General features: G+C 39.4%; 2 protein-coding genes, 1 long non-coding RNA gene and 1 other non-coding gene across 19 annotated transcripts; 2 read left to right on the top strand and 2 right to left on the bottom strand.

Moving 5' to 3' along the window:
* Nucleotides 1-5,585: 5,585 nt before the first annotated feature.
* On the bottom strand, nucleotides 5,586-26,425 carry THAP9 (THAP domain containing 9). Its single transcript, XM_068974978.1, has 5 exons — nucleotides 26,299-26,425; nucleotides 16,797-16,992; nucleotides 13,809-14,112; nucleotides 12,435-12,585; nucleotides 5,586-7,566 (listed from the first exon to the last, which is right to left on the bottom strand). The coding sequence occupies exons 1-5, from the start codon at nucleotides 26,376-26,378 to the stop codon at nucleotides 5,586-5,588; spliced, it is 2,712 nt and encodes a 903-aa protein (XP_068831079.1). The 5' UTR covers nucleotides 26,379-26,425.
* A 262-nt stretch (nucleotides 26,426-26,687) lies between these two features.
* LOC138082079 (uncharacterized) lies at nucleotides 26,688-34,972 on the top strand. The gene is made up of 6 exons (XR_011145081.1): nucleotides 26,688-26,805; nucleotides 26,939-27,091; nucleotides 27,445-27,534; nucleotides 29,031-29,102; nucleotides 32,730-32,804; nucleotides 33,816-34,972. It is a non-coding gene; the product is annotated as an uncharacterized lncRNA (long non-coding RNA).
* Nucleotides 34,973-37,283: 2,311 nt separating this feature from the next.
* SEC31A (SEC31 homolog A, COPII coat complex component) lies at nucleotides 37,284-96,929 on the top strand. 16 transcript variants are annotated; one of them, XM_068975036.1, is made up of 28 exons: nucleotides 37,284-37,384; nucleotides 46,300-46,379; nucleotides 47,047-47,170; nucleotides 48,460-48,658; nucleotides 51,106-51,201; nucleotides 52,046-52,186; nucleotides 53,479-53,621; nucleotides 56,715-56,814; nucleotides 58,335-58,496; nucleotides 58,693-58,845; nucleotides 62,927-63,163; nucleotides 64,077-64,151; nucleotides 65,583-65,621; nucleotides 65,980-66,057; nucleotides 68,928-69,003; nucleotides 69,439-69,617; nucleotides 70,713-70,839; nucleotides 71,739-71,884; nucleotides 73,099-73,272; nucleotides 75,186-75,362; nucleotides 77,662-77,754; nucleotides 78,418-78,544; nucleotides 80,195-80,536; nucleotides 87,761-87,819; nucleotides 89,285-89,548; nucleotides 91,901-92,020; nucleotides 94,616-94,687; nucleotides 96,112-96,929. In XM_068975036.1, the coding sequence occupies exons 2-28, from the start codon at nucleotides 46,301-46,303 to the stop codon at nucleotides 96,289-96,291; spliced, it is 3,762 nt and encodes a 1,253-aa protein (XP_068831137.1). In that variant the 5' UTR covers nucleotides 37,284-37,384; nucleotide 46,300; the 3' UTR covers nucleotides 96,292-96,929. The 16 variants fall into 16 exon arrangements, with proteins under 16 accessions (XP_068831137.1, XP_068831140.1, XP_068831138.1 ...); XM_068975039.1 differs by lacking the exon at nucleotides 77,662-77,754 and adding an exon at nucleotides 86,185-86,223 and having other exon boundaries at nucleotides 37,306-37,384; nucleotides 46,297-46,379; nucleotides 80,195-80,491; nucleotides 96,112-96,928; XM_068975037.1 differs by lacking the exon at nucleotides 77,662-77,754 and adding an exon at nucleotides 86,185-86,223 and having other exon boundaries at nucleotides 37,306-37,384; nucleotides 46,297-46,379; nucleotides 96,112-96,928.
* A 9,928-nt stretch (nucleotides 96,930-106,857) lies between these two features.
* On the bottom strand, nucleotides 106,858-106,960 carry LOC138082516 (U6 spliceosomal RNA). Its single transcript, XR_011145141.1, has one exon. It is a non-coding gene; the product is annotated as a U6 spliceosomal RNA (small nuclear RNA).
* Between the last annotated feature and the right edge of the window lie 1,487 nt (nucleotides 106,961-108,447).

Here is a 108,447-nt window from a genome sequence, read left to right as displayed (position 1 = left end):
TAGCCTCCCCATTTTCTGATATGGACAACTGACATTTTCTCAGTCTTATGTAAATAAAAATACCTTTAGAAAAGTTTTCTATTTTTATTGTTTTATAACACAAATAACTAAGATGATGAATACTTGTTATGTAAATGCAGCTTCAAACCAGGACCTCCTGCCCTGTGACCATACTGCATCCTTAAGTATTAATATTTTAAATAGGGATTCTGGAGCAGCAGCTCAAAGCAGAGGGAAGCCAATCAGCTAAGAAGCCTTTATCACTGTAGTTACTTTTCATTATGTTAATACTTAGGATGTGTTTTTTTTCTTGTTAGGGCTTCTTTAATGCACATTTTTTCCCTTATCTATAGACCAAATGTGAACTTTTTTAATCCAAATAATTTTTATAAAATACTAAGTTTTAAAGGCTTTAATTAAAACTTTATTTTGCATTTAAGGCATTTTTAGTTTATTCAAAAACAAAAAGTATATTCAGGGTAATGTTTATTATAAGGCCACAAACTTTAATGTAACTGTAATTTAGTCAAACAGTGACAGATTTTATTTTCTTGGGCTTCAAAATCATTGCGGACAGTGACTGCAGCCATGAATTTATAAGATGCTTGCTCCTCGGAAGAAAAGCTATGACAAACCTAGATAGCGCATTCGAAAGCAGAGACATCACTTTGCCGACAAAGGTCTGTATAGTCAAAGCTATGGCTTTTCCAGTAGTCATGTACAGATGTGAGTTGGACCATAAAGAAGGCTGAGCGCTGAAAAATTGATACTTTCGAACTGTGGTGCTGGAGAAAACTCTTGAGAGTCCTTTGGACAGCAAGGAGATCAAACCAGTCAATCCCAAAGGAAATCAACCCTGAATACTCATTGGAAGGACTGAAGTAGAAGCTCCAGTACTTTGGCCCCCTGGTGCAAAGAGTCGACTCATTAGAAAAGACCTTGTTGCTGGGAAAGATAAAAGGCAGGAGAGGGGCTGACAGAGGACAAGATGGTTGGATGGCACCACCGACTCAATGGACATGAGTTTGAACAAGCTCCAGGAGATGGTGAAGGACAGGGAAACCTGGCGTGCTGCAGTCCATGGGTTGGACACGACTTAGCGACTGAACAACAACAAAAAAACCTGACAGTAAATAAAAAGAATACATCATGAACAGGTTGGGTTTACCCCAGAAATAAAAGGTTGACCCAACATTCAAAGAAATCAATGTAGTTCAGTGTGTCAGCATAGAAAAGAAAAACAATCATCTCAAAAACTGCAGAAAACCACCTTTTGACTATACCAACTACTACTAGATGACATGCTTTAAAAGGGTGAATACTATGGTATGTAAATTAGATCTCAAAAATTTTCCACCAGAAATGTGCAGAAAAATCATCTGAGAAAGTTCCAATACCCAGTTATGGTTTAAAAAAAAACTTATGCAATTTAGGAATAGAAAGGATCCTCAACCAAAAAGCCTGCAACTAACATCACATGAATGGTGAAGACTGTTTCCCCCTAAGATTGGGAACAAAACACTCCTGTCCAGTGTTGTGTTTGAGGCCACTGTACAATAAGATTTTCTTTTTTTTTTTATAAAATGGCCTTAGATTGGGAATGAATAAATAGGACAGTGTCTATTTGTGGATGGTGTGATGTGATTGCCTATATAAGAAAAGTCAAAGGATCTTAATAAAAAGGTACTAGGATTAACAAGTGCATTTAGTAATATTAGTATGCAAAAGTATATTTCTACATAGCAATGAACATTTAGAAACTGAAATTCTAAAATTACCATTTATAGCAGCACAACAAAACATGAAACATAACAAAAACATGTACAAGATCTGTATGTGAAACAAAAACATTGATTTAAAAAAATGAAGATCTTCTATATAAATATATAATTTTCATGGTTTGGAAGTCAATATTACGATATCATTTCTCCTTACCCTATAGATTCAACATAACTCCAGTCAGAATCCCATAAGGAATTTTTGTAAAAACAAGCTGATTATAAAATTTACATGGAAAGGTACAACTAGAATAGCCAAACATTTTTTATAAAAGAACAAAGTTGGAAGACTCCTGCCTGACTTCAAGAATTATATAAGGCTAATCAAGGTAATGTGGTATTGATGAAAGACCCATGGATCAAGGCAACAGAATACAGAGGCCAGAAATAGATACATATTTATGTGGTCAATTTTTGACAAGGGATCAAAGGTAATTTACTGGAAAAAGAACAGTCCTTTTAACAAATGGTGCTGGGATACCATCAGTATGTAAAAATATGAAGTACCACACATGAAAGTCAACTGAAAATGGATCATAACCTAAATGCAAAACCTAAAACTGGAAAATATCTACAAGAAAACAGGAAGAAAAATCTGTGACTGGTTTAGACAAAGATTTCTTAGATAAGAAACTAAGAAGTATGATCCCTAGAAAAATCAATAAATTAGACTTACTAAAATTAATGTCTGTTCTTCAAAACATACTAAAAAAGTAAAAGCCACATCCTAACCTTAAAAAATTGTGAACCACTCACTATGTTGTACACTTGCAACTTCAACTATACATCAACTTTACCTCAATCAAATTTTAAAAGCCATGGACTGGGAGAAGATATTTGCAAGATACATCTAATAATGTACTTTTATCCAGAATATTTAACTAACTTACTGTTAGTTTTTATTTCTTAACTGTTTTCAATAAGAAAACAATCAACCTTCCTTAAAATAGAGGCAAAAGACTTGAACAGACATTTCACCGAAGATGACAGTGAATGGCAGATAAGCCTATGCAAAGATGTTCAGCATCATTAGAAAGATGTTCAGTCATTAGAAAAAGAAATGAAAGCCACAATGAAATACCATGGCACACCCATTAGAACGGCTGATTCAAAACAGAACCCTGACAATAGCAAGTGTTGGGGAGGAACTAGAGAACTAGAACTTTTCATGTATTTCTGGTTAATGTACTGCATGGTACATCACAGCAAAAGATAGTTTGTTACAATGTAAAACATATACGATGTGACCCACTGTACGAATACAACACATTTTTTATATATCCACTCATGAGTTGGACATTTGGACTTTTTCACTTTTTAGCTATTTTAATGCTGCTGTGAAATTTGTACATTTCTCTTGGGTATATGCCCATTGGTAGAATTGCTGGGTCATCTGGCAATTCTACGTTTAACCTTCTGAAGAACTGCTAGGCTGTTTTCCAAAGTATGTGCATTCCTACCAACAATGTATGAGGGTTCCGGTTTCTCCACATTCTTGCCAATGTCTGTTATCTTTTTTATTACAGCCATCCTAGTGGGTGTGAAGTGGTATCTCATTGTGGTTTTGATTTGCATTTCCCAAAAGGCTAATGATGTTGAGCACATATTCACGTATATCTCCTTTGAAGAATAACTTCGTATTCTTTACCCATTTAGAAAATTGGGTTGTTTTATCCTTTATTATTGAGTTATTTGTATACTCAGATACAAGTCCTTTACCAGACACATGATTTGGAAAATGTTTCTATAGCTTGTCTTTTACGTTCTTGATGGGTGTCCTTTAAAGCACAAAGTTTTCCATTTTGATGAAGTTTTTGCTTGTACTTTTGGTGTCCTAAGAAGCTATTGCCGAATCCAAGTCTCCACTATTTTAATCTAAGAGTTGTTTTACCTCTTACATTTGTGTCTTTGCTCCATTTAGAGTTAACATTTTGCACGTGTATATCCAGTTATTCCAGCACTATTTGTTGGATACATTTCTGAATATTTGTTTTTTCTGAAGAAGGGAAAGAACAAGGGTGCTGAGTAGAAACTGTAAATTGTTAATTAACCTAATCAAGTATGAACAGAAAGTTCACTGTGAAGTATATCATATCAAGTAAATCTGACATCAGACTTGGAACGCCGCACTAAGGCAAGAAGAATTAACTGTGCTAGTGGCAGTGATGGAAAAATTCTTGTCTTCAGGGTTTGTCCAGTTTATACCCAGCACTTAAATAAATGCAAAACACTATTTTAATAAATTACACAAGACATGGGGTCAGATGTGACAGCGAGAACATAAGACACTACAGATATGAACCTAGTTTTAAGCAAAAATAAGTACAAAACTTGACTTTATATAAGCAATAAGTTAAAGGTGGTGACATAAACAGGCTTCCTTTAAATAAGATTTATCCTGGTGCATCTAAACTCATTCTACTGCAAACAAAACCAAACCCACAGTATTCAGACTTCTTAGAAATATCTCCTTATAAAATGCAATACAGGACAATTCTGGTTACAGTTCAAAACTGAAGCCTTTGTTTGAGGTAGACCCAGCAGAAATATATCAAAATATACTATTTATGGGGAATTTCAATTAATAAAACTGAAGTTTTACCTGTCCTTAATCTTTTATAACTTTGTCTTCATATTAACTGTAGTCTATGAACATTAATGACAATAAGAGATATTTTACATACACAGGTGAATAGTGTGTCTTCATTTTTTTTTCTATTTAAATACCATTTCTGAAAGTACATATAACTATATGTTATCGTATTTTATCTTTTCAGATCTGGATATGAGAGAACAGAGAAAATTGTTCTTAGTATGTTTTCATCTTCAGATTATTTAAGCTTCTACCAAATTTCTGAAAAATCTCATTATATGATTAAGACAAACTTTTTCATACTCTCCCAACTGACTGTTTTTTCCCCAACTGATTTATCACATATGAAACAACATTATTCCAAACTGAAAATGTTTCATTATTATCCTCTTCAGAAGAAGTTAAACAAAGGCTTCTTTTCATTCTCTGATGAGCACTATGCTCCTCCAATAGGAGTCAAGTACCCACTTTATTCAAAGTAGTAGTATGAAGTCCAGACAAATGGGTTGTGAAAATTACATCACCTGCATACTCCCCAGACAACATTTCCAAGCTTGGTTGTAGCACAAGGAATCGTCCATTTCATGGCTCATGTGTTTGTTTACCTTCTGCCTAATAGAGTTTAATTATTTCTATTTAAAGGTACCCCAGCAAAAGGATTTTTGTAGTGTTTGATATTTAACTTGGCTTAATTTTCATGTGTAAGTAAACTATATTCACAGTTTGATAGGTATTCTGATTAACAGTCGTCTTTTTTTTTCAGATGTTATTCTTAAGAGTTGTAGACCAAATCTCTTTCTGGGAATGTAGTCTTTATAAAAGGAGTCAATGTTTTAATAACTCCTTTGTCATTATTCTCACTTTTTAAAACTTTTATTGGAGGATAACTGTTTCACAATATTGTGCTCGTTTCTGCCATTCTCACTTGTTTTTAAAATATGTCCAGTTGAATTACTCAGTTGGATAGTGGTAAATTCAAACACAGCACCTCTTGGCTAGTCTGTTCTGACTTCTCGCTTTTTACTTTTTAGGTAACTCTGAAATGCAGGCTCTACCAAATTCCATGCAGATTTGATAACGTGCATAATAGAAATTCCTAAGACATAAACACAAACTTGTCCACTGTGCAGAATTTGTAAAATATTGTCAGTTGAATTTTAAAATAAATGTTGGCCAATTATTTTTAATAAAAATGTTAATATATTTTAGGTCCTTCATTTGAATGGGTATCTGTTGTTCCTTAGCAAATGTCTGAATTTATTGGTATTGGCAAAACTTGAACATCTGTAATTCTGTGAAGATGACCAGTATTTCCTTGACAAAGTTTTCAATTCAATTCTTTCTGAGTGGTGTTTTAAGGAGTACTCAGTTATATCTTTAGCTCTGATCTTTAAGAAACAGATTATGATATTCTTTAGTAACTTTACAAAGTGATTGATGGCATATACTTCTCCATCAAAGAGATGCTCATCTAACTCTACAAAAAGATAGATGTGCCCAGAAAGCTCATATAATATTTTCTGTTGAAGGTAGCATTCCCTCTGTTGGGGAAGCAGTGGCTCATGAACTGTCGGTTTTGAATGGGTTCTCACAACTCGCTCACAAGTATTTATGACTCGGCACAAACTTTCAGAAGGGAAATGCACACCATTCTCCTTTTTAACACATAACAGGGATCCAATCTTAGAGGCTTTGAGATCCGATGCGTACAGCGCACTGAGGCAGTCCTCGCATGTTAAAAGAGCTGATAACTTATTGGCAATATAACCAGCGCAAGAGGTGAGATTTCGCCTACGAACTGACAGGTCTAGTAATGCCTCACTTAGCAAACAGTCAGACCAGTCTGGGCAAATATCCTCTTTGTGAAAAAGACTCTCTATAACGCTGACACCATACTCACGCTGAACTGTCCCGAGGGCCAGGTCTGTCCTTCGAGCAATTGAAATGTCAAGGCTGCTTACTTCACTTAGAAAGACCTCATCTTGTAATCTGTGTCTCGTCTCCAAATTATGGTAAGCTTTCTGGAATGCCATGCAGGTAGGGTTAGAAGTGGTTACTGATACCTGTCTGAGCATCTTTAGAAATAATTCCAGATGATCCTGACTGAATTTGTACATCAGGAGATAGGGGAAAGGCATGACTTTAGGGAAAACATAATTTTGGTAGAGCCATTTTAAGCTCTCGGCATTAAGCAAAAATCCCAGGAATCCCAGTTTTCGCTTACCTTTAAGGATTTGATTATTGCTAGTGTCAGATAATGTAACAAAAATAGTCTTGGCTTCAGTTAACACATGGTTGATTTTATTAAAAGTTTCAGGCAATAGAGGTCCTTTAAATCCCTTTCCATAAAAGTTCCTACTATTAAAAATGTCAAACAGATTGTTAATTAAGCGTAAGAAGTGGATGGTACCAACACAGTTCTGAAAAGAAGGCAGGCCTAATGATAGCAAACACTCTAATGCCCTGACCACGCTCTCACTGAAGACTTGGGCGGCACAATTCGTTTTTAGTATGTGGTTCTTCAGATTTGCAAGTTTTCTTGGGATTCTCTCCATATGTGATAATTCCTGTTCCTCTAGCGCTGCTAACTCCACAAGGTGCTGCCAATGTGCTGTGCCATTGATAAACTGAATGCTTTGGAAATTCTGAAATGCATTTCTTATTAATTTAAGCAAGTGGCAAGAATCAAAGAAGTAGGCAATCTGTTGGCTGGAAGATGAAGGATGTTGAAATGTACACTTCGTGTTGTCTCCGTCAAGATGTATCCCCAGTGCCTTTGCCATCTGAACGCTGTGAGCTGAGGCATCTGACGTGACAGCCAGCACTGTGATCCCTATGTCACTTAGTTTGCCAATCGTCAGACGAAGAAGCTGAGCTTGCAAATATCCAGAGGCCCTGTTTACAAAAAAATAACCAAGAGGTGTACTCCAGTGACCAGAAATACCCACTGCCGTGAGCAAAATAGTTTCTGAGGCGAGTGGCATTTCATCAGCATCAAGTGTGCCAAGACCGAAGTCCATAAACCCTTGCAGATGGTGACTGCTGGGGTCCCACTGAAGCTGCTGCGTGAGAGACAGTCCTTTAATCATCAGTGAACAAGACTGATATCGCTGGTCTCCATTCTCTACTTTTTGCTGAAGAAAAGAAAAAATGTTGCTGTTGAAACCTGGACCAGGTTTGCATTTGGACAGCCATCTAGAAAATGTAAAAGATGAAAAATAATAAGACACAGAAGAAGAGGGACTTTCCTGGTGGTCTAGTGGCTAAGACTCCCCGCTCCAAGTGTAGGGGGCCTGGGTTTGATCCCTGGTCAGGGAACTGATACCACGTGCTACAGCTAAGACATGGTGCAGCCAAATAAACATTTTTTTTAAAAACCACTAATGAAGACATTAAAAAAGGGGAAATGCCTTAAATGGTTCTAAAGTAGCCTCAACTCCCTGTTGAAATAAAGGCAAGTAGCCAAATTGTACTGACACTTTTCCTATTGTGACCATAAAACAGTAAGATAATGGAGAAACTAGAGTGTGTGCACTCAGTTGCTCAGTCGTGTCCAGCTCTGCAACCCAATGGACAGGCACCTCTGTCTACGAAATTTTCCAGGCAAGAATAATGGAGTGGGTTGCTGTTTCCTCCTCCAGGGGATTTTCCCGACCAGGGATCAAACCAGCATCTGTTGTATCTCCTGCATTGGGCAGGTGGATTCTTTACCACTGTGCCACCTGGGGAGCCCCAGTAGAGAAACTTAAAAAAAAAAAAAAAACAGAACAGCATTTTTAAGGCGCAAACATACCACAAAATAATTTTAAACTTCTTATTCACTTAAAAGAAGTGTACAAATCAATTACCTACTTTGTTCTAATTCATGTGTTTATAATTTAGATGATAAACCAGCCTTCCCTGTATATTCACTGAAATGAGAAAACTGTAGAGGGAGAAGAAAACTTTGAGAAACCTAGTACATCTACCCCATTTTATAGATGAGATGGTGAGGCAGCTGCTGTGCTGTGCTGAGTTGCTCAGCCGTGTCCGACTCTTTGCAACCCCCATGAACTGTGGCCCGCCAGGCATCTCTGTCCATGGGGATTCTCCAGGCAAGAATACTGGAATGAGTTGCCATGCCCTCCTCCAGGGGATCTACCCAACCCAGGGATTGAACTCAGAAGGATAGGGTAAGATGCCTGGCCCATGCTGTGCTGCTGGTCATGCACAAACAGGAAACAGCTTTCCTGAGACCCTTGTTCAGTGCCTTCTTGACTGTCTACAGTCAAAGAATTATGCCCTTTGGGACAATTAAGTGTCTGCTCGCTCCCAACAAAAGCACCTATACTATGACATTTATCTTGGGAGTTTGGTTTGTTTTTCATCTTGGCTGCACCGGGTCTTCGTAGCTGCCCGAGGGCTTCCTCTAGTTGCAGAGTGGGGGCTGCTCCTTGTTGCACGGCACGGGCTTCTCACGGTGGTGGCTCCGACGCTGCAGAGCACCAGCTCTAGGTGCGCGTGTTCAGTGCTCGTGGGCCGCAGGCTTCATCACCCTGCAGCACGTGGGATCCTGGACCAGGGACTGGATCCACGTCCCCTGCACTGGCAGGCAGATTCTTAACCACTGGACCACCAGGGAAGTCTTTTACAGTTTCCTTGACCTTTCCAGGCTGCTGCTAATTGTCTCCTATTACTGTTGGTGATTGTCACTAACTGACAGAATTCTTCTCATCAGTTCTAATTTACCCTACCTTGCTACAGATCAGGAGAGGAAGTAGTCAAGTTTCATAACTGTCTAAAATAAGACTAAATGGATTCTGAGGTAGACTGAAGTGTCTGTCTTTGCTGAAGTTTACTTTTATAACTCTCAAAGGACTTTTTTTAGGTTGAATTTCTGATTTGGGGGCTATATTCTAGGCTGCCAAGATTACTTCCTAGACTAGCTGATCTCTATTTAATTGAAATTTTAAAGTATGTTTCCATAAGTATTTCAGGACAGGGCTTTCCAAATTTTTGCTGCAATCTGAAAGTGTTAGTTGCTCAGTCGTGTGTGACTCTTTGTGACCCCGTGGACTGTAGTCCGCCAGACTCCTCTGTCCACGGACTTCTCCAGGCAAGAATACTGGAGTGGGTAGCCATTCCCTTCTCCAGGGGATCTTCCAGACCCAGGGATCAAACCCAGGTCCCCTACATTGCAGGTAGATTGCTGCAACCCAGAATTTTCATAAACAGAATTTACCCTTATTATATGCTATATCCTTACTATATGTATGTGTGCATATAAATGCATATATAAAATTTAATGTGAATTATGACTCACTAAATTGATTTCAAGATGCATTTGAAAGATTTGAAAAACAATTATAGGATGCAAAAGACATACTGTAACTATTTAGAAGGCAAAAAGTATTAATCAGTTGTTTATATTTTAAAATAGGGCAAAATAAGACAATAAGAAAACATATAGTGGCTCTCAACCAGGGTGCTACAATTCACTGGTATGGTGAAAAACCCTTTTCAAGTGTGTCACCAAATTTTAATCAATTGTTTAAAATTTATTCTTTTGCATTAGGATTCTTAAACTCTAAAGATACTGTGTTACACATACAGTAAGTATATAATGAAACTCTTTAATGCTTCTAAGTAAGAGTTCTAGCTTAAACAGGTTAAAAAAGCTTATGTTCTGGTGAGCTTGCCTTTTAAATGGAAATCTGAATGATACCTTAATGTCCACAGCTACTAGACTAAAGCTTATCAGGCAGAAAGACAAGTGAACTTCTTCATTTTCTTTAAGTTTTTATAACTTAGAGTAGAAATACCCAAACCAGGTTTTCAGAGTTGTAGGGAAGCAACTGATTTCTCTCTCACACCAACTTTTCCCCTGACTCAAAAGTGAAAAAAAAATTTTTTTCTGATGATACTTTCATTTTTTTTAAAAAAAAATGAAATACAAAAAAGTACAAAATGGAAAGTAAAAAAAAAAAAAAATCACTGTTAATAGGTGAACTTTATAAAACTAACAGACTCATAGACATAGAAGACAAAAGTATGGATCCCAAAGGCAAAAAGGCAGAAGGGATAAATTAGGAATCTGGAATTAACATATACACACCACTCTATATAAAGCAGATACAAAACAAGAGCCTACTGTATAGCACAGGGAACTACCTCCAAAGCCTTGCAATAACTGGTAATGGAAGAGACTCTGAAAAAGAATGTATATACACATATACCTGAAGCACTTTGCTCTACACCGGAAACAAAGCCCTGTTCACTGTAAATCAACTGTGTGTGCTAAGTTGCTTCAGTTGTGTCCGACTCTGTGCGACCCTAGGGACTGCAGCCCACCAGGCTTCTCTGTCCATTGGCTTCTCCAGGCAAGAATACTGGAGTGGGTTGCCATGCCCTCCTCCAAGGGATCTTCCCAAATCAACTATACTTAAATATAAATACATAATTTTTTTAAAAATCACTTAATATTTTAAAGACATTCTTCCAGATCTTTTCCTTACATCTGTTCACAATCTTAAATGCCCATCCAGGCATTCTTCCATTCCATAAATATTTATCAAGAGACCACTGTGTTCCAGGCATCCTGCCAGGGCAGGAGGTGTAACAGAGAACCAGACGCAGACCTCGTACTTGAGCAGCTCACAGTCTCACAAGGTAGACAGTGTTTTCAGTACTAAGTACTAAGATTTTAAATACTAAGATTCAGTTCCACGTTGTGTGTGCAAGAGGGTACCTCGGCCAGAATTGGAGGGACAGCAGGCTGGGCTTCCGAAAGGATGCGACATCTGATCTGAGTCTGAAGGGTGAGGGCTAACCTCCAGGACTAACAGGGAGAATGGGCATATCAGGCAGATGGAGGAGAAAGTCTCCAAGGCCAGAATCGGCAAGAAATGCCTTATGGAAGGAACATGGACTCTTAAGAGGGCAGGGAGGGAGGCAGGAGATGAGTTGCAGAGCCCAGCAGGAGCCGCATTTCGTCACAGAGGCTCCGGGAGCCACAGGAAGGAGTTAGCCTACAGTTTCCAGGTAATGGGAGGCCCAGGCAGCAGGAATGTGACTGGTGTAAATTGAACTGCATCTCTCGAAAAAGAGGTATTGTCATGCTGATCCCCAGTTCCTCAGAGTGTGCTCTTACTTGGAGATGGGAATCTTTACTCATCAAGTTAAAATGAGGTCATTAAGGCACACCCGAATTCAGCATGACCACATCCTCATAAGAGGAGGGAATGTGGACACAGAAACACACGCGGATAATGGAAGACGACGTGGAGAAACAGGGAGAAGACCACCATCTATCAGCCAAGGAAAGAGGCCTGGAACAGACCCTCACCTCACAACCGAAGGAACTAACCCTGTCAGCACCTTGATTTTGGACCTCTAGCTTCCAGAAGTGTGAGGCAATGCACTGTTGCCATTTGAACCAAATAAAAATAAAGGGATCTGTAAAACCAGTATTTTGAATAACAGTGAATAGTGAGTATTAAATTTATAAGGCATCACAGTCACTGTGTGTTTTTGCTTCCCACTAAGAGAAAATAATAGGGAATAATAGGGAAGCCTGGTGTGCTGCAGTCCATGGGGTGGCAAAGAGTCAGACATGATTTAGTGACTGAACAACAAGAAGAGAAAATAAATATATCTATGTATTTTGACCACAGATATTTTTCATAAATCTGTTCTCTGGATAACTGCACTGGCACCAGTGATCTTTGCCTCAAACCAATGGTACCAGTCTAGAACGCTTCTAGATTTTCTAGATTAGTCACATATTAAAACTACTGAAGTATATGAAGTATACAAAACTACTGAAGTATATTCCACTATTTCAAGATTCAGTTTTTACCACCCAGAGGGTCTCTACCATCTGAAAAATGCAAAAAAATATTGTCAGCCTACGTGCCCTCACTCTGCTGATCAAATATCGAGACTGTGATACTATGCAAATACCACCTAGACGTTTTTAAAAAGAGAAAGACGAAACGAAGGGTATGAATACACACAGTGTTAGTGTATAAGCTGCAAGAAAGAACACTATGTTTTATTTTACATCGAAAAGGTCATTCACTTACGTTCTGAGGATGGAAGAATGAGGCAGCTTAAGAATCTTTCTTACATAATCGTAGACTTTGCTACTGCACAAGTAGAGTGTACATGCAAACTGCTTCATTTCTGCGGAGTACTCAGCTGTTTCTCTCCAGTTATACAACTCCCACTTAAAATCTGTTAAGAGCAAATTTATTCTTCGTGATGAAAAACGTGTACAGTAACATTTTCAGACATAGATCATAGTATTTGGATATAAGAATGTGCTAGGCACCAAAATTCAAATATAATCACATTTTAACTGAGTTGGTTCAGAGGTTACTATCCAGTCTTAGAGACTATCAATTTATCTTGTTCACTGTGGACCATTTCACTAAAAAGAGGGACGAAAAGTGTTTCAACTTGAGTTATTATGTTTTACTATTCATTAGCAGCTTATGTGGATATTTTTGGAGGAATAGGAAAGAAAATGAAATAAATGAGTAAAATTAAGTCTCTGGATTGTGAGGACATTCATTTGTTTTAGTTTGTTCTAATTTTAGAGTAAAAATTAGACACAAGAAACATTTTGAGGGATATGATATATGGCATTAATCAGAATAAACAGACAAATCTTTCCTACCATTGAGAAAACAAAATTCTTTGTTCCTGGTGAGGACCCCTATTTATAACCTATATTCCCCTCCTGGAAAAACACAAAATATGCTCCTCCACTGGAGGTATCTACTCCTTTTGACATGCTTCTTTCTTTCTTTTTCTTTTTTTTACCAGAATACAAGTCCAAAAATCCCTACTCCTTTCATCAAAGAATATGTTGGCAATTCTTATGTGGCTGCTGCTACTGCTGCTGCTAAGTCGCTTCAGTCGTGTTACCCCTCTTCAAATATCCTGGTTCACGAAGAAGACTAGACAGTCTTTCAATGGACATATATATACTCTATAGAGTGTTTTAGAAAAAAACTTCGGAGACTTACACAATTTTGAGACTCAGAGATTTTGCAAATTATCTAGTTCAACTCATTGCAAAAAAGGCTTTAGTGATAAATTATGCAGCAGTTGAAACTGCTTACGAAGAATTTGCAGTGACAAGAGTGTGACTATAAAAAGTGAAAAGGACAATATATGGTATAAACTATATGATCTCATTTCTGGGTTGTAGGATTATGTGTTATTTTTATCATTTATACATTTCTTGGCTTCTCCTACAATAAACATAGAATTTTAAAAAATGGACAACTGTAACCAGATTTTGGTGATTATTTTTCATTTTTCTTCTTTATGCTAGAGACTCTTTGGCTAAAGGCATATTTTCATAGGCAATACAAAATAAAAATGTAATGATATTTCATAAAAATTAGGAGCTGCGCAGTAAGTGTTGCACAGGTCGTTGGGGAACATACCAGAAAATTGTGCTCGAAGCAGACATTCTGTTTCCTCTGTAAGCAGCTTCTCTTCTATAAGCGCGTCAATTAGTTGTAAGCCCTTTCTCTTCTTGATCATCCTGTAGTTTTTTGCAGAAGCAAGTCTTTTTTTGGACACTTGTAGCATCTGCTGCACCTCAGCTAGTTTCTCTGCTCCTACTGGCAGAGGTCTCTTTAAACTGTAGTTATGGTCTTCAGTAGCAACCTCTTGAGAATTATCAGGAAGTGGCTGTTTGAGGATTTTCTGTCTTGCTTTACCTTTAAGGTGTACACCTTGGAGAACCTAGGACACAAATGGAAAATGAGGTTTATTTTAGAAATTATCACACAATGATTACCTATGAAAATATCACTGAATACAAAGCACTCACCTGGTCGCTGTGGAGAATTAGGTATGAAAGAAAAGGTAATAATCTCTGATTTTTAAAAATGTATAGTCTCCAGGACAATGTACACAAGTTTTTTGGTGGTGGGATCCATACAGAAATAGTAGCATAATGCTGAGTTTCTGAAATGATTCAAGTAACTAGTGAAAGATGTTGATAATTTGGGAAGGTCTTGAGTTGTTCTTTGAAAGGGTAACAACATGGTTAATGAAGGGGACCGGGAAGTTACTTGTGCAGAAGGGAAGGCATAGGACAGAGCATGGGCCCTGGGATTAAGACTCCTGGCTCCCTCACTTAAAGCTGTAATGTAACCTCTATAATCCCTTACCTTTTCATGTATAAGATGTGGATAACAATACAGAGTTGACTTGAGGATACAATAAGCTAATTTACATAAACTGCCTAGTGCACTGCCTGGACCACTGTGAGTCTCAATAAACTGTAACTATTACTGATTGTAAACAAAATCATAAAAGCAAGGCAATTTATCATATATGCAGTGGGTAAGTATTTGTGGTTCCAAAAGAGAATTCAGAGCAGTTAGAGATGCATAAGTCAATTAGTAAAAAGTTCTTGGAACTTATAAGTTTGGATGTGACACCAAGTATATTCTTCTGAAAGAGGGAATGAGATAAAACAACAACAACAAGAGATTCCAATGAATAAGAAGATAGGGCAGTGCCAGGATAGAGTAGCTGGGTGACTATATGAAGACTGCAGACAGTGACTGAGTAATATTATGAGTGAGTGCGTGACTAAGGGGTAAAAGGATAACATAAAAACAATCAAAAGAAACATAAAAATATAACACCAATACTGGTGATTGACTCATAGAAAATCTTCTATTTCCTGTATACTTCCTTCCATATCAATGCTAATGATTAGGTACATTTCTGGTCAAAATCAATAACATTTTGGGGGAGAGCCAAAATAAAGGGTAGATAATTTCAAAGTATTGGGTTGGCCAAAGAGTTCATTCTTTTTTGTAAGATGGCTCTAACAAAAAAGAGCCATCTTACAAAAAGTTGTCTTTAACCTCATTTGAAACAATTTTGTTAGACTGTTTTGAGACAGCTGTCATATCAGTATGCATTAAAAAAAACAAACCTATCAAAACTGGTGAATTTTTGTGTAGCCATTTTAATATTGAAGGTGGGGCAAAAGCAACAGTTTCAGCATATTATACTTAATTACTGATATTTCAAGAAAGGCAAAAATGCAACTGAAATGCAAAAAAAGATTTGTGCAGTGAATGGAGAAGGTGCTGTGACTGACTGAATGAATCAAAAGTGGTTTGCAAAGTTTTATGCTGCAGGTTTCACTGAATGATGCTCCACGGTCAGGTAGACCAGTTGAAGTTGATAGCAATCAAATCGAGGCATTGAAAACGATCAACATTACACCATATGGGAGATAGCAAACTTACTCAAAACATCCAAATCAAGCACTGGAAATCATTTGCACCAGCCTGGTAATGTTCACCACTTTGATATATGGGTTCTACATAAGTTAAGTGAAAAAAAACCTTGACCATATTTCCACATGTGACAATTCTCTACTGAAATGTAACAAAAACATTCCATTTTAAAAACAAATTGGGATGGGCAATGAAAAGTGGATATTAGACAATAATGCGGAATGGAAGAGACTGTGAGGCAAATGAAATGAACCACCACCAACCACAAAGGCCAGACTTCATCCAAAGAAGGTGATATTGTATGTATGGTGGGTTTGGAAAGGGGTCCTCTATTATGAGCTCCTTCTGGAAAACCAAGTGATTAACCCCAATGAGACCAACTGAAAGCATCTCTCAATGAAAAGCATCCAGAATTACTCAATAGAAAACACACAATCTTCCACCAGGCTAACGGAAGACTGTGTGTTTCTTTAATGACCAGGCAGTCTGTTACGGCTTTGTTGGGAAGTTTTGATTCACCTGCTGTATTCACCAGACACTGCACCTTTGGATTTCCAATTATTTCAGTTTTTACAAAGTTACCTTAACAGAAAAAAATTTAATTCCCTGGAATATTGTGAAAGACACTTGCAACAGTTCTTTGCTCAAAAACACAGAAAGTTTTGGGAAGACAGAATTATGAAATTGCCTGGAAAATAGCAGACGATAATGGAACAAAACAGTAAATATGTTACTCAGAGAAGTTCTTGGTGAAATGAAAAATGTGTCTTTTATTTTCACTTAAAAACTAAAGGAACTTTTTGGCCAGCTCAGTATTATGAAAACTGTCTCATATTTAAACAAAACCCTGAATTCTAAGGCTATTTACATTCACTAGTTGATTTTTACGATCATGTCAGTAACCTTTACATATTTCTAGGCATGATTTGCATATATACACCTTCCAAAGCATAATTATTAATATTAATACTTATGTATTTTAAAAATATTACATAATATTACATATATAGTAAAAAAAAACAAAAGTATTGTATTATTGGATTACTTTTTAAGGCCTAGGTTTTTGGTTTTGCTTTTATCTCTGTAAATCCTGACTATAATGTGAGCAGTCTAGACTTTCAGTTTCTATAAAATTGAATTTTGTTTACACCTAGATTTAAGTACCTTGTATAGAGAAACGGAAGGCACAGCTCCTTTTTTCAGCTTTCTTCTTATGCCATATGACTCAAAGTCACTTTCTTGAAAATGTTTGGAACATAGCATAGCACCTGGTCCTGGGATCCAAATCTTTTTGCTTCTGGGGTCCATACGATTCACAGCCCTGATCCATTTTGAGCGCTGAATAGTATCAGTTGGAAATCTACAGCAATCATATTAAAGTTCCGTTAACATGAAAACATCAGAGTAATACTACAGCATTATTTATTATACAAACCCATTTATTATTTAATGGCTTCACATAAACACTAAGTCCAGCTAAAAGTTTAACTCACTTGATCTGATTTCATTTTTCAAAGTTCTTTGACTTTTTAAATCCAAAAGCTCAGTATCAAAGTGATCTCATCTGTTACAACTTGTATGTGGACAATTCTCACATTTAATATCCTGCACATTCTATCTGCACAGCCTACACTTAACAGAATCTGCTCAAATTTAACATGTGTGTCTTTCCTTTACTGTGGCAATTTTAAACTATATCCACAGAGTCTTTGGTATGCTCCCTTTCAAGGGGTGGAGCCTATTTCCCTCCCCTTGAGTATGAGCTGGAGTTTGTGATTTGCTTCTAAAGAATATTTAAAAAGCAGAGGTGATAATGGGCTATAAGAGTAGCTCAGGAAAAAATACTGAAGATTTGTCTTCCTTGCTCTATTGAATGGTTTTTCTTTGGGGGAAGTTACCTGCCATATCATAAGCAGCCCTGTGGAGAGTCCACTTGGCTAGAAACTTGAATTCTCCAGTCAAAGACCACATGAGAGAGCCTTTTTGAAAGGATAATCCTTCGGCCTCAATCAAGGCTTCAAGTGACTGCAGTCTTGGCTAACATTTTGACTGCAATCTTATGAAACTCCCAGTCATACCCAGTTAATCTACTCCACAATTCCTGACCCTCAGAAATTTTGTGAGAAAACAGATGCTTCTGATGAATTTTGAGGAAATTCATTACTAAACAGTAGAAAACAAGTAGAAAAATCCGCTGGATCACAGAAAAAGCAAGCAAATACCAGAAAAACTTCTGCTTCTGCTTCACTGACTATGTTAAAGCCTTTGACTGTGTGGATCACAACAAACTGGAAAATTCTTAAGAGATGGGACTATCAGACCACCTGACCTGCCTCAAGAGAAACCTGTATGCAGGTCAAAAAGCAATAATTAGAATCGGACAAGAAACAACAGACTGGTTCCAAACTGGGAAAGGATCACATCAAGGCTCTATATTGTCACTCTGCTTATTTAACTTAATATGCAGAATACATCATCCGAAATGGCAGACTGGATGAACCACAAGCTGGAATCAAGACTGCCAGGAGAAATATCAACTGCCTTAGAAATGCAGGTGATACCACCCTAATGGGAGAAAGTGAAGAGGACCTAAAGAGCCTCTTGATGAGGGTGAAAGGAGAGTGAAAAAGCTGGCTTAAAACTTAACATTCAAAAACCAAAGATGATGACATCCAGTCTTATCACAACAAGGGAAACAGACTGGAGAAAAAATGGAAACAGCAACAGACTTTATTTTCTTGGGCTCCAAAATCACTGCAGATGGTGACAGCCATGAAATTAAAAGACGCTTGCTTCTTCGAAGAAAAGCTACAACAAACCTAGGCAGCGTATTAAAAAGACATCACTTTGCTGACAGAGGTCCATGTACTCACAGCTATGGTTTTTCCAGTAGTCATGTATGGATGTGAGAATTGGACCATAAAGAACTGGTGCTTTTGAATTGTGGTGCTGGAGAAGACTCTTGAGAGTCCCTTGGACTGCAAGGAGATCCAACCAGTCAATTGTAAAGGAAATCAATCCTGAATATTCATCAGAAGGACTGATGGGGAAGCTCCAATACTTTGGCCACCTGATGCGATGAGCTGACTCACTGGAAAAGACCCGGATGCTGGGAAAGACTGAAGGCAAGTGGAAAAGGGGATGACAGAGGATGAGATGGGTGGACAGTATCGTCGACTCTACTGACATGAGTTTGAAGAAACTCCAGGAGATGGTGAAGGATAGGGAATCCTGGCGTGCTGCAGTCTATGGGGTTGCAAAGAGTTGGACACGACTTAGCAACTAAACAACAAAAGAAAACAAGTACATTTCCTACACTCAGTTTTTCTATTTTATTTTGAAAGGACAACTTTTTCCTACCCTTGAACATAAAAACTGCCTTGCATTTTTCTACTTGTCAATCCCAGCCAAATTATTATATTCAGAAATGAGTGAGGGAAAAAACTCATGAGATTAATGTAATGAAAATCACAGAACTGCTCTTTCTGCACCTTCTTCTTTATCTTGGAGACAGATCGACAGGTATCACTCTTACACATTTTAACTCATGCTTTAAAGTACACAGTTGTAAAGAACTGAAACTGGTAAAAAAAAAGTTTCATTTCCTCAGCTAATTTTGTTAGGGAAATGATATGTCAAAATGGCAAAACATAATTCTGAGATACTCTCAATCACTTTCAGAAACAACACTGAGTTGGAAAACCTGCATTTAAGCCTCAATTCCCTTTTATCAGCCATGTGGTATTAGATACATCTCTCAATCTATCAGCTTCCTCCAGGGCGGCAGTAAGAGTATATGACACAGATGTGTTCAGAAGCACTCTGTAAATGGAAAGGTACCATCTAAAGTTTGTTCTTTGTTAGGAACAACTAATTCCACTTTGGGGATTTTTTATCTTATTGTTCCAGGAAAATGATGCTACACAATTACGAGAGAATGTACAGGGAATTATTTTCCAATAAAGAAAGGCACATCTCTTTTCACTGGGATTTCTTAATGATGGTACATGTTTGTGAGGCAACATTTCCAGATTGACTGTAGTCTCTCAACAAGTCAGGGACTATCAAAAGTTGGCTGCTCTACCAAGTTACATTACTAGCCTGATTTTCTGATGGAAAGCTTCCCAACTGGCACACTGGGAGAGCACAGCTATCAACCCCCTTAGCCCATGGGTAGGGCCTGGGCCCTGGAGCTCTTGAAGTAGTTACATTAAGCCAGTCCCAAACAGCTTTCTAGGTTTGTAGGTTTCTGATGTGTAAAATGACATGGAAAAGGCTGGTAAATACTGTAGTCTAACCAGCATGTTCTTGATGAAAGTGAAAGAGAGGAGAGTGAAAAAGTTGGCTTAAAGGTCAACATTCAGAAAACGAAGACCATGGCATCCGGTCCCATCACTTCATGGGAAATTGATGGGGAAACAGTGGAAACAGTGTCAGACTTTATTTTCTTGGGCTCCAAAATCACTGCAGATGGTGACTGCAGCCATGAAATTAAAAGACGCTTACTCCTTGGAAGAAAAGTTATGACCAACCTAGATAGTATATTCAAAAGCAGAGACATTACTTTGCCGACTAAGGTCCGTCTAGTCAAGGCTATGGTTTTTCCAGTGGTCATGTATGGATGTGAGAGTTGGACTGTAAAGGCTGAGCGCCGAAGAATTGATGCTTTTGAACTGTGGTGTTGGAGAAGACTCTTGAGAGTCCCTTGGATTGCAAGGAGATCCAACCAGTCCATTCTGAAGGAGATCAACCCTGGGATTTCTTTGGAAGGAATGATGCTAAAGCTGAAGCTCCAGTACTTTGGCCACCTCATGTGAAGAGTTGACTCATTGGAAAAGACTCTGATGCTGGGAGGGATTGGGGGCAGGAGGAGAAGTGGATGACCCAGGATGAGATGGCTGGATGGCATCACGGACTCGATGGACGTGAGACTGAGTGAACTCCGGGAGATGGTGATGGGCAGGGAGGCCTGGCGTTCTGTGATTCATGGGGTCACAAAGAGTCGGACACGACTGAGCGACTGAACTGAACTGAACTGAACTGAACCAGCATGATTGAGTTCTGAACAAAAATAAATTGGTATTAACAACTGATAATACTTTTAAAGCATTTACCTTGTGTTTTGTATGTTTTAAAGACACTTTTAGTCTCAAAAAAAAAAAAAAAAGGGCTCGGTAAGACAGGTTTTTATCCTTTTACAGAAGATGAAACCAAGACTGGAGCAGCCAAATTTAGCCATCAGTAAATAGTCAGTTAAAATTGGAATGCAGGAACTTCCCTGGTGGTCCAGTAGCTAAGACTCTCTGCTCCCAAAGTAGGGGGCCTCGATTCCATCCCTGGCCAGGGAACTATATCCCACATGCCGCAACTAGGATTTGCAAAGACACAACAATCCCACATGCTGCAACTAAGACCAGGAGCTCCTGTGTCACAGCTATGACCCAGAGCAGCCAAATAAATAACATTTACAAGCAAACAGATTAACTACTCAACTAAAACTGCAATCCAGAGGTCCCTAGTCTAAAGCCACCTCTCAAAGTGAAGGTCACTTATTCCTGTCCGACTGTTTGCAACCCCATGGAATTCTCCAGGCCAGAATACTGGAGTGGGTAGCCTTTCCCTTCTCCAGGGGATCTTCCCAACCCAGGGACGGAACCCATGTCTCCCGCATTGCAGGCGGGTTCTTTACCAGAAAAATTCTAAACCAATCACTATCTCATATACACAATAATGAATTGGCTTACACTGTAACACAGAATCCATTTTCTTCCTCCTGTTGACAATGCCTGTTTTATACTGTTAGTGAGGATTTACCTCTGGCTCCCTCCGCATCAAATATTTTCCAGAAAAGTGGCTAACAAAAACAACTCTTCTACAGGGGTTACATCCGGGGAGAGAGAGAGAAAGGACTGAGGGGAGGGCTTTAACTACACCTATAGCTTAAGCCTCTTCCAAAAAAGAGAAAAAAGCAAACATCTTACCATCTGCTTATTCTTGGTGATGGGAAACAGATGTTTGTTACATATAAATAAAAGTTTAAAATAGAATTCATTACAATAGTTCAGGCAAAGCTGTTTCAAATTACCAATACATATATTTCCTTGGATATGAAATAAATTTCTTAATCTCTTTATACCTACAGAAAGAGAATATATCAAAGGATCATTTCAAATTTTAACCACTTTCCATTTAAGTCATTCAAATGTTTGACAGAGCACCAATATTCTCATAATAATATCAGAGGCATGTATTCAAAATTTTTGTTATTGAAAGAGTGCCATGATCAAATAGTTTGAAGATAGCAGCTTTAGGCAATAGCAAGTTGATTAACTCTCTCCTTCCCATACTACCTTTTTGCTGAGCCCTTACTGCAGACCAAAGCCTTGGACTGTGTGGATCACAATAAACTGTGGAAAATTCTGAAAGAGATGGGAATTCCAGACCACCTGACCTGCTCTTGAGAAACCTGTATGCAGGTCAGGAAGCAACAGTTAGAACTGGACATGGAACAACAGACTGGTTCCAAATAGGAAAAGGAGTACATCAAGGCTGTATATTGTCACCCTGCTTATTTAACTTACATATGCAGAGTACATCATGAGAAACGCTGGGCTGGAAGAAGCACAAGCTGGAATCAAGACTGCCAGGAAAATATCAATAACCTCAGATATGCAGATGACACCATGCTTATGGCAGAAAGTGAAGAGGAACTAAAAAGCCTCTTGATTAAAGTGAAAGAGGAGAGAGAAAAAGTTGGCTTAAAGCTCAACATTCAGAAAACAGATCATGGCAACCGGTCCCATCACTTCATGGGAAATAGATGGGGAAACAGTGCAAACAGTGTCAGACTTTATTTTTCTGTGCTCCAAAATCACCGCAGATGGTGATTGCAGCCATGAAATTAAAAGACGCTTACTCCTTGGAAGGACAGTTATGACCAACCTAGGTAGCATATTCAAAAGCAGAGACATTACTTTGCCAACAAAGGTCCGTCCAGTCAAGGCTACGGTTTTTCCAGTGGTCATGTATAGATGTGAGAGTTGGACTGTGAAGAAAGCTGAGCGCCAAAGAATTGATGCTTTTGAACTGTGGTGTTGGAGAAGACTCTTGAGAGTTCCTTGGACTGCAGGGAGATCCAACTAGTCCATTCTAAAGGAGATCAGTCTTGGGTGTTCATTGGAAGGAATGATGCTAAAGCTGAAACTCCAATACTTTGGCCACCTCATGCGAAGTGTTGACTCATTGGAAAAGACTCTGATGCTGGGAAGGATTGTGGGTAGGAGGAGAAGGGGATGACAGATGATGAGATGGCTGGATGGCATCACCGACTCGATGGACATGAGTTTTACTGAGGGAGTTGGTGATGGACAGGGAGGCCTGGCATGCTGTGATTCATGGGGTCGCAAAGAGTTGGACACAACTGAGCGACTGAACTGAACTACTGTAGACTAGTGTTACCTTGTCACTAGGACTTACACCACAGTATCCTAACTCCTTCTCCCCTGTCTATTCTTTCCTGTCTTCCTTACAACTTTCTAGCTGTCAGGAAGGCCGACAACTCCTCATTCATACATAGACTGTGTTTAATTCTGCTCACATGTACCATTAACAGAAGTACAGATGGAATGTATTTAGGTTGGAACAGAGGTACAGAGGAAAGGCTACACAGAGGAGCTTAGACTCTTCTTTTTTAGGCACTAAAGAGCCCGAGGGATTAAAACACTTCCCTAAGGGAGCGAGCATGATAAAATCTGCATTTTTAGAAACATAATTTTCAGGAATCTAGAAAATGAGGGCTTTCCTGATACCTCACTTGGTAAAGAATCTGCCTGCAATGCAGGAGACCCCAGTTTGATTCCTGGGTCAGGAAGATCCCCTGGAAAAGGGAAAGGCTACCCACTCCAGTATTCTGGCACGGGTTGCAAAGAGTCGGACACGACTGAGTGACTTTCACTTCACTAATCTAGAAAATGAAATGAATGGAGAAGAAATCAGGCTGGAAGAGTCACAGCACACTGGTGTAACAATTGCATTATAAAAAAAAAAATTTTTTTTTAAATTAAGCAGTCTTGCTTTGGTCCTCAACATATGAAACAAATAAAGCAATACGTGAGTTCTTCCTTATTTAAAGAAACTAGGGAAAAGGTACAGGAAAAACACGGCAGCAAACGTTGAGAAAGAAATCAAAGAAAAGGGAGAGAACTAGGGAGGGATGTCAGGAACAGCCAAAGGAGGTGTGGGTTCCAAGTAGTGACCAGTATGATTAAAGTTAAACAGGGCAAGAGAAAGACTTATTAACAGAATTGCTCATTTAGGTTTGGCAAGATTACCAATAACCCTCAGTCAGTGGGTGTGGACAGATATCTGGCTGCGGTAGGTTGATAAGTCAGCAGGAGTTAGGGAAGTAGGTGCAGGCTTCTGTTTTGAGGAACTTGGTTGTGAATGGAAGGAGAGTGGTAGGGTAGTGCAGAGGTGCACAAAGGTTCAAGAGTTTGTGTATATTTAAAAGTGGAGGTAATTCAAGCATGCTCAGTGTTTTTAGGCAAGTAGCCAGCAGAGAGAGCAATTTAAAATGAAACTAGAACAAGAACTAAGTGATGGAAACAAATATCAGAGAAGAAAGGATACAATTATAGCAGCTTAGGTGCAGGAAGTGGCCTTCCTTAAAAATAAGCAACACTACAAAAGGCCTACCATACATAGTCGAAACTCCTTAACTTGACACGTTTGTAGATAATTTGTTTCCAAACTACTTTGCCCAGCTTCTACATCTTCAGTTTCCATTCTTTATTTTCCCATGCTGTTTTCTGTGCTGTGCTTCTTTGCTCAGTCCTGTCCAACTGTTTGCGACCCCATGGACTGTAGCCTGCCAGGCTCCTCTGTCCATGGGGATTCTCCAGGCAAGAATACTGGAGTGGTTCGCCATTTCTTCCTCCAGGGGATCCTCCCAACTGAGGGATCAAACCCAGGTCTTGACAATTGCAGGCAGATTCTTTACCATCAGAGCCACCAGGGAAACCCTTTTCCATGCTGCTACTGCTAGGTCGCTTCAGTCGTGTTCGACTCTGCAACCCCATAGACAGCAGCCTACCAAGCTCCTCTGTCCATGGGATTTTCCAGGCAAGAGTACTGGAGTGGGGTGCCATTTCCTTCTCCATGCTATTTCTATTTAAATGCTATCTTCTATCCACCCCACCCTCCATTCTAGATAGGGCTCAAGGTCCAATTCAAATACCACTTGTCCCATACAGTTCTTTTTGATCTTTTCATAAAAGTCCTTTGTTTATTTTTGTCTAACTCTCTACTTCATCATATTGCCTTATTAGGCTACCACTTTTAAAAATACCGTACATTTCTTTCCCTCTGAGAGGATCTGTTCTACCCACGTTTCTACCTCGCATTAATTTCAGTGACCTTTACTAGACTGTCCCACAGATGTGGGTTCAAATTTGATCAGTCTGAAAATACATCCCACTCTTGTGCCAAATGAAACTTCCTTTCCATGACCAAATACAGCCGGAATTGGACCTGGATTGTAGAGCTGGGCTAATGATAGTGAGCAACTGGTAATGACACACAGTACTAGTTAAAATCTGAAAACAAGGGCCTTCAGAACCCTCCCGGGTACAAAAGCCATGTGTCTCCTGTTTCTTATTTTTAAAAGTGGGGTGTTGTGTGCGTGTGTGTGTTGGGGGGAGGGTAGTGGAATTCAGTCTCCCAGGCCTTCTCTGAGTTCCAAAGAGTAGATCAAAGCAATGACTAATTAGGGAAGTCAGGGAAAGCAGAAAAGTAGCACTTAAACCGGAAAGCCTGAACAATAAATAGTTCAGTGACAACACAACAGTCCCAATTCCTTCTCAAGTGATACACATAACAACGTTTTCGCTATCTTTAGGTAGTTCTGTAAAAACTAAACCCCACCCAGGTGGAGAATGGTGACTACCTGCGGATCACAAGCCCTTAGACCTCAGGTTTGGAACCAGAGGTCTAACCACAACCAGAAAACTGATGATTCAGCTTCTCCAAACACCAACCTGTTATCCCCACTCAATCAGAATAACGTCACGCACCCTGCAGCCCTCATCCCAAATGCCGCTTTGAAATAACCTAAAAGCCATCAGGGAGTTCAAAACTTTTCAACACCATCTATCCATTCCCCTCGCTTGGCACCCTGCAATTAACGCTGGACTTTCCTTCACCACAACCCGCCATCAGTAAATTGGATTTGCTAACCGGAGGGAGAAGGGAGGCGAACTCTATTCCGTAACAAACGCATCTGTACTCATGCTCCCAAGCAAGACACACACTAAAGAAAGCGCACGCCTTCAACAGTTCTTCTAAACTGCCTTCCTTTCTCCTCTCTTCAATAAGACGACGGAAAGGCAGCAAGACTCCTTTAGAGTAACTCCTGCTAAAAGCTACTGGGGTCCGGTAGGCAAGCTAAAGGGCACCGGTAGGCAAGGAGAAAACAAGCACTCCGCAGACAAACATTGAGCAGAATGACAAAACTGAGCGTTACCCTCCAAGTTGCCCAATTCCCTCCCCCGCCCCACGCTACGCACGACACGTCGACGGCGTGACGCACCACACGGCCCCGCCCCTACCCCCGTGGCCTGCAGCCCTCCAGGCCCTGCTGGGAGTTAGCGCGGAGGCTGTTCTCACGCACTGGTGGAAAGAGAGGCCGCGCTCCCGGCTCAGCACGGTGTCTCGGGTGCTGCAGCCCACTGCCGAGCAACTTCGAGTCATCTTCTCGCTACGTGAGGCTCCACCTCCGGTGTTCCCGCGACAGCATGAGTCGCGGTCAAGTTGGCTCCGCCCGCTGACTCCGCAGCTACCACCTTTATTTGTTTGAGAAAGGCGGGCTCTTAAGGCTCCTTGGCTCCCGCCCTGCCTCTCCGCCGGCGCTGCGCTCGCCGCCGTGGCCAATCACAGAGCACGTCACGTCGCAGCAGCCAATCGGAAAGGCCGGGGGGGTATTAAGTCAACCACTGGGCCTCCCCTCGCTCCTCGTTGGAGGGTGATAAGTGTATTTCGCTGCAATGGTCTGTTTTTCGTCCGGCCTGGTGAAATCTAGCGCCATCGCGCTTATTCCGAGGCTCGGCCAGAGAATGCCAAGGGGGAGAGGCAGGACAAAAGTTGAGGCGAATCCAGAGGCATGCCGATGGGTCTCAAGGTGCGAGCTCTGAAAGTGACGGGAGGGCTAGGAAAGGATGAACGTGGCGCCCTAGAAATATTGAAGGCAAAATTAGAACCCAAATAAATTCTTTAATGGGAGGCATGTCATTTTCTTGCATTTTATTTTGCAGTTATCTGATGCGGAGATAATGTCGGAGCTATTGGTAGAGTAGGTATGTGGCCTCAGGATTTAATGAGAATTTAATACCAAGATAAGTCGGTTTTTAATTCAACGAGCTCGTTCCTGCAAGATCCTTTGCCGCAACGGAAATTACGGAGATAAGGTAAAAAGGTTCTGGAGGTTTGGGGGGAAGCGCACGGTCTAGTAGGGACTCGTCAATAGAAGTACTAGGAGGGGCAGGAGAGAGGGCAGTGAAATGGTTTTGCTTGGGATGTGGGGCATCGTGGATAGTTTTCAGGAGTGAGAAGATCTTAGAACGATGTCTTTTTTAAAGCTCTTTATGTTTACGGTATGAGACTTTTTTACAGAAGAAACAAAATGGAGCCAAGGTGAGGCGTACTTTCTATTTTGTATGTTTGAAGAGGTCCTTAGTATATTATGTAGCATCTTTCCTGCTTCAACTTTGGAGGCTCATTAAAGAAAACAGATGTTCCTAACTTTTATTTCTGTCTCTAGCTGCAAGAATGAGTCCAACACTTCCAGGCAAGGTTGTTCTTTCTCCCTTGTTACTTAATCCAGACTTGGGCTGAAAAGATTCATCTCAAGGTATTGTTCACAGTTGCTTTCCATTATAATATGCTTATGTAGTATTCAGTTTAGTCCTTGGAAGGAAAGTTATGACCAACCTAGATAGCATATTAAAAAGCAGAGACATTACTTTGCCAACAAAGATCCGTCTAGTCAAGGCTATGGTTTTTCCAGTGGTCATGTATGGATGTGAGAGTTGGACTATAAAGAAATCAGAGCGCTGAAGAATTGATGCTTTTGAACTGTGGTGTTGGAGAAGACTCGAGAGTCCCTTGAACTGCAAGGAGGTCCAACCAGTCCATCCTAAAGGAGATCAGTCCTGGGTGTTCATTGGAACGACTGGTGCTAAAGCTGAAACTCCAATATTTTGGCCACCTCATGTGAAGAGTTGACTCATTGGAAAAGACTCTGATGCTGGGAGGGATTGGGAGCAGGAGGAGAAGGGGAAGACAGAGGATGAGATGGCTGCATGGCATCACTGACTTGATGGACATGAGTTTGAGTAGACTCCGGGAGGCCTGGCAGTGCTGCGATTCATGGGGTCGCAAAGAGTCGGACACGACTGAGTGACTGAACTGAACTGAAAAAGTGTTGGTACCAGTGAAGCACGCTTATGCTCTTTCAACCCATTAAAGGTAACATTAAATGGAGACTTAAAGTTACCATTATGGAGTATTAAAAGAGCAATGCTTGCGGGTGTTGGGCATTTCTGATGGAAGTAGAGCCCTGGGCGAAACGGCTGCTGTTAAAATGGGCTCAGGGATAATCTAACCTGCTGAGAGCTGGCCACGGAGGTGGGTGCTACTCCTAAGTGAGTCCAGGTGCAGGCACTCATTTTTCATTTTCTTAAGCTAGAGCTGCCAGTTCAGCATCAGAGTACAAAGAAGGGATTTTTTTCTTTCCTGCTGAATTAGTTCATGAGAATGTGGCTCTCAAAGTCTTGACAATATCCATCTAATTATTTATTACAGATGGGTTTCAGAAAACTGCAATGTTGGGTAACAATTGACTTAAATGCACACCTGCTCGATGAAAGTAACCAAGTTACTTTACAGCTACCAGGGGTCGCTGCTGTGGGTATACTTAGTGTGCTTCTGGATAGGGAAGCATGCAATCCTTTATAAATGGATTCATTGATGTTGAGTTGTATTTATGTATTTTTAAATTTGCTAATAAGCTTTACATTTTGTTGCTATTTTTCATTTTTTTTCCTGGTCACATTGAAGTTCTCAATTTAATCATTTGATTATATCTTTGCTTCCTTCGGAGCCTGGTGGGCTGCCATCTGTGGGGTCGCACAGAGTCAGACACGAGTGAAGCGACTTAGCATTTAGCAGTTGCTTCCTTCGATAGCTTCATATCCAATGATTAAACATTTTCACTGCTGTTCACATAATGAACTTATGTGATTACTGAATACATGAATGAGGATATGTAAGCTGTATTAAAGATATTATTTGTAGAAAGCATTGACCAGTGCAAAAAATAATTTGAAATAAAATATCTCTTTTCAGGAATTGTATTCTTGAAGATGTCGGAAAAAGATTCCTGGGTCTTGGAAGAGAATTACTAAAACTGCAGGGGAGGTAATCTAATGTCTTTCTTTTTTTAGCATATTAAGTATTCCTGGTACAAAAGCAGTGAGTGGAAGGGGAGGATTGTCCAAGTAGAACATATATTTCTAAAGGGTTGAGTGAAATCTAACTTTCTGTTTTAAAAAAACAGAAAATCTCATTGTTATAAAATCTCATTAATTGCTTACTTGGGGGAAAATTAGTAACAGCTAATGCTTATTGAGTTGTACTAAATATTTTGTATGTGCACGATTTTTTGTTTTTAACACATTCTTCTCAACTATGAAAGCAAAAGTAGAGGCTTTGCCTTCTAGGACTGGTATCTTCCTTATTGAATACCTATCTTTTTGTCAGATTTTTAGCTAGTTTTACATTTATTTGTCATCCTGCTATAATAAAATGTAGTAACTGACATTCTCGCAGAATTTTTCATCCTGTTGGTTCTCTGGGGATTTTTATTCTTCAGAACGCCTTGGGGTTTTGAAATTATTAGTGACTGAGTATAAAGTCAGTTCTGAATCCGATCCTTGCCCATGAATTTCAGACCTTTTCCTCTAATTCATAAGTTGTACATTTTACTTTTTTGGATATGGATTATGACCTTCTGGGACTTCCCTTGTGGCTTGGTTGGTTAAGAATCCGCCTGCAGTGCAGGAGACCTGGGTTCGATTCCTGGGTTGGGACGATCCCCTGGGGAAGGGAAAGGCTACCCACTCCAGTGTTCTGCCCTAGAGAATTCCAAGGACTGTATAGTCCATGGGGTTGCAAAGAGTCGGACATGACTGAGCGACTTTCACTTCACTTCAGTTCTGACTTTCTGTGTTAGTGTTTATTGCTGTGTAACAGATTGCTCAATATTTAGCAATTTAAAACAAACACTGATCAAACAGTAAGGAAAGGAGGTAGAAGACAGACATCAGCTTCCAAACTGTCTTCAGTTTGCAAGCCTCCATTCCCTGATGGCTGTTGGCTGAAGGTTTCAGTTCTTCTTCACCATGTGAGCCTCTCCATGGGCTGCCTGAGTGTTCTTACCACGTGATAGCTGGCTTTCCCCAGAGGGACTGGTCTAAGAGAAAGGCCAAGATGGAAGCTTGTCTTTTAATACTTTTTTTTTTTAAATTCACTTGAAAGTGACAGCCATCACTTCTGCCCTGTTCTGTTGGCCTTAGTGTGGTGTAGGGGGGCACTATACAAAGGTGTGACTACCAAGAGGGGAGGGGTCATCAGAGACCACCTTGGAGCCTGACTGCTGCTGCTGCTGCTAAGTCACTCCAGTCGTGTCCGACTCTGTGAAACCCCATGGACAGGAGCCCACGTAATTAAATACTTTAAGTATTATTGTTGTTGGACCCATTTCCTCTCTCCTGATTCCTCCTAGGTGGAAGTGGTTAGAGAAGCTCAGTGACACTAAACTGTAGATAGAAATTGTGTATCCTTTGCCTTATTTTCCTTGGGGTGCAGAATGACTTGGAAAATTTGAAATTTCTATTTAGAGTATTTCAAGGAATATAGTCTGATTGCTTGTAGGCAGTTACACAAATATTTGAGATAGGATGGATTAAAAATACAAATACGCAGCAGCAGAATTAGAGCAGTTTGCCCTTTTTCCCCAAAGGGTGAGTATATGTCCTTTTCTTTCTGCTGCTCACCGCTGCCCTGGGCTCTGTCCCTCTTAATGAGTAAAACAGATGTTGTCAAGCAGTCATAATGTTCTGCTGCTAAGTCACTTCAGTCCTGTCCAACTCTGCAACTCCATAGACGGCATTCCATCGGGCTCCACCGTCCCTGGGATTCTCCAGGCAAGAACACTGGAGTGGGTTGCCATTTCCTTCCTCAGTGCATGAAAGTGAAAAGTGAAAATGAAGTCGCTCAGTTGTGTCTAACTCTTGGGAACCCCATGGACTAGGAGCCTACCAGGCTCCTCTGTCCATGGGATTTTCCAGGCAAGAGTACTGGAGTGGGGTGCCATTGCCTTCTCCACATAATGTTCTAAATAGGCAAAATTCTAATTAGTTCTGGAGTCTTCTAATCTTTTGAGTCTTTTCCCATCATCACTGCTTGAAAGTTCTTTGTTAGCAGAGACGACTCTCCCACTTTTCCTCTTTTAGTGTTTTTGATCATTGGAAACCTTGTCTGATAACAAAGACATTACACACAGAGCAAGGCATAACCAGTTTGGGGATGTGTTAAGGTATGGGTTCAGTTCAGTCACTCAGTCGTGTCCGACTCTTAGTGACCCCATGAATCACAGCACGCCAGGCCTCCCTGTCCATCACTAACTCCAAGAGTTCACCCAAACCCATGTGCATCGAGTTGGTGATGCCATCCAGCCATCTCATCCCCTGTCGTCCCGTTCTCCTCCTGCCCTCAATCTTTCCCAGCGTCAGTCTTTTTCCATTGAGGCAACCCTTCACATGAGGTGGCCAAAGTATTGGAGTTTCAGCCTCAGCATCAGTCCTTCCAATGAGCACCCAGGACTGGTCTCCTTTAGGATAGACTGGTTGGATCTCCTTGCAGATCATCGAAAAAGCAAGAGAGTTCCAGAAAAGCATCTATTCCTGCTTTGTTAACATGCCAAAGCTTTTGATTATGTGGATCACAATAAACTGTGGAAAATTCTGAAAGAGATGGGAATACCAGACCACCTGATCTGCCTCTTGAGAAACCTATATGCAGGTCAGGAAGGTATGGGTACTCTTCCAATACCAGGGTTAATGTTGAGAAGACACCTCCAAGTTAGCATAAGCTAACCTGTACACTAGGACCACAGCCTTGTCTAACTTAGTGAAACTAAGCCATGCCCACAGGGCAACCCAAGACAGGCGGGGTTGGAGAGATTTGACAGAATGTCGTCCACTGGAGAAGGGAATGGCAAACCACTTCATTATTCTTGCCTTGAAAAGGCAAAATGATAGGATACTGAAAGAGGAACTCCCCAGATCAGTAGGTGCCCAATATGTTACTGGAGATCAGTGGAGAAATAATTCCAGAAAGAATGAAGGGATGGAGCCAAAGCAAAAACAATACCCAGCTGTGGATGTGACTGGTGATAGAAGCAAGGTCCGATGCTGTAAAGAACAACATTGCATAGGAACCTGGAATGTCAGGGATTGGGGGCAGGAGGAGAAGGGGACGACAGAGGATGAGATGGCTGGGTGGCATCACTGACTCGATGGACGTGAGTCTGAGTGAACTCCGGGAGTTGGTGATGGACAGGGAGGCCTGGCGTGCTGCGATTTATGGGGTTGCAAAGAGTCGGACACGACTGAGCGACTGAACTGAACTGACCCTGTATAAAGTAGTAAGTGACATGCTTGAAATTATCCTTGTTATGAGTTTTTTCCAGTCATAGTAAAATTGGAAGTCTAATCTGTTCTACGTGTGAAAACGGAAAACTATAGAAATGTGCCTATATGTATTTTTAAAAGGGAGCTAAGCAATAAAAACTTAAAACTAGAGCTCAAGTTGAAAATAAGTACAAATGTCCAATGATTAAACTTTCCCACTGCTGTTCACATCATGATTTGTTGTGATTAATGTATGTGAATGAGGACATAATGAAGAAAAGAAAGTCATGATGCATATAGTTAAGATGTGGTTTTTGTACATTGACTTGCCTGTAAATATTTTTCGTTTTAGGAATAAAATTGAAGGGTGTTTTTCTTAGAGAACACCATGTGTGAGATTTATCAAGAATTTGAAGATTTATGTAAGGTAAGAAGTTTATAAACTTATTTTTTTAAGATAGTAATTTTAGAAAAACATTGGATTTTGTATTTGTTACGTATTGAGCATAATGTGGATATTTAATTAAAATTTTTCCTCATTCAGCTTTGAAAGATAAAAAATATTTCAAAGATAGTATAATTTTCATTTGATTCAGGAGAGGCTGTTGGGTGGGTGGGGGGGGGGTGGCAGGACTTTTAACCTTGATAGTCATCTTTTAAAAAAAATAATGATAATTCTTTCAGGCCCTGAAATTCTTAGAGGTCATATATTCTTCGGTTTAAATTGGTTGAACTATTGGATCTTCTATAAATCTTTGGTATGCTGGTGGATGCCCATCCTTTTACTTGCGCTTTATTCAAGAACAGTAGATAGGCAGGTAGTCAGAGCTGAGAATCTCAAACCTAATACCAGATTAACCTGCTGTGAATTAGGCATGGTATCTTGGGGTGTTTCTCAAATTTAACTAAGTTATTTTCTATTTCTTAAAGTTTGATGTAAACTTTATGGCCCTTAGTGATAAGATATATGAAATCAACGGATTCAAAAACAGAATTTAAACATTGATGGGCTGGATGCTACTGTTTTCCGGAAGTAAACACGGTACTGGCTGCTGTTCAGTGAATTTTATACATATATGGTCTTGCGCCTTGTGATTGTGAAGTTTTACAATCTTTGACAACAGTGCAGTTATCCAGAACTTTAATCTTTTGCAGTCCTTAAGACTATTGAAAGGAGGGGAGGGGCTGTAAATTCTCAATAAATTTAAACACTCTAAAGGGTGTGTTTGGACTGTCTGCAAATCCTTATTTGAAGAATTCTATATAACATTATCTCCAAACATTCTTTCAGTGAGTATTTCAGAGTCTTAGAATTACCATTCATTTCAGAAAAACTTCAGTTTTATTTGATCTAGAACTTGGCTTGGCTAGTAGTTAACTAAATTGGGTTAAAAGTTGACTATTTTGTGAATTACCAACACAAGTTTTTCTTTTTTAGATACAGGTCCTTTGCACCATTTCAACATGTGTGAATCTTTTCACACAGTAGTTAAACAGCACCTGACCCACAACAACACAGCTGAAGTTTTAGTTGTCACAATATTAACTGTGTATTATCGCATAAACTTGGCTATGGCTCTTTATTCCAGAATCATTATGCAAAGAAAAGGTGTGCATCAAGAATGGATTCAGTTACATCACTTCTTTCAAAGTCTTGGTCATTGAACATCTATTAGTTACACAGATAGCAAAGCATGTAACTGTGTTGCCTCCTTGTCTCCCAGTGATAAGCCCATGGAACATTTTACAAAAATGGATAATCAGAAGAGGGAATTGGTCAATAAATATGACTGAACTACAAAGAACTGAAAAATGATTAACACTGCAGGTAAAATTAGTGTTAGAAGCTTTGAAAATGGCCACTGCAAAGCAAGTATAGGATGATACCACGACCTACATGGAGCTACAGTACAAGCCACATTTTAAGAGCAAGGTAAAGCTGGTTCAACATCTTTCAGTGTAAAGTTTCACCAAGAACAGAAAGCCACTTATGGTTGAAGTGAAGCATTTACTTCTCCTTTGTAGTGTAGTCAAGAACAAAAACCAATCAGTTTGGCATTGAAGTTAGTTGCTACATTGAAGGAAATGGTAATTACAAGGACATCTGTTTACTGCCAGTAAAGGCTGGTTTCATCGCAAAGTCAACACTAATGTTAAACTACCTAGTGAAACTACAAACTCAGATAAGGATGTTACTGTGGAATGTGCACTCAGATTCCAAGAATTAGAGGCAGTCCTTGCAGTAGTGAGAGGCTGTACTGTGGAAAAACTGCAGGATTTGGATGGGATGTAAATGGAGTTAGAAGATAGAGATGACTGTGAGAGTGTTGACACTGCTGCCGTTCAAGAAACAGTTCTAGGTGTGTAGGAGGCAGAACTTAGTGAAGTTTTACATAGGAAAGCAGTTGTAAACAATGAATGCGTCTCAAAAGAAGTGATGTTGAACAACTTCACATTGAAGGAACTTGCAGAACTGTATCATGACATTGACTGTTAAAAGATAAAATTTTGGAAGCTGATTCAAACTTGGAAATGAGAATGACAGTTTACCAAGGCACAGATAAGATGCCTTGGCATCTCACTCCATATTGTAAGTTTTATCATGAGAAAGCAAGCACATTTCAAAACTACTTGATACATTTTTTTAAAATAAATAAAACATAACTTTCAGTGTCTCTAGTGGTTTGTTTTGGGGTTTTTTGTTTAGGGGGGGAGATTATTGTTGGGTTGGTTTTTTTTTTTTATTTTGGCTGCACCAAGTGGCTTGTGGGACCTTAGTTCCCCAGCCAGGAATTGATCTCAACCCCAGCAGTGAAAGCTAAAAAATCCTAACAACTCGACTGCCAGGGAATTCCCAATGTTTGTAGTGTTACTACAAATATTAAAGCTATAAATTACAAAATTACACAAAAATTAAGTGCATCAAGTCTAGCTTTATCATAACCAATTATTATTCACACTTTTCACATTGTATGCTACCACATCAAGGCTTTGAAATAAAAAGTTACTACACAAAGTCATTTGGACTTTGCAGGCAAAATCCTGTCTTAACAGAATGAAAGAGAAAGTCACTAGCATCCAACTCTGACTCCACCAGGCTCCTCTGTCAGTGGAATTCTCCAGGCAAGAATACTGGGGTGGGCTGCCATTTCCTTCTCCAGGGGATCTTTCGGACCCAGGGATTGAAGCTGGGTCTCCTGCATTGCAGGCAGATGCTTTACTGGCTGAGCTACTAGGGGAGCCCCCAAATATGGTCCGACTTTTAAGTCGGATTTTTATTGACACCTTTTTAGGTAAACTAGTCCTTGGAATGGTAAGTGAAAAATGGAAGGCTTTTTAGAACTTGAAATTAACAACTATCGTAAGCCTCTTGAGTGGGTCTACTTCAGCCTTACAGAAATAACTATTTGCTTTTTAAACTGAACCATAAGTGTATACCACCACTAAATGGTTTTACAACTGATGCCAAAATCTTGTCTCTGATGCTGAACAGAAATAGTATGGAAGAGAAATAGTGGCTTTATTTCTTTGGCAAGCAAAGAGGGAACACAGCAGGCTAGCACCTCAAAAACCGCCTCCTTTAGGGAATAGGGAGAGGCTTTGTATCCCAATGAAGGTCCCGCTTTTTTTTTTCTTCTGCAAAATTTCAGAACAGCCACAGCTGGCATCGCACAACTCAGTAATCAGATCATGTCTCCCTGAAGTTAAAATAACCTGTGACCTTTTTTGAAATGTTACAAGAGAATGCAGGGGGAGAAGAATGCCAGATGCAAAGTATAATTCATACAGAATTAGAGTGATTAGTTTTGTTTATCTTTGTGGAGGACAAGTCTAGCAGATAAATAATAAACAAGATTGCTTAACTCTAGCAGTCCTGTTTGGTTGGTATGTGCCTAAGACCATTCATACATTTATGTTTTTGCTAAAACAGTATAGTGAGCACAAAAACTTGCCTAGTCTTAAATACAAGAGTTTGCTATGTTTTACTTTACTTCCAGTGAAGGCGTCTAGAAAAGACCGTTGACTGCTGTATTGGGAAGAGAACTGCACATGTACAGGTAGGCTCTGGCGAAACCAGTCAAGTTACAGTGTGACAAATGTTAACAGATCTCAAATAGTATCGCAGGATACTAACTATAGTACCTATTCACTCCACTGTGCCTCTAGGGGCTTCCCTGGTAACTCAGCTGATAAAGAATCCGCCTGCGATGTAGGAGACCCCGGTTCGATTCCAGGGTCGGGAAGATATGGAGAAAAAAATGGCAACCCACTCCAGTATTCTTGCCTGGGAAAGCCCATGGACAGAGAAGCCTGGCGAGCTACAGTCTGTGGGGTCGCAAAGAGTCGGCCATGACTGGGCGATTTTCACATTCATGCCTCTTTAGTGTAACAAAGCAAGCATGTCCACAACAGCCTTTGGGTATGACCAGATCGTTTGGTTCTAAAGATATTCTCAATAAGCAATACCGTAGAACCGAGTAAATAAGTGAAATAACCCAGTAAGAGCCTTGTAATAAGGCCCTTGCAGCCCGATTTTTCGGTGGCCGGTCGCGTCGGCAGCGTGGCGGGGGCCGCTGACGTCTCATAGGACCAGCGCTACGTGGCGTTTCTGCTGGCCGGGGCCGGCCTCCCGCCAGACGGCTACGCCCACCCGGACTTCTCTTTTTCGCATCATCCTGGCCACCGCACGCCGCCCCTCTGAACTCACAAGTGCACGCGCGGCGCGGAAGCGAGTCCTCCCAGACTCCCACGCGCTACAGAACCCCGGCCCGGGCCTCGGGCCCGGCCCCGGTCCCGGAAGTGCCGTGGCGGGCCGCGTATCGGGGTGGGCGGGGCAGGGCGTCGCTCCCGGAAGCGTCGGCCAGCCGGCTGGGCGGGGCTGCGGCTGCCACGTTGGAGCGGAACGTGGAGGTGGCCCCGGCCAGGAGGAGGGGCGGCGGCGAATGCTGGGAGAGTCCGACTGGCGCCGCGCTCACGCAGGAACCGGTCTCCGGGGGTCCCCGCCAGGTGCGTCCTCTTGTGCTCTCCTGCCCTCTTTGCGGCTCCTGGGGCCTTCGGGGAGAGCCCAGGCCCACGCCGGTATCCCGGTTTCGGTCTCCGCTGGTCCCCTCCAGCCTGCGGCCCGGTCTCCGGCGGCGGCGCGCCCGGGTCTTCGTTTCGGGCCCGGCGGGACAGCGCCTGGTGTCACGGCTGCTTCGGGGATCGCGCCGGCCCGCATCCGCCGACGTTTCCTCCGCTGAGCAGAAGCGCCCCAGAGGCTTGCGCCAGGGTGTCCAGCCGGGGCGCGTAGCAGTCGTCTGAGGTTAGGAGACCTTTGGACCCTGGTGCACAAAGAGGCGCGGTCCCCAAGGGCAAGGGAAGGAAACAGACCTCATCAGCATTGCCTTGGTTGACTTTACTTTGGGATTTTTTGTTATTATATGAGCGGTTGCCAGATTTAAAGGTTCGTAGGTTTTAACTACGGGCTTCTGTCACTTAACTGGGATTGTTTTATTTTAAGGGCAGTCGCCGCCGGTCGCAGCCTGTATCTCGAAGGAAGTATCATTCAGTGTTGTATGTTTTTGCTACTGGTTTACTATAATGAGAGGTTAAATTACCGGGGCAGGTGTAAAATAAATCAAAATGTTGCCTGGGCTTGTGGGCATTGTAAACTTTTTCATAACTCGGGGAACTAATTTTACCCAGGTCTTTCTGAAGTTTCAGTGATGGTCTTTTACAAATCCTTCCCGCGAAACTGTCTTTTCTAACACAGAAGACTGAAATTGATTGTCGTTTTGGGCAACTGTAACTGTTTAATAAGCAGTTAGAGCTTCATCCTTGAATCATACTATCTTATGTTTTCTGTACATAACGACTGTTCTAGAGTTGGCTAAAGTTTACTTACCTTTTCTCAGTGATTCTTCTGTGCTCCTGTTTTCTCATTTCTCCCTAATTACAGCCCTGGGAATGGTTTGTAGACCCTTACAAACTTTTGGATAAGTTGAAGTGTTTTTGTTGTTGTGGATTTATGTTACGCACATCTAAGGTTATTTAGGAAGTGTCAGATTTGAAATGGATTTCCAATTATATAACTTAATTTTATATAAGCAAGTTATTTTCTGAAACCAGTAAGAACAGAAAGAAATTTGTAAACTATAAAGAGCAGTGATTCTTAATCTTTTGGGATTTCTCTCTCTTTTTTCTAGAAGTATTTGTGATTTTATTTTGTTTTCTGATGTTCTTTTGATATTTACGTATTTATTTCTAAATTTTTATTGGAGTGTAGTTGCTCTACATTGTATTAATGTCTATTATGCAGCAAAGTGAATCATTTATATGTGTACCTGTATCCCCTCCTTTTTGGATTTCCTTCCCATTATAGGTCACCACAGAGCATTGAGTAGAGTCCCCTGTGTTGTACAATAGGTACTCCTTTCTCCTTAGTTATCTGTTTTATCCAGAATATCAAGAGTGCATGTATGTCAATCCCAGTCTCCCAATTCATCCCCCATCCTCCTCCACCCCCACCCCCCCACCCCCGCCCTTGGTATCTGTAAGCTTGTTTTCTAGATCTCTGTCTCTATTTGTGCTTTCAAATAAGTTCATCCGTACCATTTTTCTAGATTCCATGTATAAGCGATATTATACATTTGTTTTTCTGACTTAACTTCACTCTGTATGACAGTCTCTAGGTATATCCATGTCTCTGCAAATGGCATAAAAAGGAATTATTTCATTCCTTTTTATGGCTAAGAAGTATTACCTTGTGGGCTTCTGAGGTGGCTCAGTGGTAGAGAATCTGCTTGCCAATACAGGAGATGCAGGTTTGATCCCTGGGCTGGGAAGATCCCCTGGAGAAGGAAAGGGCAACCCACTCCAGAATTCTTGCCTGGGAAATTCCATGAACAGGGGAGCTTGGCGGGCTACAGTCCGTGGGGTCCCAAAGAGTTGGACACAACTTAATGAGTAAAGAACAGCAATGACATTGTATATATCACTCCAGTCTCTTTTAAGGATCTGACGAAACTACTGGATCATCTTCCTGGAAACACGCACAGACACACATACAGGATTTTCTGTATAATATCATGAGGTTTATACAATTCTAATGAGATTCTTATAAAATGATATTATTAAATTATTACATTGTTTTTCTAGAAATGTCATAATTCTTAAATAGATTAATTTCAGGGACTTCCCCGGTGGTCCAGTGATTAGGACTCCGGAGGGCACGGATGGAATCCCTGATTGGGGAACTGGGGATCCCGTATGCCATGTGATGTGGTCCAAAAGAGGGTTAATTTTAGCTCAAAAAGTTTTGTTGTATTAAGACTGCAGATAAGTGTGACACCATTTAGTTCAATGACCAGCGCACAGTTGCATCTTTGATTTGGTTTTGGCTGAGTGAGATGAGCCTAGACAGTAACATTAAATAAATTCTCTGGAACAAATGTGCCCATGCTAATGAGGTGTCTTGTCCACACAAGGTGAATTTTTATCAGCCACAGTGGCAGCCGGGTATTGTGTTTCTGGTTTGGGAGTCAGAGTTTCCAGTTCTGATACCTCTTTGACTTTTTACTTTCTGAGGTTTAGTTCAGTGCTCCATGTATGATAACATTGTGAGGTTGGAGCTGTTTAGAGGTTAGTGCTGTTGGGTTTTAGTGTTGCTTCACAAAATCAGCTTTTAGAAAATGCAGGAGGAAAGTTTCATTTCACTGCACACAATTGTTGCGGAGAGAAACTTGGATGAATAAATAAAAGTTGTGGTCTGGATCATAAATTTTCTTCAGTAGATGTATTCTTTTGAAGATTCACTGGGGTAAACATTTTAAATGGTGACTTTTGTATTAGCTGCCGTTCACAAGCATTTATTTACCAGGTGCCAGGCACTATTCTCTGTGAATTCTCACAGCAAACCTATGGCGTAGATGCTTTTATTATAGTCATTTTACAAATGGTTAGCCAAGACACACATAGATAAAATTACATACCAAAAGTCAGAGCTAGGACACGTGGAACTAGGATTTAAACTGACAGGGTTGGCTCCAGTCTCCATATCTTAACCGCTCTTCTTTTGGTGCTCTCTTCTGGGGGCATGTGTGAACAAACCATTGTCCTTGCAGTTTTCTTTTGATATTTTCGCAATGATTGTGTTCTGTGTAAAATAGTTCCGAATGAAATAAATCTGTATGTTGTGAATTCTAGTCACATACAATATTGAAAAAAATTACATAGAGAATTCCCTGGCAGTCCAGTGGTTGGGAATCTGTGCTTCCCCTGCAGGGTGACACAAGTTTGATCGATCCCCTGTTCAATTAACTAAAATCCCACATGCCACACAGCACAGCCAGATAAATAAACTGAAATAAAAATATGTCATTAAAAACTACAGAAAGTTTTTAAAGCAAGTCTTACTTGGGAAATTGACATGGTTTAATCTAAGACTTCTTCATATTTTTAAGGAAACTAGTTACAACTAAATGATCAATTGTAAGAGAAGGAAATACACATGTATCTGATGAAGCTGTATTTTCATAGTATTCTTAATAGTTTTGAGAATGATTGTAGCTTATGATATTTTTGTTTAATTATAGATTCAAACCGCTTAATGTAGTTCAAGGCCATTGTTGTAGTATAGTATTTGATTTTTTTTTTTCAAACAATGGTATTTAAACCTTATGTTCAATACAGGTTATTAAGTGGAACTGCTTCTGATGGCACATTGAGTACTAAGGCCAAGAAACAGATTTTATAAATGCTTTGAATTCCCTCTTCACTCTTTTATGTTCTTGTAAATTAGTCTCTCTCTTTCAGTAAATGTTACACATTAACTAAATGCTCCTGAATTCCTGTAGCCCTTGTACCTTTCTTCCTGGAGATACTGTAATTATATTCAACTGGGTTTAAATATATATATATGTGTGTGTGTGTGTGTGTAGCTATTTTGTTTTCAATATTAGAAATTATTCTAAAGGCATTTTAGGAAACCTTTTTTTTTCCCCCAAGCAGTACTTTCCCACTTTTTAAATAAGAACGATCCTTTAAACAGTTAAGAATTTAAAAATTAAATATTTTACTTAAAATTGGTCTTTCTAGCGCATCAGTCTTTTTGTATTCCTGTAAATATAGACATTGAGAATCAAGCAATGCATATCTCACCCTGTGTGAAACAGTTTTAGATCCAAAAAGGGTAAAAGTTGTAAGACTTGATTGAAAACAAGACAGCATTTGTCGATTTGGTGAAACAAGATGACCAAACAAGATGAAACAAGTTGCTAAAACAGACAGTGGGGAAATATGTAAACAGTATGTACTAAGAGAATGTTATAAAGTTTTACCAAGATAAATGAGTTGCTTAAAGTGTGGTACAGGCAAATACAAAGAGTTTAGATCGGTGTCGATGGGATCAGTGGAGCAGGTTTCATGAAGGAGATGGGACTTGAACTTCTTACTAAAAACTATTGACTGAGACGAGAAAGAAGGCCTTTCATAGAAAGAAAATAGGCCTCTTTTTTACCTCTTAGAAAATTGTGGGTTTTTTTTTCCTTTTTTCCTTCACAATAATCTTAGGAAACTAGCTGTGCACTTTTCTTGATTAGTCTCATGATGATGATAATCTTTAAAGTAGTTAGTGTATTAAAATGCTTTTTGACTTATGTGCTAGGCATTGTGTTTGGACCTCTGTAAAATACATTTCTTTCATTTGAACGTCACAACGTCCCCTGAGGTAGTCACACTTATCCCCATCTTACAAGTGTGGAAATTGGGGCTCAGAGAGATCAAATAATGTGTAAAGGTGTCAAAAGTAGCAGAGTCAATGTTCAGGTTGAAGGACCAGAAGGACCAGAAGTCAATGTTCAGGACCAGAGGTCCTGCCTCTTTGTGGTGTTATTCAGCCTCCTAATTCACCCAGTTTGCCGGACCTCGCCTAGTTTCTAAAATTCATTTCTTCTTCCCTTAATTTCATCTTGCATTGTAGCTTCTTTGCCATTCATTATTTCTCCTAAATTTTAATTTTTTTTTTATGATTAAAATTGAATACTTGAGCTTGTAACAAGTAAGAGGCTGGACTCGAGCTCACTTCTGAGTTCAGATCTTGGCTCTGTCCCTTGCTGGTGTGTTCAAATTATTTAATCTTTCTGTGCCTTCCTTTTATCATCTGTTCTTCAAATGTAAACAACTTGACTGTGTAAGACTCCGGGCATATTTTTAGTCTAAGGCCCTCTTAAGAAAACTATTAGAGGATGAACTTCATCCTCCAGAGATGAGTAAGAATACTGGCAAGAGTGCTGTTGGAGAACATTGAGTATATTTAACTACTATGCACCTGAGGCTGAAACCAAAGTGGGAATAAGGAGGAAAAGATAAAATGTACATGTTACATATCTGATGATGTAGAAATTGGTCATAAAACTAAAAAATTGAGAGAACTGGGAAGCAGGAAGAAAATTGGAGGTAGAATAAATTTGTGGATTGCCTGATCTGTAATGTCTAGGAGTCAAAGGACATCATTTAAAGCTGACAAATCAGTTAGTAGAAGTATAAGTGTATTTAACAGTACAAAGGTAAACACTGAGGAAGATAATACTAATGATTATAACTGTGTACTGCAAGAGAGGCAGTAAGATTATATAAGCTGATTCTGTTAGTGCTCATAGTAATTAACTGTGTAAAGAAATGAAGGATTAATGGTATTAAATGGAAATTATCTAAAATTATAGTTACAAAGATAAGACCAGAAACATACATTACAACAAATCAGTGCTCAGGGAAAATTCAAGGCCTAAAGAAATAGTAAAAATGAATAAGTGAAGCATTTAACTAAAAAGTTAGGAAAACTTTTAAAAAGTGAAACTAATAAGTAAATCCTAAGTTTGACTCTTTGTAAATACTCAGTGAAGCAGGTAAGTCACTTAGCTAAGCTAATTTTTCAAAAGAGGGTGGGATAAAACATGAATATCATAAGGACTAATCACCACACACAGCACAAATTAGAAGAAGCATGAGTCTATGTTTGAGTCTAAACAAATAAATTAGAAGATTGTAAAAAAAAGTACAAGAAAGGAATATCATGGGAAAATATAATTTACAAAAATGACCTTGGATAAAGAAAATTCAAATAGATCAATATCCATAGAAGAAACAGAGAAAATTACCACTTACCTTCCCTTCAAAACACCAGACCCAGATATCTCATAGGAGAATTCTGATAAATCCTTAAAGAAATAGTAATTTCAATGTTGTTATTGAAAGTGTTCCAGAGCATGGGAATAGAAGAAAACCTCCCACATTTGTTATGAACAAGTATAACATTGATACCAAAACCTGACAAAGAATGTACAAAAGAGGAAAACTATCGATTAAATCTCATTTAGGACTCTAGGAATGAAACTCTTTTTAAACAAAATCTAGGAGCTCTGTAGTAGAATCATGGTCAAGAGAAGTTTACTCATGGTATGAAAAGATGATTCAGTATTAGGAAATCTGTTCGTGCTTTATTTTGTTAGTAAACTGAAGGAGAAAAATCATATGGTCGTCTCCAATTACCTAATGAAAAAACATTCAACAAAATTTAACACCCAGTCTTTATGAATAGCGTTCAGTAAGATAGTAATCAATGGCTATTTCCACATACATGTTTATATACATATGTATATTTATTTACTTGTACAGATGTAAGTGTGTGTGGACACACACTTATCTATACAAATATATGTATATATATCTCAAATTCCAAAACCATGCCGAGTGGTGATACGGTAGGCTTTCCCACTGCAGAACAGGACAAGACAAGAAATAGCACTGTTATCACTGCTGTTGAGTATGATACTGTTAGTCCTGGCTAGCTCACACAAGAGAAAGATATCAGAGGAGTGACAATGTGAAATGAGGAGGTTGGCTCTGTTGGCACATGGTATGAATATATATGTGGAAAACCCAACAGAATCTACTGAAACACTACTCCAGAAAGAGAATTCAGTAAGAAAGCAGGATTAAAAATTAATGTAGCGAAATCATTAGCCTTCATTTAACAGTGAGATCATAGACATAATAGTGGAAGGAAAAAAAGCCACATTTACAAACGAACCAAAAGGTGAAATACTTAGGGGTAAGCAAACCCAGTATGTCAAAAAATTTCAAACAATACTGAAAAATAAAAAAGACGGCTTAACTCTAAAGACATGTTCTTGATAGGAAGATTCACCGTTCTGTCAGTTCACCATAAATTAATTTATTAATTTGGTACAGGTTCAATAAAAAATACTAACATGTTCTTTTTTTCTGGAATTAGACAAGAAATTTTCTGATTGTTTAGTTAAAAAACAAAAAATAGCAAGGAAAATGGGTGGGGATTATTGAAATCATGTTCATGTAAAGCCTCAGTATTTAAAGTAGTGACATGCCTAGCATGTAAATACATGGGCATAAGGAATGGTAATCACAGAATAAATGTAAAGGAATACTGAAATGTAAACCTTAGCCTATATCCTGATATGTACAGGAATATAAACCTAAATATTAAATCTAGAAATAAATACAGGAAGTTGGTACATGATAAAGGTGGTATCTAAAGTTAGTAAGAAAAAAAATTCAATAAATGATTTTGACGTAATAAAAAATACATACTTTGAACATATTCAATACACTGCATACCAGGATATATTTCAAGTGGCAATATCCATCAGAATTAAAATTACTTTTATTCTTTAACCCATCAGTTTTACCTCTGGAAAACTGTAGCTTTCCTTGTCCATAAGTGAAGTAACATGTATGTGTGACCATTTATTTCAGCATTGTTTGTAAAAATAATAGCTCAGTTGATAAAAGAATCCGCCTGCAATGCAGGAGACCCCAGTTTGATTCCTGGGTCAGGAAGATCCCCTGGAGAAGGGATAGGCTACCCACTCCAGTATTCTTGGGCTTTCCTTGTGGCTCAGCTGGTGAAGAATCTGCCTGCAATGCAGGAGGCCCCGTTCAATTCCTGGGTCAGGAAGGTCTGCTGGAGAAGAGAAAGGCTACACACTCCAGTATCCTGGTGTGGAGAATTCCATGGACTCTACAGCCCATGGGGTCAGAGTCAGACACTCCTGAGCGACTTTCACTTTCAAAAACATTTCGGGTGTTCCTCAGTAGGAGACTAAGTAATTAAATTAGGGTACATCTGAGAGTGGAATACTGTGCCATGCCAATTCATTTATGTAAAATCACAAAGTTGTTTCTGTTGGTGGTGTTTTGGCAGAATGTGGGATCTTAGTTGCCTGACTAGGGATTGAACCCGCACCCCCTACATTGGAAATGTGGCGTCTTAACCATGGGACCACTCGGGAAATTCCAACAAAGATGTTTTTAATACTATAGCACAGTATCTCCTGAGTTTTTCTACCAAAGTAACTTGCACATAGAATATGTAAAATAATAGCATATGGGATTGTAGCTTGGAGTGACCATTTAAAAATTTTTTTCTGCTTTATCTTTAAAATTCTTTGGGTTTGCTATATTCACCTCTGTCTTAGTCTGCTTTATTTAAAATTAGTTTGTCAAACTGCTCTTATTGTTGAGCGGTCCTGCTCCAGGAAAGTGTACCTTGTGCCTTCCCGTAGCCCTGCTACACTGCCACCCATCTTATCTTGACTTGAGAAGCATACTGTATGCCAAGATTAATTAGCCACGTGCTATCCCTGTTTTTGCACATTTCCTTCCAGACAGATTTTTCAACTGAAGGATGATAATCTGTAAACAGAATAGCCCTATACTTGTCTCAATTTAACAAGTTTCTTGCAAATGGTCCACATTTCCCAACAAATGATACCTAGACCAATTTGATTTATTGGCATTCCAGCATTCCTATTAATGTATTGGGTTTGTCCAGTTTATTTCCATGTTAAAACACGTTCCATCTTACATGTTTATTATATTTCTATGTGAAATGTTCTCTTTAGCAGGATGAAGTTAAAGGAAGTAGATCGTACCGCCATGCAGGCATGGAGCCCTGCACAGAATCATCCCATTTACCTAGCTACAGGTAAGCTCAACAGAGAGAAGACAGTATGAGTCACCTAATTTCTTCTTTTCCACATCTGACTTATTTATACTTGTCCTTTAAGATTCAGGTCAAGCTTCAGCTCCTCTAGAAAGCCTCTCCTTTCCTGATGAGATACATGCAAGCTTCCTGTCGGCTGAGTTCAGTGGCCTTCCCATATGCTTGTACAGCATGGTGTTAATCATGGTCTATTACATTTACAGCGTCTTCCTCACTGCAGGACCATGCTCTGTCTTTATTCCTCTGGTATTAAGAAGCACAACAGATAAAATGTTAACAAGTTAGTAAATACCAATTTGAATGAATGAACAACAGTTTTGATGCTCCATTTTTATATAAATAGCGTTGAAATTATATCATTTGTGACTATAAGCATGGAACTGTTCTTTCAGAGATTTTATCTATAGACTTAAAAAATTGTCTGCACTACCCACTCTTACAAACATCATATCTGAGCCTTGCATCAGAATCTTACTGCTGTGGTAATGTAAGCATCTGTTCAGTGGTATACGTGGTGAGATTTCAGTCGTTAATGTAGCATTCATGAGTGAGATAATTGAAAAACAAGCATTTAATTTCTATTTTGTATGGTTTTCTCTGAGTCTGTCTGTTTTTGCATGTGTAGTTACCATGAATATATTTTCTATAGGAACCTCTGCTCAACAACTGGATGCAACATTTAGTACCAGTGCTTCTCTTGAGATATTTGAATTAGACCTTTCTGATCCATCCTTGGATATGAAATCTTGTGCCACGTTCTCTTCTTCTCACAGGTATGAGATTCAACCTGAAATTTACATGATTATTTGATTATATGTTGTGGTTGATGCCTAATGTGTCTATAAGTGTTCCATTATGAACTTGTAAGGAATACCATTAGTGACATGTTTTGTGAAAAAACATGAGTTGTTTAGGCAGAAGTTTAAAAAGTGTCTATATATGTTCTGTTGAATTTCCTTTTTTTATGGACTGCTGTGTGTAAGAAGGAAAGCCTCTAGTTTCTAGTATTGTTTTCCTCATGATACAGTAGAGTTACTTTCTTTTGTTTTTGTTAATCTTACCTCTTTACAGAAAAAGGTAGTCATGACCAGAGAAAGTAGTTAGATGAATATTAAAATGTTAATAGTGATTTTCTTTGAATAAAGGTTGCTTTTTTCCCCATCTACTAATGTATATTTCAAATTACATTTCACAGAGAATTTTATTGACATGGTTTCTGATACGATAAGTATTTAGATAGGTAGATTTCCAAGTACTTAAGCTATATAGAAGGATACTTTAATTTCAGTAGCAAAATGTGCTTTATAGCCTAATACCTTGGCAAATTTTGGTGAAGAGATTGTACCTTGGCTAACAATACAGTTCAAATCATGGCGTCTCCCATGGGATGGCTTATAATCATCCAAGCCCTCCCACTGTACTGGGAACCCCAGATGCCTTTCATCTGGCAGTTTTTCTACTCAGTACCATTGTTATATATCTCCATGCCACCTCCATACCAAATTGTAATCTTTTATTCTCCACCAGTGGGTGGAGAATTATGTCATAATAGACATAATTTTGATATCACCTTTTTACTGTCAGAATACATTATTTTTCTTAGAAAATTTCAGATGACTCCCTTAACTGCTTTACTATTTAACAGATGACATGTTACTGAGTACTTCTGTAGTCAAATAAAATCTGGGAAAGTGGTTGATTAGCTCTATTTTATAAATGAATCAAAAGCAGCTTAGGGAGATTAAGTAACTGGCTCAGGGTCTCACAGATTCTAAATGGTAAAACCATTCTTAGGCTCTTATCTTCTGACACACAAATCAAGTATACTTTGTTGTATTAGCTGTACAAAAGAGTTTTTGTATCCTTCAAGGTTACAAAATGAAACATGAGTATGAATAAAAACTAAAATGCCATTTCACCAAGTTATGTACAGTTATCAGGAATAGAGGAGAAGCAGTGTTTTTGGTGTATTTATGGAAAGGCTTAAATGTATAATTTCCAAATTCTTTTCTAAGTTTATCTGACTTCAAAAAAGAGTATATTTGCTCATTTTCTTTTAAAGGTACCACAAGTTGATTTGGGGACCTCATAAGATGGATTCCAAAGGAAATATCTCTGGAGTCCTGATTGCAGGTGGTGAAAACGGAAATATTATTCTTTATGATCCTTCTAAAATTATCGCTGGGGATAAGGAAGTTGTGATTGCCCAGAATGACAAGCATACTGGCCCAGTGAGAGCATTGGATGTGAACATTTTCCAGGTTAGACTTTTGACGTTTATTCATATTTCTTGAGATACGTGCTGCCTATTTGAAATAAGTATATGACTCTACTGTGCCTCAGTCTTGGAGAAAGCTAAAACCGTGCCTGTGCAGGTTGATGAGTGAGTCTATTTGTATGAAGAATGAAAAGTTCAGAGCTGGCTTCAGCGTGAGTAATACACTAGCCCCAGGGAAGGGATCAGGGTGATGGGTTTAGTTCTAGAAGTCTGGAGATGTCATGTCATTTTATGGACATTTTAAAAATATTAGGCACCTCAGAGGTTGAAGACCTAGTCTTTTTAAGTTTGTCTAGGCTACTTCCCTGGTGGTCCAGTGGTTGAGACTCTGCATTCCCAGTGCAGGAGGGCCTAGATTTGATCCCTGATCAGAGAACTAGATCCCACACGCTGCAACTAAAGACGCTCCATGCCACAAGTAAGACCTGGTGCATCCAAATAAATAAGTAAATAAAATAATTCTTAAAATTCAAAAGTTTGTGCTAGTTCAGCATTAGGCTGGTGCTGTTGTGTGTGGGTTAATCTGTTGTTTTACTACTGCTAAATGTATTTATGTCAGAGATTACTACTCTATCAAATAATAAGATATATATATAAATATAGTATAAATTTAATGGGCAATTAAGAGTCTTTGTACTGTTGCCATTGTAAGCATTACTGAATGTTAATTGTAGAAATGTTAAATGGCAGCCCACTCCAGTGTTCTTGCCTGGAGAATCCCAGGGACAGGAACCTGGTAGGCTGCCATCTGTGGGGTCGCACAGAGTTGGACATGACTGACGTGACTTAGCAGTAGCAGCATACATTAATAAAAATCTTGAGTTAGTAGGATATTTGAGTATAATCAGAAAATAAATATTATCTTAAAAAAGTTTGATAGTTATTTTTCTTGTATTATAAATAGATATTTTAGATACAGAAATACAGAAACCCAGCTTCTTCATTTTCTGTGGTTTGTGGTGCCTACTCTTTAGATTAGATAGCTAATTTCCAACAACTGCTGATTTTTGGTTCATGTCTTATATCATAGGTGGCTACTGCCATGGAATTCCTCTGTTTTCAGAGTTGTATGTCATTTGTTATAGTAGATTAATGAGAGTGAACAGTAAAGGATGAAGGTCAGTATATGAACCTCATTGTCTTCCTGGACCTCATATCACAATTTTAGGGTCTTTTTGATCCGAAAGGTATACAACATAGTTTACCTAGAAATACTACCACCTGGCGCAAGATGGAGCATACATGAAATAGAAATAGGTGAGGACAGACACAGAAAACAAGTTTATAGTTACCAAGGGGGAAAGGGGATTGGAGAGGAATAAGTTAAGAATTTGGGATTAGCAGATATAAACTACTATATATAAAACAGATAAACAGCAAGGTCCTACTGTATAGCACAGGGAACTAGTAATATAGTCAAAATCCTATAATAAAATAAACTATAATGGAAATATATATATATATATAAAACTGAGTCACTTTACACCAGAAACTATAGTTTTGTTTATTTATTTATTTATTTATTTTAATTGGAGGCTAATTACTTTACAGTTTTGTAGTGGTTTTTACCATACATTGACATGAATCAGCCATGGAGAAACTATAGTTTTTTAATTGAAATAAGTCAACTATACTTCAGTTTAAAATTTTTTAAAAATAAATACATGAGGATTTTTACTAGTCTTATCTTGATCCAGCTCCAGAGGCTGTCTTTGAAGTGCCTGGTATAGACACCATTATTTTAGCATTCAGCTATTTGAAGCCAACAGGGTGACCTATTTTTGTCTCCCACAATTGGATTCCCTTCCAGAGATCCAAACCACAGGCAATAATCACCATATAAGAATTTATCCATTTAATTATTTTATTAGTGTCTTATATTGAAATGGCAGTAGATGTGTTATCTTTTTTAGTTTAATAGAGTTCTACAATATGTTTCTTTAGAAAACTGATTAAATTTCAGATTGTTATATATAGTTTTTAGGGGTTCATGCATTTTGGTTTTTTTAATTAAACAGAAAAATTATATGCCTTAAAACTGAAAGATTTTTAAAATTAATTATTTTTAACTGAAGGATAATTACTTTACTGTATGGTGTTCAGCCATAGGCTTACCCATGTCCCCTCCCACTTGAACCATACCTCCCACCTCCCTCCCGATCCCTCCTCTCTAGGTTGTTAACAAGCCAGTTTGAGTTCCCTGAGTCATACAACAAATTCCTGTTGGCTATCTATTTTACATACCATAATGTAAGTTTCCGTGTTACTCTCTCCATACAGCCCACTCTCTCTCCTCCCCAACCAGCCATGTCCCTGGCTGTTCTCAGTGTCTGTGAAATGTACAGATCTTTCCAGCTCCAAATTGGGTTATTCTGAATTCTCTTCATTATTTGTAAGTGCTATTTATTTGTTAATTCTTTCTTATTGCAGACTAATCTGGTGGCCTCTGGTGCTAACGAATCTGAAATCTACATTTGGGATCTAAATAATTTTGCAACTCCAATGACACCAGGAGCCAAAACGCAGGTATTACATTGATTTCAATGTAATCAAAAGAACCAAAATTGGTTTTTCTGCACTTACTTGTTTTTTTCACACAAAGTATATCTGTTTAAAATCAGTGTTTAAATGTCATTGATTTTTCTTTACCATGATCAAGTGTTAATAAATATGTTCCTAAGAGTATCAGCAAGTCCTTAAACAGGAAATATTTAGTACTTGCCATCTCCCAGGCACTGTTTGAGGTACTAGACTTGTGGTAGTAAATAAAATAGTCTTTAAAAGGTTTTCTAGGTATAATATTTTATGTAATATAGTGTTCTATATTATATAGTATTTTAGCAATATCCAACCTCAGAATAAAAATCATAGAGAGGAAACTTACTTAAAAAAAAAAAACACACCCTATTTCCTATATAATTCTAATAAGCTGAGAAAGAACAGACATCTCCACCTTCTTTACACTGTATTAACTATTCAGTTTGAGTGGCTGTATAACAGGCCCTAACATTTTGGCGATCTGAGAGGTAGTGTAATGACAGTATATGGTTTTCTAGGTCTAGGCTGTAATTTTTGCTCTGCCTAGATGTCTGTCACATTGACTAGCGTCTACTTTGTGGTCCATTATCTTCCATGGGGCAGTGGCAAAGTAAAGAAACAGTGCTTGATTTGTAACAGGAACTTAGTAAGTGGCTGGTGAATAGACAGGGTAAAGTACTTGAACTGGTATATACCTGAGATTGAAACTGCATATGTTGAGAACTTAAGAATATAATAATAAATTTATCCATTTTCTAAAAAGAAGAATTAGATTTTGTAGTTAAACTTGATTACAGTTGGGAAATGGTTCTTAGTAGTTTATTCCTTACAGCCCCCAGAAGATATCAGCTGCATTGCATGGAACAGACAAGTTCAGCATATTTTGGCATCAGCCAGTCCCAGTGGTCGGGCCACTGTGTGGGATCTTAGAAAAAATGAGCCTATCATCAAAGTTAGTGATCATAGTAACAGGGTAAGTATGTGATTGATTTGTGAGAAACATGTTTTGTTTCTGCTGTAGCTGTTCCTGTATTGTTTGTCAGAGTTGGCAACAAATCAGATTTCTATAAAGTCAAATCCTGTTTTCTGATGGACCAATCATGTTGGAATGAGAGGTTGTTTTTCCCTTTGGGGAAAATAAGAAAATCCCTACTAAACCACATTGGATATGTTAATGATGAAGAGAAAGATTGGTTAATCAAAGGAGTTATTCCATGATACACTAGTTGTTTTGCTTTGCCAGCTGTTCCAAAGCATTATAGCAACTAGAATGTAAAATTTTTCCCTGCTAGTAATTTTATGACTATGAAGCTGCAGTTTCCAGACTCCTGGGTTCCTCTTTTCTGATTAGGCAGTGCTAAAATGAACTGGCATTCTTCTCCCACTTGCTCAGTAGACGCTGTTGTCTAACACCTTACATTTTAACCTTACAGATTCATTAATATTATGCCATCATATGTTATAAAGTAATTTAGACACACTTTAGGGCTTGCCTTATTAATTTGTTTTTAATTACTGTTTTTAGTTGGACATTTAAAAAGTGAGTTTGCCTAAATCAGAGAATGCATATATAATTTAAAAACAACAATAGCAATGAGAAAACATTATTTATAAGAATATTTCCTCAAGGTATTGTTTTTCAGTGAGTCAGGAGTTTTAAAACAAGTTTCAGTGGAATAAAGTACACAATAAGCATTTCAGTCACCTTCTAGAACACTTAACAGGATCTGAGCTTCTAAGTATTTCTCAGTAATAATGTTAATTTATCCCATATGAAAATTTAAACAGTAGTTGTTGGTTTAGTCACTTTATCTTGATTTTTCTGATAAAGTAGAGGAAAGGTATTAATTTTTTAAAATCTTCTCATCTTCATTTCTCTAAAAGTATTAAATTTTAAATTTATGTAAAGCTTTTCCCCTTATTACAATTTTGACAGGACAGCTCATTTGTGGTTTAGAATTACTCTGGCCTGGAATGATTTGGTGTATCAAAGGATTGGTTGAATTGAGAACATTTAAACTCGTTTGTTTAAGACCACTGTTTAAGAGTGTTTAATAGAATTTAATAGTTTAGCTGGTTTTTAAAAAACAAATTTTAAATAAATGGAAATAATAAAATAATGACTACATAAGTAAGAATACTTTTTTCATAAGCCTGAGCTGATGTTTTCTACTATTTGCTTCAACAAACATATATTCCTCGTGTTCATTTTGGCTTTTCATAAAGTAGTGTGATTGATAAGATGTGAGCCTTGCCTGTGTGCAGATGCATTGCTCTGGGTTGGCGTGGCATCCTGACGTTGCCACTCAGATGGTCCTTGCCTCTGAGGATGACAGGCTACCTGTGGTCCAGATGTGGGATCTTCGCTTTGCCTCCTCTCCACTCCGTGTCCTGGAAAACCATGCCAGGTATCTTGCTGCTCTTCCAAAAAGCTTGATTTATGAATTGTAAAAAATGTATTTACTTACTGCTTTGAATTATCAGATAATTTTTTAAAATTAGGGAATCTACTCCATCTCTGTCTTACGAAAGTTAGTATAAATAGTTCATTTCTATTTTAAGCAATAGTCATCTGATTTTTTGTACCGAAACATGATAGCCAAATCATATCACAAAAACATGAAAATGTGTTTATGGATTTTCTACAACTTATTTCAAATAATAGGTAATAGATCAAAATTCTAGTGAATCATAGCTCTTTGGGACAACTCTTGAATCTTTGGGCCATTATACAGTTTGATCTTTATTTGATTCATCATACTTATGAAGAGTCTTCCATGACATTAATGTCAAGCAACAATTGAAAAGTTTGTTTTACTTCTGAGTGTTTATCTTAATTTAAAGGCAAACATTTTTGAGATATTAAGTGGTTCATTCTGCCTTCAACTTAATAAGTGTGTGGATGCTCTAAAAAACATGAGCATTGTCTTGTGTTAACTTTAGTAGCATTAAATTTAGTTTGTGGGAATTCCCTGGCAGTCCAGTGGTTAGGGCTCTGTGTTTCCACTGTAAGTGGCATGGGAGCTAAGATGCACAGGGTGCAAAATTAGTTTGTAATTGTGGAGATTTCCTATGATTTTTATATTCAGGTACCCAGGGAGTTTATGTATGTTTTGTTCAGTGTTTTTAAGCAAGAAACAAATCTCTTTTAGTGTTAAAGTATTTTCACTGCTTTGGGCTTTTTTCTTCTTTCCTTTTTAGGGATATAGAAACTAAAGCTTTAAATTTCTTTTCCCCCGTGTGTGGTGGCATTACACACTTTGAGAAGTCTTAAAGTTTGTGACCTCTCCTTGAGCTTCTTATAAAGGAGAAAAGAATCTGGTCACAATGTAATCCTATTTAGATGTTATGCTTCAGTCAGCTTTTTAGTAAAGAAGGGGTGATTCTGAGAAGTTTTAATATTGTTCCCATGTTTGGTAAGGTTTTATTTATTTATTAAACACTTGCTTATCAAACACATGCCAACCAGTGTACTAGGATTCAGTAATACCACAAAAATCCCTGCCCAGTGTTGGACAGAGTTCCCTGTGCTATACAACAGGTCCTTGTTGGGTGTCTATTTTAAATAAAGCAGTGTATACATATTAGTCCCTAATTCCCAAAAGTTAGCTTGATTAAGACTCATAGTAAACCTGTAGTGTAAATGCTAGTATCCCATTTTACACATTGGAAATTGAAACTTGGTTTAGATTAAAACTAGTCAGCTGCTCACTTCCAACTCAAACATCCTGGTCGTTGTATCTATGCTCTTAACATTACATTATACTGCCAGTTTTCAGAGTGGCTACAGTTTAGCAAGACAGAATACCATACTGGGTGCCAGGAGCAAATCAACCTCTCTGTTTCCATTTTCTCCCTCTAGTAAATGCAACAGTTGGATTATATGATATTTAAGGTCCTTCCAGTTCTATAGTTCAGTGATTTTTTTTAACACTTGCTAAGAATTTAAATGTTCCTTAAGATGTGATATTAAATATGATACTGATATCTAAAGGCATTCTTGACGTGCCTTGAAACTTTTGACATGCATAATTGGATTCTAAAGAGAGGAGACAGTAAGACTCCATTATTCCTAAATGGACTTCCCGGGTGGTGCTGGTGGTAAAGAACCCGCCTGCCAATAGAGGAGATGTAAGAGATGTGGGTTCAGTCCCTGGGTCAGGAAGATCCCCTGGAGGAGGGCAGGGCAACCTACTCCAGTATTCTTGCCTGGAGAATTCCATGGACAGAGGACTCTGGCGGGCTACAGTCCATGGGGTTGCAAAGAGTCAAGCAAGACTGAAGCGACTTAAGCACACACACAGGCATTGCTACAGTTGGGGAAAGTTGAATATGGACTGTCTATTTAGAGTATTGCATGAAAATAACATTTTCAGTATGAGATTGTGTATAGGAGAAGGTTCTTATCACCAGAGAGAAGTGTAGAGGTGCCATGTAATAATCTGCATTTGACAGATGCAATATATATATAGAGAGAGAGCGTGTAAAATATAAAGACCTAAAGTAAATGTGGCCAGATTGATGAATCTAGGTGAGAAGTATAAGGGTGTACATCACACTATCCTACAATTTTTACAAAGATTTTAATGCTTAAAAAATAAAATGTTGGAAGCAACGGCATTCTTAAATAATTTGAGTTCTTTCCTATAGCGTATTTTTCTGATTCTGAGAGGATTTAGATTGTAAGAAATATCATCATATTAAAAACAACTTTTGGGGGAAAGAAGAGTAATATCTACCTCGATGGTGAGGTTTACCTGTATTTTGGAAATTGAAAACAAAATTATTTTAGAATTACTATAATGTTTTCAGAATAATTGAGGACTATTTGTATGTTTTTGTTTTAAGAAAGACACAGACATAATTCTAGTTTCTAGTATTTTTCTTCATGGTCTGATAATGTTAACTTTTCTTTCATCTCCTAATAGCAGAGGCATGAATGTAGAAAAAACAAACTTAATATTATATAGTACTTGTTTCTGGATGGTAGGATACAGGATTTTTTAAATTTTTGCAGGGGATGCTAATCTGAATTTTTCAAAACATTTACTGAAAATGTTACTTTGTTTGAAAGTAAAAGTGTTAGTCACTTAGTCGTATCCGACTCTTTGCAACCCCATGGGCTATATAGTCCATGGAATTCTCCAGGCCAGAATACAGGAGTGGGTAGCCATTTCCTTCTCCAGGGGATCTTCCCAAACCAGGGATCACATCCAGGTCTCCCACATTGCAGGTGGATTCTTTACCTGCTGAGCCACCAGGAAAACCCCATGTAGACCGTGTTGTTGGGCATTTGTTTTCATTTTTTTGCCATCACACACTGTACTCTATATTGAGCATCTTTGTAATGATCACAGAGCATACCCATTGCTAAACTGCTTTCCAGAAAGATTATATGAAATTGTACTTCTGTTAGCAGTGTGTCTCTCCAAAGCCTAGACAGAAATAATTTGCAGATTTCATTTTCTTGAGATTAAAAATTTCATCTTTGTGTTTTTAAGGGGGATTTTGGCAATTGCTTGGAGCATGGCGGATCCTGAATTGTTGCTGAGCTGTGGGAAAGATGCTAAGATTCTGTGCTCCAACCCAAACACAGGAGAGGTATGGGGAGGAGATATTTCTCAGACTTGGAGTGATTGTAATATTTAACTCTAGCTGAATAAGAAAATTTCTATATGAATTCTTTAGTACATGATTAAAATTAAGAATGTGAAAGTAGATGGAGGTGTGTATGAAATGTTAACCTAGCAGAGACTTTATCTAAACCCAGCTATTTTCATCTGGAAATATCAGTCATTGAAAATGGTATATTTGAACCGAGTAATTACCCCACCCTCACCCCTCATTAACAATATAAGGCATTTATCTAGACTCAGAAATGGTTGGTTGGATTTATTTAGTGTGTTTTCTGGAAATCAGTGTCCTCACAGTAGGAGTGTTCAAGGTTTGGGTCCTGAAGGTCCTCTTTGATTTTTGGAAATCAGTAGACGTAGACTTTCAGTCTCTCTTCTGAACTGTATAGCAAGAATAGGATACTTTATCATGAAATATTTGTCATGTGTTCTATTTATGGAAATTTAGATGGATAAGCTAAATGAGCAGGCTAAATGCCTTTTCACTTAATTCTGTTTCCTTATAGAGTAAAACATTATTTAAAATGTCACATGAAGTCCAAATTAAGCTAATTTGACTTATTTCTTAAACCCATGAAACTTATGCTCCTAAGAGCATCAGTTAGCATCACACTAACTTTGAGTTAGCAACAATTATTACATGATTACATTGTAAAGTTAGTAAACAATTATTACATTATTTCTATCAGCCATTTTTAATCATTTTTCTATATTCTGTTCCTCCTAAAGAAAACTGTTTATGCCAAATTCTGCAGCAGTAAGAATGATGTGTGCGTGTTTTCTCACTTGACAAGAAAGAAGCCAGTCTTCTCAGTGAATTCTTCCTTCTCAAGAATTTTTTTTTAATTTTTATTAGAGTATAGTTGCTTTACAACGTTGTGTTAGTTTCTGCTGTACAACAAAGTGAATTAGCTACACGTGTACATATATCCCCTTTTTTTAAAATTTTCTTCTCAGTTAGGTCACCATGGAGCATGGAGTATAGTTCCCTGAGCTATGCAATAGATTCTCACAATTAGTCATCTATTATGCACAGCGATGTATATATGTCAGTCGCAGTCTCCCAGTTCATCCCATCCCCCACTGCCCCCCAAGAGTTGTTTTTGAAATTTGATCTTCAAATGATTTAAACATGGTACTTTGGATCTTGGCCAGCAAAGTCAGTTGGATAGAACCCTTTTAGAGTTCAGGAAGTTGATCCTAATACAGTATTCTGATCTTTCAGATGCATCTTCTATTACAATTTCAATAAAAATAGGGAAATCTCAGTTTTTAAAATGTTCTTATTCCAAATCTGGTCAAAATTTTGATTACCTTTTGTTTTTGTCATAATGAACTTTGCTTGTATTTTAAAGAAATTTTTTAAATTGTTGTTTTTCCTGGCTGTACACTTCCTAAAAGTAAATGTTTAATTAAAGTTGTACTTGTTGATCATAGTGATTCAGGTATTTTGGCTATAAAGCACCTGTATACTTTTTTTTGGTCTAGGTGTTATATGAACTTCCCACCAACACACAGTGGTGCTTCGATATTCAGTGGTGTCCCAGAAATCCTGCTGTCTTATCAGCTGCTTCCTTTGATGGGCGTATCAGCGTTTATTCTATCATGGGAGGGAGCGCAGATGGTTTAAGGCAGAAACAAGTTGACAAGGTAATAGGAAATATTACACTATTTTTATTACAACACCTGAAAAGAATGATCTTACTGTATAATTATTTTGAACATGACTTTACAGATCAGCGATACCAATTACTTGGAAAATTGTGTAAAAAAATTTATTCGGTATGACTTGAAAACATGTAACATAGTCTTGTATAAGTTATGAAAATCCCACTTTATTTTTTAGCTTTCATCATCTTTTGGGAATCTTGACCCCTTCGGCACAGGACAGCCCCTTCCCCCATTACAAATTCCTCAGCAGACGACACCACATAGTATCGTGCTGCCTCTGAAGAAGCCACCCAGATGGATCCGAAGGCCTGTTGGTGCTTCCTTCTCAGTAGGTGGATTTGTTTCTATGGTCCATAAACACCGAGGACAGAGTATTATTATAAGATCTCTCAGATGGAAGAGGGCCGAGTTTGAGATGTGTTTCTGAGTTTGCATCATTCAGAAAGACTTCTCAGGAAGAGTGGAACCTACTCCCTTTTTTCTTCTAAATTGTGATAAAATATGCATAACATGAAATTGACCATTTTAACCATTTTAAAATATAGCAGTTCAGTGGCATTGGGTACATTCACCTTGTTTTGCAGCCTTTGCACTGTTCCCGCTGCCCCACTTTATCATACTTGTCACCCTTCTCTGTCTCTGCTTCCTTCATTCCTTTTCCTTTCTTTTGGTGGGGCAGGGTGCTGCATTCCAGTTGTTACGAGGTCCACTGTGGTTGCACATCTAATCTGTGGCCTCTCACCTTGTAGCACTTACGCCAGCACTAAAGCTGACATTTGGATTCTCTGTCTCATCCTTGGTGCCAGACTCATGTGGGGAAGAAGAGAGTGTTAGTTATTATCTTCATAATACTTCAGTACTAGTGAACGGACCTTCACTTTCCCTTCCAAAGATAAATGTATAATGAACATCCTCTGTCAGGCACCCTCCTAGGCACTGGAAACACACCTGTCAACTGGATAGAGTCTGTGTCTCAAATAGTGTGTATTGGGGGGCAGGGAGACTTTTCTGTACAGTTTGAGTTTTAAACCTTATCCATACATAATTTTATAATAATAAGTTTTAATTATTTTGGGAAGTAGAGAACTAACTAGATGGATGGTTAGGATTCAGTAAGTAAAGTGGAAAGTCACAAGTGAAAGTGAAGATTCAGAGACAGGAGAGCAGATAGTAGAGAAGACCAGCACTAGGGATGAGAGAGTAATTAAATCAAGAATGAATTTACAAGTGATGTAAGCAACCATCTGTTATTTAGGAAGATTAGTATGTAGCCAAAAGGCAAAATGATTGTCTGAGGAGGCCTTACAAACAGCTATGAAAAGAAGAGAAGCAAAAGGCAAAGGAGAAAAGGAAAGATATACCCATTTGAATGCAGAGTTCCGAAGAATAGTGAGAGATAAGAAACCGTTCCTCAGTGATCAGTGCAAAGAAATAGAGGAAAATAATAGAATGGGAAAGACTAGAGCTCTCTTCAAGAAAATTCGAGATACCAAGGGAACATTTCATGCAAAGATGGGCTCGATAAAGGTCAGAAATGGTATGGACCTAACAGAAGCAGAAGATATTAAGAGGTGGCAAGAATACACAGAACTGTGCAAAAAAGATCTTCACGACTCAGATAATCATGATGGTGTGATCACTCACCTAGAGCCAGACATCCCAGAGTGCGAAGTGAAGTGGGCTTTAGGAAGCATCAGTACCAACAAAGCTAGTGGAGGTGATGGAATTCCAGTTAAGCTATTTCAAATCCTAAAAGATGACACTGTGAAAGTGCTGCAGTCAATATGCCAGCAAATTTGGAGAGCTCAGCAGAGGCCACAGGACTGGAAAAGGTCAGTTTTCATTCCAATTCCAAAGAAAGACAATGTCAAAGAATGCTCGAACTACCGCACAATTGCACTTATCTCACATGCTAGTAAAGTAATACTCAAAATTCTCCAAGCCAGGTTTCAACAGTACATGAACCGTGAACTTCCAGATGTTCAAGCTGGATTTAGAAAAGGCAGAGGAACCAGAGATCAAATTGCCAACATTCACTGGATCATTGAAAAAGCAAGAGAGTTCCAGGAAAACATCTACTTCTGCTTTATTGACTATGCCAAAGCCTTTGTGTGGATCACAACAAACTGTGGAAAATTCTTAAAAGAGAAGGGAATACCAGACCACCTGACCTGCCTCCTGAGAAATGTGTATGCAGGTCAAGAAGCAACAGTTAGAACTGAACATGGAACAACAGACTGGTTCCAAATCAGGAAAGGAGTGCATGAAGGCTGTATATTGTTATCCTGCTTATTTAACTTATATGCAGAGTATCATGAGAAACACTGGGCTGGAGGGAGCACAAGCTGGAATCAAGATTGCTGGGAGAAATACCAATAACCTCAGATAGGCAGAGGACACCACCCTTATGGCAGAAAGTGAAGAAGAACTAGAGAGCCTCTTGATGAAAGTGAAAGAGGAGAGTGAAAAATTTGGCTTAAAACTCAGCATTTAGAAAACTAAGATCAGTTCGATACAGGATGCTTGGGGCTGGTGCACGGGGAAGATCCAGAGAGATGATATAGGGTAGGAGGCGGGAGGGGGGTTTAGGATTGGGAACTCATGTACACCCGTGGCGGATTCATGTCAATGTATGGCAAAACCAATACAGTATTGTAAAGCAAAATAAAGTAAAAATAAAAATTAAAAAAAAAAAAAACTAAGATCATGGCATCTGGTCCCATCACTTCGTGGCAAATAGATGGGGAAACAGTGAGAGCCTTTATTTTTCTGGGCTCCAAAATCACTGCAGATGGTGACTGTAGCCATGAGATTAAAAGACACTTGCTCCTTGGAAGGAAAGCTATGACCAAACTAGACAGTTTGACATCACTTTGCCAACAAAGGTCCGTCTAGTCAAAGCTATGGTTTTTCCAGTGGTCATGTAAAGATGTGAGAGTTGAACCATAAAGAAGACTGAGCACTGAAGAACTGATGCTTTTGAACTGTGGTGTTGTCCTGCAGCAAGGAGATCCAACCAGTCCATCCTAAAGGAAATCAATCCTGAATATTCATTGGAAGGACTGATGGTGAAGCTGAAACTCCAGTACTTTGGCCACTGGTGTGAAGAACTGACTCATTTGAAAAGACCCTGATGCTGGGAATGATTGAAGGCAGGAGGACAAGGGGACAACAGAGGATGAGATAGTTGGATGGCATCACCAACTCAATGGACATGACTTTGAGTAAACTCCAGAAGTTGATGATGGACAAGGAGGCCTGGTGTGCTGTAGTCCATGGGGTCGCAAAGAGTCGGACACGACTGAGCAATTGAACTGATAGTATGTAGCATGGATTGGAGGGAGGAAAAGACAACCAGTAGACATGCAAGTCATACAGCAGTTCAGTGTGAAAAGAATTAGGCAGAAAAATAGCAATGTAAAAGGAAGAAATGAAAGCGGTTTAAGAAAAAATCAATACCTGAAGCTGAGGAGTGACTGTGAGCGGCAGAGGAAGAGTTCTGAGCCTGCTTATAACGAGAATGATAGCAAGCCTATACGTGGGAGCCCCCTAGAGAAATGAAGACCCAAAGGTGTGGCACAGCGAAAGTGCTTCTAGACTAGGTTGAGCAAAGAACGACAGTTGTGGACCAGTAACTAAAATAGTAGAGAGACGGAGGAAGATGATTTCTATTTATCAAGTTTTGTTTGTGCAGAGTTCTACTGTCCTGGACTCCCCATCTCTGGAGATGAGTGGTTTTTTCCTCCTGATATAAGGAGAGCAGCTCTCACATGGGAGTTTCATCTCCTACTTTCAGAGAGAAAAGAGGAGGTCAGTGTGTCTTTCTTGGTCCTGCTATTTCTCAGTATTCTTTCAGTTCTGACTGCAATCACAAGGAGTGCAGCGAGCCAGGCTTCCCTGTCCATCACCAACTCCCAGAGCTTGCTCAAACTCATGTCAGCTCGAGATAATCCTTATGCCAAATGGCATGCTTTCTGGCAGCATACTCACCCCCTTTTAAAACTTAGAGCCTGGAGTAGAAGGTGAGGCAAATACAAAGGCTAATAGTTGAATCAAAAGAGGGAGAGATAAATGTAATATACTGAGGGCATCTGGGGTGGCAGAGGTGACCTTTGCCCAGGCCTTGAGGAGGAGTCGCATTGAATATGTGGAAGTGAGTAAAAGCAAGTAGGTGAGAAATTGTAGGCTGCAGCTGCTAGGACATTGCATCTAGAAGGTGAGTGTTGTGAAGAGGAGTAAAAATTGAAGGCTGGGGTCAGATCGTGGAGTATGGAAGAGAGCATCAGCGAATTGCATGCAGAGGGAGACGTGTGGGTCACAGGTCTTTCCTTTAGCAGGTTTACGAGAAGCACGTTAGGGGGCCACGTCCTTGTGCCTCAAGCTGATTTTGTTTCCTCATCCTATTCTAGTTCGGAGGCAAACTGGTCACCTTTGCGAATGTCAGAACGCAGCCTCAGCCGGGGCCTGAGCAGCAGCCGCAGCAGCACCACGTGTTCATCAGTCAGGTGGTGACGGAGAAGGAGTTCCTCAGCCGATCGGACCAGCTGCAGCAGGTCGTTCAGTCACAGGGATTCGTCAGTTACTGTCAGAAGAAGATCGATGCTTCTCAGACTGAGTTTGAAAAAAACGTGTGGTCCTTTTTGAAGGTAAAGTTGGTGATAAGCAGCTTTCCTTCATTATCTGCAAATTTAACTGTTCTCATCACATTCTAAACCTGTCGTCCTGTCAAAGAAACAGCAGGGGCAGTGTGATTTGGGGGATCTCGTGACGAAATTAAAGAAAACCTTATGAAAAGCATGTGAAATAATACTTTATGTCAAGAGTTCCTTCTTGGCTTTGAAAAGCCTAATATGAAATGCTTTTTAAGTAGTAATATGCTAGATGTTTTTAAGTGCTTAAGTGTTTTTAAGAGATATAATATTCAGCAGACCTATCTTAAAATTAGAACATAGAGCTGAGTATAATAAAAACATAGCATGTTTAATTTCCATAGTAGGTCCAATTAAAGACAACGGGGGAAGAGGGACTAGGTGTAGAGGGGAGAGGTCAGAGGCGTTTCTCATCCCTTTTACTGAGTCACGTTTATGACAGTAAAATAGCAAATAGAATTTTCTTTTTGATTATTTTGCCTCCACTGGAATGTCTGTTTCCCAAGTCTGAGTTTTGCAAAGAAAAGAGCTCTTGAATGCAATAATATATCATTCATTTTTATATTTTGTAAGTATTAGTTTCAAGAAAGTTTTAGCATGTGACGTTGAATATTCCACATAATGTGAGTTTTGCATTTATGTAGCCTTTGGACATGACTCAGTTTGTTTTTACAAATGTTAGTTTGAAAGTAAGCTTTATTCAGCTTGGCTAATTAATTACTAGTAGACTTACTATTTCTTAAAAAATAGATTCTTTAAAAAAAAACTTTGAATTCTCTTACAGTGAAGCTTCTAGTTGATATAGTAGACTTTAGATATTTTAAATAATTCTACTTGGAATTTGAGCAGTTAATTAAAAACTGGGCCTTCAGATGCAGTTCTTTATTTCAAGAAAATGTCTTTTTTTAAGGTAAACTTTGAGGATGATTCTCGTGGAAAATACCTTGAACTTCTAGGATATAGAAAAGAGGACCTGGAAAAGAAGGTAAGCTTTTGGGAAAGTTTTAAAGGCTGAGCTCACACAAGTGAGATATTTATGTAGTGTAGGTGTTTTTTGTTTTTTTTTTTTTTTTTAAGTTTTATACGGATTACTTCAAATCATTTAGTAAACATTTAATAAGAATTTATGCTTGGTCGCCCGAGTTTTGGATTCATGTTGTTAAAGTCGAAACTCTTCATCGGTAATACCCTAATTTAGAAGCTGCCAGAACCATCTTTAAACTTGATCTAAAGAGTTGTGTCAGTGGGCCTTGAAACAAAAAAGACAGTGAGCCTCAAACACTGGAAATAGCACTTAGACTTTTAAAAGGATGAGTAGTCAGTGGCTCTGGAGGAAAGAGAGGGAAAAGTTTGTTTCCGTGCATTGTCTACAGCAAGTGATGAAAATTAGGGTACTGTTTCCCACCCCAGCTATTTATGTCCTCAGCTCACAGTTCCCAAACTGTGTATTGAGTTGGTCCAGCGCACAAGTAACTAGTATTAATAAATATTTTGGAACAAAGGTGTTTTACTGTACTGAGCCTGAATAAACAAAAAGCCCAAGTGGTTTGCTTAATTTTTTTTTCTTTTGTTTGTTTTTGCTTAATATTTTAAGGTTAAAAAAAAAAGATTGCTTTTTAAAAACGGGAGGTCATATTCCAGTTTTTAAGTTTTCTTCTCTGAGGACCTTAATAATTATTCCACAGTGTTGGCCTAACAGCAGTTAAAACACTCTGACCTTGGAAACCTTGAAGGAAATGTATTGGATTTTTTGTGTAATCTGTATTAGCCCTTTGCCAGTCTTTGAAAATGACTCAGGTTTTCCATAGCATCGCAGGGTTATCGCGCATGTGCAGCAGGTTGGATCCTGTGTGCTCCTGTCAGTCAGTGCTGAGCACTTGGAAGATTAGTGACTTGGGCTCACATCAGAGGGCCCCTGCTTACTGGCCATGTGTCTCTCGCTCACTGCTTTAGATTTTTTTTATATTTAACTTTATTGTTAGTCGGAACTTCTTCATGCTATAACTTGATTTGCAAGAGATTAACATGAAAGTTTTACTGCATACCTGACAGCAAAAAATGAGGAGATGAAATTTGATCGACAAAATACTCTTAATGTTCTTTCCATAGTGAGTATCTGAAGAAATTTCTTTTTTATGGTTATTTAAGACAGAAGAATACATGCTTGTTTTGAGGTTAGTTTTACAACTGAATAGCAAAGTAAGATGACATGTGAGCAATAAATCTACGTAATTGAAACCAGCATCCTTGAGAATCGGTTCTGTACTCATTTTACTCTGCTCTTGAGCATGCTATCCCTGATTTGAACCTGTTTTGGATTTTTGCCAATGAGAATGGAGTAGTAGGTGAACATTTGCTCTATGCTTTGAAATGGAGTTAACTCCCTTTGGTAGCTGAGTTGTTGTCTTTATTTCAGATTGCTTTGGCCTTGAACAAAGTGGATGGACCTGATGTGGTAAGAGAAGGCCTGTAAAAATAGCTACCTTCTAAAATTTTGGTCTAGGTCATAAAGAAGAAAATATAATTTAGGAAATTTTTGTCTTACTGCTTTACAATTTAAAAATACTAATTGTAGATATTTTTAATACATGAATAATTCTCATTTGGCAAGAAAAAGGGGTTGGGTCTTAGCAATAATGGCTCTTTGCTTTTCCTCTAATGATGTTTTTCAAATAAATTTACTCAGTGTAACTTCTTGTGATTAAACTAGTTCTGAATGTTGTTGGTTGGGTCTTTTGTCTTCCTTGTTCCCTAATAACCTTTTGATGCTACGTTCTTCAACCCCCCGTCTGTCACTGTTTTGTGTACCAAAGGCTCTTAAAGACTCTGACCAAGTAGCGCAGGGTGACGGGGAGGAGAGCCCTGCTGCTGAAGAGCAGCTCTTGGGAGAGGTACTTATTTTTCTCATCTTTAACATGGGGAAAATATGTGGTTTGCTTATCTCACAGTGAAACAAGGAAAATTTCTTGGCTGCATGTTCCAGCTTAAAGCTGGCATATATTTTCTTAGAGATGCTTAAGATAGGAGTCTGTTTACTAATTTGACAGAAGTACCATCTCTAAGGGCTTCCCTGATGGCTCAGACGGAAGACTCCTCCTGCAGTGCAGGAGACCTGGGTTCAGTCCCTGGGCTGGGAAGATTCCCTGGAGAAAGGCATGGCAACCCACTCCAGTATTCTTGTTTAGAGAATCCCATGGACAGAGGAGCCTGGCGGGCTACAGTCCACAGGGTCACAAAGAGTCGGACATGACTGAGTGACTAAGCACATACCATCTCTAAAGTCTTCAGTTCTCTGACCTAGTTTCTGGATTATCTGGTTTAAAATTAACAGCTGATGTGAGTATATCAGGATGTCAAACTGAAAAAAGATTTTGTTCAGAAATCCACATTGCATTGCATGCAACATTAATGTTTTTTCTTGGCTTGTTAATATTTAAGGCTCACGATCAGTGGCATAGGCCTCTGAATTAATCTTGAATTTTGAGTCCAAGTAAAGAATCCACCCTGATCTCCTGCATTGTGGGTAGATGGGTGCTTTACCATCTAAGCTACCAGGGAAGCCCAAGTAAAGAATATTTCACTAATAATCTGATTGTTCTGACTCACTAGAAAATGCATCCTGAGTTATAGTGACCATTTTTATAACTAGGTAAAAAAAGAGTCCTTGAACACAGTTGTGTCATTAATTTTTTTCCTTTTTAATCTTATGGGTTTTTTTAAACCACTAATAAATAATTCTATAATTTACTTTTCTTGCTTTCTAATTATATTTCTTTCATCTTGGAAAATTAATCAACAGGTTCTTGTTTCTCAGCTCATGTTTGACTTTTTCATTGTTCTTTTTGATATGGAGATATCCTGACTATATAAAGTTTCTTAGAGCCTTTTACTAAGTTATAAAAATAATTCCTCTCTAAATTTAGACTATTACAAGATGATTATTATAAATACTTTCCTTAGAATTGGATCTTCAAGCATTTATTTAACTCAAGAATAAAGGGTATGGATAAAATCTTACTAAAAATTTGAACTAATTTTGGGAATACCTAGAATTGTAGGATATATTCAAGAAAGATACTTTGATTCGTATACAGCTGGACTTACTCTTTCTATACAAATAGAGAATTGTTTAGAAATCCACTCATGAATTAATAGGTATATATATATGTAACAAAGCAGTAGTCATCAATATGTGCTTTCAGAATATTTGAAAAAAATGTTTAAGGTGGTCATATCTTCTCCTTAATCCTGATGATGCTATAATTATATAAAATGAAACAGTAGTTTAGACATGAAAGATACACGTTACATAATAAATTGTGCGTATTTTGGCTTTGTGTATGTTTTAGAAGTCCATATATAAGGGTTTAGTAGTTTTTTGAAAGCAAATTTGAAAAATCATTAAGAGAAAAAAAGGATTTTTTGGGTAAATTTGTTAGTGACTATAATCAGATCCATATCTGATTTATTCCTCGGTGCTTCCCAGGTGGTACAGTGATGTAAAAATTTGCCTGCTGGTACAGGAGATGCAAGAGACACAAGTTCAGTCCCTGGGTTGGGACGATCCCCTGGAGGAGGAAATGGCAATCCACTCCAGTATTCTTGCCTGGGAAATTCCATGGACAGAGGAGCCTGGCAGGCTACAGTCCGTGAGGTTACAAAGTTGGACACAACTGAGCCCATCAGTACAATATGAATAAAGTTTTAAAAGTTTATTTCAGTTTTTAAATTCTAAAAGGCTTCTCTTTTGTTAGGGAAGGAATTAAGATTATGGTTATTTTCCTGTAATAGTCAATTTTAACTAAATTTAACATCATTCACAGATGATGCTATACTCTTTGCTACACTAAAATTACCCAATTCAAAAATGCTCATGACTTTGAATGCTGGGTGCTAAGATTCAAACGTATAGGTAACAGGAGCACAGAAGATAAAGTTTTTTTTTTTTTAAGAAGGTAAAATTTTATCTCATGTAAGACAGACATGTTTTTTTAGTTCCTCCATAATCTGATATATATTATTTTTTGTCTTCTTTTGAACTTTTATGCATTGAAGAGAAAACATTTAAAATATTTGCCAGCAGAAGGCCTCTATTACATTTCTTTTCTTCTAAAGAAAGAAGATATTGAATTTATTTTTACTCAGTCTTATAGCTAGTTTCAGAAATTTATAACAGAACTGTGTACATTTTTACCAGACCAGCCTACAGTTCCAGGTATGATTAGTGGAAGTGAACACAAAATCTCTAATTGAATTTGAGTATATTGATAAATAACTGTTTACATTGCATTTATATAAGGATGCCAAGCATTATTTTTTTTCCACAACTGAGTCAGTTACAACCAAAAGACTCATAAAACTACACCTCTTGGACAGAAGTTTTTAGATGTATGGAAGCAAAGTTGCTTTTAAGATCTAAATGTAATGTAATTTAAAACATATTTTGTGTGTCTCAGGCTACTCTTAGTTGAGATATCTAAGAAAAAGATTTTTCAGCTTCAGTATCTTCTGAGCCACCACCGTGAATATGTACATTTAAGTTTGTCTCACGTTATTTCTGATGACATTGGATTTTATTTATGATTATCTGATGTTAATTCTTAAGGATGTCATAGATCTTAGTGTAAACTTGAATCTGAGAGCTTCTCTGGAATAACTTGCAGGTCATCTAGGCAGTAAGTAATCATATGTAAATCTTGTTTTGCTGGTAAATTATTGTAGTTCCATTCTGGCTAAGTTGCTGCTCTTTCCATCTCTTTAGCAAATTAAAGAGGAAAAACAAGAATCTGAATTTCTACCAACAGCTGGAGGAACATTTAACATCTCTATCAGTGGGGGTAAGTATCTGTTGGTTTTGATATCAAATTTTTTAACCATTTGAAAGCAAATAGTCCCTGAGTTTAAGTCAGAAACATTTTGTCAAACGTGGTAAATGTTGAAAAGAAGAACTCAGTTTAAGGTACATGTAATCAGTACCTTAAAAATGATGGCATGATCTGATGATACCTATGTGATAAAAACTGTAAAGGATCTTTATTATTGCATTTAAGCAATCTGAAAAATATGTTATTTTACCTGATTTTATTTACATGCACCTCAGTACTGTTTCTGTAGATATCAGCAGTTTGTGATAGAGATTAACCTACCAGTACTATTCAGAATTCAACTTTGTGTTTTCTGCTGAATGTGTACTAATAATTGATAGATGTAGTTTTTTTTTTTCTTGTAACAAAAACTTTTATTAACTTGAGTGTATTATTTCTTTATTGCAGATATTGATGGCTTAATTACTCAGGCTTTGCTAACGGGCAACTTCGAGAGTGCTGTTGACCTTTGTTTACATGATAACCGCATGGCTGATGCCATTATATTGGCCATAGCAGGTGGACAAGAACTCTTAGCTCGAACCCAGAAGAAATACTTTGCAAAATCCCAAAGCAAAATTACCAGGGTATGTTATTTTAATAATAAATAATAGCATTTGTTTGTAAAAAGCAAAGCACTCATTATAGATAATTAAAATGGAGAAAACAATGAAGAACAAAAAAACCACCCATAATCCTTTAACCCAGAAATTAGTTATTGTTAACAGGTTAGTATGATTGTCCCAGGTTTTTGTCGTTTACATATATAATTTTTTAAATTAAAATGCTTTTCATATTTTTACTGTGGAAAGATTAGAACATGGAAAATGTTAAACATTTTAATACTTCCTGATTCTTCAGTCAGATTGGTACATAACCTTTTGTATACCTCTCTGTGCGTTTGTAGAATTTTTAAAAACAGAATCAAGATTCTAGAAGTATATATGTGTGTTGTTTTACTTATAGACATTGTCACTTACATTGTAATCATTTTCCCATATCATTGAAGCTTCTTACAAAAAATTTTAATTGCCCTGTAATATTCTATAGGAGGGATATATCATTTCCCTTATCATTTTCTTATATATTCCTAATATAGTTAAGACAGTGGTAAACATCCTTATTGTGCCTAAAGATTTGTACAAATTTCTAATTGTTTAATGAGGCTGAGGTCCTCGGAAAGGAATTTCTGGTGCAGAGGGTCTGTAGATTTTAAAGCCCCCTGCTCAACAATATTCGATTTCTTCCCATGAAAGTTGCCCCAGCGCTCAGTCCCACCAGCCTGGGTTGCCATTCGTCTCTAGGCTTGTGTCGTGTTGGTCCCACCTCGTCCACTTTCTGCCCCACCGGCTGCCTTTCAGTTCCTCACACAGCCTAATCCTTTTCTCTCCCAGGACTTTGCCCCTAGTACTTTCTTGGCCAGGAATGTTTTTTAACACCGTATATAGTTTTCCTTCTCAGCCTTTTGTAAAATAGGCTACTGTGATGTTTTTTTTTTTATGAGAGAAAATTATATGGCTTTTCTTTTAAATGTCAGTTGGCTTAAGGATGTACTTTGCTGCTCTTTTTTTTTGCATGAAATACTGTCAATAGTAGTTTGAAAGATGTGATTGATTGGCCAGAGTTAATTTTTATTAGTATGCCAAAGGCTTTTAATTGTCCCTTGGTTTTCCTTCCCCAAGCTAATCATGGCAGTAGTGATGAAGAACTGGAAAGAGATTGTTGAGTCTTGTGATCTTAAAAATTGGAGAGAGGCGTTAGCTGCAGTGTTGACTTATGCTAAAGCAGATGAATTTTCCGCCCTTTGTGGTAAGAAAATGAATTTTATATAACATACATGGCATGATACATTGTAAGTAAAATTAGTGACAGATTTTATTTAGAAGTTTTTGTAAACCTACTACTAATCACAGAATAAGCAAATGAAGTTCTCGTTTGAATGCGTTTCTCAGAAGTATTGACTGCGTTGTTTCTCCATAACTTCTAGTCATTTTTTAAAATATTGTTTAATGATTTTGATTTCACACAGACCAAACTGAGACTCTTGCATTTGCTACTTACTAACTGTATGAACTAGGAAAAATTCATTTCTAAGCCTTAGTCTATTCATATGTAAAATGGCACATAATCAGCCCTCTGTTAATAAGTGTTAGCTTGATAAAATAAGTAGAAATTACTGTTAAAGGCCATGACTAAACTCTCATAACTCAGACATAATATTTATTATATGCAAGAACAAGCTTTAGGCTGCTGGTATAAAAATGAATAACCTTGAAAGTATTATGAGAATAGAAAAATTATAAGGTATTAACTTTATTATTGTAAATAATTCAGCATAGTCCTACTTACTGATATTTATGCCAAATGTGCCATAGTTTAGTCCACTGCTTACAAAAGCATCTGGACAAGATAAAATGCAGTTAAATGTTCATTAGGATTTTTCTGTTCAAATATTGTTCCCACTTTTAATTTTTTCTAATGTAATAAGGAGAAATTTATTCTATGGCTAGGTATAGAATCTTGTAAAATTGTATCTAATTTGTCACACCACTTAGTATTTACTGAATATTTACATGACAGTGATTTTATTTCTGCCTGCTATTCAATGGTTATAAAGTTTGATCCATACCTCTGAAAATATTACTGGGCAGCTCATGACCTCATACACAGAGTGCCTTATGTATAAACTTATTTGTTTTCCTCTACAGATCTTCTGGGAACCAGACTTGAAAGTGAAGGTGATAGCCTCCTGCAGACTCAGGCCTGTCTCTGCTACATTTGCGCAGGGAATGTGGAGAAACTAGTTGCATGTTGGACTAAAGCTCAAGATGGTAGCAGTCCTTTGTCCCTCCAGGTTAGTATCTTTGAAACAAAAGGTGCTTCCTCTAGTGCTGTCTTTCACCCTCCTTATATTCTAGAGACTGATTTGTTCCAGGTGTTCATTGCTTTCACCCTACTTAATTACGCTTTAGTTCTTTGGCTGGATAATTATGTGTATTTACTGCTGTATTTGGAAAGGCAACCTTTGAGATGATGGCATAGTGAAGTGGGAATGCAGCTGTTTATGAGGATGAAATTGGAATATGATAGTGAGGAAAGTAAGTGGCAGGAGCATGGGGACAGCCAGTTTCCCTCTTTTCCTCATGCTCCTCCTCTGCCTCCAGGGATCCTGTTTGCCTTGGGCCAGGAAACCCAATGGGGTCAGGAGTGGGAGGAGTCCTCCGTACCAGCAGACAGTCTTCACGGTTCAGGAGAAATGAGTGTAAGAGATCAATGGAATCCCATGTAGCACTATTACACGGCAAGAGAGAAAGTAAAAAAATCTGGGGACTATGGTCAGGTGCTAAGTACTTTTACCCCCTAAGCATTTAGTCAGCAGAGTCTCAAGAAATCTCAGTCTGTGTTTTCTTTCAGCAAAGATTTTCTCAATAGGCTTGTGGCTTTAAAGATCACTACTGAAACCAAAAGTCTTATAGGAATCAAGGTTTTTCCTTGTAAGTGCTTCTGAGAGAAAACACTTTTTTTCCCACAATTCAAGGTTGGATTGGTGTACTTATGAAGGGCAGTTGGGATATTCTTGTACCTTATACCTGATGCATAGCTCTCCATTGTTGAAATGGGTATTGAAGACCAATACGAGAAACTCTGAGTTTGAAATACTAAGCCCATTTGGAGGTCAACTCATCGTACTACTATTTTTATAGTATAATATTTTCTCTTCTACCTCCTGGGGCCCAGTTTCTGCCTTCGGAATGTGCCTGCCTTTTTCACTTTGGATACTTGCCTGTTTTAACTCACAAAACAAGTATCTGGCAGTTGAAGGATGTTTAGGAGAAGATGGTAACCTGTGCTTTAACCATGTGTAGAAGACCTTCCTCCTTGCTTTTCTAGTTACCTAAACGATGGTCCACTCTTCTGGAGCTTTATAATGTCGGTGATAATGAACACCTTGCTTTTGGTAGGCTTTGGAGCTCTTCGTAACCCCTTATCTTTTCCTGCTTCCCCTCAGGATACATCTTGGTATCGTTGTCCAGTTCTCCTTCACTCCCCCTTCTTTTTCTCACTCAGGATCTGATTGAGAAAGTTGTCATCCTGCGAAAAGCTGTACAGCTCACCCAAGCCATGGACACTGACACTGTAGGAGCTCTTCTGGCTGAGAAAATGAGTCAGTATGCCAGCTTGCTGGCAGCCCAGGGCAGCATTGCTGCAGCCTTGGCCTTTCTTCCTGAAAACACCAACCAGGTAATTAGAATTGGCCATTTTTCTTCTTTCACTGTATGAGTAAGGTGAGTTCAGTAGATAGCACACAGCATTAAACATAAATGTATTAGTTAGAGCAGTTGAGTTTCTATCACTTAACTATTGGTGAATATTATTGACGCGTCTTCAAGGTTAATTTTAGGTGTATGCAGGCTATGTCAGAGATAGAGTCTTCTTCCCTTTGTAGTGAAGGGCATAGTATTTGAAGAAAATGAGTAGGAAAAGAATCAGTTTTTTATTTCTTAAGCCAAACGCTGATTCTGTGCTTAAGATTATTTGTAGGTGTCTTCTGTGTTGAAAAGCTATAAATGTTAATACTTAACCAAACTGGGGTTGTGATTTTAAAATCCCCACAAATGACACTCCAGGTAATGATGTATTCGTTCACTCTGTATGCTGTTTCAGTCTGGTGCTGTCTGTAAGCAAGTGTATTTTTAAAGTATCCAAGGCAGAGAACACTACATTACACACATAATTTAGTGTCCTAATTTGGTGTGAAATAACTCAGCCTTGTTCATATGTGTTCATTTCAGTTATTCATTTCATATTGTTCATTTCAGTTCAGCAAGTGACTGAATATGTAGTGATGATTAAGATTGCCAAAATCCTTTCCCTGCGGGAGTTTCCAGACTCACAAGTGACTCTGCATTGTATATCTGCTAGAGCTTAATTTTGAGCCTTTTCTTATTTCTGATCTTTTTATTCTAAACTTCATTCAGTTTTTGACAAATTTTTTAGTTGTTTTCAGTATTTTATCTGTTCTAGGGCATATCAGTACATTTCATTGAGTAAAAATACTTATACCTAGCTCACATCTTTCTTAATTGTTAGTGAGAACATTAAGTGGAGTAGAAACAAAGTCTTTACAATGACTTTGGTTGAATAGTTTTATAGGATTTTCTACTTAATAGAGTCTCACTATTATATTGAGGTCTAAGACCCTTAATCTTAAGACTAACTTTCTCTTAAGACCTTTAGATCGTCTAGCCTGAGAATTAAACTCTTCATTTTTAATTCTGTTTATAGTCATATACATTTTCTATACATGATTCTTCATGCTTTTCTTTGGACTTTTAAAGAGCTTTCTTTGTGTAAAAATTTTAATTTTGACATTACTTCCTACTATATATATCAGTATACCCTAAGTATTTTCTGGAGAATATTTTCTGAGACTTTGTAATACCATTATAGTATAGTTCACCATAAAAGACTACCAAAGTATACCCATAGAGTTTAAGTGATATCTTTAAACCTTTAATGAATTTATAGAAATGTATAATTTTTATAGATGCTAAAATGAAGTGTTGCTGAAACATTTAACACATGTATATGGTCAGCTCATACTTACTCTAGATCAATTGTAGATCTGTGTGAGCTGCCCTGAATTTAACATGTGAGTCTTAATTTATTTCAAGCATCTCTCTTTTAATTAATTTTCATCTCTTTCATAGATCACCATTTTTTTCCATGACTGTCTTTAGTAGTTGATTCTCTTTTGGAACCTTTTTTCCCTACAGAGAAACAAAATTGTATTTTTTTCAACTTTTGTGCTTTTGTGGTTTGTGAGCGTTACTCATCTGTCACTACAAGAAGACAACACACAAGCGGCGATGATGAGTGACATCAGTCTTGGGTACTGCCATGCGACAGGCGTGACTGAAATGCCTCCCTCAGTTAAATGACAGGTTACAGTGTGTATAGTGGACCTTTGGTGCCAGTCTTAAATATTGGAAACCGTGATGTCAAACCCTAATGTGCCAGAGCCTGTGGTGTAATACACAGCATATGAACAAAAATCATATGGATGATCATGCTTACTTTAAGATCAATATGTCATATATAGTTGGGTGAACTCTTTAATAATTTGCTTGGCTTTCTTCCATTGCTTCTTATAGCCAAATATTGTGCAGCTTCGAGACAGACTTTGTAGAGCACAAGGAGATCCAATACCAGGACAACAGGAATCACCCAGAATTCCTTATGAGAGGCATCAAGTGCCCAAGAGCAGGCCTGGACCTGTTGCTGGCCACGCACAGATGCCAAGAGTTCCAGCTCAACAATATTATCCCCATGTGAGTGATGCGGTCCAGACTAAGTAGGAACATTTATGTATGTCACATTGGTGGTTTTAGTTTGTTGGGGAAAAGGCCTGTGATGAAACTATAGACAACATACTGTTTTAATGGTTATAGTTTTTCTATCCTTGAAAGTAGCATTTATGATCCATTTTTTAAAATTATCCCTCTAATCTAGTCAAATAATTGATAAATTAGATATAATTAATTTAAGCTAGGGAGATTTCTTATTTCTCCATCACTCAAACATATTGCACATGTACGTCTGAAATTTTTACAATTTGATTCATCTAACAAACTATAAGTAAAGTGGGAACAATTTTGTGGGTGACTTGGTTACTTTCTTTTAAAACATTTTTAGAAAATAGTCTTTTTTAAAGGTATATTTTCTGAGTCACTAGTGTGGGTATTCTGTGTCTTCGTTATCAGCACAACAGAGTATGCAGAATCCAAGTTGTTTTTTTTAACAACTTGTAAAGAGAAAAGCGAATGACCAAAGGTTTGTGAAGTTGTAGGTCATGGGCAGTGCGAAGTGTTTATTAATTAACTCATTTATTTCTCAAATAAAAATTAGCAAATGGTTAGTGGTATAAAATGGGGCCTCTTATTATCTTTTGCTATTCCATGTAGAAACTTGTATTTCCAGGCCAGATAACCTTCATGTTCTTAAATAAAATTTATTTTCATAAGTAATAAATAGTCTTGATTTTATAACAAAGTTAGCAGGTACTCTGCCCATTTTAAAATAGAACAGATTGCTAGTAGAATTGATGGAGTCATTTTTACATTTTGTTGTAGCAAAAGTAAGCATAAAACTGTAAAAACTGAAAAAGATTCATGCTTTTTTGTTAGTTATGCTTTTGCTTGGTACTTAATCAAGATTGGTTACATTTGAATATAATTATAACTATCTGTACTACTCTGCTTTGATTTTTTTTGATTCATTTGACAAATACAAATCTAAGCACCTGCTTGTATTCTCCCTGTTGAGGGTGTATTGGTAGGCAAAACAACAAATTCCCCACTCTCACTGCTAGTCTTAGAAAGCCTGTAACATAGGGAGGGCACGTCAGGTGATGGCTGGGAAGCTGAGAGGTGGTGGAGAAGCCAGTCACTAATCAGGATTTTAAGACATGAATTTGTCAGCTAGGTAGTAGTTAACAGGATTGGAACTCCTCAGCTCAGCACCTTGAGTTCGACCTCTCAGGGCACTGAAGTAAGGCATTATCTTCTTTGGGAGAATACAAGTTTACTCCCTGAATCCTCGAGTTTATCTCTCTTTCAGGGAAAATATGGAAACCTTAAAAGACTTTTGTTATACTTTGACCTAGTGGTCCGCTACTTTAAGAAAAGGAAAACAAGTTCAATCATAAACTAAGAGTAGTTTTTTTTGATTAAAGCTTATGGTGTGCTGAATGAGGGCAGTGGCTTGTGGTTTTAAAGGCAGGCTTACAAGCAGGAGCAAAAGGATGAAAGGGAAGCCAGATCAGGAGTTCTGACTGCGACCAGCACATCTTGGCTATTAATTGTTGATGTGATTGAGTTTCTACAAAGATTTACTTGACAAAAATTATTTTGATGGCTTTAAAAATTGATTTTGAAAGCCTCTGGACTCCAGGGTATAAGCAACACGGTGCAGTGTAGTGAACACTGGCTGGGAGTCAGGAGATGTGGAATCAGCCCTAGCTCCATCACCCCAAGTTGTCTGGACCTCAGCCAGCCCCTTCATTTCCCTGGGCCTTGTTTTTATCTCCATGGTAAATGGTGGGAATTAGATGAGATGATCTTTAATATTCTCCGATTGTATGACTCTAAGCCTCATACAGAACTAACATGATTTTTGTAGCTCTAATGAAGTCCTGAAAAGGGAAGCATACAGCAGCAATATGTCCACAGATACAATCGTAGCATGAATACAATTACAGCTTCAAAAATCACTTTTTTTCTCAATAACTGCCCACCCCCAACCCCCCGGAATGTCTTCTTTCTTTGCCTACTTACAGAATGTACCTTTCCCCACGTACTCCTGACACTTGAATGGCATTGTTCTCTGTGCTTTGATTTCGTTTTCGTATTGATTTTTCTGCTGTCTCCCTCTGCCTGTCCTCTTCAGACTGTTTTCTTTTGGAATCCCAGCTGCCCTGAAACCAGTTGCCTGGCTCGTGTGTGCTGCCACCTCACTGCTTTCTCGCTTTGCGTCTGGCTGTTAGTGCCTTCGGGGATTTTTTTTTTTCTTCTTCTTTTAACATTTTCATTTTTTTATGTTCTGTGATTGGTATTTCTTTGTTCAATTCAGGTTAGAATTGCCCCCACTGTCACTACCTGGAGTAACAAAACTCCTACCGCCCTTCCCAGCCATCCACCTGCAGCCTGTCCCTCTGACACACAGGTATATCCTTCATTATCCCTCTTTGAGCAGAGTTCTGCTCACCTGAATATGTATGTAGTTATGTATCTTCTACCCACCTCCCTTGAGTTTCCCACCCCCATCTGTTGGTCTGCTTATTGCATTTTAGTGCTTTTGGGAGGTAAGAAACAGGTTTTTTGTTTTTTGTTTTGTTTTGTTTTTAGCACAATTTGAACTAGAAAAACATCAACCAGGGTTCTATCGATGGTTTAAATCTAATTTCACTGAAGATTTTTTTTCCCTTTCCTTTTCTTCTTCTTTTCTTTTTTCCCCCCTGTTTTTAGCATTGCAAAGAAGAAAAAAAAAAAAATTCCCGTGTGGCATGTACACTTACTTCCCAAAGCATTAGATACGGATGGAATTTAGTAGAGATGGAAAATCCTAGTGACTTTTTATAAATATCATCGATACTATTTGATGAGGCTGTTAGCATCTCTTGCCATTCATCACTGTTATTACTTTGGACCTGTCTAATCTTTAAATCAAGTAGAATGTGTTGCTCAGAAAACATCAGTATGCATAGAATGTAACTTTTTTTTTACATAAGATTTTTTTTTAAATTTCATTTCAGAGATTATAAATCCGTCTGGTAAGATTCTTGGTTCCGAAGGTAATCTTCCTTTTTACCATATTCTCATTGCCTAGGGAGAAAATCCTCCGCCTCCAGGCTTCGTAATGCATGGAAATGTTAGTCCGAATGTTGCCGCCTCTCAGCTTCCCACATCTCCAGGTCACATGCACACCCAGGTACCACCTTATCCACAGCCACAGCGTAAGTAGCGTGACCCCAAAGTCCTGTCACAGCAGCATGTCTTCTCCAGAGTAGTGACTGTTTACCTTGGAGTTCCAAAGCCACGATCAAACCAGTTTTAACAAGTGAAGAAAGAGCCATTCAGTGTAGGACTTGAGTCCTTGATGTAGAGCAACTTGGTTTCTCTGAGACGCGTTCTGAACCAACGTGCCGGGAAACAGCGCCCATGTCACTGTGTTCAGAACAGTGGGTGCCCCCCCACCCACCCCATTCCTGCTAGAGAGTCAGTCATTCCATGATTTTGGCATTAAAAAAATAGAATTTTGGAAATTACTTGGTGACATATACTTTTCCTTTAGTCAAGATGATGCAAACCACTTTTGGAAAAATGGCTCCAAGGGATGTTTCTTGTGGTTACCTTCCATTTATTTTTGTTTTTTAAAGGGATAGACCATATTTTAGAGCAGTTGTAGATTCACAGCAAAACTGAGTGGAAAGTCCAGAAAGTTTCAATATGCCTCCTGCCTCGGTGCACAACCTCCCCCACCCAGACATCCTGCACCGCGGTGGCGTGCTGTTAGAGTCAGCGAGCCTCCGCTGACAATCATTAGTGCCCAGTGTAGTTTACTTCAGTAGTTCACCTTTTGGCCTTGCATGTTCTATGAATTTCCACAAATGTATAAGAATGATGTTTCTTCATTGGCTTTCTTTTTTTTTTTTTAAGAAACTATTTATACTTGGAAGGGAAAACATCATCACTATTTTAAAATTTAAACAAAAATGAAAATCTCAAAAGGAGAAAATAATATGACCAACTACTATAAAACACGAACATATTGCCTAGCAAAAACGGATCTTAATGAGCCTGTTCTGTGCTAATACCATGTATGTTCCTACTTAACATGAATACAGATTTGATACAGCTTTTCACTCAGCGCTCAGTGTGAAAGTGCTGTCTTCAGAGTAGGCTGAGCAGAGTTCTAGTAGGTTCCTTCTGTGGAAGTTCACATTCTGGGCCTGGTCCCTCAAAAGGGTAATGGTATCTTGAGTTCCAGTCTTTGTATTAAAACATCAATTGACTGCCTGATTCCTTACTAACCAACTTTGTATACTGTAAGAAATATAGTTGTCAGGGATCATAGAGCGTTGCCTGTTAATCTGGAACTGTGCTCAAGCCCGGAGTGTGAGTAGCTTATGATTTTACTAGATGTTGGCAAAGGTATCTGGTTCACAGCAGTCATGCTCAACCCTGCAGTTGTTTTGGTGGGAGTGATCTTGAGTGGCCACCAAGGTTCCTTAACTTTCACAGTAAAGAGGAGTGTGCTTAGGATGTATCATTCCTGCATGGCTCCATCTGGTGGCTAGTAGATGTCACTGCAGTCTTTTCACAGGAATAGAAGTCCTAGAAAAAGGGTCAGTCCTTTGATTTTCATAGCCAGCAGCAATCTGGAAACGGCAAGGTTCAAATATTGGCTCCAGTGACTTTTGATATAGTTAGGGCAGCTGGAGTATCAAAAGCATGACATTATTTTAAGTGGGTAATGTTTGATTGTAACTTACTGTTACTAGAAGAATTGGAAATTTCCATAGAGTGAGTTCACTTGGATTTTCCATTGCTCTCTGATTAAATTTGTCACTAATTAAAATTTCTGTTTCTTCTCCTTGGTGTAGCTTATCAACCCGCCCAGCAGTATTCCTTCGGAACAGGGGGGTCAGCAATGTATCGACCTCAGCAGCCTGTTGCTCCTTCCACCTCAAACGCTTACCCTAACACCCCTTACATTCCTTCTGCTTCTTCCTACTCTGGGCAGTCCCAGCTGTACCCAGCACAGCACCAGGCCTCTCCACCCGCCTCCAGCCCTGCCGCCTCTTTCCCTCCTCCCCCTCCCTCTGGAGCTTCCTTCCAGCATGGCGGGCCAGGAGCTCCACCAGCATCTTCAGCTTATGCACTGCCTCCTGGAACAACAGGTACACTGCCTGCTGCCAGTGAGCTGCCTGCATCCCAAAGAACAGGTCTGCGCTTGAAAGGGGTTTGGTTTGGCTCCCCCCTACTTTGTTATTTCATGATCACATGGGTGGATGGAAGGGGATTATTTAAAACTGTAAACTGGCTAACGTGAGGTATTGATTGAATTTTACAACAGAGTCTATAATTATTTCTCAAAATGTGATTTTCCCATAATAAACTTTAGTTGCTAAGCAAGGAAAGCTTGAGTGCCTTAAAAGAGTAAAGAGTATATAATCTGCCATTGAATTTAAAATAAGCGGTAAGAAATTAGTTGGCAAGAGACATGCTGGTTGGAGTTAAATTTAACTGACACCAATTTCTTTACCAGAGTAGACCTGTGCTCTTGTGTTCCTCCTGAACTTTCCATCTTTAAAATTATTTGTGCCTTAAATTCGTTCATAGAGACTAAATAATGCAGGTATACACATTGTGTAATTTTGTTTGTAAAGGTGAGGAAGGATCTCAACATGTGTACTGAAAGGAAAAAAGCAAAAGAATGCAACTCTTGACAGAGAATCTCTATGACAGCAGAAAGTCAGTATACATCAATCAGTACAGGGATTCTCCATTAGGACAGTTCTACCCTCTCAATTTTAGAAATTTCTAGGTAGTTTACTTGTTAGCGGTCAAGTTCTGCCTAAAATTTTCTAATTAAAATCATAATTTTAAATTATTTTTAGGGGCTCCCCTGGTGGCTCAGATGGTAAAGCGTCTGCCTGCAGTGCGGGAGACCCGGGTTTGATCCCTGGGTCAGGAAGATCCCCTGGAGAAGGAAATGGCAACCCACTCCAGTACTCTTGCCTGGACAATTCCATGGACGGAGGAGCCTGGTAGGCTACAGTCCATGGGATTGCAAAGAGTCAGACATGACTGAGCGTAAGACAGCAGAAAGTCAGTATACATCAGTACAGGGATTCTCCATTAGGACAGTTCTACCCTCTCAAGCATTTTAGAAATTTCTAGGCAGTTTACTTATTGTTAGCAGTCAAGTTCTGCCTGAAATTTTCTAATTAAAATCATAATTTTAAATTATTTTTATAGTGAAATACCCAAATTCTTTTTTATCTCTCACATTGCAATTAAAGCATTATATTCATTTTTCAGAAGTAGGTAACATTATCTGATCTTCATATTAGAATTGTAAAAGGGGCCTATAGAGTATGTATTATAAAAAAAGATCAGTTAATTGGGATTAAGAACCACTAACATACTAAAGAATGCAGGCTTTGGAGTCAGACTTCCTGTGTGTGTATCCCAGCTTCACTCTTTTCTAATAGTTACGTGATCTTGAATAAGTTACTTAATGTTAAACCTCAGTTTTCTCATAATAAGAGTGGTACACACTCATAAGCTTATTATGCAAAGGATTGAGTGCATTAATACATTGAAAACGTTTATGGACAGTGACCACAGAGTGAGTTAGCTGTGATTACACAAAACCTCACTCACAGTTAGAGCTCTGTGCCTTTTGGTAACTGAAATTAGTTTCCCTTGCTGATTATAGTTGACGGCTTTGAACTAGAAGGACAAAACAGGAGTGAGTCTTGCTGTCGGATACCAAAGTTGCTCCTGGAAGTCCAGTATAAATTTTCTCTCTCTTTATCTGCTAAGCAGTAGCTTTAATAACTGAAAACACTTATCATATAATAAGATTTAAGGAAGTACTTTTTTTCTTGAAGTCTTATGGATCCAGAATTATACACATTATCTCTTTCTCTCTTTTTTGGTATATATTCAAACTACCAAAAAATCATACAATATGTATCACCCTTTATTGCACAAATAAAATTTATATAATTTTCAATACAGAACATTCAGATTGATATTTAGAGAGGAGTGTTAGTTCAGTTGTAAAGTTCAAAAAAAATATTAAACCTGGATGAGTGAAAACAGTATCCATTCTGAATGGTTGCATAATAATAGATTGAGTGAAAGATAGATTTAAGTAAATCCTCAAGTAAGGAAGTAGTGCAGAGAAGTGGGGAATCAAACTGTCATTTATTGAAGATACACTGGACATGTACCAGTGCTTGCCATCTTGCCATCTTTTTTCTTATTTAGTTCTCATAGCCATGAGAAATAGGAATAATTATTTTTTTAAAAATTGACATGAGGAAGCTTGAGTTTCCTACGGTTACACAACGTTCTCATGATGGCATGGTCATGATCTTCAAGTTGAGGTGCAATCCCAGGTCTCAGTCTCCAGAGCCTGTGTTCATTCTTCACCAGATAGTCTCGTGGCACAGTGATAAAGAACCCACCTGTCAGTGCAAGAGAAGCAGGTTCAGTCTCCGGGTCAGGAAGATTCCCTGGAGTAGGAAATGGCAACCCGCTCCAGTACTCTTGGACCCTGTGAGTCCATACGGTCGCAAAGAGTCAGACACAACTGTGGAAAGTTCTGAAAGAGATGGCAGGGTATAGTCCGTCAAGTCTCAAAGAGGCAGATAAGACTGAGCAACTGGGCACACACTAGTCCTGATGGAAGAGACTGAAATAGCTATCAGTGTTGGAATTACAGGAACATCTAGCATCACTGTTTTTAAGTATTTGTTACCTTATCATCTAAATTAACTATTTGCATGGGTATTTTTTTCCCTCCTTGGGCTGAAGTGTGTTCAGCCATATAATAAAGTACTTGCTTATGTGCGAAGTAACTGTTCTAACCTGGCTGAGAAGCAGAGTAACTGATAGGAAGAAGAAGCAATACTCAGTATGTACTAAGCTGGCTGCTGTGTTATCTCTTGCATGTTAATAGCCTCTATATTTTAATTAACGGAGCTTTACCTTATTTTTTGACTTCCTGAAAGCTTTGCTTAGGTTATACAGATAATTGTCACTAAAAGTTTTACCTTTGTTCCAGTATATCTTAGATTATTATATCATGGTTTTCTATAGGACTTGGAAATTCCACTGGTAAATTGTTCTCGATAGACACTAGAATTTTCAAGCCCTCCATTAGTGAACCAGAAGGTGATGCACCTGCTTCTCAGAGAAGCTCATGTTGCAATCATCACAACACTCATTCAGTAAATGCTTTTTGAATGCTCATTCAGTCTGTGATCAGAATTACTCCAGGCAGAGGTAGGAAGGCAGAAAAGTATGTGTATTTCTAGTGAATTGCACATAGCTTTGCTGTAAGTTGGAACATAAAATTTGTATTGGGGCCAAATTTTGAAAATCATTACATTTCAAGGCAAGAAACTTTAGGTACCTGGTTTTTAACCTTGTCAACAACAGAAAGGAGCATGATAGCCTTCCTTACTTTCTCTGGCTAATTTTGTTTTACCTTATGTCATTAGAAAATGAACACAAGGATACATTCTTTGTCAATTTTAATTCTGAATTTTGTTACTCTTTTAAAAATGCGACATGCTCAGCTTACAGGGGAAGGGGGAGGTATATGGTTATGAGGATGCTCTTTTCTCTCTCTCTGTCTCAAATTATGTTCTAGCCAGAAGTCTCCATGCCATTGGCACTAGTATTTTTTCCACTGAAAAATACCTTAACCAGTGCATAGATGCTGCCATTATGTTCTTCTAGTTGTACCTGAGAAGGTTCCCAGTGGGAAGCAGGATTCAGGTATGGATGGCAGCAGCTCCACTTCTCTCTGTGAGACCGAGTGGTTCTCTGTTCTCCAAAGACCATGCGGAGGACAGATCCCTACACTAAGGTGGATAGGGGTCTGCAGTATCCAGTGAAATGCCACACTCGGTTTTTAAGTTAATTTTTTATTAATTTTTTACTGTAGGATTTTGAAAGAGCTCAAATAACATAAAAATCAAATTATAATTCTGCCACCCTTATATGACCACTGATAATTTAGGTGCATTTGTTCACTTCATACACATATATGCATATATTATATGTATATGTGCATGTATTAAAGTTTTTAATGTAGAATAGACTATAAATTTACCGTTTTCATCATTTTTAAGTGACATTCAGTGCATTTCCATTGTTGTACAATCATCGCTACTAACTGCAGAAGTTTTTCATCATCCCACATTGAAATTATGCAGCCTTTAAAACTCCTCATTTTCCCAGCCCCTGGTCACCAGTGTTCTACTTTCTGTCTATATATATTCCATGTAGCTCATGTAAGTAGTCATTTTTAGAGGACATTTTAGAAGACAATTTTGTCTTCTTGTAACTGGCTGTTTCACTGTCTTTAAGATTCATCCATGTTTGTAACATGTATCAGAATTTCCTTCTTAAAGCTGCATAATAATCCAAATCACCAAACAGTTTGCATCTTCAGAGCTTTTAGAGCTGCTGCTGAATTATTTACGGAACGTGGTGGTCCTTTGCTTTGCATCCACTCTTATGTATATACCACGTTTTGTTTGTCCCCTGTAAATCTGCACAGGGGCGTTTTGGCTATCTGAACAACGCCGCTGTGAACAGGAGTATGCAAATACTTGCCCAGCTCCTGGTTGCAGTTCTTTGGGGTATACGCCCAGAGGTGGAATTGCGGGCTCAAATAGTAATTCAGTGTTTAATTTTTCGAGGCCCCACCGTACTGTTTTCCACAGTGGCGGCACTCCTCTGCGTTCACACTAGCCGTGCATCAGGGTCGCTTCTCCAAGTGAAGACAGTTGAATTCCTGTGAATCGTATGTGCCTATTATGTCCCTTCACTACACGCTTTTGCTGGAGGCTGGGGCCTGGCCCCACCCTGAATATCTGACAGTTTTGTAGTTGCTGTATTAGTTTCTAGCCTTCTTTCCTCTTGTCCACTGCCAGAACCTTCAGTTCTTTTAAGGAAGACTTGTGCTAAACATTCTGCACATCTGTGAATTCTTACAGAAAAGACAGTATGAGATGGTTACACACTCTCTGGGCCTGATCCGATTTATGTTCACATTCATGGTGTGACCCCAGAAATTACAGTTCCTCCAGAATGCAGGCCTTTGGGGCCTCCCAGATCCAGCAGCAAAGTAGTACCCCCTCGTTAAGGTTGTCTAACGTGCTGATTATGTTCAGCAGTGTAGTGCTGAAGTCTGCACAACAGGGCAGAAACCCTCCCATTTCTTTGTAAAACCCTGCTTCTTAAAAAGGGCTTGGACCCACAGCATTGGCATTTCCTTGAGCTAGCTGAGACAGTAGACTCTCAGACCCTATGCTGTACCTAGTGAATTAGAATCTCCATTTTTACAAGGTCCTCAGCTGATTTGGATTCAAGCTTTAAATAATGCTAAAATGGACACAGTTACAACATGTTAAGCAGTGCTCTCCTCCCTCCCTGCACCGTGATATTACTGAGTTTCATTGATCAAATAGTAGAAAAACAATCCATGCAAACAGTTGGGGAAATAATGTTATCTTAAATAGAAAGGAACAAAATTTTCTCCTTAAAGAAACAGCTGGCATAATAGAATAAAAGTGTCTGAGAGCTAATTGGATCTGACACATTTAAATGAATGAGCTTTGCCTATAAACTGATGACTTTCTTAGATAGAAACCATTTCATGTGATTTGATTTAAAAGTAAGTTTTTTTTTTCCTTGTAAAAGTAGTTTGTTCTTCCCTGAGGTTAACAGAGGGAGCAGAAACAATTAGAAAATGAGTAGAGTTTAGAATGTCTTTGATGAAAAAAAAAAAAAGAACGTCTTTGATGATAATACTGTTTAAGTGACTTTTACATTTTGTCTACAGAAAATCAGTCAATGCAAGACCAGGCATCTATATTGGAAGGTGAATTAGTTACAGAATGTATATTTGGAAATCTTTGAATCATTGAATATAATTAATGAATGGACATTCACAATTATGCATGTAACTTCAAAGCAATGAGATCCTAAATCTGACCAGTATCATTTTTTAAATTTGGCTTCTTAATTGAATCAAATCTTAGAACTGATGAAATTAACATAGTGACACAGATGATCTTGAATCAAAAAAGTTGTATATTGGATGTAGACGTAAAGACAAGGCTATACCAGTATTGTCTTAGATATAAGAAAGGTTAGAATGTGATGGGAAAGGCTTGAATGATTAGTTTGTGTATAACCAGAAGTTTAAGAATTTAAGAATTTGCAACATGTGGTTTAATATTTTGTGACTGCCTCCTGAGTGTTTTGAGGCTCATTTGGCATTCTGTCTCCTAGTCGACTTATAGAAGAGTAGTTCTGTTTTTAAAATCAAGGCAAATGAGTTCATGCTGGCTAGGAGAACATCTTGTTTTTTAAAAGAAATTTCTATGACATTATGTTCTTTGGTTTGCGAAGCAAGTTTGTTGTGATTTAATATTGTGGATATCAATTGAGCAAAAATAAAATGCTGAAAGAATTTTAATTTGTTTAAAGAAGAAGAGTTTTTTGCTTTTACATATACACATACACAAAACTTAATAAAAAGTAAAATGATTATATTGTGATTTAGTAATTATCCTGCTTCTGGCATGTCTTGTTCCTTTTTTCTTTAAAGATAAAGGCAATTAAGTATTCAATACCTTAATGAGTTCTGCTCCTGATGTTCTTGTCTAACTTTGAGATGACAGGTTTTGGGAGATTTGGGGTGGAGGGAGAAAATTTACCAAAGATGACAGTAGTTTAATTTGAAATTTGCTGCCAGCCTGGAATTTTTTTGTGTATGTGGCAGTGAAAAAAAAAATCTTACTACAGATATTTGAATGTACTTTTCTACTTTTAGTTAAGATAATTCTTAACTCAAAGGTAATAAAACATACTGGTGTTGTGTAGTTGGGCTGTTTTTTATATTTTAACAGTGTTTCTACCATGCGGGTGATTTACGTTTGTTGAATTGCTTATGTTTAAGTGCTTTCTTAGGAAACAGGAGATTGCTACTTTTATTCTTTTTTGTGTGTGTTGAATACGTCAGGAACCACCACCACCCCCCCTTTTTCTTTTTTTAGCAGATTCAGATGATTTATTTTTTCTTTTTTGGGAGAGAATTGTTTGATCTTTGAAAGTCATGTACCAATATAGACATAAAAGCTTCACTATCCTTAAATTTAGCACAGCTATTTCACTTTAAAAGAAATAATATCAAGATATCCTGCTTTCTAAGCCAGGGCCCTGTGATTACCAGAGGGTTTGATAATGAGTTTGTGAATCCAGGGCTACGTAGTGATCCCAGCAACTCAGCTGGTAAAACTTTGGTGACAGTTATCTCAGGGTGAAGGTAGAATTTGAAGATATTATATGATGGATACAATTTAGTTTCTCTTTCCAGGATTCTAAAGGAAAATGCTCTCTATTATCTGTTACAGGTCCTCAGAATGGTTGGAATGATCCGCCAGCTTTGAACAGAGGACCCAAGAAGAAGAAGGTACTAGAAAAAGATGTCTATTCAGTTGCCCCCAGATGTCCTCTCAATCATGTAGCCACCTGAAGCACACCACACTTCACTGTTCTTTAAAGGCAAAGCTTACTGACTGCTGTACTTAATACGTGTATTTTAACTTAAATCTTCTAATCCATGAAGGGAAGGAAAATACAGAATAGTACAGTGGTATGAATTAAACCCCTTTTAGAAGACAAGATGTAAATTCCCGACATCTGTTTCAAAGAGTAAGAAACAAAATTTCAGGTTACTCAAATGAATTTCTTTTTTAGGAGTTACTTTGGTTTTGGGTCCCAGTAGTAATCATGAATTCGTAATTATATTTTGGACTATTTTTGTCTATCACATATGATATGAAAAGAAATAGCCTTGTTAGCTGAGCATCATTTAGAGCATAGCATAAGATTCTTCTTTCCTTCTTTTACCCCAAGCCATTTTCTCCTGTTTTTTTTCTTTACTCCTAGTGATTTCTGTCCCCCAAATAGAGTAATGAGAGGCCAGAACATAAAATTGGGAGATACTAAGTGAACAGAATCCCCCAAATTATGTCAGTGATAATCAGAAACTTGGTCTACTACTCTGGGTGTGATTGATCACTAAGTAGGTATCACTTAATGGTCTCGGAAGAGGGTATTATATCTGATCACTTGACACCCACCCACACACACACACACACACACACACACACACATTTTTGGCATTTCTTATCCCAGTATAGCTAAATATAATTCTCCATCCTCTTTCAACAATGCCTTGGTTCTGGCCCATTATGGGATGAGTGTGGAAGGCAGAGGGGAGACTGAGAGATCCAGGTTTGAGTCTCCAACCCTCTTAGACAGATTAGCTTTACTTTTACGTTTTACTCTAGGATTCTGCATAAAAATCCATTTTCAAAAGTATTCTACTGTTACTAAAAATTTTTTAACCACAGAATGATCTAACTCCCTTATTTATTTTTTAAAATTGAAGTATAGTTGACATACAGTGTTGTGTTAAATACTGCTGTATAGCAAAGTTAATTCAGTTACACATACATACGTTCTTTTCCATTATGGTTTATCATAAGATACAGAATATATTTCTCTGTGCTGTACAGTAGGCCCCTGTTATTTGTCCATTCTATATGTAAAAGTTGACATCTGCTCACCCCAGCTTCCCATTCCATCCCTCGCTCAGCCCCCTGCCCCTTGGTAACCACCAGTCTCTTCTGTATGTCCATGATTCTGTTTCTGTTTTGTAAATGAGTTCATCTGTGTCATATTTTAGAGTCTGCGTGTAAGTGATATCATGTGGCATTAGTCTTTCTCTTTCTGACTTACTTCACTCAGTATGATAATCTCTAGTTACACTCATGTTGCTGCAGATGGCTAACTCCTGTATTTAAAGCTGAGGAAATGTTGTTATATCATTTTTTTCTTACTCCTGGTGCCTTTTGTCCATCTTTTAAAAGATGCCTGAGAACTTTACGCCTCCTGTTCCCATCACATCGCCAATCATGAACCCCTTGGGTGACCCCCAGTCACAGATGCTGCCGCAGCAGCCTTCAGCACCAGTACCGCTGCCCAGCCAAGCTCCGTTCCCACGGCCACACCTCGCTGGTGGCCAGCCCTTCTGTGGCATCCAGCAGCCGCTCAGTCAGCCAGGCATGCCTCCGTCGTTTTCAAAGCCCAATATCGAAGGTGCCCCTGGGGCTCCCATTGGAAATGCCATGCAGGTAACTGAATCTGTGGAAGTGGGGGATGGCTCTATTTCAGTGTGTTTCTTCAAAGTGTTAACTTTTGTGGTTATACCTTTATTATTATCTCGGTTTGATTTTCATTTAGACAACTTAAGTAAAAAAGAACTTTTTTTTTAAGATCACACGTGTACAGTATTTTCCAGTGACGTGGCCATATGCAAACATTCTAGAAAGGGCTTATGTATTTACTAGTATATGTTAACAGTAGCTTGGCAATTGAAGTATTTCGTTTCATCTAATCAGTAGCCACAATTTAAGATCACTTGAATCCATATTGGCATCCAAGGCTGCTCAGCAGAAGCTGTTTCCAAAGGGTTTTTTCCTTTAAAATGTAAGATAAAAATATAATGACTTCGATCTTTTCTTGTGTGTGTCTAAGAGCTAATAATATAGCCATATCTTTGGATAGAGATATCAGTTCATACTTGCTTTTCACATACAAGCAGCTAGTTGGCAGGGCTCTCAGTAATGAAAAAATCTTATCAGGTTTCCATGTAACTGACTTAGGCATAAAAGGTAATCTTGATCTATTCATGAAAAATAAAGAGGTTGGGTCACAGTTCACCATAAGAAGATGAAATAAATTCCTGCCCAAGTATATAAAACTAGTTCTTCTGTCATTGTCTTTGACTCATTGAAGTCAAATTTATAAAGATTGTGTCTATCACAAGAGTATGTTTTGCTGTTAAGAGAGTTCCTAGATATTAACAGTAGCATTATAAACTCCAGTGTTCTGATGGAGGTGGGAGGACCTGCTTCTTTTCACAAGAAGATACACTTGTATGCATTGTTAGTTTCCATGATTACAAGTCTGTGCCATTTGTGAAGCCATTCACTTGTATTGGGAACTGGGAATTCGTGCTACACTTGTCTGGACCAGAACTTCAGTTACCATGGAGAGGGAGAGCGCCATGGATGTGTGTGGTTCAGCCAGGCCATGATACCCAGCTCCCTGTCCGCTTGGATGTTTCTGAGGCACCTCACGCTTAGTATATCCAAAGTCCAATTCATAGTCTTCCTCCCAAACCTAGTTGTCTTTTGGTGTGTCTTGTTTCAGTTAATGCTACCATAATCCTTTCCATTTAATCCAGCCAGAAACCTGGGCATCTTTATACTCTTTTTCTTTTAACCTGTTTTCAGATCTATCCCCACATCTTGCTGATACTACTGTAAAGTCTCTCTCCCATCCCTTCTCCGTGTTTCCAGTCTAGTCCATGCTACCTTTGTCTCCAGTCTTCAGCAGTACAGGAGCCTCTCACTGGTCTGCCAGCATCTGCTATGACCCATCTCTTCTCTGGTCTTAGCTCATCGTTGCTTAACATGTTACCACATCCCACTGTTCTCAGGATAAGGACCAACATTTTTCATATTATCTGGAAGCTCTCAGCTCCTACTCCTCTTTGCTGTCTCTCTGCTCCAGCCAAGCTGACCTCCTTTCAGTCCCTGTATCATGATCTTTCCTGTGTACTGTTCTTCCGTCTGGAATGCACTTTTTCCCCTGTTTAACTCCTACTTAACCTTCTGATAAAACTTCCTTAAAGAGCCTTCCCCTCAGTTAAATCCCAGTTATATTGTCTGTTGGTTCCAGTGATGTGAACTTAACCACAGTTGCTGTTTTACATACATTTATGACATTTTTAAACTTGCCCTCCTGCTAGCCTGTAAACTCCCTGAGAGATAAGATTATTTCTGTATTGATTCATCAGTGCCTAATACATAATTGTCTAATATTTTCTACGAATGAATATAATCGATCAAAATGTTAAGCACTTACACATTCCTTCTTTGTTTATCCCTCTTATGCATTCAGTTAGGTCATGGTCTCTTCTATCCTAACCTTTGATTTAATCTCACAGTTTGATAAAAGACCAGTTAACGAACCTTCAAGACTGTTGGAATAAACGAGAAGGAGCCAACAAGCAAAGAATGCAAGACTGTTGGAATAAACAAGGAGCCTACAAGCAAAGCAAGCAGTCACCCCCACCAGCCAGCTTTATAAACGCCTGGTTCTTTGTTTCTTACTGGCAAGGTCGTCTTGCTGATTAGTTATATACAGTTGTGATCAACATATGTTTCATGATTAAGCAAATACTTTATACCCGACCCTGCTTTTGAAAATAGAAGCTGTAGGAAGACTACCTGTATCTTCTATTGAATATCTGATTTTTCTGTTTGCTTATGCCAGGTGATTCCACGCATTCATTTTTTGTTTGATTTTGAATGGCCTATCTATAAATTAGTTGTTTTCTCTTTATGACAGATTCAGGACTTTGTATACAGGTAGTTTCTGGTCATTTCTGCTCATTTTAATGGTATTATTTCTTCCAGCATGTGCAGTCTTTGCCAACAGAAAAAATTACCAAGAAGCCTATTCCAGATGAACACCTCATTCTAAAGACCACGTTCGAGGATCTTATTCAGCGCTGCCTCTCTTCAGCCACAGATCCTGTATGTGTTTTTTATTTTGCTTAATTAAAAGATTCCATTATGGAGCTCTTTTATATTTATTGCTTAAAGTCTTACAAGATGTATTTTGAAAGTTTTTACAAAAGTGGTAAAGCTAGCATTTATGTATGGTTTGCTTTACATGTAAAAGCATACTCAGTTGTTTTTATATAATCCTTAAACCAACCTCATGGAGGTAGGTTTGTCATATTTATTTACAGATGAGGAAGTTAAGGCACAAAATAGTTACAGTATAATCCAGGCAGAGCCAGCATTCAGACCTAGTCTGGCTCCAGAATTCATGTTCTCAACCCCTGAGCTGCACTGACTCATCAGCAGACACCATGTCTGGCACAAGAATAGGGCAGAATGCTAAAATACAAGAAACTCAGACTTGGGGTTTCTTTCAGAGTGTATGTCTAAAGGTTTTAGAAGTAGGGACTTCCCTGGCAGTCTGGTGGTTCAGACTTTGCCTTCCAATGCGAGGGATGCAGGTTCAGTCCCTGGTCAGGGAGCTAAGATCGCACATGCCTCATGGCCAAATAAACCAGAACGTGAAACAGAAGCAGTATTATAACAAGTTCAATAAAGACTTTTAATATGGTCCACATCAAAACATCTTTTTTTTAAAAAAAGCTTTTAAAAATAGACAATCTAACTTTGCAAAGTCCTTAACAGTTCAGTGTTTTAGATATTGGAATCATATTCATAGTCAAAGTGACTGATGTGACTTAGTTTATTAGAGGATGTCTGTGTATTGGCAACAACAAAAATTCCACAAAGCCAGTCTTGTTCAAGATGAAATTTCAGTTTCTGCCAACAAGCATCGAATGTGTTTGTTTAGTCACTGGCCAGTTGTCTGCTTGAAAACACAGCCTCTGGGATTTGCTGTTTCATCAGACGTTGAGTATTAATATGTGCCGCCTTCTGCTAGTCTTTTGAAAAGCAGTTCCCTGTACAGACAGTATCAGGAGGGCAAAGGCAGGGGAAAGTTAACATAAACCTTAGCCCCTGGCATTCTGGAAGTGATGGAAGGACCAGGCGAGGAACAGAGAACAGGTGAAGCTGAGAAACAGGTAGGTGTATACTGTCTCCTGGGCACACCTCTAAACAGAGAGGTCACCATCATGCAGAGTGGAGCAGTCCTAATGGGAAAACTCTAGTCTTCCTTCAGGCGTGAGTCAGTGTAAATAGAAGCTGGCAGGACACGTAGGGCACGGCCTGGCTTAGCACACTTTTGCTGAGCTTCACCTCCTCCAGGTCACAGTATCTGTCACCTCCTTTCTGGTGACCCAGGACCAGGCAGAAAGGCTATTCCCATCAGTATTTGGGGAAGAAGTTCTGACACTGCCCAGGACTTTGAACCGTCCACAAAAGTCCAGTTTAATCCATAAAATTCCATTTTAATCCAGTACTCGAAATCCTGTTTACGGTGTGGCTTTGTTCTTATTTTCACTTCAGTTTAGTCCAAACGACACAAAGTAACGTTACAGCATGTTACAGCCCGGCTTGGTTTATAAGGCTATCCTTGATGGCTTCAGCTTTTCCTCACTCCTCTTCTGACATACGGACGTGCCTTCCTCAAACACAGCAAGAGGGCGTCAGCATCAGAGGTTTTGTACCTGCCGCTTCTGCCCGGGGCTCTTCCCCGAGGAACGGCAGGGCTCCTGCGCACTAGTTCCCAGCGCCAGCTCAGGTGTCCCGTGAGCCGTCCAGACCTTCCCAGCACCTCGCACTGCCGGCGCCGCCGACGCCCTTACCCCGTGAACTTTGTTCGTGCTGCTCGTCGCCAGCTGACATGCAGCGTATTGTTTAGTCACCTTTCCCCCCAATAGAATATGAGCTCCATGAGACACAGAACCATCCCCAGCATGGCACACAGTAGGCATTCAATAAATATTGAAAGGTAGTATCACTTCTAGGTATAATGCAGATCATTAAGTTAATCACAGTATGATTTTAAACTTTTAGACTAGTTTTCCCTCACTATACTTAGAGTACTGGAGAAGGGTAGGAGGACTCATTTAAGAACTCTTTTTTAACACTTCCCTCTTAATAATCTTAAGATGTCAGAAGATAATTTTCTCCTTTTTCTTTTTTTGGTGTTTTAAAGGCCCAGAATAAGATAGGATTAAATGTACCCAATGTGATTGAGTGTATTATTGAGGTTAAAAAAAGATCCCACAGTTCACCCATATGTTTGCTTTCTAGCTCCCATAATATTCGTCTTATTTAATGTACAGTAACTGTTCGGCTTCCTTTTCTGTAGCGCATGACCCACTGCTGCCTCCAGGTGGCTCTCACTGTTCCTTGTGGACGTAGTGTGGTTGGACACACACACCTCAAGTGTGTCGCAGAGCCCCTGAGATCCAGCCAGGGTCCCCTTGTGCACACCTCTGGCCCTCCCTGCCTCAATAGATAACTGTTCTCTGTTCTAATCATCTGTTCGAGTTCCTTGGTGTAAGGTATTGCCATTTCTTTATAAAACAAAGCTGTTCAACACCATGATTATAAGGTTTAGTGAAATGAGATGGGGTAAGTTCTTGGGATAAAAGTTATTGTTCAAATATAGCATCTCTGGTTTTTTCTCTCCTGCAGCAAACTAAGAGGAAGCTAGATGATGCCAGCAAACGTTTGGAGTTTCTGTATGATAAACTTAGGGAACAGACGGTAAGTTTGTGGGGAAAGAAGGGTTTATGATAAACATTTACTCCTGGTTGCTAGTCATATGTGTCTGATGAGCACTTGCATGTCATAGATAGGATATCGTATGTAGTGTGTAGGGTATCGTATGTAGTGTGTAGCACGTAGTGTGGAGTGTGTTTGGGGGCAGAATGATTGTGACGGCTACAGACTTAGCTTTGCTCTGTCTAAATCTTACATTTCAGTCACTGGGGATAAGGGCATAGGGCTGTATGTGTGTGTGAGAGAGAGAAGTTTTAGCCTTTTTATAACAATATAAACTGGCCCACACTGGCTCTAAGGTGACCGGCCTTCTGTTCATGTTTATATGTGCCTTGAGTGAGCAGATACTGTTTTTCCAGAGACCAAATCTGTCATCTTTCTCGTAGTCTTAAGACTCTGACCCTTTTCTTTGACAATAGCTGTTACCCAGAGGCAACGCCAAATGTAGCCACAGGTGGAGCGGGTCAGTGTGTGTACCTGTGAAGACAGTCAGCAGTGAGGAGCAGACACTGTCTTCTGTTCTCTGTCTCGCCACCTCTCCATGCCTCTCTAGAATTGTTTTGTTTTTTTAATGAAAACACTTGGAGAGAAAAAAAAATATTGGAGTTTTTCATCCTTTTGCATTTTAGCATTCCTCTTCCCCATTCTCCATATCAGTCCCATCAGATAAAAATAACCATTTATCGTGAGACCCCAACCAGAGAAAATATCTATAGCAGTGGAAAGGGCACACAGTGTAGCCCATGGACTGATCCAAAAAAAAAAGTCTTCTCTGAAAAGTGTGGAAGCCAAGTAATGATATGGAGAGGAAAAACAACTCTAGGTCTTATGATTTTAAGAGATGACAGGACTATGAAAAGCAGTTAAGAGTGAGCAAATTGAGTCCATAACGAGGACTGTTGCCCTCCTGATGAAAGTGGACCAGGAGTACAGAGTTTCTGTTGTCAACAAGATCTTATAGTAAATTGGGCCCCTACTTTAGGATGTCATGATTAAGACTCTCTAACTTCATGTACAAAGGAAACACTTTCAGAGGTGTGAGGCTATATCTAAAGTAATAAAGATTTTTTTTTTTAAAGTAATAAAGATTTAAAGCTGTTAAGTGGGGAAAGACATTAACTTTGCAATTTAAGGGAGGAGATCTGGCTGCTTTTCTCTAAGAAAATACCTGGCTGATCATACATGTGTAGTTCGTAAATAATTCCTTACATAAATCATTGTGTCATGGTTCCATTTTATAACTTGTGTGTTGTTTGGTCTGAGAAACTTTCTAGAAATGCTCACCAGTTTATTCATTTTTTAAAATAATGTGTATTTCAAACTCCTAGTAAATCCCAGGGTTTCACGTTTATAGCGGGTCTCATGGAAGATTCTCCCTTAATTCTCTCTCTATTCCACCTTGATTTCAGCTTTCACCAACAATCATCAATGGTTTACACAACATCGCGCGGAGCATCGAGACCCGAAACTACTCAGAAGGCTTGACTATTCACACCCACATAGTTAGTACTAGCAACTTCAGTGAGACCTCTGCTTTTATGCCAGTTCTCAAAGTTGTTCTCACCCAGGCCAACAAGCTGGGTGTCTAAAGGACGGCTTTACTTTCAGCCAATATCGCCATTTTCCCAAAGAAACATGTTTTAAACGATGATAAGATATGGACCAATTCTCATTAGCATGTTTCCATAGCAGCCAGTCAAAACCATTTATGTTGTTTCTGCAGATGTAGTCACGTTACTAGACCTGCTCAAAACCCTGGTGCTTTCTTTTGTTTTAATCTTTTATTGCCCGTGATGATTTTCCTATTTCCTGCAAATAATGTATTTCCTGGATTACACATAGTATGCGTTCCCAAAATATTCTGATAAAATCTGGTTTTTGAAACCTCAGTTTGCTCTTTGGAAAAGGAGCCTTCGGTTATACAGAACACAGAGCCGAAACTCAGTTTGTTTCATGTCCTCCCAACTTCCTCCATGTCGATCAGATTAAAGTGTGTAATCCTATTTATGTGTATGTAGTCTTTTTTTTTTTTTTTTTAACAGCTACTCACAGTTTAAAGTTTTATTTTTTGTGTCTTTGGCTTCACTTTGGTCCTGAACAAATAACTAAATCTAGAAGAAGCTGCTACACAGATTTTAGCAAATACCAATGAAAAGTGGGATCACTGGCTTTAAGTCTCTATAAGAAAAGATTGAACATTTTCATTCTGTAGAATGCATTGAACTTTTTTCTATTAATAAATGGTTTTAATATTCTGTTTGAGTTTTTAGACTGAGTTGTCTCCATTTCATATTTAGAAATTGTTTCTTTTTTTTTTTTTTTTTTTAAGTTACTTGTATCTCTGAGGTTTAAGTTCAGAAAGAAAACTTTTACATGTTTTTTTTTGGCCATGCCATTCAGCATGTCCACGTCTAGTTCCCCAGCCAGGGATGGAACCCACGGCCTCTGCATGGGAAGCACAGAGTCTCAACCACTGGACCTCCAGGGAAGTCCTCAAAACCTCAACTTCTGTCAGCTTCCTGAATCAAAGCCAGACCTTTTTTTCATCCAGTTTTTCTGTCAAATGATTTTATTGTAACCTGTCTTAAGAACGGTGTGGTAAACAAAAGGTAAGGGTCCCCACAGACTTTTGAAGAGAATCAGATTACTAATAATTTTCATTGTTTAAGCATTTTACCTAACTGAGTTGGAAAATTAGAAGGTAAAGAGTGTGACTCCTGTGGAGAGAGAGATGCTGTTTCAAGGACCAAGAGTAGTTACCAGGCATTTTGCAGCCTAAGTAAATTAGTTTGCAGGAGCCTCTTAATTGCCTTTGCTGGGATTCCCTGCTCACGACATAAAACCCCTTTTTAAAAAATAAACATAGTTTTGTAACTTAAAAAAAGGAGGACCTCGACAGCATGTATGAGTGTTGGAGCCTCACGAGTAGGGTGATGTATCTGCCCCCTTGCCCTCAGCCTCCTGGGAGTTTGGTGGTCTAAGTCAGCCCTACGACTCACTGAACTGGCAAGTTGAACTTCTAGACCTGACCCTCGACTGTGGTGTCAGCCCACAACCCCATCCGAACAGCAAGCTGGCCTCTAGTAATTGTCTTGGTGTTTTGCCCTTACAGTTAGGATTTGTGTTATGGCTGCCGATGACCTTGACATGACAATGGCACAATTGGCAGGACTTTACAAACAAGCATGTTCCAAAAAACGAGAAACTGGAGTAGGTGCTAGTGGGGGCCTGACCAACCGCAAAGATTTCACAAGAGTATAAAAATCTATTTGCCCCAACATCCGAACAGCTGTTATCGCTCCTTTTTCAATACAGTATTGTGATTTATTTTTCCCCCACCATGGAGACATTTTTCCTCATGGCTAATAAGCCTGGAGAAGTTTCATATAAACGGATGCAAGTAAGACTTGAGCCCAAAGTACTGTTTAGTTTCTGAAGTAAGAAGATAACAGGAGATGATAGGAAAAGAGCAGTTTGCTTTCCTTTTAAGGAAGCAGACAAGGAAAGGGGTGTGAGGCTGAGTGTTGGCTGGGAGGTGGACCAGATCTCCGGGACGTGCTCTCTCATCCTGCATCTGCTCCTCTCCTCCACTCTGCCTTCTGGGCTGGGGGGTGGGTGGGTGTACCTTGGGCCCCTCGGCTGATGGAGACAGTTGTTCATTTGAATAGTGAGGCAGCAGGAAAGAAGTTGGGAACAACCACTCTGCACCTGATCGTTGAGGGTCCAACAAGCCTATATATTGCTTTGGATTCAGAAAATTCCCATTTACACTGGGAGGACAGAAAGACGCAGTGGGATTCCTGGCAAGCCGGTGTACGCTGTCCGTGTAACCCCTGCCTGAAAGAGAAAGGGAGGGATGGTGACTGGTTCACGCTTTTCTCATAAACACTCTTCATTTCCTGAACCGGACCTGGGTTCGTGTAAGAATGGCTGCAAGGCCGTCCCTGGACTGCTCAGCCGTAGTGGAGACTTCATTTGAAACTTCTCTAAAGATGCAGCACATAGCACGTGGACACGTATGTGTGCACTCATCCATATTTCAGGTGTCTTTCCACTGCTGTTGTGGGCGGCTGCCTTCCCAACCATCAACCCTGACACATCTGGGGGAGAGGGGTTCATCAGATGCCAAAGGTGTCTCAGGCAGGTGGCATCTCCAGTTATCCAGTGAAAAGTCGCTGTCTGTGCAGGGAAAATCTCAACTGTTGTCTCTAATAAATAAATGCTCCAAACTAGATTACAAAGAAACTGATCAAATTAGGTTCCTGACAGTCTGGTTGCTCTACACACCTCTCTGTAGCATCTTTTCTGCTTGGGGCTTTTGGTGACGACACCAATTACTCAGGCTCAGCTGAACAGTACACTTCTGAGCTGACTGGGGTCAGGCTGTGCCATTCCTTAATTTCCAGCCCTTTTCCCCGTTAGGAGATAGGGAATGTGTGAGTTCTAAGCTGTTGAGACAGATCTTGAAAAACCTAATAAAATCAAATAAAAGGAAATAGACTTTGGTTTAACCGTGGTACATGTTTTTTGCACCCCGGATTAATGTTTCCAGTGGTCTGCTAAAGTATTTAGCAAGCAATGTTAATGAATCCCCTCAAATGACTTTGTACAAATATTACTCAGTAATACCTCAGGCCATTATTTTAATGGTGAAGCACACCTTGCTGAATTTGAATTCAATTTTTGACTGACATTCCACAGGCTTAGAAGCGTGCTGTGCTTCAGGTCGGCCTGACTGCTTTCATTGCTGGTGCCTTATAATTTCCCAATCCGTGAGCGTCTAAAGCCACCTTTTGTGTATCAGTGGACTCACTGTGCAGTTAGGAGAGGGAGAAGCCTTGTGAAATAGAGCAAACTTTGCTGTTTCCAAACGACCCAAGAGCTTGTTGGATTTTTGGTTATTATATATGAAGTTAAAGGCAATGGAACTTGTGTCTCAGGTATATCCATGTTATCACTTCTATATCTTTAAAGGCTATTCCATTTCCTAGCTCCTGAGAGTGGCCTCTTAGTGTTGTCATTAACTTTGTTTCTTTACTTCGTTAAATACTTACGAAGTCCTTTACTCGGTTCAGTAGAGACTTCATGTCCAAATAGATATCCTTCCAAGTAGGCAATGTGAATGAATCAGTAGGGAGCCTATCACAGCATCAGAAAGGATTCAGATTTGATGAGAAGAGAAAACGTCCAGATTTTTTTTTTTTTCCTGAATAGTGCAAGGGTAGTGAGTGAGTATATAATTTAAAGGCGCCACTAAGGATGACCAGTAAATATGATTGGGCTGATGGTGAAAAATAATTTCATCTTGTACTTGGTCCAATAAAGGAACTACCCACTCCAAGAAAATTAGAATTTATGGTGGAATCAAATCTAAAAACATTTCAGTACTAAAGAAGGAAAGCAACCACCTCCTAAAGGTGACCTAAAAATAACTTGCTTTCTGGATTGTTGCTGTTTTAGTCTCTAAGTCCTATCTGACTCTTTGTGACCCCATGGACTGTAGCCCACCAGGCTCCTCTGTCCATGAGATTCTCCAGGCAAGAATACTGGTGTGGGTTGCTATGCCCTTGCCCAGGGGATCTTCCTGACCCAGGGATCGAAGCCGGGTTTCCTACAATGCAGGCAGATTCTTTTCCATTTGAATCACCAGGCAACTTCAGTTGCCTCTGCTTGGGTCTCATGCCCACCACCTGCCTGATCAAGTTGCTGCCCAGAGACGTAGGGTATCAGAATTGGCTGGCCCAGGTTGTCTGCTCACCCAAGCGGAGTGATGTTAAACCCACCAGAACCACATGAAGTGGTTTCCTAAAGGAAAGGGTGCCATTTTCAGGAGAAGAGTGGAGAAAAGAGTAGGCAAAATGCTCCATTACCTCCTGTAGATCACAAAAGGGAAGTTATGGTACCAGGGTTCTAGACCAGAGAGTCACAGTAAAAAGCTGTTAGGGAAATATAGATAACAAGGGCCTATTGCATAGCATGGGGAACTAAACTCGTACTCTGTAATAACCTACCTGGGAAAAGACTCTGGAAAAAAAAGGGGATATGTATAGCTGAATCACGTTGCTGTACACCTGAAACACACAGCATTGTAAATCAAAACATTGTAGTCCAAAAATAAATAAATAAATAGATGTGTTTGAAAAGAAAGCTGTTAGGGAGCCCACTGTATCCCAGTGGCTGTAATTGTAACCTCACGAGGGACAGTGCAGAAGAGCACCTATCAGAGTCAAGGAGCTGGGTTCCAGTGTCTTCTCTGCCACTTACTGTTGGTCAAACCACTCCCTTCTTTCTCCCTCCACTTCTCACCTGTAAAATGAGGGGGTAGGACTAGATGATCTCTAAGGGTCATCCCAGGTGGCACTAGTGGTAAAGAACCCCCCTGCCAATGTAGGAGATGCAAGAGACTCAGGTTCGATCCCTGGGTTGGGAAGATCCGCTGGAGGAGAACATGGCAACCCGCTCCAGTATTCTTGCCTGGAGAATCCCATGGACAGAGGAGCCTGGTGGGCTACAGTCCATGGGGTCACAAAGAATCGGACACAACTGAAGCAACTTAGCAGGCTTCAGTGCTAGGTTCACTTCCAACTCTAGGAGTCTGTGACCCACCTCTTTCTCACAGCATCTTTGTATCAGTATGTTACATTCCAGAAGGAATGGAAAACAAATTTTGTGATAAGCTCTGAAGCTTTGAAGAAATAGGATGAAAACAACTCAGGCCTATTTATATTTGGAAACTTATTTTCCTCTTGTAGAGTTTCTAACTGGAGAAAAGTCAGTGCACCACTTTCCTTTGTTGGAAATGAACGGCAGCATTTAAGAAATAGTTGGTGACTTGCGGACTTGGGGACAGATGTATTTGCTTGGCCTTGAGATCCTTAAGTAGTGAGTCCCACAATTAACATTTCCTACAAACCCATTTGTTCCCTCACATCAAGGATACGCCCCATTCGACTACACAGGATATTCGCGATGAGCCAGTTTTCCCTCTGGTGCTGCAAATCTGGGTCACCCTTTTGACATTCCTGAACTCCACTGACAAATGCCCTCTCCGGGCTGGAAAACCACAGGGCCTTCGCCTTCAGAGCAGCCCATGGTAACTGACAACAGCGGGAGGACAAAGAGGTCATTGACACAGAAACAATGACAGCAGCTAATGCTGAGAAGTAAATAAGAGCTTCTCTGCATTTATCTGCCCTTGGAAAACCAAAATAACGATCCTGAACGAAATGGGGGTGGGCGTTGTGGGGAGAAGGGGGCCGGAGAGCTGGAAGAGACGTGGGTGAAAGCTCAATGCTGTCTTTCTTCTGCCACAACAAACGGGATTGTTCTTTTGTTTCAGAGAGCTGGCATTTAGGGGCTGGGAAAGAGACAGATAGGGGAGGAGTGTGTTTGGTTTATGGACCTTGTTTTGAGCCAGATGTTGGTCACAGGGGGACGTGGTGGAATATTAACAAACTTCACGTGTCGTGGCTGGGTCATAAAAAGGATGATTCCTCCATAGCATTTGTTAGAGTCTGCGGCATACATTCCTTTTATTTTTTTAATTGGAGGATAATTGGACAATATTGTGTTGGCTTCTGCCATAAAACAATACCTCTCCACACCACCCCTCTAGGTTGTCACAGAGTACAGCGTGGAGCAAAGCCTGTGTTACACAGCCGCTTCCCATTAGCAATCTAGTTCACATATGGTGTAGCGTATATGTTTCAGTGCTAATCCCTCATTGCGTTCCCTCCCTCCTTCCCCCTATGTGTCCAGAGTCCGTTCTCCATGTCTCTATTCCTGCCCTGCAAATCGGCTCATCAGTAGCATTTCCTGACCATTTTTCTAGATTCCATATACATTGTGGCATACACTTCTTGTAGTGATCATTTGATTCCTCTTTGCCTCCCCTACTGGGCAGTGAGTCCTGGAGCTGACTGAGCTCAGTGCTTGCTTCTGGAGGAGACTAAATAGACAGATGCCTAATGAAGGTCTGTTCACTGAGTCAACCTGAAGACAACTTGGAAAGATGGTCGAGGCAGGATGTCACTGACAGGTAACATCAGAGTCGGGTTTGGGTTGGTTTCAATCCTCAGTGGTTTTTCGTTAAGTGGACCCCCTCTGATCTATGAATTAGGAACTAAGGGCCTTCATGGGCTATTTCCAAGGCCAGTTTCCTGCTGCCAAATTGCAGCGTTCTCTGAAGAGTGGTCAGGAAAGGGAGGGGAAGTGCCTGAAGCACTAAGGCAGGGGGGTTTTGTTAAAAAAAAAAAAAAAAAAAAAAAGCCCCTTCCTGGGCTTCCCTGGTGGCTCAGTGGATAAAAATCTGTCTGCCAATGTATAAAATCTTAATGGGAAAAATTTTCCAACCCATTTAGTACAGAAGCAGGAATGCCAACCCTCCTGTGAATGGAGAAAGCTGAGAAGATGCATTTTCTATCCACCGTGGTGTTGCTGTATCTGAAAACCAATCTTCCCATAATCTTAGAGGGTAACTTCCCAACTTTATGCTCCTCTGAAATCACTCTCATCTAAAGCCTCTGAGTGGTTTTCTCATCCTAAGAGCAGAAAGAGGGTTACGTTTGAAATTTCTGTCCATGCACACCTCACCTGAGAGGCAGGCTTTCTCCTCACGCCCCTCCCCCCACCCCCTTCATCCAGAGCCCATTCCTTCCTGAGCTGGAGGAGTTGCTCTAAATGATTACCTCTGATAAAGGAGAGCAGGAGATTTTATTTCATAGTTCGCTTAGGGTTGAGCGATTCCTGAACTCCTCCACCTCACCCAGTCTGGGGCTCCCAGAAGCACCATGGCTTCCTCGCCAGGCAGGTTTTGTAACTGCATGGAGCCTATCTCTCTGGCCTGATTAAAAAACCATCAGATATCCAGCACTTACGAGGTATCAAACCCCGTCCTGAGCTCTAGTCCAGTGAGGAAAGGGGATGTCTCCATTTTGCACGTGAAAAAAAAAAAGAAGTTAGAGCATTAGGTAAACTGCACAGAGAGCATTCCCAGCATGGAGCTATCTTATTCTTATATTCTTATTCTTACATTACGTAGGATGAAACTGAAGAGTTAAGAGACCACCGTCATCCAAACCACCAGAGTACTCAGAATGGCTAGTTCAGAGTGGTGAGGTCAAACTCAAAACCAGTTTTCAGATGCCAAACCTGGATCATTTTCTCAACACTGTAGTTCCTGTCGCCAAAATATAGGTTTACTTAAGAAAACCATAGGCATGTAAATCCACAAGCCAGGAATTGAGCTTGTGCCCTTGTCAGTGAAAGTGCAGAGTCCCAACTGCTGAACCACCAAAGAACTGCTTTCCCTCCACAAACATCTTTTGAATTGGAATATAATTGCTTTACAATGTTATGTTAGTCTCTGCTACACAACAACATGAATCAGCTATGTGCTGTGCTGTGCTTAGTCACTCAGTTGTGTCCGACTCTTTGCAACCCCATGGGCTATAGCCTGCCAGGTTCCTCTGTCCATGGGGATTCTCCAGGACTGTGGGATTCTCCAGGATTGTCCAGGGGATACTCAAGTGGGTTGCCATACCCTCCTCCAGGGGATTTTCCCACCCCAGGGATTGAGCCCAGGTCTCCTGCATTACAGGCAGATTCTTTACTGTCTGAGCCCCCGGGGAAGCCCTGAATCAGCTGTAAGTGAACTCATATCCCCTCCCTCCTAAGTCTCCCTCCCACCCCTCCAGGTCATCACAGAGCACTGAGCTGAGCTCCCGGTGCCCTAAAGTAGTTTCCCACTAGTTAACTATTTTGCGCATGGCAGTGTACACATGTCAGCGTTACCCTCAATCCATCCCACCTTCTTCTTCCCCTGCTGTGTCCACAGTCAAATATTTTGATGCCATTTTTTTTTTTAATTTTGTATTTACACTTTAGAGGAATACAACCTTAGATAGATAGTCAATCCTTTGCCAGGCTCACTCCAGTCTCTGAGCCGATCCTTGCACAGTTTTCCAACTGGGGGTTGCTACCAGGTCATTCTATCTTTCAGGGCCTTGTTGGCTGCTACCCCCTCCGTGAAGCCCTCCTGACCACGCCAGACTACATACCTCACCAGCAAGTCTCACTCACGGTTCCTATAGGTAGTGTTACCATCCAACACTTTCATCTTCTGTCTTCTTTCTCTCTCCCTGAAGCAACTTCTAATCCAAGGCACATACTACTGGCCAGAGCCTTGGCCCCTGGCTATGACGGTTTTCTTCCAGTATCTCTCAGAGCTGTTTTTTCCAGTGGTCATGTATGGATGTGAGAGCTGGACCATAAAGAAGGCTGAGCGCTGAGAATTGATGCTTTTGAATTGTGGTGCTGGAGAAGACTCTTGAGAATCCCTTTGACTGCAAGGAGATCCAACCACTCCATCCTAAAGGAAATCAACCCTGAATATTCATTGGAGGGACTGATGTTGAAGCTCTAATACTTTGACCACCTGATGCAAAAAGCCAATTCATTGGAAAAGACCCTGGGTAAGATTGAAGGCAGAAAGAGGAGGGGACGACAGAGGATAAGATGGTTGGATGGCATCACTGACTCAATGGACATGAGTTTGAGCAAGGTTCAGGAGTTGATGAAGGACAGGGAAGCCTGGCGTGCTGCAGTACATGGGGTCACAAAGAATCGGACATGACTTAGCAACTGAACAACAACAATAAAATATATAATCTTGTAGCCACTCAATGATATTTGAGAGCTGTTTTCTGTCCTGGTTTCAGAAGCGTCCCCCTGACCCTTGGGCACCTGACTCACCATCTTCTCCAGTTAAACCTGGATGCCACCCTGTGGGACTTCAGTCCCCTGTGGAGGTGCCGTCTTGATCCATCAGCCTCGTCAGCTGCAGCCACTGCCCCTCCTCTAGAATCCTGTGCCTCCCCTTGGAGTTAATCAATGGCAACTCTTCTACCTCTGTTGGTCTGAAGTTCCAAATCCCACTCCTGGTGCACAATGGCCGCTGCTTCCTTTATTCTCATTTCTTTTTCTCTTTTTGGCTGCACCGTGCAACATGGGGGATCTTAGTTCCTCGACCAGGGCTTGAACCCATGCATTGGAAGTGTGAAGTCTTAATCACTGGACTGCGGAGGAATTCCCTATTCTCATTCCCTAACAAACAGAAATCTACCTTTCAACTTCTTTAAAACCTCAGCCTTTGCTTCCTCTGCTACCTGTGAATTCTTAGCTTCCTTCTGATCACATTTCCTTCCCCTCCCAGCAGCCTGGACTCCTTACAAACTTCTGACTCAGGTACCTGGGTCTCCTGTCCCCCTCTTAAGCCCCCACCCCACTTCAATCTGGAGGTCCTGTCAGTGAGGCTGCATCACTGTGACTGTGCGGACTGATGCCATGACAAGCTCATGGCATCCATTCTACATTGGGCCCTTAATTTGGCTCAGCAACCTTTTTAAGGTCCTCGGTCAGCTTCCTTTCTCATTCTGCTCAACAGATCTTGGGATCTTTCATCACTTTTCTCCAACTTTGCACCAAATTCCCACTCTGCTTGGCTGGCAGGTGATCTGACCTTCCCTTTGGAGCCAGCCCAGCCATCAGTGCACCCTGCCTCACTATAGCGGCTCCTTCAGCAAGCTCAGTCTACCTTCATTCTCGTTTCCTTCCGTGCCCGTGTGCTAAGGCGCTTCAGTCATGTCTGACTCTTTGCGACCCCATAGACTGTAGCCCTCCAGGCTCCTCTGTCTTTGGGATTCTCCAGGCAAGAATACTGAAGTGGGTTGCCATTTCCTTCTCCAGGGGACCTTCCCGACCCAGGGATTGAACCCAGGCCTTCTGCATTGTAGGCGAAATCCTTATCACTACACCACCTAGGAAGCCCCATTTCCTTCCAGTCTCCAGGAAGAAATTGTCCCTCTGTTCAAAGTTAGGCCAACCAGCTGATCACCTGATCCCACCCTGTCTAACCTTCCCCCAGCCCTAGGAAAATAGCTCCATCAAGCATCCTCTTTCTCATACATTTGAACTCTGACCTTTCATTATCTTTCCCTCTCCCCAAATTTGAATATATTCAAATCCTTCACATTCAAATCCATAGACGCACACTAAATTTCACCTCTCTGTTCTTCTCTTCTTAAATATTGCCAAGCTTCTTAAAGTTAACTTATACAGGTATACCATGCTGTCTCCTCCTCCTTATTATTATTTTTTTTAATATGGAATGCTTCACAAATTTGCACATCAGGCTTACGGAGCGGCCATGTTAATCTTCTCTGTGTCATTCCAATTTTAGTATGGGCTGCCTAAGCGAGCATCTCCTCCTTATCTTAAACGCACCTCTGTGTAAGGACAGTTCCCATCACTCACTGAAAAGACCTTGGCAAAGGTCAGTGATGGCCTCTTTGCAGTGGACTCCTCAATCCCATCCTCCCCAGCCTTTCTGTAGTGTTCGAGGTTGTGCTCCCACACTCTGCTCCTTCTTCCCCATCTCTCTTCTGTCCTCGGTCCACACTGGCTTCCCTTTCTTTGCCAGTCTCATAGATAGCCGTTCACTGGAAGTCTGTTCTGAGCCTCATTCTTACCTTCCCTGGGTGACTGCTTCTACTGCTGGGATTTTCCTAACTCAAACTACAACTAAGTTACTCTCTTCAGGGGCGTCCCTGGTGCTCCAGTGGGTAAGACTCCACGCTCCCAATGCAGGGGGCCTGGGTGTGATCCCTGGTCAGGGAAATAGATCCCACATACTCATTTGAAAAGACCTTGATGCTGGGAAAGATCCAAGGCAGGAGGAGAAGGGGACGACAGAGGATGAGATGGTTGGATGGCATCACTGACTCAATGGACATGAGTTTGGGTATCTGGGAGCTGGTGATGGACAGGGAAGCCTGGCGTGCTGTGGTTCATGGGGTCGCAAAGAGTCGGACATGACTGAGTGACTGAACTGTCATTAAGAGTTCACATGCTGCAACTAAGACCTGATACAGCCAAATATATATATATATATATTTAAAAGTTATTTTCTCCAGACTAAACCTTTGCTGGGTTCCAGGTCTATATGTATATTTAACAACCTATTGGACAGTTTCACTTGGGTGTCCAAAACAAGACTTTTTTTTTCCTTATTGAGCTTACTCCTATTTCTTCAGTCCCATCCCCAAAATGATTGATAAGATAATAATGTTGATGATGACTAATATTTATGGATTCTTTACAACATGCCAGAAACAGTTCTAAACTTCAGTCACCATGAAAATATTGTAAGAGAGGCATCATTATCCCCATTTCACAAAAATGGTAATAAACACAGTATGATTTGGCACTCAGTAAGTGGCATTGTGTTTTACCTGAATACCCAATCCAGAGACCCCCAGAGGAATCCTGTCCTTTTTATTTCTCCTCCTTCATGTTCAGTCGAGCATCAAATCCTATTGGTGCTTCTCTTTGCGTTTCTCTGGCTTTATCATCTCCTCTCTAATACTTCTTTTTCGGAATCTGTACCTGTGTCTTGCTTCAGATCCTCCTCATCAACTGACCAGATTCTTAACACGGTGTCCTAATAGCTCTTCTTGCCTCCAGTCTTAGCTCTCTCTACTTGCCGTCCAGTCATTCTCCACAGCTCCCCCAGAGTGGTCCTGCTGAAATGCAAGCTTGATCATATTATTACACTGCATAAAGCCAATCAGTGACTCCCCTCACCTACCACGTTGCTTGCTCTGCAGGGCACGAAAAACACCCTCCATGGGCCGCCCACTGCATGACTTTTCATCTCGCACACCTCTTTCTCACACACCCCTAGTTTC

Source organism: Capricornis sumatraensis, chromosome 7, assembly GCF_032405125.1.
Source record: "Capricornis sumatraensis isolate serow.1 chromosome 7, serow.2, whole genome shotgun sequence".
Lineage (NCBI taxonomy): Eukaryota > Metazoa > Chordata > Mammalia > Artiodactyla > Bovidae > Capricornis > Capricornis sumatraensis.
The sequence above is the reverse complement of the archived record's forward strand: the minus strand, read 5'-3'. Positions and strand labels throughout refer to the sequence as shown.

Excerpts from the sequence above, each read along its gene's own strand:
- THAP9 (XM_068974978.1), bottom strand. The coding sequence starts at position 26,378 with ATGACTCGAAGTTGCTCGGCAGTGGGCTGCAGCACCCGAGACACCGTG. Across the intron at positions 14,113-16,796 it reads CTTCCGTTTCTCTATACAAG|GTTCTCCAAGGTGTACACCT; the intron begins GTACTTAAATCT and ends TTTGTGTCCTAG. Across the intron at positions 7,567-12,434 it reads CATTCTTCCATCCTCAGAAC|ATGGCTGTCCAAATGCAAAC; the intron begins GTAAGTGAATGA and ends TACATTTTCTAG.
- SEC31A (XM_068975036.1), top strand. The coding sequence starts at position 46,301 with ATGAAGTTAAAGGAAGTAGATCGTACCGCCATGCAGGCATGGAGCCCT. Across the intron at positions 71,885-73,098 it reads GCAGTCCTTTGTCCCTCCAG|GATCTGATTGAGAAAGTTGT; the intron begins GTTAGTATCTTT and ends TTTCTCACTCAG. Across the intron at positions 80,537-87,760 it reads GCCTGCATCCCAAAGAACAG|GTCCTCAGAATGGTTGGAAT; the intron begins GTCTGCGCTTGA and ends TATCTGTTACAG.